This window comes from Trachurus japonicus, chromosome 24 (assembly GCF_045865225.1).
Source record: "Trachurus japonicus isolate A0001 chromosome 24, Traja_1.0".
Lineage (NCBI taxonomy): Eukaryota > Metazoa > Chordata > Actinopteri > Carangiformes > Carangidae > Trachurus > Trachurus japonicus.
The window spans coordinates 374,635-517,146 of record NC_140930.1 but is presented as its reverse complement, the minus strand read 5'-3'; the positions used below and the strand labels follow the sequence as shown (position 1 = coordinate 517,146).

General features: G+C 47.1%; 4 protein-coding genes across 4 annotated transcripts in view; 1 reads left to right on the top strand and 3 right to left on the bottom strand.

Annotated features, from left to right (window-relative positions):
• LOC146961039 (creatine kinase B-type) overlaps positions 1-13,553 on the bottom strand; it is a 16,259-nt gene extending 2,706 nt beyond the window's left edge. The window contains exons 1-6 of the mRNA XM_085770611.1: positions 13,335-13,553; positions 11,077-11,231; positions 8,136-8,268; positions 3,556-3,727; positions 2,863-2,986; positions 1,759-1,948 (exon numbers count right to left, since the gene is read on the bottom strand). Of these exons, the coding sequence (XP_085626737.1) occupies positions 1,759-1,948; positions 2,863-2,986; positions 3,556-3,727; positions 8,136-8,268; positions 11,077-11,231; positions 13,335-13,527 (967 nt within the window). The 5' untranslated portion in view covers positions 13,528-13,553. The remainder of the gene's footprint in view (positions 1-1,758; positions 1,949-2,862; positions 2,987-3,555; positions 3,728-8,135; positions 8,269-11,076; positions 11,232-13,334) is intronic.
• Positions 13,554-29,805: 16,252 nt separating this feature from the next.
• On the bottom strand, positions 29,806-40,501 carry LOC146961038 (photoreceptor outer segment membrane glycoprotein 2-like). Its single transcript, XM_085771641.1, has 3 exons — positions 39,921-40,501; positions 36,424-36,670; positions 29,806-30,057 (listed from the first exon to the last, which is right to left on the bottom strand). The coding sequence occupies exons 1-3, from the start codon at positions 40,499-40,501 to the stop codon at positions 29,806-29,808; spliced, it is 1,080 nt and encodes a 359-aa protein (XP_085627767.1).
• Positions 40,502-64,589: 24,088 nt separating this feature from the next.
• On the top strand, positions 64,590-134,522 carry cdc42bpb (CDC42 binding protein kinase beta (DMPK-like)). Its single transcript, XM_085770331.1, has 40 exons — positions 64,590-64,856; positions 71,129-71,220; positions 74,124-74,207; positions 74,716-74,811; positions 75,048-75,196; positions 80,889-80,982; positions 83,951-84,151; positions 85,919-86,167; positions 86,731-86,974; positions 90,802-90,912; positions 92,145-92,278; positions 94,320-94,562; positions 98,998-99,108; positions 100,314-100,558; positions 101,333-101,438; positions 101,811-101,935; positions 102,808-102,910; positions 103,509-103,571; positions 105,599-105,747; positions 107,029-107,126; positions 107,239-107,318; positions 109,461-109,535; positions 110,615-110,686; positions 110,981-111,086; positions 111,568-111,704; positions 116,182-116,321; positions 116,779-116,860; positions 118,006-118,222; positions 119,362-119,424; positions 120,948-121,189; positions 121,890-122,244; positions 123,846-123,943; positions 124,271-124,355; positions 125,518-125,635; positions 127,161-127,278; positions 130,182-130,421; positions 131,791-131,899; positions 131,983-132,038; positions 133,491-134,007; positions 134,141-134,522. The coding sequence occupies exons 1-39, from the start codon at positions 64,667-64,669 to the stop codon at positions 133,617-133,619; spliced, it is 5,409 nt and encodes a 1,802-aa protein (XP_085626457.1). The 5' UTR covers positions 64,590-64,666; the 3' UTR covers positions 133,620-134,007; positions 134,141-134,522.
• A 2,455-nt stretch (positions 134,523-136,977) lies between these two features.
• Positions 136,978-138,166, bottom strand: LOC146961036 (putative G protein-coupled receptor 132). The gene has a single exon (XM_085770856.1). It carries the CDS (start codon positions 138,152-138,154, stop codon positions 137,045-137,047), a length of 1,110 nt encoding a protein of 369 aa, XP_085626982.1. The 5' UTR covers positions 138,155-138,166; the 3' UTR covers positions 136,978-137,044.
• Positions 138,167-142,512: the final 4,346 nt, after the last annotated feature.

Below are 142,512 nucleotides of genomic sequence, written 5' to 3'. Positions count from 1 at the left end.
TCTTTCTATCTGTCCATCCCCCCCTCTCTGTCTTTCTCTCTTTCTTTATTTCTTTCTATCAACCCCGTTTCTTTGTCTTTCTTTCTTTTTTTCTTTCTTTCTTTCTTTCTTTCTTTCTTTCTTTCTATCTATCTATCTACCTCTATCTGTCTTTTACCCCCCCCCCTGTCTGTCTGTCTGTCTCTATCTATCTATCTATCTATCTATCTATCTATCTATCTATCTATCTATCTATCTATCTATCTATCTATCTATCTATCTATCTATCTATCTATCTATCTATCTATCTATCTATCTATCTATCTCTCTCTTCTGTGCTGTTTATTTATTAGTGTTTAATCATATTTGATCTTTACATCTGGTTGTTTTAATCTTCCGTGACATGTTATCTGTTGTCGTCCATCCTCTATCTGTCTGTCTCTCTGTCCACCTGTCTCTCTGTCCATCTGTCCATCTCTCTGTCCGTGTGTTTACCTGTCTACCTCTCTCTCTGTCTGTCTGTGCGTCTGTCTGTCTACCTGTCTGTCTCTCTGTCCACCTGTCTCTCTGTCTACCTGTCTCTCTGTCCACCTGTCTGTGTGTTTACCTGTCTACCTCTCTCTCTGTCTGTCTGTCCATCTGTCCATCTCTCTGTCTGTCTGTCTACCTGTCCGTCCACCTGTCTGTCTCTCTGTCCACCTGTCTGTCTCTCTGTCCACCTGTCTCTCTGTCCACCTGTCTCTCTGTCCACCTGTCTGTCTCTCTGTCCACCTGTCTCTCTGTCCACCTGTCTCTCTGTCCACCTGTCTCTCTGTCCACCTGTCTGTCTCTCTGTCCACCTGTCTGTGTGTTTACCTGTCTCTCTGTCCACCTGTCCGTGTGTTTACCTGTCTACCTCTCTGTCTGTCTCTCTGTCCACCTGTCCGTGTGTTTACCTGTCCACCTGTCTCTCTACCTGTCTGTCTCTCTGTCTGTGTGTCCGTCTACCTGTCTCTCTGTCCACCTGTCTCTCTGTCCAGCTGTCTGTGTGTTTACCTGTTCCTCTGTCTGTCTCTCTGTCTCTCTGTCCACCTGTCTGTGTGTTTACCTGTTCCTCTGTCTGTCTCTCTGTCTCTCTGTCCACCTGTCTGTGTGTTTACCTGTTCCTCTGTCTGTCCACCTGTCTCTCTGTCCACCTGTCTCTCTGTCCACCTGTCTGTGTGTTTACCTGTTCCTCTGTCTCTCTGTCCACCTGTCTGTCTACCTGTCTGTCTCTCTGTCTCTCTGTCTGTCTCTCTGTCCACCTGTCTACCTGTCTGTCTCTCTGTCCACCTGTCCGTGTGTTTACCTGTCCACCTGTCTCTCTACCTGTCTGTCTCTCTGTCTGTCTGTCTGTCTGTCTGTGTGTCCGTCTACCTGTCTCTCTGTCCACCTGTCTCTCTGTCCACCTGTCTGTGTGTTTACCTGTTCCTCTGTCCACCTGTCTGTCTCTCTGTCCACCTGTCTGTGTGTTTACCTGTTCCTCTGTCTACCTGTCTGTCTGTCTGTCCACCTGTCTGTGTGTTTACCTGTTCCTCTGTCTGTCTGTCTGTCTCTCTGTCCACCTGTCCGTGTGTTTACCTGTCCACCTGTCTCTCTACCTGTCTGTCTCTCTGTCTGTCTGTCTGTCTGTCTGTGTGTCCGTCTACCTGTCTCTCTGTCCACCTGTCTCTCTGTCCACCTGTTTCTCTGTCCACCTGTCTCTCTGTCCACCTGTCTCTCTGTCTGTCCATCTCTCTGTCCAGCTGTCTGTGTGTTTACCTGTTCCTCTCTTCTGCAGCCTCAGCCTCTTGAGGATTTCTCCAAACTTCTCGTGTTTGCTGACGTTGGGCAGTTTGACGTGGACGCCGGCTCTCAGCCCCGTGCCCAGGTTGGAGGGACAGGTGAGGACGTAGCCCAGGTGCTCGTTCCACATGAACTCATGACCTCGCTCCTTGAACAAGCCCTCGATCTGGGATGGAGACAGGTCAGTTAAAGGGATAGTTCACCCAAAATTCTAATTTCAATTCTCATTATCTTCTCCCCCTCACGTGGACTAAGAGCTGGGAGAAGTTTCAGAGTCCTCCGTGGCTTCTCTGAGTTACAGCGGGGCTCCGTGCAGCACTTCATGTCCATATGACGGTTGCTAATGGATACCAACTGTCTTCGTAACAAAAACACACACCAAAAAACATCCAAACACCTCCATGCTGCTCGTATGTAATGTCCCTCTTGTATTGAAGCCCTGACATGAGAAATTGTCCCAAAAAAAATTAAATAAGTCTATATTTCAAGCTTGTTTGTAGTGGAAGCTTCTCTTCCTGGTCCGTCCAAATCTTGCGAGATTTGCACGTCAATGCAAATCGCACGATTTGCGCTATTTAATTTTTTTCAGAACAATTTCTCATGTCGGGGCTTCAATACAAGACGGACATTACAGACGAGTAGAGAAAGAAGAAGACCGCACACTAGTTTTTGCTCCCGTGAGCAAACGTAACGTTTCGGGCATCTCAGCCCTTCATCAGACATGTCTGGTCTGTCTGGTCTTCTTCTTTCTCTACCTGTATCTCCTTTTGTGGACCTGCACCTAGCCTCACGTTTTTGGGATGTGCGTGTTTTTGTTCTTACTACATTACAGACGAGCAGCATGGAGGTATCTGGATGTTTTTTGGTGTGTCTTTTTGGACCAAGAAAAGTGAGCTCCGTTCTCAACCGTCATATGGACATGCAGTGCTGCACGGAGCCCCGCTGTAACTCAGAGAAGCCACGGAGGACTCTGAAACTTCTCCCAGCCCTTAGTCCACATGAGGGGGGGGAGATAATGCAGATGTGCTGCAGATGTAGATCAGATGTGGACAGGTGTGGACAGGTTTGGGTTAGGCTGACCTTGGTGAGTCCGGTGCAGAAGCGGTTGAAGACCTCCTTCATGTTGCCCCCCTTCTGCATGCTGATGACACGCAGGTGGTCCTCCTCGTTGACCCAGACCAGGAAGGTCTTGTTGTCGTTGTGCCTGCAGGAGAACAGCAGCCAGGGGTTAATCCAGATGTTTCATGTTTTCATGTTTGGTCGAGTGCTGGTGGGTCAGAGTGCGTGTGTTGCATTGACTCAGACATGGACAGAGTACTCCACCCCAGTACTTGAGTAAGAGTACGAATACTACTGGTCAAAATTTACTCCGTTACAAGTAAAAGTAGCTCAGTCCACATGTTACTCCAGTAAGAGTAAAAAAGTACTTGCTTTTAAAGGTACTTTAAGTGAAAGTCAGAGTCAGAGTAAATGTCTTATTCCTCTAATAGTTAGTAAATGAATGTAAGGAGCTTTTAACTCTTGTTAGTGAGAATGAACTCTTTGCTGCTCAGCTGCACTGATGTGCTGCTTTTAGGGGTTAGGGTTTCCTTCACAGACAAACACAGCTTGTGTCCAATAGGATTTTAGAAAAAGACCTGAAAGTAACCAGTACTTTTCAGCCTTCCTACTAATTAACTCCAGTAAAAGTACTAATATCTGTCTTGGAAATGTATTCAAGTAGAGTAATAAGTACCAAAGAAATCTAATACTCAGGTAAAGTACAAAACTGACCAGATGCCGCGGCCGTCGGGCCAGTCGCGGGCCATGCCGGACGCCAGCAGCAGCGGGGACACGGGCTTGTCGAACAGGAAGTGGTCGTCGATCAGCTGCTGCTGCTCCTCCTCCGTCATGTTCTTCAGAGCGTAGTACTTCCCCTTCAGGTCTCCGTCCAGGACGTCCAGACCTGAAGGACACAGGACACAGGTGATAATGAACTGGACTCATCAGTAACTACTTGTGTTTCCATGACAGTTTCTCATAATAAAAGTAATATTTCTAAACTTTTGGACCATGTACGAGCAGATGCTGCCAGGTGTTCAGTATGTATTAAGTGGCCAAGCGTGTGGGGGGAGATTTAAAAGCAATCGGGACAAACTTGTCAAGCGCAGCCTGTGCCGTTGCTAACACAACTACGACCTAACCACCTGCTGATCGGCGGGCGCTAACCCTGGGCGGAGGGATACATGAGTTGGTTAGGTCCAAATAAAAACTGTGTTTTTCCTGCACTTTGAAGGGCTGGAAAAAATTATATTATAGTGAACAATGGAACTGTGTATTTGTTTTCAGGTAAAACCTCTTTTAGGCCGTGAAAATAGGCCGTTTCTTTGGGTCTGTTCACAACACTGTATGTTGTAAATCTCTGGGCAGGGCTATTATGGGCTGGCGTTGCTAAGGGGAGGAGTGTAGAGAGTCTTCTACTGCAATTAAAGTACTTAGGGGCTATTTGGAGATCATACAACCACACTTTAAAAAAAATGCTACTATCCCTTTAATCTGATCTGACGTCTGTTCTCCAGACAACTGGACCTGAATGTTTCCCTCCATCATCTGGACTCAACCTTCTGGTCCGGTTGTCTCCACAGAACCGACCCGTCTCTCTGTTTTCTACTCAAACGTGTGTGTGTGTGTGTGTGTGTGTGTGTGTGTGTGTGTGTGTGTGTGTGTGTGTGTGTGTTGGGTTTTCCTAAACTGGTTAATTCAACCTCCCTCTGTGCACGTCACTGTTTAACTCAGTTTAAAGTGGTACACAGAAAAGCCAAACTGTCCTCCATAGACCAGGATATTATCTAGATATTATTATTACTGGTCCTGCTCAGGCCTGGGGAAATACTGGATGGAGGTTTGTCAAACACTTTCTCGGGTGTTAAAGGTCAAATTAGAACCAAACCCTTTGACTGCTCTGTTCAGGGTCATGGGAGGGCAGAAAAAGTAAACAACGCACTTTATCCTTTGCCTCCCTTCTGGCTCCACGAGCAACAAGGATACTCTCCCTCCCACTCATGCTCAATGGCTAGAATAAAGATATCACACTGCAAAATCTCTACATCTTTCCAAGAATATTTGTCTTATTTCTTGTCAAAATGTCTCATTTCTAGTCAAAACTAATCTCTTTCCACTTAAATTAATACTCTTCACCTAAAAATGAACTTGTCTTTAGATCATTTGTTTCATTTGTTTCATTGTTTCAAACTATTTTTTACTTGAAATAAGTATAAAAAATCTGTTTTTTGTGCTTGTAATAAGAAAAGAAAAACTTGCCCCACTATCAGATTTTTTTTTTAAGTGAAAATCTGCTTTAAAGAAGTAAAAAAGTGTCTAAAAACAAGCTGCTTTTTAATGTGATGAGTCTTATTTTAAGTGGAATGAGATTGTTTTGACTAGAAATAAGACAAATATTCTTGGTAAGAGTTTGGGTTTTTGCAGTGCATGTCCTGCCTAAAACTGGAGAAAATTCGACACTCACTTCAGCATTCAATAAGAAGTTCCAGAAGGTGTGGGGCCCCTTCCTAAAAGAATTCCTAACCCTGTAAAGGCCCGTGAGTACGGCTCAGCTATGCTGCTCACTTGTTACACATGTGACGGAGTAGATGTGTCCATATTAAATTATGGCAAAACAGTTGCAACAGCGCCACCTACTGACATAGCGGGGGGGGGGGGGGACAACACAGAGGGGAGAGGATCGTGCTATGACTCCGACTGTCCCGATCGAGACTGACTCTAACCCATGCCGATGCTGTGTTGTCTGGTATTTTTATGTCATTTTCAAGAGGGTTTTATTGAAAACTATGCCTGATGTGTGAACTGTTTCTTTACATGTTCAGTTAAATGGCTCATTCATTTACTAGCGTTGGATTTAGAGTGTCTGCCACATCTGAACTGTGTATTTACCTCATGATGAATGTTGAATGTGTTCTTCAGTTTAAAGCCATATAATGGATTATGTGGGGGTTTAATGTATGTTTTATAGACCAAAATACACTATACGATCACTGTAATATATATTTTTTTGTTTGCTAAGCTGAGCACAGAGGAGAGAGGATCGTGCTATGACTCTAACCCATGCTGATGCTGTGTTGTCTGCTGACCCTGAGTTCCTATGCGGTGGACTAACGTTTTGTCTTATTTTATTGTTTTTCTATTTTAGGGACGGGACTAATTATCCTGAATACATATATTACTATGATTGTTTTATGCATGTATATGTGTTTATGTATGTGTGCGTATGTATATGTATATGTATGTGTATGTGTATACATATGTGTGTGTGTATGTGAGTGTGTATATGTATGTATATGTATATGTATATGTACAACTTATTATTGTCATTATTATTTTGATTAACAGTATATAAATAGAGGGGGTAGGACCAGAAAAGTTTTTAACTTCTTCTTACCCCTTTTGAACATGGCAGGCAATTTTCTCTTAGAGATGATGATTGCCAATATGCACTTATCTGATTTTTTTTATTTTTGTTATTTGGTTTGTTTTTGTTTTTATTAGCCTATGACATGTTCAATAAAGAATCGAAATGAATGAAAATGTGTTGCAGGAGAATAAACCCCTTGTAATCCACCTGAGTGTCGTCTGTCCTGTATGAAGCCACGGTGGTGGTGTGGAGCTGCAGTAACAGAGAACAGTGATCTGGCAGCGACTTGGGAGGGATCATTTTCTACATTGTTCTTTTTTTCTTTTTTTTATTCTTTATGTATTTGTATACATCTCATCTGTGCATGGTGTGACTGATATGTACCCACACCCACACACATCTCATGTCTCTGTGATGGCGGTCCAGCACCACACATGTGTTGTCTTGTCTGTAACAACATCCTCTGTTGCTCACCCTGAGCTTTCTCCTGGTTTTCCCTGTTAAAAGGGTTTTCCATGGAGTTTTTCCTCAGTGGATGTGAGGGTCTAAGGACAGAGGATGTTGTTATGATGGGATGTAAAGGCCTTTGAGACAAACTGGTGGTAAAAACAGGCTATACAAATAAAATTGGGTACCACTTTACTGTAATAGGTGTTCATCAGATTGACATAACAGCTGTCATAACCATCAATGAATACTTCTGACAGCTGTGGTTAAGTGTCATTCAGTAAGTCATGTCACTTTTGATGCAAAGTTGACATTGTTTGAGATGTTTTTCTACCGACAACTTGACATCATTTTTAAAGTTTGTCCATTAGGTCTGCTATGACAGTTTAAATTGTCTTTATGTCAAGTTGTGTGTGTGAGACACCACCTATCTCCAATTTACAATGCTGCCCTTTCATCCCTTCCCAGGAGATTCAACAATCTAGCCTCAAAGAACAACCACTGTTCACAAGTGGCAAGTGGCTCCAACGACTGTCGTTATAACACAATAGGGCACTAACGAAGTCGAAACCAACTTTCCATCAAAGGCAGTCATTTAAACGACTGTCGTTGGCACTTGGAGCACAAAGGGAACCAGTGACATCATCACCCTTGTGAACGCCCACACAAGAGGTTAAATAGTGAGTCTCCACACCAGATAGTTGGACCAGTCCCAGCCTGGTCAGATGCTACATGAACTGATGAAGCCTCTTGGATGAGAGGTGAAACGTCTTCCTAGACAAATAACTAAGTCCAGTTGCTTTCGATTTAACCTCCTTTGAAATACTATGACCTGGGCAAATGAGAATATGCACCGGCTTGTCAAGTTGTCAGAACAAAAACATCTCAAACAATGTCAACTTTGCATCAAAAGTGACATAACTTACCGAATGACACTTAACCACAGCTGTCAGAAGTATTCATTGATGGTTATGACAGCTGTTATGTCAATCTGATGAATACCTATTCTAGTAAAGTGTTACCTAAAGGGCCTTGTCTTGCCTTATAATGAGAAAATGTTACTAATAAAAAGATCTTGAATTAAAACGTGTGTGTGTGTGTGTGTGTGTGTGTGTGTGTGTGTGTGTGTGTGTGTGTGTGTGTGTGTGTGTGTGTGTGTGTTCAGACAGCAGGGGGCAGCAGAGTCTCTGGTTGGCCGGTCCAGTCCGGTCCGGTCCGGTTCGGTTCAGTCTGGTCCGGTCTCATTTGCATGTGAAGGAGCTGAGCTGAGTGTGTGAGCTCGGCCTCATTAGGAGTCTCAGCAGGACGAGGCTCAGCTACAGTTACACAACCACTGCTGCTCGGCATGCTGGGAAACCTCTGAATAAAGCACTGAGAGCAACTCAAACTGTTCCTCCTCTGCCTCAGTGGCTCTGGAGACGTCCTGTCCCTGAATGCACCACAGCCGCGTGTGTGTGTCTGTGTGTGTGTCTCTCTGTGTGTGTGTGAGGTTGCGTACTCTCGAGTGAGAGGTTCTCGATGGCGCGGCGCTCCCCGCGGCTGCAGTGCGGCGGCAGACAGAAACCACGGATACTCCGTCCTGTCCGGACCCGGGAGCTCAGGACGTAGTTCGGATCCAGATCGTCTCCACCCTGCAACACACACACACACACACACACACACACACACACACATAGAGACACACACACACACACACACAGACACACACAGACACACACACACAGCAGAGGATCAGTGGGATTAGTCGTCCAGCACCACGGACAGAGACACATGTCCTGGACCGGAGACAAGCAGCTGTCAGCTGACCTGATGCTCAGCAGGTTGCCATGGCACCGCACTGTTGTCATGGTGACGGGAGGTGTTACACTTAACCCTCTAAACATAGTCTGTGTCCGAAATCACTGTGTCCCTCCTCTCTCTCTAGTGACCAGTTGTTGTAGTGGTGTCTGAATGTTTAGTGATTATTAAAGCTTCAGTAAGAGATCCGGTGGTTTTGGCTAATGCTGCGTTCCAGGCAGGCTTTTGAAATCGTAAATTACAGCTTCAAGTCACAACTTACGACTTTGTAGCGTTCCAGGCAACCCACTCGTGTTTCTCCGACCTGTTTTACCTGTGAAAGTCACTATAACGGCCACTCGTAATTTCTGACCCGTGAACTCGTACCAGATCGAACTGGTACCACTTCACAGGTCGGAAAAACACCAGTTACGCGTTTCCTTGAACGCACCATAACAGTCCTCGTCCCTACGTCACCACATTCAGGCGCATCCCTTGGCTGCACACACAGAGAGGACTGCCCCTTTATGCCGTTCTCTCTCCTCATTGGATAAAGGTTGTAGGATACAAGGAAAGTTTTCTCCTGGGCTCAGAGCAGAGCAGAGTGACTGACAGACCCGTGTTTCAGACCAAACACTCTATAGAAGTGATTGCTGTGGGAAGATACAACTATTTAAGACTTAGATTAACACACACATATCACTTACTTCTGCTGTAATGTTCACTATATAGTGACTGAATCTATCCCACAATTCACCGCCAAATGTAGTGAACATCCGATGGTCACTAACCAGAGCAAGATATCCCATCATGCATTGTGGTCACGGATCGCCGTTACCACAGCGACCCAGAGCGACCGGTGTAGCTACCAAATAAATGAAGTAGTGACCGGTGTAGCTACCAAATAAATGAAGTAGTGTAGTGACCGGTGTAGCTACCAAATAAATGAAGTAGTGACCGGTGTAGCTACCAAATAAATGAAGTAGTGACCGGTGTAGCTACCAAATAAATGAAGTAGTGACCGGTGTAGCTACCAAATAAATGAAGTAGTGACCGGTGTAGCTACCAAATAAATGAAGTAGTGACCGGTGTAGCTACCAAATAAATGAAGTAGTGACCGGTGTAGCTACCAAATAAATGAAGTAGTGACCGGTGTAGCTACCAAATAAATGCAGTAGTGACGGTGTAGCTACCAAATAAATGCAGTAGTGACCGGTGTAGCTACCAAATAAATGCAGTAGTGACCGGTGTAGCTACCAAATAAATGCAGTAGTGACCGGTGTAGCTACCAAATAAATGCAGTAGTGACCGGTGTAGCTACCAAATAAATGCAGTAGTGACCGGTGTAGCTACCGAATAAATGCAGTAGTGACCGGTGTAGCTACCAAATAAATGAAGTAGTGACCGGTGTAGCTACCAAATAAATGCAGTAGTGACCGGTGTAGCTACCAAATAAATGCAGTAGTGACCGGTGTAGCTACCGAATAAATGAAGTAGTGACCGGTGTAGCTACCAGATAAATGAAGTAGTGACCGGTGTAGCTACCAAATAAATGCAGTAGTGACCGGTGTAGCTACCAAATAAATGAAGTAGTGACCGGTGTAGCTACCAAATAAATGAAGTAGTGACCGGTGTAGCTACCAAATAAATGCAGTAGTGACCGGTGTAGCTACCAAATAAATGAAGTAGCGACCGGTGTAGCTACCAAATAAATGAAGTAGCTACCATTGTAGCTACCAAATAAATGAAGTAGTGACCGGTGTAGCTACCAAATAAATGAAGTAGTGACCGGTGTAGCTACCAAATAAATGCAGTAGTGACCGGTGTAGCTACCAAATAAATGCAGTAGTGACCGGTGTAGCTACCAAATAAATGCAGTAGCGACCGGTGTAGCTACCAAATAAATGCAGTAGCGACCGGTGTAGCTACCAAATAAATGAAGTAGCGACCGGTGTAGCTACCAAATAAATGAAGTAGCGACCGGTGTAGCTACCAAATAAATGAAGTAGTGACCGGTGTAGCTACCAAATAAATGCAGTAGTGACCGGTGTAGCTACCAAATAAATGAAGTAGTGACCGGTGTAGCTACCAAATAAATGAAGTAGTGACCGGTGTAGCTACCAAATAAATGAAGTAGTGACCGGTGTAGCTACCAAATAAATGAAGTAGTGACCGGTGTAGCTACCAAATAAATGAAGTAGTGACCGGTGTAGCTACCAAATAAATGAAGTAGTGACCGGTGTAGCTACCAAATAAATGAAGTAGTGACCGGTGTAGCTACCAGATAAATGAAGTAGTGACCGGTGTAGCTACCAAATAAACTAACTAACCCTATTACGATCGCGGTCAGAACGTTTTAATTACGTGACGTAATACGTCATTAACTGAGCGGTGGAGTCGTGTCTGAAAGTGTTTTTTCATTTGACCAGTGAGTCACTATATAGTGAGTAGGGAGGAGGGAATGAGGGAATGAGGGAGGGGTTTAGGACACAACCATAGAGTTAAAAACCCCTTAACACCATGTTTAAGATCCATTATTTATCATCTGCCATGTTATGGTAGTTAAGGTGGAAATAGTAAAGAGTTAAGGTGGAACTCCTGCAGGAAGTGTAGTTGTAGTTGCCTACAGAGTTAAGGTGGAAGTGTAGTTGTAGTTGCGTTACCTGCAGGTTGTCAGCGTTGATGTCGGTCTTGTGCTTGTCTGAGGGTTTGTATCCTCCGTGGCGGTCCTCGATCACGGGGTCCAGCAGCTCTTTGAACACCTCGTACGTCTCCTCGTCCCCGGCAACGCAGCCCACCGTCATGATGAAGGGGTGACCTGCACACACAAGATGGCACAAGATGGCCGCCGGTGACTTAGAGTCTAGATGTGTTCATGTGTAGAGGATGTGCTCCTCCAGACTGAGAGCTGAAGGTCTTTGTCTCCTTTGTCTCCGCTGCCTCTCTGGCTGAGGAGCTGATCACTGTCTCACTGCTGCTGATGGATGTTTATACTGATGAACGTCCCTATGGGACAATACAGGCCTTCTATCTATCTATCTATCTATCTATCTATCTATCTATCTATCTATCTATCTATCTATCTATCTATCTATCTATCTATCTATCTATCTATCTATCTATCTATCTCTTTCTATCTGTCCATCCCCCTCTGTCTTTCTTTATTTCTTTCTATCTTTCTTTCTTTCTTTCTACCCCATTCTTTCTTTCTCCCCCCCCCCCTCTGTCTGTCTGTCATTTATCTATCTATCTATCTATCTATCTATCTATCTATCTATCTATCTATCTATCCATCCCCCTCTCTCTGTCTTTCTTTATTTCTTTCTATCTACCCCGTTCTTTCTTTCTTTCTTTCTTTCTTTCTTTCTTTCTTTCTTTCTTTCTTTCTTTCTTTCTTTCTTTCTTTCTTTCTTTCTTTCCTTCTTTCTTTCTTTCTTTCTCCCCCCCCCTCTGTCTGTCTGCCTGTCTGTCTGTCTGTCTGTCTATCTATCAATCTATCTATTCATCTATCTCTTTCTATCTGTCCATCCCCCTCTCTCTGTCTTTCTTTTTCTCTTTCTTTCTATACCCCTATCTGTCTTTTACCTTTCTTTCTTCCCCCCTCTGTCTGTCTGTCTCTATCTATTTATCTATCTATCTATCTATCTATCTATCTATCTATCTATCTATCTATCTATCTATCTATCTATCTATCTATCTCTTCTGTGCTGTTTATTTATTAGTGTTTAATCATATTGTATCTTTACATCTGGTTGTTTTAATCTGTCGTGACATGTCATGTGTTGTCGTCCCTCGGTGGATTGTGTTTGCATGTTTTAGCCAGATAAAGCCGGTTGGACGAGAGGATCAGACAGCGAGGCAGCGGTCATCTCCGTCCTTCACTTCCTGTGGAGGAATTAACCTCATCTCATCTGATCTGATCTGATCTGAGATCCAATTACAGAGTTGATCATCAAGGAGCAGCTGCACGGCGTCAAGGTGACAAACAACACGAGGGGGGGGGGGGGCTTAGGGCCCCCGGGGCGCTGCAGGTTCACACGCCACTGCTCACTGCTCTGGTCGCTACCAGGGATTTATCAGCTGCCATGTAAGGTAGTTAAGGTGGAAATACTAACGAGTTAAGGTGGAAATACTAACGAGTTAAGGTGGAAATACTACAGAGTTAAGGTGGAACTCCTGCAGAGTTAAGGTGGAAATACTAAAGAGTTAAGGTGGAACTCCTGCAGAGTTAAGATGGAAATACTAAAGAGTTAAGGTGGAACTCCTGCAGAGTTAAGATGGAAATACTAAAGAGTTAAGGTGGAACTCCTGCAGAGTTAAGGTGGAAATACTAAAGAGTTAAGGTGGAACTCCTGCAGAGTTAAGATGGAAATACTAAAGAGTTAAGGTGGAACTCCTGCAGAGTTAAGATGGAAATACTAAAGAGTTAAGGTGGAACTCCTGCAGAGTTAAGGTGGAAATACTAAAGAGTTAAGGTGGAACTCCTGCAGAGTTAAGATGGAAATACTAAAGAGTTAAGGTGGAACTCCTGCAGAGTTAAGATGGAAATACTAAAGAGTTAAGGTGGAACTCCTGCAGAGTTAAGGTGGAAATACTAAAGAGTTAAGGTGGAACTCCTGCAGAGTTAAGGTGGAAATACTAAAGAGTTAAGGTGGAACTCCTGCAGGAAGTGTAGTTGTGGTTGTGGTACCTGCAGTGGGGGGGTCAGAGGGGGGTCTGAGGGGGGTCTAGGGCTCTGGGGCTCTGGGGGTCTAGGGGCTCTCTAGCAGTCTCTGGGGGGTCTAGCGGTCTCTGGGGGGTCTGGGGGTCTAGGGGCTCTCTAGCGGTCTCTGGGGGGTCTAGCGGTCTCTGGGGGGTCTGGGGCTCTGGGGCTCTGGGGGTCTAGGGGCTCTCTAGCAGTCTCTGGGGGGTCTGGTCTTACCTGGGTTGTCGACGCCGGTCTGGATGACGTCGTCCAGCGTGAAGCCGCTGGGCGTCTCCTTGTCCCTCAGGTTGTTGTACATGTCGGGCGTCAGCACCTTGGCCATGTGGTTGTTGTGCTGACTCAGGTCGGGGAACTCCTGCTCAGACGAGTAGTTCATCTTCAGCTTGTTGTGGGTGTTTCCAAACGGCATGGTGGCGGTGGCGAGGGCTGACCTGGGACCAGCAACACCACGGTTAATCAACTTGAATCTGAATTTATTTATTCAGGATCGCCCCTTTAAGGGGGTCCTTCCACAAAAAGACACAATGATACCACAAGCTTTAGTTAGCTTCCCCAGGAGACCAGTTCACACACCTTGTGACTATCAAGCCAACTATGATTTTTGTTGTGTGTGTGTGAATAAAGCGGGTGCATCGTGGTGCATCGTGAATGAAAAAAAAAAAAAAAAAAAAATGATACAATGTCAGGTAAAGAAATAAAATATCCACAAACGGACAGATATCAGAATAATAGTCAACCTGTGATATCTAAGTTTACAAATGGGAAAAAGAAAGAAATAAATAAAATAATAATAATAAAAACTAAGTAAATAAATAATCAGATAAGAGAATCACATGAACTGGGAACAGAGGCTCGACTGCAGCAGATTCAGGTTTTATTGAATGAATTGATTATATTATATTATATTTATTGAAGTGTCGTGCACCAGTTAAGGCTGCAGCCTATCAGGGCTTATACAAGACACATTATCATCATATTTAGACACCAAACTAAATCATCATTGAACTGACCCAGTGATGAAGTCATTAAAGTTTCACTTATTGAACCGTTTGACCTTAAAGTTTTATTATCATTATTAAACATATTATAGGCTATATGTTTTGTTGTTTTTCTTGTTGTTAGTATTTATTGCTTAGGTTTTTAGGATGAATTATTATTATTATTATTATTATTAATATTATTTTAAATGCTGCTATGGGATGTATATATCTGGGAATGCCTCAAATGGAGATGTCGTTGTATGATACCATGACAATAAAGCATCTTAATATTATGTCAGTTTGACCTTAAAGTTTTATTATCATTATATTTAAGAGATCATCTGTTCCTGCTGCAGTCGTTTTATATAACACTTGTTGTTCCCTAGGAATGAATAAAGTATTCTCTATCTATCTATCTATCGTTCTATCTATCTATCTATCTATCTATCTATCTATCTATCTATCTATCTATCTATCTATCTATCTATCTATCTATCTATCTATCTATCTGTATTTCTATCTATCTGTATTTCTATCTATCTATCTATCTATCTATCTATCTATCTATCTATCTATCTATCTATCTGTATTTCTATCTGTCTATCTATCTATCTATCATATCAGTTTGACCTTCATCCCTCAGTGTGACTGTGAACACAGGGACCAGGACCAGGTCCAGAACCAGGACCAGGTCCAGGTCCAGATGTGCTGGTATGATGCAGCAGCAGCGTGTTAACATGACACCGACGGATTAAAAATGCTGAGTCATCATCATCATCATCATCATCATCGTTCTCATCGATCATTACTCAGCAGAAATAACTCAACCAGGTCTGACTGGACCAGGACCTGGACCAGGACCAGGACCAGGACCTCAGTGCGTGTCTAAACCTCTAAACCGGGACAGGAGGTGATTATGGTCTGTCTGCGGGAGGCCGCGGCGGTGACGCAGCAGCGGGGGGGTAGGGGGGGTTAACCCTTCACAGCGCGGTCACCTTCAGCTCGCTGCAGGGTGAGTTAACTGCACTGGACCAGGACCGGGACCAGGACCAGGACCAGGACCGGGACCAGCTCGGTCTGTGCGACCTCTACGACATTGAGCGGAGGTGATGGAGGCGCAGTGACGCAGCAGTGACGCAGCGGTGACGCAGCGGTGACGCAGCAGCCGCAGCGGCTCGTGCATCCTGCAGATTAAAGACCTTCAGCGGCGGAGGAGGATTTAAGGTGGATTTAATTATTTATTTTAAGGTGGATTTATTAAAGGGCCCTTTGTTCCGACGACCTCACACACACACACACACACACACACACCGCGCAGCATCACACACACACACAGTAACACCTGCAGACAGGCCGGGCTGCAAGGTCGAGAGGGACAAAGAGACAGAGAGAGAGAGAGAGAGACAGAGAGAGATGTTCTGTCTGCAGACTCCTTCTCTCTCTCTCTCTCTCTCTCTCTCTCTCTCTCTCTCTCTCTCTCTCTCTCTCTCTCTCTCTGTCTCTCCATTCTATTTCTTATTCAATAACCTTTATTGGCAGGACTGTGATGAACAACATTGCCAAAGCGTCGGGGCAGCAGCACAAACACAACACCACCTCTCTCTCCTTCTCTCCTTCTCTCTTTGTTCTCTCCATCACTGAGCTGCATCAGCCTGAGAGAAGCTGCGGAGCGGCGGCCTCTGATTGGCTCCTACCTGTCGGCTCGGCTCGGCTCGGCTCGGCTCGGGTCCGGTCTGGTCCGGGTCTGGTCTGGTCTGTGATGTGGTCTGTGGTCTGGAGCGGGTCTGGTCTGGTCCGGTTCTGCTGCTGCTGCTGCTGCGGATTAAAGCGGCTCGCAGCCTTTTATACCCGCCCCCCGCTCCTGATTGGCTCCTATTCTCAGTCCATTCATCCCATTGGTCCAGAGGCTCTGCAGGTCACGTGACGTCTCAGTCTCTCTCTCTCTCTCTCTCTCTCTCTCTCTCTCTCTGCTGACTCTGGACCGGGACTCTGCCGCAGTGCCGCTGAGCAACCAGCTGCTCTCTGCTCATATACAGTCTGGACCAGGACCAGGACCAGGACCAGGACCAGGACCAGGACCAGGACCAGGAGAAGAACCAGAACCAGGACCAGAGCCAGAGACCTAGACCAGAACCAGAGACCTAGACCAGAACCAGAACCAGAACCAGAGCCAGAGACCTAGACCAGAACCAGGACCAGGACCAGGACACATGATCTGGAAAAGAGGTTTCAAATCTCAATGAGTTTTTACCTGGTTAAATAAAGGATATTGATCTGAATCTGGTCCAGGTCCTGGTCCTGGTCCTGGTCCTGGTCCTGGTCCTGGTCCTGGTCCTGGTCCAGTTTCAGGTCCCGGTCCCGGTCCTGGTCCCGGTCCTGGTCCTGGTCTCTAGTCCTGATCCTGGTCCTAGTCCTGGTCCTGGTCCTGGTCTTCTAACCTTCATCATAATAAACACATGAACCGTGTGGAGCAGTTAGTGGTTTCTCCTTGAACAGTGAGTTAACGTTTCTATTGATGAGGAGTCAGGACTGAGTGATGATGATGTCACTGAGTGATGATGTCACCGAGGCGGTGATGACGTCACCGAGGTGGTGGGGTTTGTGGGGTTTGTCCCTCCGTGTTGCCGTAGCAGCCGTGAAGGTCGAGCTCGCTGCGTTACGTAATCTGGCTGCTGCTGGATTAAAGCTCAGATCACTGAGGATCAGGAGGGGGGGGGGGGGGCGGGGCCTCGGCTGGCCACGCCCCCTCCTCCCGCTGTGATGTCACGTGCTGCTGGTGAAATAAAAAGGGGAGGGGGGAGGGGGAGGGGGGTATTTATTTATCAGAGTCAGCTGAACACGAAACACTGAGGGAGAGAAACGTTTCTACTGGGTTCTACTCTGTCCTGACCCCCCTACTCACTATCTAGTGACTGAATCTATCCCATAATACACCGCCACATGTAGTGAACATCCCATGGTCACTAACCGGAGCAAGATATCCCATCATGCATTGCGGTCACGGATGGCCGTTACCACAGCGACCCAGAGCGACCGGTGTAGCTACCAAATAAATGAAGTAGTGACCGGTGTAGCTACCAAATAAATGAAGTAGTGACCGGTGTAGCTACCAAATAAATGCAGTAGTGACCGGTGTAGCTACCAAATAAATGCAGTAGTGACCGGTGTAGCTACCAAATAAATGAAGTAGTGACCGGTGTAGCTACCAAATAAATGAAGTAGTGACCGGTGTAGCTACCAAATAAATGCAGTAGTGACCGGTGTAGCTACCAAATAAATGCAGTAGTGACCGGTTGTAGCTACCAAATAAATGAAGTAGTGACCGGTGTAGCTACCAAATAAATGCAGTAGTGACCGGTGTAGCTACCAAATAAATGAAGTAGTGACCGGTGTAGCTACCAAATAAATGCAGTAGTGACCGGTGTAGCTACCAAATAAATGAAGTAGTGACCGGTGTAGCTACCAAATAAATGCAGTAGTGACCGGTGTAGCTACCAAATAAATGAAGTAGTGACCGGTGTAGCTACCAAATAAATGAAGTAGTGACCGGTGTAGCTACCAAATAAATGAAGTAGTGACCGGTGTAGCTACCAAATAAATGAAGTAGTGACCGGTGTAGCTACCAAATAAATGAAGTAGTGACCGGTGTAGCTACCAAATAAATGAAGTAGTGACCGGTGTAGCTACCAAATAAATGAAGTAGTGACCGGTATAGTAAATAAATGAAGTAGTGACCGGTGTAGCTACCAAATAAATGCAGTAGTGACCGGTGTAGCTACCAAATAAATGAAGTAGTGACCGGTGTAGCTACCAAATAAATGAAGTAGTGACCGGTGTAGCTACCAAATAAATGCAGTAGTGACCGGTGTAGCTACCAAATAAATGCAGTAGTGACCGGTGTAGCTACCAAATAAATGCAGTAGTGACCGGTGTAGCTACCAAATAAATGAAGTAGTGACCGGTGTAGCTACCAAATAAATGCAGTAGTGACCGGTGTAGCTACCAAATAAATGAAGTAGTGACGGTGTAGCTACCAAATAAATGCAGTAGTGACCGGTGTAGCTACCAAATAAATGAAGTAGTGACCGGTGTAGCTACCAAATAAATGAAGTAGTGACCGGTGTAGCTACCAAATAAATGCAGTAGTGACCGGTGTAGCTACCAAATAAATGCAGTAGTGACCGGTGTAGCTACCAATAAATGAAGTAGTGACCGGTGTAGCTACCAAATAAATGCAGTAGTGACCGGTGTAGCTACCAATAAATGAAGTAGTGACCGGTGTAGCTACCAAATAAATGCAGTAGTGACCGGTGTAGCTACCAAATAAATGAAGTAGTGACCGGTGTAGCTACCAAATAAATGAAGTAGTGACCGGTGTAGCTACCAAATAAATGAAGTAGTGACCGGTGTAGCTACCAAATAAATGAAGTAGTGACCGGTGTAGCTACCAAATAAATGAAGTAGTGACCGGTGTAGCTACCAAATAAATGCAGTAGTGACCGGTGTAGCTACCAAATAAATGCAGTAGTGACCGGTGTAGCTACCAAATAAATGAAGTAGTGACCGGTGTAGCTACCAAATAAATGCAGTAGTGACCGGTGTAGCTACCAAATAAATGAAGTAGTGAAGCTACCAAATAAATGAAGTAGTGACCGGTGTAGCTACCAAATAAATGCAGTAGTGACCGGTGTAGCTACCAAATAAATGAAGTAGTGACCGGTGTAGCTACCAAATAAATGAAGTAGTGACCGGTGTAGCTACCAAATAAATGCAGTAGTGACCGGTGTAGCTACCAAATAAATGAAGTAGTGCAGCAGCCTCAATAAATGTGTCCAGGCTGTCAGAGTTGTCCGGTTGCAGCTTCCACAGACTCCCACAACAAACGTCGGAGTAAATTTCCTAACAAGCGTTATAAACTGACCACAGACTCTGGATAGCGATGCTAATTTCTGTTAGCCCGTCTATGGTGTTTTACATTAACGTTAGCATTAAGCTAGCAGACTTTATGCTTAGTTGTGAGTGGCTGTGTGTGTTTTGAACGTTGTTTCAAACTATGTGGGTTTGATTGAACATCTTTGATGCTTAAATATATATATTACCGCTTAATATATTGCTTTACTCCTCTTTAGTACATCTGTAGGTCTATGCTACACTGGCCGTTACCATGGTTGTATCCATGGTAACTACACCGGCCGTTACGATCGCGGTCAGAACGTTTTAATTACGCAACGTAATACATCATTAACTGTGCGGCGGAGTAGTGGCCGAAAGTGTTTTTTTATTTGACCAGTTGGTTTGTTGTGCAGCAGCGTCTACAGCCCCTCCCCCTCTGACAAGAAGAACAACAACAACAACAATTTTCTTTTCTTTTCTTTTTTTTATTGTGCGACACAGAAATTGCATACATACGTTCATCAGTATACTACATCCATGGAAACAGAAAGAGAGACAATAAAGCAAACAAAAAAAACACAACAGAAAACCAAAGACAGCCAGAGGCCTTTACAAGTCACTTACAGAACATTTCTCCATAATAGAGTAGCTACGTTTTGGCGGCTTTCTTACTTGTTATGTCCTTGATTGTGGCAGCGTAACAGTGCAGTTCATGTTTAAAGGTACAATGTTCGGTTTGGATTTGGCCCATTTGTTTTTGTGGATGTGAAATTTCCCCAAATTCAACATTAACTGACAGAAAAAGCAAAAGTCTTTGTCTTGGTCTTCATTCATAATAAATAAAGATGTGTTTTTCCTGGAAACTGATCATTCTTCCTGTTTTCACTTGCACAAAGTGTTGAACATCATTCCAAAAAGTTTTACTGTATCAGCACAATGATAAAATAAGTGAGAAATGGTTTCATCTTCAAGTCCACAGAAATCACACACATAGCCTACTCAATGTCTAGTTTAAATCTTTCAAGGGTTTTCTTTGCAGGGGAGATTTGATGTCAGATTTTAAAGGAGACTTCTTTCACCGTGTTCACCAACCAGCCGCTTTATTCCAGTTCATTTGACCTCTAGGCAGATTCCTTGGTTGTAAACAGCTTCTCAAAAGTCTGTTAGAGCAGGATCTTTTTGTAACGTCTAGCTACTCCGCCCACAAAAATATCACAACAGCAACAGCTGTGGTGATGTCATAGCAGTGACCTCAGAGTTACAACAGGAAGTGAAGAGTCTGTAGAGCTGCAGCGACTCAGTGGCTCCTCTTCATTTATTCATGAGGGAGGGGGGAGGGAGGGGAGGGGGGTCCCCTGGTTGCCGTGGAAACCTTGCATCTCCCTGCTGTCAGTTTTGGGTGGTTCGCTCCACGGTGACGACATCATCACCCTACTCCGGCCTGCAGCCAATCACAGCCCAGCTCAGGAGGCTGAGGGGGTCAACGGAGCGCGGCCGCTCACGTGCAGCAGCCGCAGCAGCAGCAGCAGCGAACGCCTCACGAGGACCCTGAACGCACCACAGACTCCAGATGTTGAGACCTGACAGCTGCAGCAGCGTCCAATCACATCGCTGAGAGGCTGAGCCGGCTGGGGGGGGGGGGGCGGGGCTTCTCTCTCTCTCTCTCTCTCAACCACTGTTTCATTTGACCTCATTAATGACGTGAATATTAATGAGGCGACTCTCCGTCAGCGTCTGGAGCTGAATGTTAAATAAAGTTTTGTGTGTTTGAACAAAGCCTGTTGGCGTTACCAGGCAACCAGCAGCCAGGCGCCATGACTGCTTTATTACAGTTTTTCTCAATTGCTAAAACACTAAACCCTGTTGTCTGAACCAAATTCTCAGTTGCCTGAACCCACTGACTGAATCAGTCTCTTTTGGTAAAACCATCAGCACTTTTCACCTGTTTAGACACAACTTACCAACACATTTTCATTGTGATGCACCTGTGTTGCATAATGGTGAGCACAGGTGGCAAAAGTCAAACACAAGTAAAGCACAAGTTTCACCGGTTGAACACAACAACTCAAAATTGATAACACTTGTGTCCAATGATGTGAGGGCACACATAGCCTAAGTTCAGGATGAAGTCCTGTGGCCTGACCCAGTACAGAGAAATGATGCTGTGGCTGAGTTGTGCACTTCTCATTTCTATATTTTTGTACTTTATTTTTACGTAGGCTTACTGTATACAAGTGCTAAATGCACAAGATTTCTGTTTGTCTTTGTACTGTACAAGTGCTATGTGTAAATGCACAAGATTTCTGGTTTTTGTACTTCTTTTTTTTTTTACTATGTACAAGTGCTAAATGCACAGGTTTTTCGTTTTGCAAGAGGAGAAGATGAGAGGCGACAGGGTGAAGGAAGGAAGGATGAGGGAGGGAGGGAGGGATGAACTGGGAAGAAAAAGAAGAAGGAAGGAAAAGGGGATGAAATGGATGTGGAGAGGGAAGGAGGTGAACGATAAACATTATTTCTACAGCTTCATGTGCTGAGCGTTGTGTTTTCTATTTTTCTATGTTGTGTTTAGTGACTGCTCAGTAGTGTTTTTAATTTTGATTGACTCGGGGCACGATTTGACAACATAGTTCAGTTTTGGGCACCAGATTGAACTGTTTTGAGGTGAAAGTTTGGTTTTGCAAGAAGAGTCTGAGGTTTTGTGAATGTAGCTTGAAAATTGGGGTTTGTGTTCACAGTTTAGAGAAAATGAGAGAAGCGTTCGAGAAATGTGTCTTAGCAATCGAGAAAAACTGTAATCAGGAGAAGGAAGGAAAGAAAGAGAGAGAAGGAAAGAAAGAAAGAAAGAGAGAGAGAAAGGAAGGAAGAAAGAAAGAGAGAGAGAGAGAGAGAGAGAAAGAAAGGAAGAAAAGAGAGAGAATAGAAGAAAGAAAGAGAGAAAGAAAGGAAGAAAGAGAGAGAAAGAAAGAAAGAAAGAAAGAAAGAAAGAAAGAAAGAAAGACAGAAAGAAAAAGAAGAAAAGGAAGAAAGAGAGTGAAAGAAAGGAAGAAAGGACAGAAAGAAAGAGAGAAGGAAAGGAAGAAAGAGAGTGAAAGAAGGAAAGAAAGAGAAAGAGAAAGGACAGAAAGAGAAAGGACAGAAAGAAAGAGAGAAGGAAAGGAAGAAAGAGAGTGAAAGAAAGAAAGAAAGAAAGAAAGAAAGAAAGAAAGAAAGAAAGAAAGAAAGAAAGAAGGAAAGAAAGAAAGAAAGAAAGAAAGAAAGAAAGAAAAAGAACAAAAAAGATCTATCTGACATTCCCAATCAGTTTGCCACGGCCTTCGTCTGTGGAATAGTTTGAGTTTACGTCAGAGGCTTCATACATGATGCAGGAGATAAATCTTCTTGGTCGAGGTTGAACAGGGAAGACGAGCTAGAGGTTTAGGTCTCATCTCCATGACAACAGGTTGGAGGTCATGAGGTCATCAGCCCACACACCCTTTGACCTCTGACCTCTGAGTGTGAGTGTGTGTGTGTGTGTGTGTGTGTGTGTGTGTGCTAACTGTTAACAGTTATGTAACAACTGATCCCTCACACACACACACACACACACACACACTCACTCTCTCTGTCTGCAGCTTATTAACAGTCAGTTTGGATGTGTGTGTTTCCTCAGTAAAACACTAAACCTCTTCACAGGAAGAGGAGGAGGAGGAGGAGGAGGAGGAGGAGGAGGGGGAGAGAGGAGGAAGAGGTAAAGAGGAGGAGGAGGAGAGAGGAGAGAGGAAACGAGAAAGAGGAGGAGGAGGAGGAAACAAGAAAGAGGAGGAGGAGGAGGAGAGAGAAGGAGGAGGAGGAAGAGGTAGAGGAGGTAAAGAGGAGGAAGAGGAGGAGGAGGAGGAAGAGGAGAGAGGAGAGAGGAGGAGAGAGGAGGAGGAAGAGAGAGAAGGAGGAGGTAAAGAGGAGGAGGAGGAAGAGGAGAGAGGAGGAGGAAGAGGAGGAGGAGGAGGAGAGAGGAGGAGGAGAGAGGAGGAGGAAGAGGAGGAGGAGGAGGATGAGAGAGGAGGAGGAGAGAGGAGGAGGAAGAGGAGGAGGTAAAGAGGAGGAGGAAGAGGTAAAGAGGAGGAGGAGGAAGAGGAAGGAAGAGGAGGAGGAGAAGGAGGAGGAGAAGGAGAGAGGAGGAGGAGGAAGAAGAGGAGGAGGAGGAGAAGGAGAGAGGAGGAGGTAAAGAGGAAGATTAGAGGGTAAAGAAGAGGAGGAGGTGGTAGAGAGAGGTAGAGGAGGTAAAGAGGAAGAAGAGGAGGAGGAGGAGGAGGTAAAGAGGAAGAAGAGGAGGAGGAGGAGAGGAGGGGGAAGAGGTAGAGGAGGTAAAGAGGAGGAAGAGGAGGTAAAGAGGAGGAGGAAGAGGAGGAGGTAAAGAGGAGGGGGGAGTAGATGGAGTGAGGAGGAGGAGGAGGAAGGAAAAGGAGGAGGTAAAGAGGAGGAAGAGGAAGAAGAGGAAGAGAAGGAGAGAGGAGGAGGATGAGAGAGGAGGAGGAAGAGGAGAGAGGAGGTAAAGAGGAGGAAGAGGAGGAGGAAGAGGAGGAGGTAAAGAGGAGGAGGAGGTAAAGAGGAGGAGGAAGAGGAGGTAAAGAGGAAGAGGAGGGGAGGAGGAGGTAAAGAGGAGGAGTAGATGGAGTGAGCTGGTCTTGCAGCATCGGAGGCTCTGATTGGCTGTTATGTAACAGCATGTCACAGACTCCAGGTGCATTATGGGACATTGGGAAACAATCTTGATTAATCCCCGTCACCGTGGAAACCACCAAGCTGCCACTCACTGAGATTACTGATTCAGATTAGGCCCCGCCCCCTCCCTCCAGGCTGTGATGTCACCGGCAGGGCAGACCTCTGATTGGCTGCTGGGGAAAATGTTACGTAATCCCCCGGGGGGGAGGGGAGGAGGGGCAGAACAAAAGGAAGGAAAAGGAGGAGAAGAAGGAGAAACAAGGAGGAGGAGGAGGAGGAGGAGAGGAGGGGATGACAAGGGATGAGAGGGAAGGAAGGAAGGAAAGAAGGAAAGAAAGAAAGAAGGGAAGATGAGAGTGAAGGAAGGATGAGAGTGAAGGGAGGAAGGAAAGAAGGAAGGGAAGAAGGGAGGATGAGAGTGAAGGAAGGAAGAGAGTGAAAGAAGGAAGGGAAGAAGGGAGGATGAGAGTGAAGGAAGGAAGAGGAGGAAGAGAGGAAGAGCTGTGAAGGGAGGAAGGCCCCGCCCCCTCTTCCAAGGAAGGGACGAAGGGAGGATGAGAGTGAAGGAAGGAAGAGAGTGAAAGAAGGAAGGGAAGAAGGGAGGAAGAGAGTGAAAGGAAGGAAAAGGAGGAGAGAAAGGGAAAGGGAAGGAAGGGAAGAAGGGAGGGATAGACAAGGATTGAGAGGAAGGAAGGAAGGCAGGGGGGGGGGGGAAAGAGGAGGAGGGGAAAGAGAATGGGAGGAAGGAAAGAAGGAACGGGAGGAAGGAGAAAGAAGAAGGAGGAGGAGGAGGAGGAGGGGCTGGAGGGGGATGAGAGTGAAGGAAGGAAGGAAGGAAGGAAGAGAGTGAAAGAAGGAAGGGAAGAAGGGAGGAAGAGAGTGAAGGGAGGAAGGAAAGAAGGAAGGGAAGAAGGGAGGAAGAGAGTGAAGGGAGGAAGGAAAGAAGGAAGGGAAGAAGGGAGGATGAGAGTGAAGGAAGGAAGAGAGTGAAAGAAGGAAGGGAAGAAGGGAGGAAGAGAGTGAAGGGAGGAAGGAAAGAAGGAAGGGAGGAAGGGAAGAAGGGAGGAAGAGAGTGAAGGGAGGAAGGAGACAAAGGAGTAGAGAGGGTGAGGCAGGGGGAGGGGGGAGGAGGGACAGAACAAAAGGAAGGAAAAGGGGGAGAAGAAGGAGAGGGGATGACAAAGATGAGAGGGAGGGAAGGAAGGAAGGAAGGAAGGAAGGAAAGAAAGAAAGAAAGAAAGAAGGGAAGAAGGGAAGATGAGAGTGAAGGAAGGATGAGAGTGAAGGGAGGAAGGGAAGAAGGGAGGAAGAGAGTGAAGGGAGGATGAGAGTGAAGGAAGGAAGGAAGGAAGGAAGGAAGGAAGGAAGGAAGGAAGGAAGGAAGGAAGGGAAGAAGGAGGGGAAGAAGGGAGGAAGGAAAGAAGGAAGGGAAGAAGGGACGAAGGGAGGATGAAAGTGAAGGAAGGAAGGAAGAAAGGAAGGAAGGAAGGGAAGAAAGAAGGAAGGAAGGAAGAGAGTGAAGGAAGGAAGGAAGAAAGGAAGGAAGGAAGGGAAGAAAGAAGGAAGGAAGGAAGAGAGTGAAAGAAGGAAGGGAAGAAGGGAGGATGAGAGTGAAGGGAGGAAGGAGACAAAGGAGTAGAGAGGGTGAGGGGAGGGGGAGGGGGGGTCAGTAATCTGGGGCACTGAGGCCACGTGGCCGTCACCATGGCAACCGTCTCCCTGTAAGGGGTCAGCGGGGTGGAGGCCTCTGATTGGCTGCTGAGGAAACCTCATCATCACAGTCACAGTAGTACTACAGTAGCCTACTAGTGGTATTATATTAATGTAGTAATTTAATGTAGTATGGAGTAATATAGCCTACTAATGTAGTAATATACTAATGTAGTAATATTTTCATTCCATGTGGTTTATTTCATTCATGTTTTACATTCTACAGCTGGTTGAACATGTTTACATAAAGTAGCTGCATCGTCTCTATGAATGAAAAGCAGCAGGATGAAGAAAACCTCTGTTGTTATTACATTGTCTTACTATCAACACCAGTATTATACTCTGTTTCTAAACATTAAAGATGATGAAACATAGTAGTGACATTCTAATGTAGTAATGTAATGTAGTAAGGTTTGGAACAGTCTAGTAAAAACACCTTTGAGTTGGTAACTGCACCCAGCTATGGCCCTCCCCCTTAGACCGTCTGGGCCAGGTGCTTTGTGAGGGTTAACCCTGGCAAGACTGCGAGCTATCTCCTGTTCATTTAGGATGATGGTATTCCAGACAGGGCTAGATACTTGGTCAGGGCCAGCCCCATGTGTAATTTTATCAAACCTACTAAAAAACTGATTCAATTCATTTGCAAATGAACTGTTACTGAGGGGTAAATGTTGCTTCTCGTTCGTTTGTCTCTGTCGCCCTCATGTGGACAAACAGAGACGTCACATACTGATGTTTCCAATCCAATCCAATCCAATTTATTTATAGAGCACATTTAAAAACAACCAAGTTGACCAAAGTGCTTTACACAAAAAACAGTGAACAAATCAACATTCAGTAAGAAAGCACAACAGATAAAAAAAAAAAAAAACAGCAAAAACCAATAAATAATAAGACCATAGTTGCTAAAATATTAGGATTTCAAACTGTGTTAAAAGCCAGGGAGTAGAAGTGCGTTTTAAGACGTGTTTTAAAAACAGCTAGGCTAGGGGCTTGTTTCACGTGAGGGGGGAGGGAGTTCCAAAGTTTGGGGCCAGCAACAGAAAACGCACGGTCCCCTCTGCCCCTGAGTCTGGTCTGAGGGACCGAGAGGGGACATGGGGCTTTAAAAGGTCAGTCAGATAAAAAGGGGCGAGCCCATTAAGAGCTTTAAAAACAAACATTAAAATCTTAAAATCAACTCTAAAATGAACTGGGAGCCAGTGCAGCGATGCAAGGACTGGGGTTATGTGGTCATATTACCGTGTACCAGTCAAGAGTCTGGCTGCAGCATTCTGGACCAGCTGCAGACGGGAGAGTGAGGACTGACTAACACCCAGATATAGACCATTACAATAGTCCAGTCTTGAAGTAATAAAAGCATGAACAACTTTCTCAAAGTCTAAAAACGATAAAAACGGTTTGACCTTTGAAAGCATTCTTAGTTGATAAAACCCGGCTTTTACTACAGAATACTCCTAAATACTAATGTAGTCAGGGGTCGACAATATAAATGTCCCGGTGGCCCGGACGTACTTTTCAAACCGTCAGGGCCACCACAACGCTCCAAACACTGGAAAATAATGCCTTGAAAAAAATATAACAAGTAAATAAATAAATCCAATTTCACATTAAATCCCTGTGGTTTGAAATGATTTGAAACTGTCAAATCGTCTCGGTAATTAGTGCTAAGAGATCCCGACCCGATCAACGACAGAGATACTTTCTGTTCCCTGGCACGTCAGCACCACCTGCAGCAGCTGCAGCAGCTCCACCTGCAGCAGCTGCAGCACCACCTGCAGCAGCTGCACCACCTGCACCACCTGCAGCAGCTGCACCACCTGCAGCAGCTGCAGCTCCACCTGCACCACCTGCAGCTGCAGCTCCACCTGCAGCAGCAGCACCACCTGCACCACCTGCAGCAGCAGCACCACCTGCACCACCTGCAGCTGCAGCTCCACCTGCAGCAGCAGCACCACCTGCAGCTGCAGCTCCACCTGCAGCAGCTGCACCACCTGCAGCAGCTGCAGCTCCACCTGCACCACCTGCAGCTGCAGCTCCACCTGCAGCAGCAGCACCACCTGCAGCAGCTGCAGCTCCACCTGCACCACCTGCAGCAGCAGCACCACCTGCACCACCTGCAGCTGCAGCTCCACCTGCACCACCTGCAGCTGCACCACCTGCAGCAGCAGCTGCACCTGCACCACCTGCAGCAGCAGCACCACCTGCAAACAGCTGCAGCTCCACCTGCAGCACCTGCAGCAGCTGCAGCTCCTCACTGCTGCTGATAGAAGGTCGTCACAAACAGCCATAAAAACCTTTTTCTGAACCATGAAACTTCCCTCCTCCTCTTTAGCGCGTCGGGTCGAGTCCTGTCGGGACCGACGGGCGCCAGCTGTTCGGTGTGCGCCACAGCGGTGGTGCACGTGACGTTTAGACCATAATAACAACAACAACAAAAACGTGTGTAAACGCAAAACTGAGCTGAAAATGAAACAATGAGTCAGTTTTGCACCAGTCTGTGGAAACATGAATGAATGAGAACACCAGTTCTATCACTGAACTAGGGGAGAGTGGGGTAAAGTGAGACACTTTTTACATTTGCTCCCCTCTAACCGAGATAAAATGATTTATCAGTAAAATTTACACATTTCCCATTAATTCAGAATGTTTCCTAGCAATGGAAATGATCAGAATGTATTTAGGACGAAGGACAGTGAAAATATGATTGAGTTTTTAAAAAAGTGGTCTTGTGTCTCAGTTTACCCCAGCCCAGGGGTAAACTGAGACAGACTAGAGAAATCAAGGGGGTAAACTGATCCACTTACCATAAATGTGTTCTGTTTTCTAGATATAGGGGGTGTCTCACATTACCCCACTCTCCCCTACTTGGAGGATAAAAGTAATGACTACATGACTTCATGTTTGTGTTGAGGCATATTTACCATTTTACTTCATTGTTAAACCACAGTGGAGGCTAAATACTGTACAAGTCTAATGTCAAACAGTTATTTATTTATTAAATAAAGTAGCCTGATGAATTTAGAAGCACTTTTTTTGTCCTTCTTAAACCGTGGTATCGAATTATTGTCAAGAATCGTGGAAATGTACTAGTATTGGTATCGGTAGGAGAAAGTTCCAGCCTCGATGGCGAGACGGCAGGAATCGGCTGGGATGTGTTGTTTTTCATTGATATGGGGATGGATACCTATTGTCCTGGGCCAGTGGTTAGAACGGTGGGGCCAGTGATACATTTCCCTTATTGTCTACCCCTGGTAGTAATGTAATATACTAATGTAGTACTGTAATGTAGTACTGTAGTTATGTTTATGTAGTAATATACTAATGTAGTAATGTAATATAGTAATGTAGTACTGTAGTACTGTAGTGCAGTAACTAGACTCATGTGGACAAACAGGGACGTCACATCCTGTAATTTCATTAAATCATTTCTACTCAATGATTAATACTTTTACTTTATTGATTAGTGTGGGACAGCTGTGTGTGTGTGTGTGTGTGCGTGCATGGACACATTGACACAGTCTCTTCAGAAACAGAGTTTATTCAGAGAACCCATGTGGAGCTAAGCTAGGCTAGGCTAGGCTAGGCTAAGCTAAGCTAGGCTAGGCTAGGTTAGGCTAGCACACCTCCATAGAAAACACAGCAAACACAGCAGTGAACAAAGAGCAGCAGGAAACGGATGAAGGCATTGAGTTCAACCTGAGGAGGAGGAGGAGGAGGAGGAGGAAGAGGAAGAGGAAGAAGAGGAGGAGGAGGAGGGGGAGGAAGAGGAAGAGGAAGAAGAGGAGGAGGAGGAGGGGGAGGAAGAGGAAGAGGAAGAGGAGGAAGAGGAGGAGGAGGAGGAGGAGGAGGAGGAGGAGCCAAAACACAACGAAGGTCAAAGTCAGCGGTCAGCGGTCTGCTCCGTCTGTACCGGACCGACCAGAACGACCACAGAGCAGTGCATCATGGGAATGAGCGTTGTCACTGTCAGTGCCCGATCCGTACCCGGAACACGATCCGTTCCGGACTTCTGCGCCGTTTTACGGCATTAGCTTCGAAGCTATGCTAACTGCTAGCCTAGCACTAGAGCAGCTAAAAGCCGCCGTAGCGTTGTTAAAACGTCACTTTATTCATTTTAAATGTTTTTTCATGCGAGAAAGTCACAGTTTAGAGTCCTGATCTGTGGTCAGTTTATCCAGCTGACGTCTGTTTGGAAGTTTGCTCCGAGGTTTTGGGAGAAGAGCAGAGCTAGCTGGGAGCAGCCACCGGGAGCTAACGTTAGCTCGCTGCTCGGCTCATCTCAGAGGCAGCAGCGGCCGGCTGAGGGGATCGAACCTGTGATCGACCGGTCACCAGCAGATTAATTGATGGTCTCATTGATTAGTTTGTGTAAATGAAAAGTGAAGCTTCAGGTGTGTTTCTCCTCAGGACGGACGGGGGCCGGTCGGCGGCACTTCCTGCTCGGCGGCGGCGGTCGGGACGTTGATGTTGGGGTCGTCGTCGTCGTCGCCATGGTAACACTTCCCCAGGTTCTTGATGATGTTGAAGTTGGACCGGGCCGTCTCCGCCAGGCTGTTCTCCAGGATCCAGCCGTCCGACTCCGACTCCGGGTCGCCGAGCCGCAGCACGTTCTCCATGGCGGTCTGCAGGTAGCGCACGCCGGTCAGGACCAGCAGCTGGAGGGAGGAAAACAAGAGGAGCGGTTAGATATCTGGACCCAAACACAACCTCTAAGGCAGCGGCTCTCTAGTGGTGCCTTCATGTGGGCCAGAGTGCAGAGTACTGACTCCCACTCTGGGAGTCAGAGTGTTAGTCAGGAGTTCCGTACCTCGAAGAGCCAGATGAGCAGCACGGTGAGTGCGAGTGGGAGTGGGAGTGGGAGTGGGAGTGGGAGTGGGAATGGGAGTCGGGAGTGGGAGTGGGAGTGGGAATGGGAGTCGGGAGTGGGAGTGGGAGTGGGAGTGGGAGTGGGAGTGGGAGTTGGGAGTTCCGTACCTCGAAGAGCCAGATGAGCAGCACGGTGAGTGGGAGTGGGAGTGGGAGTGGGAGTGGGAGTCGGGAGTGGGAGTGGGAGTCGGGAGTTCTGTACCTCGAACAGCCAGATGAGCAGCACGGTGAGTGGAAGTCGGAGTGGGAGTGGGAGTGGGAGTGGGAGTAGGAGTGTTAGTGGGGAGTTCCGTACCTCGAACAGCCAGATGAGCAGCACGGTGAGTGGGAGTGGGAGTGTTAGTGGGGAGTTGCGTACCTCGAACAGCCAGATGAGCAGCACGGTGAGTGGGAGTGGGAGTGGGAGTGGGGAGTGGGAGTGGGAGTGGGAGTGGGAGTGGGAGTGGGAGTGGGAGTCGGGAGTGGGAGTGGGAGTGGGAGTGGGAGTCGGGAGTTCTGTACCTCGAACAGCCAGATGAGCAGCACGGTGAGTGGAAGTCGGAGTGGGAGTGGGAGTGGGAGTGGGAGTGGGAGTGGGAGTGGGAGTGTTAGTGGGGAGTTCCGTACCTCGAACAGCCAGATGAGCAGCACGGTGAGTGGGAGTGGGAGTGGGAGTGGGAGTGTTAGTGGGGAGTTGCGTACCTCGAAGAGCCAGATGAGCAGCACGGTGAGGCGGAGTGGGAGTGGGAGTGGGAGTGGGAGTGGGAGTGGGAGAGGGAGTGGGAGTGTTAGTGGGAGTGGGGAGTTGCGTACCTCGAACAGCCAGATGAGCAGCACGGTGAGTGGGAGTGGGAGTGGGAGTGGGGAGTTGCGGACCTCGAACAGCCAGATGAGCAGCACGGTGAGTGGGAGTGGGAGTGGGAGTGGGGAGTTGCGTACCTCGAACAGCCAGATGAGCAGCACGGTGAGTGGGAGTGGGAGTGGGAGTGGGAGTGGGAGTGGGAGTGGGAGAGGGAGGGGGAGTTGCGTACCTCGAACAGCCAGATGAGCAGCACGGTGAGTGGGAGTGGGAGTGGGAGTGGGGAGTTGCGGACCTCGAACAGCCAGATGAGCAGCACGGTGAGTGGGAGTGGGAGTGGGAGTGGGAGTGGGAGTGGGAGTGGGGAGTTGCGTACCTCGAACAGCCAGATGAGCAGCACGGTGAGTGGGAGTGGGAGTGGGAGTGGGGAGTTTCGTACCTCGAACAGCCAGATGAGCAGCACGGTGAGTGGGAGTGGGAGTGGGAGTGGGAGTGGGGAGTTGCGTACCTCGAACAGCCAGATGAGCAGCACGGTGAGTGGGAGTGGGAGTGGGAGTGGGGAGTTGCGTACCTCGAACAGCCAGATGAGCAGCACGGTGAGTGGGAGTGGGAGTGGGAGTGGGAGTGTTAGTGGGGAGTTGCGTACCTCGAACAGCCAGATGAGCAGCACGGTGAGTGGGAGTGGGAGTGGGAGTGGGGAGTTGCGTACCTCGAACAGCCAGATGAGCAGCACGGTGAGTGGGAGTGGGAGTGGGGAGTTGCGTACCTCGAACAGCCAGATGAGCAGCACGGTGAGGCGGAGTGGGAGTGGGAGTGGGAGTGGGAGTGGGAGTGGGAGTGGGAATGGGAGTCGGGAGTGGGAGTGGGAGTGGGAGTCGGGAGTGGGAGTGGGAGTGGGAGTGGGGAGTTGCGTACCTCGAACAGCCAGATGAGCAGCACGGTGAGGTGGAGTGGGAGTGGGAGTGGGAGTGGGGAGTTGCGTACCTCGAACAGCCAGATGAGCAGCACGGTGAGTGCGAGTGGGAGTGGGAGTGGGAGTGGGAGTGGGAGTGGGAGTGGGAGTGGGAATGGGAGTCGGGAGTGGGAGTGGGAGTCGGGAGTGGGAGTGGGAGTGGGAGTCGGGAGTGGGAGTGGGAGTGGGAGTGGGAGTGGGAGTCGGGAGTGGGAGTCGGGAGTGGGAGTGGGAGTGGGAATGGGAGTCGGGAGTGGGAGTGGGAGTGGGAGTGGGAGTTGGGAGTTCCATACCTCGAAGAGCCAGATGAGCAGCACGGTGAGTGGGAGTGGGAGTGGGAGTGGGAGAGGGAGGGGGAGTTGCGTACCTCGAACAGCCAGATGAGCAGCACGGTGAGTGGGAGTGGGAGTGGGAGTGGGGAGTGGGAGTGGGAGTGGGAGTGGGAGTGGGAGTCGGGAGTGGGAGTGGGAGTGGGAGTGGGAGTGGGAGTCGGGAGTTCTGTACCTCGAACAGCCAGATGAGCAGCACGGTGAGTGGGAGTGGAAGTGGGAGTGGGGAGTTGCGTACCTCGAACAGCCAGATGAGCAGCACGGTGAGTGGGAGTGGGAGTGGGGAGTTGCGTACCTCGAACAGCCAGATGAGCAGCACGATGAGGCGGAGTGGGAGTGGGAGTGGGAGTGGGAGTGGGAGTGGGGAGTTGCGTACCTCGAACAGCCAGATGAGCAGCACGGTGAGGCGGAGTGGGAGTGGGAGTGGGAGTGGGAGTGGGGAGTTGCGTACCTCGAACAGCCAGATGAGCAGCACGGTGAGGCGGAGTGGGAGTGGGAGTGGGAGTGGGGAGTTGCGTACCTCGAACAGCCAGATGAGCAGCACGGTGAGTGGGAGTGGGAGTGGGAGTGGGAGTGGGGAGTTGCGGACCTCGAACAGCCAGATGAGCAGCACGGTGAGTGGGAGTGGGGAGTTGCGTACCTCGAACAGCCAGATGAGCAGCACGGTGAGTGGGAGTGGGAGTGGGAGTGGGGAGTTGCGTACCTCGAACAGCCAGATGAGCAGCACGGTGAGGCGGAGTGGGAGTGGGAGTGGGAGTGGGAGTGGGGAGTTGCGTACCTCGAACAGCCAGATGAGCAGCACGGTGAGTGGGAGTGGGAGTGGGAGTGGGGAGTTGCGTACCTCGAACAGCCAGATGAGCAGCACGGTGAGTGGGAGTGGGAGTGGGAGTGGGGAGCTGCGTACCTCAAAGAGCCAGATGAGCAGCACGGTGAGTGGGAGTGGGAGTGGGAGTGGGGAGTTGCGTACCTCGAACAGCCAGATGAGCAGCACGGTGAGTGGGAGTGGGAGTGGGAGTGGGAGTGGGGAGTTGCGTACCTCGAACAGCCAGATGAGCAGCACGGTGAGTGGGAGTGGGAGTGGGAGTGGGGAGTTGCGTACCTCGAACAGCCAGATGAGCAGCACGGTGAGGCGGAGTGGGAGTGGGAGTGGGAGTGGGAGTGGGAGTGGGAGTGGGGAGTTGCGTACCTCGAACAGCCAGATGAGCAGCACGGTGAGTGGGAGTGGGAGTGGGAGTGGGGAGTTGCGTACCTCGAACAGCCAGATGAGCAGCACGGTGAGTGGGAGTGGGAGTGGGAGTGGGGAGTTGCGTACCTCAAAGAGCCAGATGAGCAGCACGGTGAGTGGGAGTGGGAGTGGGAGTGGGAGTGGGGAGTTGCGTACCTCGAACAGCCAGATGAGCAGCACGGTGAGTGGGAGTGGGAGTGGGAGTGGGAGTTGCGTACCTCGAACAGCCAGATGAGCAGCACGGTGAGTGGGAGTGGGAGTGGGGAGTTGCGTACCTCGAACAGCCAGATGAGCAGCACGGTGAGTGGGAGTGGGAGTGGGAGTGGGGAGTTGCGTACCTCGAAGAGCCAGATGAGCAGCACGGTGAGTGGGAGTGGGAGTGGGAGTGGGGAGTTGCGTACCTCGAACAGCCAGATGAGCAGCACGGTGAGTGGGAGTGGGAGTGGGAGTGGGGAGTTGCGTACCTCGAACAGCCAGATGAGCAGCACGGTGAGTGGGAGTGGGAGTGGGAGTGGGAGTGGGAGTGGGAGTTGCGTACCTCGAACAGCCAGATGAGCAGCACGGTGAGTGGGAGTGGGAGTGGGAGTGGGAGTGGGAGTGGGAGTGGGAGTTGTGTACCTCGAACAGCCAGATGAGCAGCACGGTGAGGCGGAGTGGGAGTGGGAGTGGGAGTGGGAGTGGGAGTGGGGAGTTGCGTACCTCGAACAGCCAGATGAGCAGCACGGTGAGTGGGAGTGGGAGTGGGAGTGGGAGTGGGGAGTTGCGTACCTCGAACAGCCAGATGAGCAGCACGGTGAGTGGGAGTGGGAGTGGGAGTGGGAGTGGGGAGTTGCGTACCTCGAACAGCCAGATGAGCAGCACGGTGAGGCGGAGTGGGAGTGGGAGTGGGAGTGGGGAGTTGCGTACCTCGAACAGCCAGATGAGCAGCACGGTGAGTGGGAGTGGGAGTGGGAGTGGGGAGTTGCGTACCTCGAACAGCCAGATGAGCAGCACGGTGAGTGGGAGTGGGAGTGGGAGTGGGAGTGGGGAGTTGTGTACCTCGAACAGCCAGATGAGCAGCACGGTGAGGCGGAGTGGGAGTGGGAGTGGGAGTGGGGAGTTGCGTACCTCGAACAGCCAGATGAGCAGCACGGTGAGTGGGAGTGGGAGTGGGAGTGGGAGTGGGAGTGGGAGTTGCGTACCTCGAACAGCCAGATGAGCAGCACGGTGAGTGGGAGTGGGAGTGGGAGTGGGAGTGGGAGTGGGAGTGGGAGTGGGGAGTTGCGTACCTCGAACAGCCAGATGAGCAGCACGGTGAGTGGGAGTGGGAGTGGGAGTGGGGAGTTGCGTACCTCGAACAGCCAGATGAGCAGCACGGTGAGTGGGAGTGGGAGTGGGAGTGGGAGTGGGAGTGGGAGTGGGAGTGGGGAGTTGCGTACCTCGAACAGCCAGATGAGCAGCACGGTGAGTGGGAGTGGGAGTGGGAGTGGGAGTGGGAGTGGGAGTGGGGAGTTGCGTACCTCGAACAGCCAGATGAGCAGCACGGTGAGTGGGAGTGGGAGTGGGAGTGGGAGTGGGAGTGGGAGTGGGAGTGGGAGTTGCGTACCTCGAACAGCCAGATGAGCAGCACGGTGAGTGGGAGTGGGAGTGGGAGTGGGAGTGGGAGTGGGAGTGGGGAGTTGCGTACCTCGAACAGCCAGATGAGCAGCACGGTGAGTGGGAGTGGGAGTGGGAGTGGGAGTGGGAGTGGGGAGTTGCGTACCTCGAACAGCCAGATGAGCAGCACGGTGAGTGGGAGTGGGAGTGGGAGTGGGAGTGGGAGTGGGGAGTTGTGTACCTCGAACAGCCAGATGAGCAGCACGGTGAGGCGGAGTGGGAGTGGGAGTGGGAGTGGGGAGTTGCGTACCTCGAACAGCCAGATGAGCAGCACGGTGAGTGGGAGTGGGAGTGGGGAGTTGCGTACCTCGAACAGCCAGATGAGCAGCACGGTGAGTGGGAGTGGGAGTGGGAGTGGGAGTGGGAGTGGGGAGTTGTGTACCTCGAACAGCCAGATGAGCAGCACGGTGAGGCGGAGTGGGAGTGGGAGTGGGAGTGGGGAGTTGCGTACCTCGAACAGCCAGATGAGCAGCACGGTGAGTGGGAGTGGGAGTGGGAGTGGGAGTGGGAGTGGGAGTGGGAGTGGGGAGTTGCGTACCTCGAACAGCCAGATGAGCAGCACGGTGAGTGGGAGTGGGAGTGGGAGTGGGAGTGGGAGTGGGGAGTTGCGTACCTCGAACAGCCAGATGAGCAGCACGGTGAGTGGGAGTGGGAGTGGGAGTGGGAGTGGGAGTGGGGAGTTGTGTACCTCGAACAGCCAGATGAGCAGCACGGTGAGGCGGAGTGGGAGTGGGAGTGGGGAGTTGCGTACCTCGAACAGCCAGATGAGCAGCACGGTGAGTGGGAGTGGGAGTGGGAGTGGGGAGTTGCGTACCTCGAACAGCCAGATGAGCAGCACGGTGAGTGGGAGTGGGAGTGGGAGTGGGAGTGGGAGTGGGAGTGGGAGTGGGGAGTTGCGTACCTCGAACAGCCAGATGAGCAGCACGGTGAGTGGGAGTGGGAGTGGGAGTGGGAGTGGGAGTGGGAGTGGGAGTGGGAGTTGCGTACCTCGAACAGCCAGATGAGCAGCACGGTGAGTGGGAGTGGGAGTGGGAGTGGGAGTGGGAGTGGGAGTGGGAGTGGGAGTGGGAGTGGGGAGTTGCGTACCTCGAACAGCCAGATGAGCAGCACGGTGAGTGGGAGTGGGAGTGGGAGTGGGAGTGGGGAGTTGCGTACCTCGAACAGCCAGATGAGCAGCACGGTGAGTGGGAGTGGGAGTGGGAGTGGGAGTGGGAGTGGGAGTGGGGAGTTGCGTACCTCGAACAGCCAGATGAGCAGCACGGTGAGGCCGATGGACTGCAGGATGCCGGTGTAGTGTTCGAGCAGCGCGTGGCGGCAGCCCCGTCTCCACAGGTTGAGCTGCTGGCTCTGCTGGTCGTAGCGGAAGTGGGCGGAGCTGTTGCCGAGCCGCTGCTGGATGCACGGCCGCGGCGACAGCGTGCTGCAGCAGCTGAACGGAACGTCGTCCAGCAGGTACTTCCCCTCCACGTTGCTCCGCAGACGGCTGCAGGACGGAGCACAAGGAGCCTTTTAGTGTCCACCTACACTATCCACCACTTTATTTTCCCATGATCCATTGCGTCACACCACAACGGAAGTGGGTTTTAGTAGCATTCTAGCGAGCGGCTAACTGGTAGCGCTAGCCACCAGTTCTAGCGAGCGGCTAACTGGTAGCGTTAGCCACCGGTTCTAGCGAGCGGCTAACTGGTAGCGTTAGCGGCTAACTGGCAGCGTTAGCCACCGGTTCTAGCGAGCGGCTAACTGGTAGCGTTAGCGGCTAACTGGCAGCGTTAGCCACCGGTTCTAGCGAGCGGCTAACTGGTAGCGTTAGCGGCTAACTGGTAGCATTAGCCACCAGTGTAGGTACCAAATCTGGGGGCTCCGGGCTGCCAAAACCGTTTTGACTAAGTCTGATGTTTGTTAAGTCTATAAAACAAATTATTGAACAAACATTACTATTTCTGTGTGCACGTTTTTGTAACTAGTCATGGTTATCGTAGCCGTTAGCTTAGCTGCTGCTGACAGCTAACAGCAGCAGCTAAGCTGTTAAAACCCTCCCGTTGTGGGACACGACATGAAACTACTCCAGTTAGCTCAGTCATGTTGGAACTAGGATATCCGCTGCAGAAAATATTTTTTTCATGGGCCGTTTATTGAGTTATTGTTTATTGACACTGCTAACGGCTAACAGCTAACGGTTAGCCCAGCTAATCTAAAATGTTTGTTCAACAGTTCGTTTTATAGACTTCATAAACATCAGAGTGGTCACAACGGTGATATAGTGACGTGAAAATGTGACATGAAGCTAAAACCTCGTCTGTATTGTTCTCATTAAAATGAGGTGATGATTATAAATAAAGTCATCACGGCCGATGTCTATCAACCAGTCGATGCTATCAACAATACAGTAACGGTGGAATGGATAGGATCTCATCCCATATCCAACACTTCGCTGGTGTCACCACTCCTCCTGTCGTCCATCTGTTCCCTTCCTCCATCCTTCCTTCTTACCGTCATTTCTCTCCTCCTTCTTTCCCTTCTTCCTTCCTAGAATGAATCTGTTCCCTCCCTCCATCTTTCTTTCCTTCCTTTTTCCCTTCCTTCTTTCCACAATCCTTTTTCCCTCTCTTCCTTCCTTCCTTTTTTGACCGAAATCTGTTCGATCCATCCATCTATATTTCCTTCCTTTTCATGAAAAATCCCATTACAAATAAACGAATAAATGCAAATAAAAAAGGTGGTTAGGAACTGGTGCTACCATAGGTACTACCAATACTACTCAGACTACTACTGCTACTAGTACTTTTACTGCTGTGAGTTGGTATTTAGGTCTGGAGCTGCACATCCTGTCTCCTGGATGAGGTTTTACTGAGTCACTTGAACCTGAGTTGAACCCTGTTGTTAAACCACATTAATCCCATGACCTTTGACCCCCAGTAGCTCCCTGGCTTAGCTGCAGCGGACCGGCGGCTTCAATCTGAAAGTACGGACGTTTACATCTACCAACCAGATGTTAAAGGGATAGTTCAACATTTTATCAAATTGGCCCATTGCCATAATCCCTATAGTCATAGCAGTAGGTTCGTTACCTTTAATTGTCGGTGCAAGCTATTTTTAGAACGGCGGAGCAGAGCCGTGAGCTGCTCAGAGCTACGCTACGGAGGCTCATTATGGGATTTCTTGGTTTCCCTCATCAAACTCATCAAATACACAATCCAACAACTCCACAACGCTCTGGTGGACAAGTTGTGAGCTGCACATTCACCACGCTATGAGATAATAACACAACGTTACCAGACAGAGTTGTTGTAGAGGGAAATACAGAGACTGATGATGAAAAACTGTCCCTGAAGGCAACGTGCATCAGTGGTTTTGCATGAATTTCCCTCTATTAGCTATTACCAGCTACCAGCTATTAGACCACACCACATGTCTCTTCCAGCAGAGACCATCGTTAAACTACAGGAAGCTCATCTTCTGTCCAAGACTTGCCTGCAGTGCTGCCCCTCGCCCTTTCCCCTGCTGTTAGACCGGTCTGTCCTCTCTTCCTATGAACCAGTCTGCCATCCAGTCCTCCCATTAAGCTGGTCAGCCCCCCCCCCCCCCCCCCTCACCAGAGGCTGCCTTCATCAACTCCTGCTAACATTTCCATATTTCGCACATTCTGTGACAAACTGTAAACTGTTTTCTTGTCTGTAACAACATCTCTGTCCCGTCTGTCCGTCCTGGGTGATGATCCCTCCTCTGTTGCTCACCCTGAGCTTTCTCCTGGTTTTCCCTGTTAAAAGGGTTTTCTATGGAGTTTTTCCTCAGTCGATGTGAGGGTCTAAGGACAGAGGATGTTGTTATGATGGGATGTAAAGCCCTTTGAGACAAACTGGTGGTAAAAACGGGCTATACAAATAAAATTGCCTTGCCTTGCCTTATTGTAAGAATGCTGGGTAGCTTAATTTGGTATGTAGGACAGGCATTAATATAAGCATCATGCTTCTGCCTGTGCCTTTTCAGTCACTATTTTGTCGATAATGTTTGCTATTGTGTGATGTGACTGAATAAAGAAAAAAAGAAAAGAAAGAAAAATAAACCTAGTGGACTCCTCCAGGTCCTAAAGTAGTAGGCCTATCTACCTAACATTGCTGTGGATCTTCTGGGATTGACCAGGATCCAGCAGAACCTGGAGGACGCAGTGGATCGGTCTCGGCTCTACTTACTCCACCACGGATCCTGAGGTCCAGGTGTTCCTTCTAAATCTTTTTTTTTGTTGTTCTTTTCACTCTATTCTACTTGCTATCCAGTTCTGGATCATATGTGTTTTTATATTAGGTAGGCTATTTGGTTATTATCTGTGTACTGTAAAATGATGTTTCAGGGTTTTGTTGTTTTAAAATCCATCATTTTAATAGTTATATAAATTTATTTATTTTTTTTAATAGATACATATTCTATTCCTTCGGCACTTTTAAATCGATGCTGTTGGTGGAGTCCACACATATGAAAGGTGCAATTCAGACCCAGAGACTGTGGCAAGATGCAATATATATAGGAGAAAGTGCAATAATTATTTATTACAATAATGATTTATTACTTTGTATGAACTATGAACTTAGTCGTACTGTCTGGTTGTGTGTGTGTGTATGTGAAATGGTGTATGGTTTTAAAATCTGTTTTGTAGGATGTCCTTGATTGTCCAAGACAATTTTCCCTCCGGGGACATTAAAGTTTATTTAGATTTGATTAGATCCGTCTCTACTTACTCCACCACGGCGCTGCTGGTCATGTCGAGGTAGCGGCTGCTGACCCACTGCACCTTGAACCAGTCGCGGTAGCCGGCGTTCCCGCAGCAGTGGAACTGGATCTGCAGCAGGTCCAGAGTCCTCTTCAGGGAGCAGCGGCCCGGCGTGTCCGTGTCCTTGTAGAAGCGCATGGCGTTGCGCAGGCCCAGCAGCAGCGACTCCTCCAGCTGGCCGCGCACGCTGCAGCACAGCAGCGCCCCCAGCAGGACGCAGGAGGTGAAGCAGAAGGTGCAGACCACGTAGGGCATCAGCACCAGCTTCCAGCGCAGGAACTTGCCGCCGTCGGCGCAGTCCCGGCAGATCTTGGCGCCCAGGAAGTTGATGGCGCAGGCGGCGAGGCCGGTGGTGATGAGCGTGTGAGGCACGTAGAGGATTCCCTGCTCCGACATCACGTCCTGCCACTTCTGCAGCTCCGCCTTCAGGAAGAGGCCCAGGCCGAAGAGCAGCGCGCCCGTCGCCACGGAGACCCAGTTCAGCAGCCAGAGCAGCTCGGCCAGCTTCTCCCGCTCCGCGCGCGTGAAGGTCAGCTTCCCCACCGCCATGTGGCCGGAAGTCTGACCGCCTCTACATGGACTAAGGCTCAGAGTTCACTTCACTGAGTTAAACTTAAAGCAGAAGTCAGGTGAATGTTTGTGTTAATCTAAGTCTTAAATAGTTGTATCTTCCGACAGCAATCACTTCTATAGAGTGTTTGGTCTGAAACACGGGTCTGTCAGTCACTCTGCTCTGCTCTGAGCCCAGGAGAAAACTTTCCTTGTATCCTACAACCTTTATCCAATGAGGAGAGAGAACGGCATGCAGGGCTGTGTGTGCAGCCAAGGGATGCGTTCATAATTCAACATTTTGAACTAAGCTCACGGCTCCAAAACTCAACTAGTTCATAGTTCTTTTTTCTTTTCTTTTTTTATCAATATGTTGCTACAAGCTATTATTATCTAAATGATTGCCTCAGCCCATACTGAACCACAGACGGCTATTATTTTAGCAGTTTTAACCAGTAGTAGTTACTAGTTGCATTACTATTTTATAAAATTCTCAAATATGTGAAATGACTTGGACTTCCCTCTCTAAACCTGTTTATCTTTTACTAACCAGCTGGGTCAGTGTTCCTCCACACCACTGATCCAAACAGCTGATAGGTGTTGCCTGATTGGCTGGTTTTTCCGCTGCATATTAACGCCTGTTTACAGAGTGTTGTAGCTGGTTTTTACCCAGAAGGCTCTAGAATGAACGCGTTTACAATAACGTTCATCAAGCAGAAATACTGAACGTTCGGTTCACGTTCGCCCAAAATATGAAGGAGTTCATGAACGATGGTTGATTGAACTCGTTCCGGCTCAACACTGACCACTGGTCTGTCTGAGTGTCACGTCCGAGCGCCGGCAAACATGGTTCAACACTCCGGCGCCTGAAGAACTGATGCCGACCTGTTCTATCCCTAGTGATTATTTTTAATCATTGTGTTGTAATATATTATTGTTGTTGTTGTTGTATTTTAGGATGCCCATTGTCACCTGGCCGGGGACTACAGCAGAGTATTAGCCCTGCTGGCTAAAGCTAAAGCCCTTTTTACTGTCATTTGATGCAGTTGATTAATTGGGACTGTCCACGCACAATAAAACAATAAAGTAAAGTAAAGGTGCAGTTCTCCTTGCAGCCACCGGGGGGCGGAGCTACATGAGACTTTCTACTCTCTGTTCCTCGATGACGATGTCTGCTGCTTCAGGTCTTCATCGCTGCACGATCAGAGCTTCGTCTGCGTTGAATGAAAACCACTCAGAGACGTCCTGTCGACCCGTCGTCCTCTCAGAGGTCAGAGGTCAAAGGTCAGCAGTCAGAGGTCAGAGGAGAAAGAGAAGGATCGCTGCGGAGCGGAGCGTCATAAGGAGCTTACCGAGGGATTTCAGCCTCGGGGCCGCGGCGCTGCAGGAGGGAAGAGGAAGAAGGTCAGAGTTAAAAACACAAAACGCTTCACGAGAATCATAACAACGTCTAGACGAACCGCTTCATGACATGTTGTTACCATGGGAACAAACGACGGCTATACGGCTACGACACCGACGTGTAACGCTGTTGTTGAGTCAAACACACTCTGACCGAACCAACGACTCATCCACTCATCCACACACCGACTCCTGAAGCCGACACACACACACGTTTGTGAAGCTGCAGATGAACAACAACTACAGAGTTTTTACCTGGAGGTCGTTCCACTCGTCCGCTCCAGATTCCCATCATCGTCTCGTCCTCGGCCGCCTCGACCTGGACCTGGACCTGGACCTGGACCTGGACCTGGACCTGGACCTGGACCTGGACCTGGACCTGGACCTGGACCTGGACCGCGGTTTGAGCTGCGGAGAAGACGATATTGAGGCAGAGAAGAGCAGTTTTCAGGCGTCGGTAACTTGCTGTGCTGCTTTAATCTCCTTACAGCTGATGAGCCGGTAATGAGCTGAGGGACCGGCCAGCTGGACCAGCAGCACGACGCAGACTGAGGCTTCACATCCACGACCCCAAATGACTCTAACTAGACCACCGGACCCCCACTGGACAAAACCATGAAGCAAACTCCACAAATACACAAACATCTGTTCTGAGGCTGAAGAACTTTACTTTTTTAGTCAATGTACGTTCAAATTAGGGCCGATGGCGTGAGTTTGTGGAAATATTGTAAATAAATTTCTGGAAAAAAGTGGTAACATTTCTCCAAAAATGTTTTAAACATTTCTAGAAAAAAGTGGTAAAAATTCTCAAAAAAAAGTTTTTTCAAAGATTCTAGAAAATGTGCTAAAATGTCTAAAAAAAAAACATAATAATAATAATTTTAATAATAATAATAATTATTATTATTATTATTATTATTATAAAACAAAAGTGGTAAAACATTTCTCAAAAAAAGTTTTAAAATTCTAAAAAAAAAAGAAAAAAGAAAAAAAAGTGTTAAACTTTCAATAAAAAGTTGTGGACCCCCTTGAGCCCTCTGAATGACCCCTGGGGGTCCCTGGACCAGACTCTGAGAACCACTGGGTTGAGTCCAGACTCCATCACCTCCTCCATCACTCAGCTGACAGGAAGGAGCTCAGCTCCATCTAGTGGACAGACGCCACAACTGTCTCAACTTGGACCGACTGATGTCTCAGTTTATTGTCACATGTAATTACAAGTGATTACTGTGAAATTCTTATGAAGCTTTGGTCATTTTCATAACATAAACAAAGAGAGATACAAGAAAAATAGATGAAGAAAGAGAAGGATATTTAAAACCAAAAGGTAGTAAATTTCTTATGTGAGTTTTTACATTGGTGTTTGTATGTCTAACTGTTTGGAGTCCAAACTAATGACAATTTTCTGTCCTTGTGATAGACAATAAAGTTTTTGAATTGAATTGAATTGAATTGAATTTAAAGGTGTTCAGAAATGTCCGTTTGTCCTGTTTTTCACCTCCTTCTATGAGTTTACCTGAGTAAGGAAAACCAATTTGCTTGGTCGTTGTCAAGCGGGTGGGATATTCAATATTTGGGGCGAGACCGAGCTCTGTGTGTGTGTGTGTGTGTGTGTGTGTGTGTGTGTGTGTGTGTGTGTGTGTGTGTGTCTCAGACGTTTGATTGACAGATGATGGATCCAATATCAGTGGCTGATGAATCGTGAACAATGTGACGTATAATCCGTGCGTCTGCATTATCCAGTGTGAAGGAAAAATACCACACTTTCATCCTGGATTTACTGGAAAATAGAATTTTGTACAAAGTTTGGCCTACATCGTCTGATAGATGAGTTATTACAAAGACCCACAGTGGAATCAAATTCATTTTTCTTTTCTGTACAGCTTTAAGTTCAAATTAAATCAAATGAACTTTATTTGTCTTGGACAAGTAGCGACGTAAGAAACAACTGCCTTTTACATACAATACATACATGCATACTAGAATATACAACAGTAACAATGGCAACTACACCAAGGAAAGAGAAAGAAATAAAGTGCAGAGAGTGCAATAAATAGGTTAAAATACTGATAATACAAAGTTCAGATAAAGAAAATTAGGCCATCCACAGCCATGCCCCCCCGCCCACAGTTAAGATGACTTTACTTTATTGTCACATATAATTACAAGTAATTACAGTGAAATTCTTCTGAAACTTTGGTCATTTGCACCACAAAAATAAACAGAGATACAAGAAAAACAAATGAAGAAAGAGAAGGATACTTAGAACCAAAAGAGGTTGGTAGTACAGGAAGTGGATCAAGGACCTGAAGAGACTTGATATATTTTGTTATTTAGACTAGTTTAGTCATTTTCAGCCAATAAAAGCTCTAAATGACCATATTTTTATTTCAGTTTTGGGAGAAATGTTGTCGGTAGTTGATAGAATAATTTAATTTTACTCAAACACATAGCTATAAATAGTAAAACCAGAGAAACTGATCATTTTGGGAGTGGTCTCTTCATTTTTTCCACAGCTGTATAGATATATATCAATCAATCAATCAATCAATTTGTTTATTTCGTCAGCACACTTCATCCTAGTTCAAATAATACAATATATACTAGCCTATTTAAAATGTCTATATACGCAGGTGACAGGTGTGTGACATCATGGGGCTGTGAAGTCGGCTACCCAGGTGTAATTAGAGACATTTAAATTGGAGCAGTTATTTATATTATATATATACTTTATTAATATTAATGATGATGTAATTATTGATTTGTAAACTTCTTCTTCTTTGGTTCCAGACTTTCAGACCAACAGGCCTGAACAGGAAGTGACCCTCCACAATAAAACGATGAATAAATAAAAAGATAATTATGTCTCAAAAACAAGAAAATCATCAACAGACTTTTTTAATCTGACTAACTACGTCACTTCTATGACGTCAGACCACGGTGGGCGTCTCGCTGTCAGTCACACTATGACGTCACGTATCCGGAGCGTTTCCGGTGTGTGAGGGCGGGGCCTCGGGTGCGTCAGGTCCGCGCGGAGCCGCACGCACCCACTTCCGGTGGAGAAACGTCATCCTTCAAAATAAAAGTCAGAGAGGATTCAGAGACTTTTTCATCTGCCTAAAAATATTTTAAATATTTATTTTTATATGTTTATTTTATTAGTTTGAATCATGATGTCGACTACATGAAGTTATTATTCTTTTTTTTTTAAAGTATATTTTTGGGGCTTTTTTGCCTTTACTTGATATCAAGTTATTATTCAACAAACATAGAACGGTTAATTATACAAATCAAGTGTGTTATTGTTTGATATAAACAACATTAATCAATATTTATTTTTCAATATCTTTTCATTGAGTATTGATCATTTATTCATAGTTAATAATTCTAGTCTGAGTATGAATGTGTGTGTCACAGTAGAAACTCCCAGACTATCAGATCAGGACCATAACTTTAATTTTACTTTATTTCATCGATCAGCCTGTGGATTGGTTATCATCAGCTGATCAATGGTCTGAGTTATAGATGTCCACATGTCCACATCGTGTCTCCTCATACTAAGAATAAAGATACTTAATTGACTGTGATATTTAAAATAAAAACCAAATCGATGACTTTAAACAGCTGCTGATTGACATCAAACTGGGACAAACTTCTTTTAGGGGCTGTTGTCTCAGTATAAGTGTGAAAACTAAATATTTAACTTAGAAAACTGAAGCAATCACAAATAAATGGCTCAACATCCCATCTGTTGACGAAGGTACGATATCATTTATAATGTCATCTATTTGTGATGGAAAGAGTCACTGTTTCAATGGAAGACAGATTTCTTCTCTTGTTTAACTTTCTTTTCTTTATATATGTAGATACTTGTTCCCTTGTTGTCACAGAAAACTCCTCATGTTCACGTTAGTTTATAAAATGCTTTGTAAAAGGAAAAGAAATTAATACAACTAATAAACAGCTGCTGGTTGTTGTTATATCTTTATTTCGGACAAGACACAACACAACACAACAACACAACACAACAAGTCATAACACAACACAACACAACACACCACAGACAATAAAAGAGAATAGAGCTAAAACATAGATAGAGATTTACATCACCGATATCAAATATAGAAATTACTATAAAGTTAAATAATTATTCTTAATACATCATTATACACAACCTGTAGTTTTTCTTTCTTGCTTTCTTGTAGTTGACCCACAGAGGTGTATAGTGGTGTGTATAGAGGTGTATAGAGGTGTATAGAGGTGTATAGAGGTGTATAGAGGTGTATAGAGGTGTATAGAGGTGTATAGAGGTGTATAGCGGTGTATAGAGGTGTATAGAGGTGTATAGCGGTGTATAGAGGTGTATAGCGGTGTATAGAGGTGTATAGAGGTGTATAGAGGTGTATAGAGGTGTATAGCGGTGTATAGAGGTGTATAGAGGTGTATAGCGGTGTATAGCGGTGTATAGAGGTGTATAGAGGTGTATAGCGGTGTATAGAGGTGTATAGAGGTGTATAGCGGTGTATAGCGGTGTATAGCGGTGTATAGAGGTGTATAGAGGTGTATAGCGGTGTATAGAGGTGTATAGAGGTGTATAGAGGTGTATAGCGGTGTATAGAGGTGTATAGAGGTGTATAGAGGTGTATAGAGGTGTATAGAGGTGTATAGAGGTGTATAGCGGTGTATAGAGGTGTATAGAGGTGTATAGAGGTGTATAGAGGTGTAGGTGTATAGAGGTGTATAGAGGTGTATAGAGGTGTATAGAGGTGTATAGCGGTGTATAGCGGTGTATAGCGGTGTATAGAGGTGTATAGAGGTGTATAGAGGTGTATAGAGGTGTATAGCGGTGTATAGAGGTGTATAGAGGTGTATAGAGGTGTATAGAGGTGTATAGAGGTGTAGGTGTATAGAGGTGTATAGAGGTGTATAGAGGTGTATAGCGGTGTATAGCGGTGTATAGCGGTGTATAGAGGTGTATAGAGGTGTATAGAGGTGTATAGAGGTGTATAGAGGTGTATAGAGGTGTAGGTGTATAGAGGTGTATAGAGGTGTATAGAGGTGTATAGCGGTGTATAGCGGTGTATAGCGGTGTATAGAGGTGTATAGAGGTGTATAGAGGTGTATAGCGGTGTATAGAGGTGTATAGAGGTGTATAGCGGTGTATAGCGGTGTATAGAGGTGTATAGCGGTGTATAGAGGTGTATAGAGGTGTATAGAGGTGTATAGAGGTGTATAGAGGTGTATAGCGGTGTATAGCGGTGTATAGAGGTGTATAGCGGTGTATAGAGGTGTATAGAGGTGTATAGAGGTGTATAGAGGTGTATAGAGGTGTATAGAGGTGTATAGCGGTGTATAGAGGTGTATAGAGGTGTATAGAGGTGTATAGAGGTGTATAGAGGTGTATAGAGGTGTATAGAGGTGTATAGAGGTGTATAGCGGTGTATAGCGGTGTATAGAGGTGTATAGAGGTGTATAGAGGTGTATAGAGGTGTATAGAGGTGTATAGAGGTGTATAGAGGTGTATAGCGGTGTATAGCGGTGTATAGAGGTGTATAGAGGTGTATAGCGGTGTATAGCGGTGTATAGAGGTATAACAACCGACCAACTATACATTATCCCGCTTAGAACACGGCCTACAACTAAATCATTCAATAATGTAACACAAAATAATGATAAAAAGAGATTTTATTCATGTAAAATTAGACCGTTGCTCAGGACGCCGCTCTGACCAGCGCAGCACAGAAAAGAGAAAGTATGCAGGATATTTACTTTATGTTTCATTTTTACCGTCATTAAACAGCTTGGGACTAATAGTGATGTTGATAAACGACTTGTAACCTGTTACAGGGAGAGTGGAGGCTCCTAAGTTATTTCCACATCGTGGCTGAAAAGTAAACTTGCATCAGAACTTCTGACCGTGTCACAGCTCCTCTCCTCTCTGTAGCCCCGCGACACAAACGCACCCCATAATCTCTTGTTTATGACAGATGGACTACACACAATACATCGTAACGTGTATGGTAATCCATCGATCTACTGATTGATTATCAAAGGCTTCAAATGCACGAACGGGAGGAGGCTCAGCAAAACAGCGGCCGTGACTGGACATGCAGAGTCGGCCGTTGCTATGGAGTCCCTAGCAACGGTCCGCTCAGCGGTGGTCTATCGAGAAATAAACACCGCAGAATATTGGTGATTGACCAATCAGAATCGAGTATTCAAGAGAGCCGTGTTCTAAAGGTGTATAGAGGTGTATAGAGGTGTATAGAGGTGTATAGAGGTGTATAGCGGTGTATAACGGTGTATAACGGTGTATAGCGGTGTATAGAGGTGTATAGAGGTGTATAGAGGTGTATAGCGGTGTATAGAGGTGTATAGAGGTGTATAGCGGTGTATAGAGGTGTATAGAGGTGTATAGAGGTGTATAGCGGTGTATAGAGGTGTATAGAGGTGTATAGAGGTGTATAGAGGTGTATAGGGGTGTATAGAGGTGTATAGAGGTGTATAGAGGTGTATAGAGGTGTATAGCGGTGTATAGAGGTGTATAGAGGTGTATAGCGGTGTATAACGGTGTATAGCGGTGTATAGAGGTGTATAGAGGTGTATAGCGGTGTATAGAGGTGTATAGAGGTGTATAGAGGTGTATAGAGGTGTATAGAGGTGTATAGCGGTGTATAGAGGTGTATAGAGGTGTATAGAGGTGTATAGCGGTGTATAGAGGTGTATAGGGGTGTATAGGGGTGTATAGGGGTGTATACAGGTGTATAGAGGTGTATAGCGGTGTATAGAGGTGTATAGAGGTGTATAGAGGTGTATAGAGGTGTATAGCGGTGTATAGAGGTGTATAGCGGTGTATAGCGGTGTATAGAGGTGTATAGAGGTGTATAGCGGTGTATAGAGGTGTATAGAGGTGTATAGAGGTGTATAGCGGTGTATAGAGGTGTATAGAGGTGTATAGCGGTGTATAGAGGTGTATAGAGGTGTATAGAGGTGTATAGAGGTGTATAGCGGTGTATAGAGGTGTATAGAGGTGTATAGCGGTGTATAGAGGTGTATAGAGGTGTATAGAGGTGTATAGAGGTGTATAGCGGTGTATAGAGGTGTATAGAGGTGTATAGCGGTGTATAGAGGTGTATAGCGGTGTATAGAGGTGTATAGAGGTGTATAGCGGTGTATAGAGGTGTAGGTGTATAGAGGTGTATAGAGGTGTATAGCGGTGTATAGAGGTGTATAGAGGTGTATAGAGGTGTATAGAGGTGTATAGCGGTGTATAGAGGTGTATAGAGGTGTATAGCGGTGTATAGAGGTGTATAGCGGTGTATAGAGGTGTATAGAGGTGTATAGAGGTGTATAGCGGTGTAGGTGTATAGCGGTGTATAGAGGTGTATAGAGGTGTATAGAGGTGTAGGTGTATAGAGGTGTATAGAGGTGTATAGAGGTGTATAGCGGTGTATAGCGGTGTATAGCGGTGTATAGAGGTGTATAGAGGTGTATAGAGGTGTATAGAGGTGTATAGCGGTGTATAGAGGTGTATAGAGGTGTATAGAGGTGTATAGAGGTGTATAGCGGTGTATAGAGGTGTATAGAGGTGTATAGAGGTGTATAGAGGTGTATAGAGGTGTATAGCGGTGTATAGAGGTGTATAGAGGTGTATAGAGGTGTATAGAGGTGTATAGAGGTGTATAGCGGTGTATAACGGTGTATAGCGGTGTATAGAGGTGTATAGAGGTGTATAGCGGTGTATAGCGGTGTATAGAGGTGTATAGAGGTGTATAGCGGTGTATAGAGGTGTATAGAGGTGTATAGAGGTGTATAGAGGTGTATAGAGGTGTATAGCGGTGTATAGAGGTGTATAGCGGTGTATAGAGGTGTATAGAGGTGTATAGAGGTGTATAGATGTGTATAGAGGTGTATAGCGGTGTATAGAGGTGTATAGAGGTGTATAGAGGTGTATAGAGGTGTATAGCGGTGTATAGAGGTGTATAGAGGTGTATAGAGGTGTATAGCGGTGTATAGAGGTGTATAGAGGTGTATAGAGGTGTATAGCGGTGTATAGAGGTGTATAGAGGTGTATAGAGGTGTATAGCGGTGTAGGTGTATAGCGGTGTATAGAGGTGTATAGAGGTGTATAGCGGTGTATAGAGGTGTATAGAGGTGTATAGAGGTGTATAGAGGTGTATAGCGGTGTATAGCGGTGTATAGAGGTGTATAGAGGTGTATAGAGGTGTATAGCGGTGTAGGTGTATAGCGGTGTATAGAGGTGTATAGAGGTGTATAGCGGTGTATAGAGGTGTATAGAGGTGTATAGAGGTGTATAGAGGTGTATAGCGGTGTATAGCGGTGTATAGAGGTGTATAGAGGTGTATAGAGGTGTATAGAGGTGTATAGAGGTGTCTAGAGGTGTATAGAGGTGTATAGAGGTGTATAGAGGTGTATAGAGGTGTATAGGGGTGTATAGAGGTGTATAGAGGTGTATAGAGGTGTATAGCGGTGTATAGAGGTGTATAGAGGTGTATAGAGGTGTATAGAGGTGTATAGCGGTGTATAGAGGTGTATAGAGGTGTATAGCGGTGTATAGAGGTGTATAGAGGTGTATAGAGGTGTATAGAGGTGTATAGAGGTGTATAGCGGTGTATAGAGGTGTAGGTGTATAGAGGTGTATAGAGGTGTATAGCGGTGTATAGAGGTGTATAGAGGTGTATAGCGGTGTATAGAGGTGTATAGAGGTGTATAGAGGTGTATAGAGGTGTATAGCGGTGTATAGAGGTGTATAGAGGTGTATAGAGGTGTATAGCGGTGTATAGAGGTGTATAGAGGTGTATAGAGGTGTATAGCGGTGTATAGAGGTGTATAGAGGTGTATAGAGGTGTATAGCGGTGTAGGTGTATAGCGGTGTATAGAGGTGTATAGAGGTGTATAGCGGTGTATAGAGGTGTATAGAGGTGTATAGAGGTGTATAGAGGTGTATAGCGGTGTATAGCGGTGTATAGAGGTGTATAGAGGTGTATAGAGGTGTATAGAGGTGTATAGCAAAGAGAAAGTATGCAGGATATTTACTTTATGTTTCATTTTTACCGTCATTAAACAGCTTGGGACTAATAGTGATGTTGATAAACGACTTGTAACCTGTTACAGGGAGAGTGGAGGCTCCTAAGTTATTTCCACATCGTGGCTGAAAAGTAAACTTGCATCAGAACTTCTGACCGTGTCACAGCTCCTCTCCTCTCTGTAGCCCCGCGACACAAACGCACCCCATAATCTCTTGTTTATGACAGATGGACTACACACAATACATCGTAACGTGTATGGTAATCCATCGATCTACTGATTGATTATCAAAGGCTTCAAATGCACGAACGGGAGGAGGCTCAGCAAAACAGCGGCCGTGACTGGACATGCAGAGTCGGCCGTTGCTATGGAGTCCCTAGCAACGGTCCGCTCAGCGGTGGTCTATCGAGAAATAAACACTGCAGAATATTGGTGATTGACCAATCAGAATCGAGTATTCAAGAGAGCCGTGTTCTAAAGGTGTATAGAGGTGTATAGAGGTGTATAGAGGTGTATAGAGGTGTATAGAGGTGTATAGCGGTGTATAACGGTGTATAGCGGTGTATAGAGGTGTATAGAGGTGTATAGAGGTGTATAGCGGTGTATAGAGGTGTATAGAGGTGTATAGCGGTGTATAGAGGTGTATAGAGGTGTATAGAGGTGTATAGAGGTGTATAGAGGTGTATAGAGGTGTATAGCGGTGTATAGAGGTGTATAGAGGTGTATAGCGGTGTATAGAGGTGTATAGAGGTGTATAGAGGTGTATAGAGGTGTATAGCGGTGTATAACGGTGTATAGCGGTGTATAGAGGTGTATAGAGGTGTATAGAGGTGTATAGAGGTGTATAGAGGTGTATAGCGGTGTATAGAGGTGTATAGAGGTGTATAGAGGTGTATAGAGGTGTATAGCGGTGTATAGCGGTGTATAGAGGTGTATAGAGGTGTATAGAGGTGTATAGAGGTGTCTAGAGGTGTATAGAGGTGTATAGAGGTGTATAGAGGTGTATAGAGGTGTATAGGGGTGTATAGAGGTGTATAGAGGTGTATAGAGGTGTATAGCGGTGTATAGAGGTGTATAGAGGTGTATAGAGGTGTATAGAGGTGTATAGAGGTGTATAGCGGTGTATAGAGGTGTATAGAGGTGTATAGCGGTGTATAGAGGTGTATAGAGGTGTATAGAGGTGTATAGAGGTGTATAGAGGTGTATAGCGGTGTATAGAGGTGTAGGTGTATAGAGGTGTATAGAGGTGTATAGCGGTGTATAGAGGTGTATAGAGGTGTATAGCGGTGTATAGAGGTGTATAGAGGTGTATAGAGGTGTATAGAGGTGTATAGCGGTGTATAGAGGTGTATAGAGGTGTATAGCGGTGTATAGAGGTGTATAGAGGTGTATAGAGGTGTATAGAGGTGTATAGCGGTGTATAGAGGTGTATAGAGGTGTATAGAGGTGTATAGCGGTGTATAGAGGTGTATAGAGGTGTATAGAGGTGTATAGCGGTGTATAGAGGTGTATAGAGGTGTATAGCGGTGTATAGAGGTGTATAGAGGTGTATAGAGGTGTATAGCGGTGTATAGAGGTGTATAGAGGTGTATAGCGGTGTAGGTGTATAGCGGTGTATAGAGGTGTATAGAGGTGTATAGAGGTGTATAGAGGTGTATAGCGGTGTATAGAGGTGTATAGAGGTGTATAGAGGTGTATAGCGGTGTATAGAGGTGTATAGAGGTGTATAGAGGTGTATAGCGGTGTAGGTGTATAGCGGTGTATAGAGGTGTATAGAGGTGTATAGCGGTGTATAGAGGTGTATAGAGGTGTATAGAGGTGTATAGAGGTGTATAGCGGTGTATAGCGGTGTATAGAGGTGTATAGAGGTGTATAGAGGTGTATAGAGGTGTATAGAGGTGTATAGAGGTGTATAGCGGTGTAGGTGTATAGCGGTGTATAGAGGTGTATAGAGGTGTATAGAGGTGTATAGCGGTGTATAGAGGTGTATAGAGGTGTATAGAGGTGTATAGCGGTGTAGGTGTATAGCGGTGTATAGAGGTGTATAGAGGTGTATAGAGGTGTATAGCGGTGTATAGAGGTGTATAGCGGTGTATAGAGGTGTATAGAGGTGTATAGAGGTGTATAGAGGTGTATAGCGGTGTATAGCGGTGTATAGAGGTGTATAGAGGTGTATAGAGGTGTATAGAGGTGTATAGAGGTGTATAGAGGTGTATAGCGGTGTAGGTGTATAGCGGTGTATAGAGGTGTATAGAGGTGTATAGAGGTGTATAGCGGTGTATAGAGGTGTATAGAGGTGTATAGAGGTGTATAGAGGTGTATAGCGGTGTAGGTGTATAGCGGTGTATAGAGGTGTATAGAGGTGTATAGAGGTGTATAGCGGTGTATAGAGGTGTATAGCGGTGTATAGAGGTGTATAGAGGTGTATAGAGGTGTATAGCGGTGTATAGAGGTGTATAGCGTTGTATAGAGGTGTATAGAGGTGTATAGAGGTGTATAGAGGTGTATAGAGGTGTATAGCGGTGTATAGAGGTGTATAGAGGTGTATAGAGGTGTATAGAGGTGTATAGCGGTGTATAGCGGTGTATAGAGGTGTATAGAGGTGTATAGAGGTGTATAGAGGTGTATAGAGGTGTATAGAGGTGTATAGCGGTGTAGGTGTATAGCGGTGTATAGAGGTGTATAGAGGTGTATAGAGGTGTATAGCGGTGTATAGAGGTGTATAGAGGTGTATAGAGGTGTATAGAGGTGTATAGCGGTGTAGGTGTATAGCGGTGTATAGAGGTGTATAGAGGTGTATAGAGGTGTATAGCGGTGTATAGAGGTGTATAGCGGTGTATAGAGGTGTATAGAGGTGTATAGAGGTGTATAGAGGTGTATAGCGGTGTATAGCGGTGTATAGAGGTGTATAGAGGTGTATAGAGGTGTATAGAGGTGTATAGAGGTGTATAGCGGTGTAGGTGTATAGCGGTGTATAGAGGTGTATAGAGGTGTATAGAGGTGTATAGCGGTGTATAGAGGTGTATAGAGGTGTATAGAGGTGTATAGAGGTGTATAGCGGTGTAGGTGTATAGCGGTGTATAGAGGTGTATAGAGGTGTATAGAGGTGTATAGCGGTGTATAGAGGTGTATAGCGGTGTATAGAGGTGTATAGCGGTGTATAGAGGTGTATAGAGGTGTATAGAGGTGTATAGAGGTGTATAGAGGTGTATAGCGGTGTATAGAGGTGTATAGAGGTGTATAGAGGTGTATAGAGGTGTATAGCGGTGTATAGCGGTGTATAGAGGTGTATAGAGGTGTATAGAGGTGTATAGAGGTGTATAGAGGTGTATAGAGGTGTATAGCGGTGTAGGTGTATAGCGGTGTATAGAGGTGTATAGAGGTGTATAGAGGTGTATAGCGGTGTATAGAGGTGTATAGAGGTGTATAGAGGTGTATAGAGGTGTATAGCGGTGTAGGTGTATAGCGGTGTATAGAGGTGTATAGAGGTGTATAGAGGTGTATAGCGGTGTATAGAGGTGTATAGCGGTGTATAGAGGTGTATAGAGGTGTATAGAGGTGTATAGCGGTGTATAGCGGTGTATAGAGGTGTATAGAGGTGTATAGAGGTGTATAGCGGTGTAGGTGTATAGCGGTGTATAGAGGTGTATAGAGGTGTATAGAGGTGTATAGCGGTGTATAGAGGTGTATAGAGGTGTATAGAGGTGTATAGCGGTGTAGGTGTATAGCGGTGTATAGAGGTGTATAGAGGTGTATAGAGGTGTATAGCGGTGTAGGTGTATAGCGGTGTATAGAGGTGTATAGAGGTGTATAGAGGTGTATAGAGGTGTATAGCGGTGTAGGTGTATAGCGGTGTATAGAGGTGTATAGAGGTGTATAGAGGTGTATAGAGGTGTATAGCGGTGTATAGAGGTGTATAGCGGTGTATAGAGGTGTATAGAGGTGTATAGAGGTGTATAGAGGTGTATAGAGGTGTATAGCGGTGTATAGAGGTGTATAGAGGTGTATAGAGGTGTATAGAGGTGTATAGCGGTGTATAGAGGTGTATAGCGGTGTATAGAGGTGTATAGAGGTGTATAGCGGTGTATAGCGGTGTATAGAGGTGTATAGCGGTGTATAGAGGTGTATAGAGGTGTATAGAGGTGTATAGAGGTGTATAGAGGTGTATAGCGGTGTATAGCGGTGTATAGAGGTGTATAGCGGTGTATAGAGGTGTATAGAGGTGTATAGAGGTGTATAGAGGTGTATAGCGGTGTATAGAGGTGTATAGCGGTGTATAGAGGTGTATAGAGGTGTATAGAGGTGTATAGCGGTGTATAGAGGTGTATAGCGGTGTCTAGAGGTGTATAGAGGTGTATAGAGGTGTATAGAGGTGTATAGAGGTGTATAGAGGTGTATAGAGGTGTATAGCGGTGTATAGAGGTGTATAGAGGTGTATAGAGGTGTATAGCGGTGTATAGAGGTGTATAGAGGTGTATAGAGGTGTATAGAGGTGTATAGCGGTGTATAGAGGTGTATAGAGGTGTATAGAGGTGTATAGCGGTGTATAGAGGTGTATAGAGGTGTATAGAGGTGTATAGAGGTGTATAGCGGTGTATAGAGGTGTATAGAGGTGTATAGAGGTGTATAGAGGTGTATAGAGGTGTATAGCGGTGTATAGAGGTGTATAGAGGTGTATAGAGGTGTATAGAGGTGTATAGCGGTGTATAGCGGTGTATAGAGGTGTATAGAGGTGTATAGAGGTGTATAGAGGTGTATAGAGGTGTATAGCGGTGTATAGAGGTATAACAACCGACCAACTATACATTATCCCGCTTAGAACACGGCCTACAACTAAATCATTCAATAATGTAACACAAAATAATGATAAAAAGAGATTTTATTCATGTAAAATTAGACCGTTGCTCAGGACGCCGCTCTGACCAGCGCAGCACAGAAAAGAGAAAGTATGCAGGATATTTACTTTATGTTTCATTTTTACCGTCATTAAACAGCTTGGGACTAATAGTGATGTTGATAAACGACTTGTAACCTGTTACAGGGAGAGTGGAGGCTCCTAAGTTATTTCCACATCGTGGCTGAAAAGTAAACTTGCATCAGAACTTCTGACCGTGTCACAGCTCCTCTCCTCTCTGTAGCCCCGCGACACAAACGCACCCCATAATCTCTTGTTTATGACAGATGGACTACACACAATACATCGTAACGTGTATGGTAATCCATCGATCTACTGATTGATTATCAAAGGCTTCAAATGCACGAACGGGAGGAGGCTCAGCAAAACAGCGGCCGTGACTGGACATGCAGAGTCGGCCGTTGCTATGGAGTCCCTAGCAACGGTCCGCTCAGCGGTGGTCTATCGAGAAATAAACACCGCAGAATATTGGTGATTGACCAATCAGAATCGAGTATTCAAGAGAGCCGTGTTCTAAAGGTGTATAGAGGTGTATAGAGGTGTATAGAGGTGTATAGAGGTGTATAGAGGTGTATAGCGGTGTATAGCGGTGTATAACGGTGTATAGCGGTGTATAGAGGTGTATAGAGGTGTATAGAGGTGTATAGCGGTGTATAGAGGTGTATAGAGGTGTATAGCGGTGTATAGAGGTGTATAGAGGTGTATAGAGGTGTATAGAGGTGTATAGAGGTGTATAGAGGTGTATAGCGGTGTATAGAGGTGTATAGAGGTGTATAGCGGTGTATAGAGGTGTATAGAGGTGTATAGAGGTGTATAGAGGTGTATAGCGGTGTATAACGGTGTATAGCGGTGTATAGAGGTGTATAGAGGTGTATAGAGGTGTATAGAGGTGTATAGAGGTGTATAGAGGTGTATAGAGGTGTATAGCGGTGTATAGAGGTGTATAGAGGTGTATAGCGGTGTATAGAGGTGTATAGAGGTGTATAGAGGTGTATAGGGGTGTATAGAGGTGTATAGAGGTGTATAGAGGTGTATAGCGGTGTATAGAGGTGTATAGAGGTGTATAGAGGTGTATAGAGGTGTATAGCGGTGTATAGAGGTGTATAGCGGTGTATAGAGGTGTATAGAGGTGTATAGAGGTGTATAGAGGTGTATAGAGGTGTATAGCGGTGTATAACGGTGTATAGCGGTGTATAGAGGTGTATAGCGGTGTATAGAGGTGTATAGAGGTGTATAGAGGTGTATAGAGGTGTATAGCGGTGTATAGAGGTGTATAGAGGTGTATAGAGGTGTATAGAGGTGTATAGAGGTGTATAGAGGTGTATAGAGGTGTATAGAGGTGTATAGCGGTGTATAGAGGTGTATAGAGGTGTATAGCGGTGTATAACGGTGTATAGCGGTGTATAGAGGTGTATAGCGGTGTATAGAGGTGTATAGAGGTGTATAGAGGTGTATAGAGGTGTATAGCGGTGTATAGAGGTGTATAGAGGTGTATAGAGGTGTATAGAGGTGTATAGAGGTGTATAGAGGTGTATAGCGGTGTATAACGGTGTATAGCGGTGTATAGAGGTGTATAGCGGTGTATAGAGGTGTATAGCGGTGTATAGAGGTGTATAGAGGTGTATAGAGGTGTATAGCGGTGTATAGAGGTGTATAGCGGTGTATAGAGGTGTATAGAGGTGTATAGCGGTGTATAGAGGTGTATAGAGGTGTATAGAGGTGTATAGAGGTGTATAGAGGTGTAGGTGTATAGAGGTGTATAGAGGTGTATAGAGGTGTATAGAGGTGTATAGCGGTGTATAGAGGTGTATAGCGGTGTATAGAGGTGTATAGAGGTGTATAGAGGTGTATAGCGGTGTATAGAAGTGTATAGAGATGTATAGAGGTGTATAGAGGTGTATAGAGGTGTATAGAGGTGTATAGAGGTGTATAGCGGTGTATAGAGGTGTAGGTGTATAGAGGTGTATAGAGGTGTATAGAGGTGTATAGCGGTGTATAGAGGTGTATAGCGGTGTATAGAGGTGTATAGAGGTGTATAGAGGTGTATAGAGGTGTATAGAGGTGTAGGTGTATAGCGGTGTATAGAGGTGTATAGCGGTGTATAGCGGTGTATAGAGGTGTATAGCGGTGTATAGAGGTGTATAGAGGTGTATAGAGGTGTATAGAGGTGTATAGAGGTGTAGGTGTATAGCGGTGTATAGAGGTGTATAGCGGTGTATAGAGGTGTAGGTGTATAGAGGTGTATAGAGGTGTATAGTGGTGTATAGCGGTGTATAGAGGTGTATAGAGGTGTATAGCGGTGTGTATAGAGGTGTATAGAGGTGTAGGTGTATAGCGGTGTATAGAGGTGTATAGAGGTGTATAGAGGTGTATAGAGGTGTATAGTGGTGTATAGAGGTGTATAGAGGTGTATAGAGGTGTATAGCGGTGTGTATAGAGGTGTATAGAGGTGTATAGAGGTGTATAGAGGTGTATAGAGGTGTATAGAGGTGTAGGTGTATAGAGGTGTATAGAGGTGTATAGAGGTGTATAGAGGTGTATAGGGGTGTATAGAGGTGTATAGAGGTGTATAGAGGTGTATAGAGGTGTATAGTGGTGTATAGCGGTGTATAGAGGTGTATAGAGGTGTATAGAGGTGTATAGCGGTGTAGGTGTATAGCGGTGTATAGAGGTGTATAGAGGTGTATAGAGGTGTATAGAGGTGTATAGCGGTGTATAGAGGTGTATAGAGGTGTATAGCGGTGTAGGTGTATAGCGGTGTATAGAGGTGTATAGAGGTGTATAGAGGTGTATAGAGGTGTATAGCGGTGTAAAGAGGTGTATAGAGGTGTATAGGGGTGTATAGAGGTGTATAGTGGTGTATAGCGGTGTATAGAGGTGTATAGAGGTGTATAGAGGTGTATAGAGGTGTATAGAGGTGTATAGCGGTGTAGGTGTATAGAGGTGTATAGAGGTGTATAGCGGTGTAGGTGTATAGCGGTGTATAGAGGTGTATAGAGGTGTATAGAGGTGTATAGAGGTGTATAGAGGTGTATAGAGGTGTATAGCGGTGTATAGAGGTGTATAGAGGTGTATAGAGGTGTATAGCGGTGTATAGAGGTGTAGTGTATAGAGGTGTATAGAGGTGTATAGAGGTGTATAGCGGTGTATAGAGGTGTATAGAGGTGTATAGGGGTGTATAGAGGTGTATAGTGGTGTATAGAGGTGTATAGTGGTGTATAGAGGTGTATAGCGGTGTATAGAGGTGTATAGAGGTGTATAGAGGTGTATAGTGGTGTATAGAGGTGTATAGAGGTGTATAGAGGTGTATAGAGGTGTATAGCGGTGTAGGTGTATAGCGGTGTATAGAGGTGTATAGAGGTGTATAGAGGTGTATAGCGGTGTATAGAGGTGTATAGAGGTGTATAGAGGTGTATAGAGGTGTATAGCGGTGTATAGAGGTGTATAGCGGTGTATAGAGGTGTATAGCGGTGTATAGAGGTGTATAGAGGTGTATAGAGGTGTATAGAGGTGTATAGAGGTGTATAGAGGTGTATAGAGGTGTATAGCGGTGTATAGAGGTGTATAGCGGTGTATAGAGGTGTATAGCGGTGTATAGAGGTGTATAGCGGTGTATAGAGGTGTATAGCGGTGTAGGTGTATAGCGGTGTATAGAGGTGTATAGAGGTGTATAGAGGTGTATAGCGGTGTATAGAGGTGTATAGAGGTGTATAGAGGTGTATAGAGGTGTATAGCGGTGTATAGAGGTGTATAGCGGTGTATAGAGGTGTATAGCGGTGTATAGAGGTGTATAGAGGTGTATAGAGGTGTATAGAGGTGTATAGAGGTGTATAGAGGTGTATAGAGGTGTATAGCGGTGTATAGAGGTGTATAGCGGTGTATAGAGGTGTATAGCGGTGTATAGAGGTGTATAGCGGTGTATAGAGGTGTATAGCGGTGTATAGAGGTGTATAGCGGTGTATAGAGGTGTATAGAGGTGTATAGCGGTGTATAGAGGTGTAGGTGTATAGAGGTGTATAGAGGTGTATAGAGGTGTATAGAGGTGTATAGCGGTGTATAGCGGTGTATAGAGGTGTATAGAGGTGTATAGCGGTGTATAGAGGTGTATAGCGGTGTATAGAGGTGTATAGCGGTGTATAGAGGTGTATAGCGGTGTATAGAGGTGTATAGAGGTGTATAGCGGTGTATAGAGGTGTAGGTGTATAGAGGTGTATAGAGGTGTATAGAGGTGTATAGAGGTGTATAGCGGTGTATAGCGGTGTATAGAGGTGTATAGAGGTGTATAGAGGTGTATAGAGGTGTATAGCGGTGTATAGAGGTGTATAGCGGTGTATAGAGGTGTAGGTGTATAGAGGTGTATAGAGGTGTATAGAGGTGTATAGAGGTGTATAGAGGTGTATAGCGGTGTATAGAGGTGTATAGCGGTGTATAGAGGTGTAGTGTATAGAGGTGTATAGAGGTGTATAGAGGTGTATAGCGGTGTATAGAGGTGTATAGAGGTGTATAGCGGTGTATAGAGGTGTATAGAGGTGTATAGAGGTGTAGGTGTATAGAGGTGTATAGAGGTGTATAGCGGTGTATAGAGGTGTAGGTGTATAGAGGTGTATAGAGGTGTATAGCGGTGTATAGAGGTGTATAGAGGTGTATAGCGGTGTATAGAGGTGTAGGTGTATAGAGGTGTATAGAGGTGTATAGCGGTGTATAGAGGTGTATAGAGGTGTATAGCGGTGTATAGAGGTGTATAGAGGTGTATAGAGGTGTATAGAGGTGTATAGAGGTGTATAGCGGTGTATAGAGGTGTATAGAGGTGTATAGCGGTGTATAGAGGTGTATAGAGGTGTAGGTGTATAGAGGTGTATAGAGGTGTATAGAGGTGTATAGCGGTGTATAGAGGTGTATAGAGGTGTATAGAGGTGTATAGCGGTGTATAGAGGTGTATAGAGGTGTAGGTGTATAGAGGTGTATAGAGGTGTATAGAGGTGTAGGTGTATAGAGGTGTATAGCGGTGTATAGAGGTGTATAGAGGTGTATAGAGGTGTATAGAGGTGTATAGAGGTGTATAGAGGTGTATAGAGGTGTAGGTGTATAGAGGTGTATAGCGGTGTATAGAGGTGTATAGAGGTGTATAGAGGTGTATAGCGGTGTATAGAGGTGTATAGAGGTGTATAGCGGTGTATAGAGGTGTGTATAGAGGTGTATAGCGGTGTATAGAGGTGTATAGAGGTGTATAGCGGTGTATAGAGGTGTATAGAGGTGTAGGTGTATAGAGGTGTATAGAGGTGTATAGAGGTGTATAGAGGTGTATAGAGGTGTATAGAGGTGTATAGCGGTGTATAGAGGTGTATAGAGGTGTATAGCGGTGTATAGAGGTGTATAGAGGTGTAGGTGTATAGAGGTGTATAGAGGTGTATAGAGGTGTATAGCGGTGTATAGAGGTGTATAGAGGTGTATAGAGGTGTATAGCGGTGTATAGAGGTGTAGGTGTATAGAGGTGTATAGAGGTGTATAGAGGTGTAGGTGTATAGAGGTGTATAGCGGTGTATAGAGGTGTATAGAGGTGTATAGAGGTGTATAGAGGTGTATAGAGGTGTATAGAGGTGTATAGAGGTGTAGGTGTATAGAGGTGTATAGCGGTGTATAGAGGTGTATAGAGGTGTAGGTGTATAGAGGTGTATAGAGGTGTATAGAGGTGTATAGAGGTGTAGGTGTATAGAGGTGTATAGCGGTGTATAGAGGTGTATAGAGGTGTATAGAGGTGTATAGAGGTGTATAGAGGTGTAGGTGTATAGAGGTGTATAGAGGTGTATAGAGGTGTATAGAGGTGTATAGAGGTGTATAGAGGTGTATAGAGGTGTATAGAGGTGTATAGCGGTGTATAGAGGTGTATAGAGGTGTATAGAGGTGTATAGAGGTGTATAGAGGTGTATAGAGGTGTATAGAGGTGTAGGTGTATAGAGGTGTATAGAGGTGTATAGAGGTGTATAGAGGTGTATAGAGGTGTAGGTGTATAGAGGTGTATAGAGGTGTATAGAGGTGTATAGAGGTGTATAGCGGTGTATAGAGGTGTATAGCGGTGTATAGAGGTGTATAGAGGTGTATAGAGGTGTATAGCGGTGTATAGAGGTGTATAGAGGTGTATAGAGGTGTATAGAGGTGTATAGTGGTGTATAGCGGTGTATAGAGGTGTATAGAGGTGTATAGAGGTGTATAGTGGTGTATAGAGGTGTATAGAGGTGTATAGAGGTGTATAGAGGTGTATAGAGGTGTATAGCGGTGTATAGAGGTGTAGGTGTATAGTGGTGTATAGCGGTGTATAGAGGTGTATAGCGGTGTATAGAGGTGTATAGAGGTGTATAGAGGTGTATAGTGGTGTATAGCGGTGTATAGAGGTGTATAGAGGTGTATAGTGGTGTATAGCGGTGTATAGAGGTGTATAGAGGTGTATAGAGGTGTATAGTGGTGTATAGCGGTGTATAGAGGTGTATAGAGGTGTATAGAGGTGTATAGAGGTGTATAGAGGTGTATAGAGGTGTAGTGTATAGAGGTGTATAGAGGTGTATAGAGGTGTATAGCGGTGTATAGAGGTGTAGGTGTATAGAGGTGTATAGCGGTGTATAGAGGTGTAGGTGTATAGTGGTGTATAGCGGTGTATAGAGGTGTATAGCGGTGTATAGAGGTGTATAGAGGTGTATAGAGGTGTATAGTGGTGTATAGCGGTGTATAGAGGTGTATAGAGGTGTATAGTGGTGTATAGCGGTGTATAGAGGTGTATAGAGGTGTATAGAGGTGTATAGTGGTGTATAGCGGTGTATAGAGGTGTATAGAGGTGTATAGAGGTGTATAGAGGTGTATAGAGGTGTATAGAGGTGTATAGTGGTGTATAGAGGTGTATAGAGGTGTATAGAGGTGTATAGAGGTGTATAGAGGTGTATAGAGGTGTATAGCGGTGTATAGAGGTGTAGGTGTATAGTGGTGTATAGCGGTGTATAGAGGTGTATAGCGGTGTATAGCGGTGTATAGAGGTGTATAGTGGTGTATAGAGGTGTATAGAGGTGTATAGAGGTGTATAGAGGTGTATAGAGGTGTATAGAGGTGTATAGCGGTGTATAGAGGTGTAGGTGTATAGCGGTGTATAGAGGTGTATAGAGGTGTATAGAGGTGTATAGAGGTGTATAGAGGTGTATAGTGGTGTATAGCGGTGTATAGAGGTGTATAGAGGTGTATAGTGGTGTATAGCGGTGTATAGAGGTGTATAGAGGTGTATAGAGGTGTATAGTGGTGTATAGCGGTGTATAGAGGTGTATAGAGGTGTATAGAGGTGTATAGCGGTGTATAGAGGTGTATAGAGGTGTATAGAGGTGTATAGAGGTGTATAGAGGTGTATAGAGGTGTAGTGTATAGAGGTGTATAGAGGTGTATAGAGGTGTATAGCGGTGTATAGAGGTGTAGGTGTATAGAGGTGTATAGCGGTGTATAGAGGTGTATAGAGGTGTAGGTGTATAGAGGTGTATAGAGGTGTATAGAGGTGTATAGCGGTGTATAGAGGTGTATAGAGGTGTATAGAGGTGTATAGCGGTGTATAGAGGTGTATAGCCGTGTACAGCGGTTGTACACCGCTATATATAATATAGCGCTTTTATGTTTTATGTATGTGTACTGTCTGTAGTTTCAGTAAAAAAAATTAAAAAATAAAGAAGCCTAAGTCATTATGATGAATGGAGTAGAAGTGTTTTCCATTCATCCTAGTGTTTTACACTGAGGACATGGTTCTTATAAATGTCTAGTTATATGATGGTTTGTGTGTGTCATTTGAGACTAAAATAGCGTTTTGAGAATAGATAGATAGATAATTTATTAGTACAGACTCTGGGTCCAGAATAAATAACATTGTTTTGAATGTAAAGTTTCATTTTGCAGGAGAAGTTATAGGGGTTTTGCCCATTGTGTGTGTGTGTGTGTTTTTGGATTTGTGTGTAGAGTTCTGAGAGTATGAGGCATGCTTTCAGAAAATGTGTGTAAACAATCTCGAACAGGCAGCAGCAGCGGCGGCGGCAGCAGCAGCAGCAGCAGCAGCAGCAGCAGCAGCAGCAGCAGCGGGGTCTGGTCTGGTCTGGTCTAGTGTTGTGTTTTATTGTGACAGTCTCCCGGACCGGAAGTGTCCCTGTGCGTGCAGCTTTCCTCGGGATGATCCTGATCTGGATTCAGCCATATTCCCACCGAGCAGCCACACCGGCAGAGTCCGCCTCAACCTCCACAAAACACAAACACCTCGGTAAAGTAAAGTAGTCCCGCACCCCGCAGCGGAGCCGCGGAGCAGCGGAGCCTCAGAGCCGCAGCACCGACACCGAGCGGCACCGACACCGACACCGACCGGACATGGAGCAGCGACCGACGGTCTGAGCCTCCGGATCCCAGCGGAAGGTCCAGATCGACCGGGATCAGACCGGGATTAGAGCCGCGGAGGAGCATCCGGACTGGGCCTGGGCCTGCACCGGACCGGGTTCGAGTCCGGGTCTGGACCGGGTCTGGACCGGAGGACACTCCCCGAACCACCGACACCGACTCACCGACACTAGCGGCTCAAAATGTCGGTGCTGCTGCTCCGGAGCTAACGGAGCTAACGGGGCTAACGGGGCTAGCGGCTAACCATAGATATACTGTATATACTGACGGCTAACGGCTAGCGGAGCTAGCGGAGCTAGCGGCTAGCGGCTAGCGGCGGCTAACGGACAGGAAGCGGCTTAACGCAGCGGAGCTTCGGTCGCAGCGCAGCGGGGATCGGAGCGCTGCCGCCGGCCAGGATGTCGGCCCAGGCCCGGCTGCAGCGGCTGGAGGAGCTGCTGCTGGACTCTGGTTCTGGTTCTGGTTCTGGGTCCGGGTCCAGATGCCTGAGCGTGGAGACTCTGCTGGACCTGCTGCTCTGCCTCTACTCAGAATGCTCCCACTGCCCCCTGAAGAGGGAGAAGCACGTCACGGACTTCCTGGAGTGGGGTAAGAGTCCTGGTCCTGATGGTCCTGGTCCTGATGGTCCTGATGGTCCTGATGGTCCTGGTTCTGGTTCTGTTCAGGGTCCTGGTCCTGGTCCTGTGAGGTTCAGGTCCACCAGAGGAGGTCTAGAGAGCCCAGACCACCACTAACGTAGTAGGTTCTGTTGATGGCAGGGGAGTTACAGGGTCCTGGTCCTGGTCCTGGTCCTGGTCCTCAGGGGGTTTGGACCTGACCGGGTCTCAGATGAACTCTGAGGGTCTCTAGTCTAGTCCAGGATCCTGGTTTAATGGTGTTGGACCAGGTCTGGACTGTGATCAGGTCTGATCCGGATCAATAGATGGATCAGACCAGACTGGGCTCCGTCTCAGTGGACCGGCTGCTCCTGCAGGACTCTCTGGCCCAGTTAGGCCCAGTCTGGCTCGGTTTGGCCTGGTTTGTCCCAGAGCAGCGTGTTCTGGTCTGGCCTAGTTCGGCCCGGTTTGGCCTGGTTCTGGTCTGTCCTGGTTCTGGTTTGTCCTGGTTCTGGTCTGGCCTGGTTCTAGTCTGGCCTGGTTCTGGTCTGTCCTGGTTCTGGTCTGTCCTGGTTCTGGTCTGGCCTGGTTTCAGTCTGTGACGTGGACCCGATCGATCGCTGATACCTGATCAGCAGCCGATCATTGATCCACCTGACCTGGATCACTGATCAATAACCTGTCAGCCCAGAGACCAGGACCAGGACCAGAACCAGGACCAGAACCAGAACCAGGACCAGAACCAGAACCAGAACCAGAACCAGAACCAGGACCAGACCTGGGTCCGAGCCTCAGATCACATCATGTGTTCACCTGCTCTCAGACCTGGTTGTTGTTGAGGTCACCTGGTTCTGGTCCAGACCTGATCCTGGACCTGTCACCCAGATGTTACTGTGTGTGTGTGTGTGTGTGTGTGTGTGTGTGTGTGTGTGTGTGTGTGTGTGTGTGTGTGTGTGAGTGTGTGTGTGAGAGAGTGTGTGTGACCCAGATAGAAGGACCAGATCAGATGAATAAGAGATGAAGACTCAGTCAGTCTGCAGGGTCCTAGAGCCGCTGGTCCTGATGGAGCCTCCATAGTGTTTCTACTGACGTTGGGACGTCACCATTAGACATTGTCTTGGTACGATTATTGTCAGAGAAATGATCACGGTGCTACGATTATCACGATTATTCTGCATTAATTAATTTCACAACACTATGAATGTGTAAAATCAAATATAGTCAAAATATAACTACATTACTCATTGTTCACACAAAATATTTCAAGTATCTATTAATATATGACCAGTTATTAACCCCTCAGGGGAAGTGTTTGAAATATTCAGGTCATAAATTGTCATCAATACCAAATTTACGTTTATTTTAATCATTTTTTGTTTAATTTTGTTGTTTTTTTTAAATACAAACGACACGCTAACATTTAAATTCCTATCAATTCAATGCTACGTTAGATAAATGGACCAGTATCTGTGCATTTACCTTTATTTTGGCGCACATCTGCCGATATGGTTCTGACATGGGAAGTGACGGTATTTAGGAATCTTTACGATTAATTAATTGTGGCGTTTAATACCACGATTAATTGTGAAAACAAGTAATCGTGACATCCCTAACTGACAGTCTATGGTTGTGTCCTAAACCCCTCCCTCATTCCCTCATTCCCTCCTCCCTACTCACTATATAGTGAATTCAATATAGTGACTCACTGGTCATATATATTTAAGCATCAAAGATGTTCAATCAAACCCACATAGTTTGAAACAACGTTCAAAACACACACAGCCAGTGTCACAACTAAGCATAAAGTCTGCTAGCTTAATGCTAACGTATAATGTAAAACACCATAGACGGGCTAACAGAAATTAGCCTCGCTATCCAGAGTCTGTGGTCAGTTTATAACGCTTGTTAGGAAATTTGCTCCGACGTTTGTTGTGGGAGTCTGTGGAAGCTGCAACCGGACAACTCTGGCAGCTGGACACATTTACTGAGGCTGCTGCACTACTGCATTTATTTGGTAGCTACACCGGTCACTACTTCATTTATTTGGTAGCTACACCGGTCACTACTGCATTTATTTGGTAGCTACACCGGTCACTACTTCATTTATTTGGTAGCTACACCGGTCACTACTTCATTTATTTGGTAGCTACACCGGTCACTACTTCATTTATTTGGTAGCTACACCGGTCACTACTTCATTTATTTGGTAGCTACACCGGTCACTACTTCATTTATTTGGTAGCTACACCGGTCACTACTGCATTTATTTGGTAGCTACACCGGTCACTACTGCATTTATTTGGTAGCTACACCGGTCACTACTTCATTTATTTGGTAGCTACACCGGTCACTACTGCATTTATTTGGTAGCTACACCGGTCACTACTTCATTTATCTGGTAGCTACACCGGTCACTACTTCATTTATTTGGTAGCTACACCGGTCACTACTTCATTTATCTGGTAGCTACACCGGTCACTACTGCATTTATTTGGTAGCTACACCGGTCACTACTGCATTTATTTGGTAGCTACACCGGTCACTACTTCATTTATCTGGTAGCTACACCGGTCACTACTTCATTTATTTGGTAGCTACACCGGTCACTACTGCATTTATTTGGTAGCTACACCGGTCACTACTGCATTTATTTGGTAGCTACACCGGTCACTACTTCATTTATCTGGTAGCTACACCGGTCACTACTTCATTTATTTGGTAGCTACACCGGTCACTACTTCATTTATTTGGTAGCTACACCGGTCACTACTTCATTTATCTGGTAGCTACACCGGTCACTACTGCATTTATTTGGTAGCTACACCGGTCACTACTGCATTTATTTGGTAGCTACACCGGTCACTACTGCATTTATTTGGTAGCTACACCGGTCACTACTTCATTTATTTGGTAGCTACACCGGTCACTACTTCATTTATTTGGTAGCTACACCGGTCACTACTGCATTTATTTGGTAGCCACACCGGTCACTACTTCATTTATTTGGTAGCTACACCGGTCACTACTTCATTTATTTGGTAGCTACACCGGTCACTACTTCATTTATCTGGTAGCTACACCGGTCACTACTGCATTTATTTGGTAGCTACACCGGTCACTACTGCATTTATTTGGTAGCTACACCGGTCACTACTGCATTTATTTGGTAGCTACACCGGTCACTACTTCATTTATTTGGTAGCTACACCGGTCACTACTGCATTTATTTGGTAGCTACACCGGTCACTACTTCATTTATTTGGTAGCTACACCGGTCACTACTGCATTTATTTGGTAGCTACACCGGTCACTACTGCATTTATTTGGTAGCTACACCGGTCACTACTGCATTTATTTGGTAGCTACACCGGTCACTACTTCATTTATCTGGTAGCTACACCGGTCACTACTGCATTTATTTGGTAGCTACACCGGTCACTACTGCATTTATTTGGTAGCTACACCGGTCACTACTTCATTTATCTGGTAGCTACACCGGTCACTACTTCATTTATTTGGTAGCTACACCGGTCACTACTGCATTTATTTGGTAGCTACACCGGTCACTACTGCATTTATTTGGTAGCTACACCGGTCACTACTTCATTTATCTGGTAGCTACACCGGTCACTACTTCATTTATTTGGTAGCTACACCGGTCACTACTTCATTTATTTGGTAGCTACACCGGTCACTACTTCATTTATTTGGTAGCTACACCGGTCACTACTTCATTTATTTGGTAGCTACACCGGTCACTACTTCATTTATTTGGTAGCTACACCGGTCACTACTGCATTTATTTGGTAGCTACACCGGTCACTACTGCATTTATTTGGTAGCTACACCGGTCACTACTGCATTTATTTGGTAGCTACACCGGTCACTACTTCATTTATTTGGTAGCTACACCGGTCACTACTTCATTTATTTGGTAGCTACACCGGTCACTACTGCATTTATTTGGTAGCCACACCGGTCACTACTTCATTTATTTGGTAGCTACACCGGTCACTACTTCATTTATTTGGTAGCTACACCGGTCACTACTTCATTTATCTGGTAGCTACACCGGTCACTACTGCATTTATTTGGTAGCTACACCGGTCACTACTGCATTTATTTGGTAGCTACACCGGTCACTACTGCATTTATTTGGTAGCTACACCGGTCACTACTTCATTTATTTGGTAGCTACACCGGTCACTACTGCATTTATTTGGTAGCTACACCGGTCACTACTGCATTTATTTGGTAGCTACACCGGTCACTACTGCATTTATTTACTACACCGGTCACTACTGCATTTATTTGGTAGCTACACCGGTCACTACTGCATTTATTTGGTAGCTACACCGGTCACTACTGCATTTATTTGGTAGCTACACCGGTCACTACTTCATTTATCTGGTAGCTACACCGGTCACTACTTCATTTATTTGGTAGCTACACCGGTCACTACTTCATTTATTTGGTAGCTACACCGGTCACTACTTCATTTATTTGGTAGCTACACCGGTCACTACTTCATTTATTTGGTAGCTACACCGGTCACTACTTCATTTATTTGGTAGCTACACCGGTCACTACTGCATTTATTTGGTAGCTACACCGGTCACTACTGCATTTATTTGGTAGCTACACCGGTCACTACTGCATTTATTTGGTAGCTACACCGGTCACTACTTCATTTATTTGGTAGCTACACCGGTCACTACTTCATTTATTTGGTAGCTACACCGGTCACTACTGCATTTATTTGGTAGCCACACCGGTCACTACTTCATTTATTTGGTAGCTACACCGGTCACTACTTCATTTATTTGGTAGCTACACCGGTCACTACTTCATTTATCTGGTAGCTACACCGGTCACTACTGCATTTATTTGGTAGCTACACCGGTCACTACTGCATTTATTTGGTAGCTACACCGGTCACTACTGCATTTATTTGGTAGCTACACCGGTCACTACTTCATTTATTTGGTAGCTACACCGGTCACTACTGCATTTATTTGGTAGCTACACCGGTCACTACTGCATTTATTTGGTAGCTACACCGGTCACTACTGCATTTATTTACTACACCGGTCACTACTTCATTTATTTGGTAGCTACACCGGTCACTACTTCATTTATCTGGTAGCTACACCGGTCACTACTTCATTTATTTGGTAGCTACACCGGTCACTACTTCATTTATTTGGTAGCTACACCGGTCACTACTGCATTTATTTACTACACCGGTCACTACTTCATTTATTTGGTAGCTACACCGGTCACTACTTCATTTATTTGGTAGCTACACCGGTCACTACTTCATTTATTTGGTAGCTACACCGGTCACTACTGCATTTATTTGGTAGCTACACCGGTCACTACTGCATTTATTTGGTAGCTACACCGGTCACTACTTCATTTATTTGGTAGCTACACCGGTCACTACTTCATTTATTTGGTAGCTACACCGGTCACTACTTCATTTATTTGGTAGCTACACCGGTCACTACTTCATTTATTTGGTAGCTACACCGGTCACTACTTCATTTATTTGGTAGCTACACCGGTCACTACTGCATTTATTTGGTAGCTACACCGGTCACTACTGCATTTATTTGGTAGCTACACCGGTCACTACTTCATTTATTTGGTAGCTACACCGGTCACTACTGCATTTATTTGGTAGCTACACCGGTCACTACTTCATTTATTTGGTAGCTACACCGGTCGCTCTGGGTCGCTGTGGTAACGGCCATCCGTGACCACAATGCATGATGGGATATCTTGCTCCGGTTAGTGACCATGGGATGTTCACTACATTTAGCTGTGAATTATGGGATAGATTCAGTCACTAGATAGTGAACATCAATAATCACTAAACACACTGCCTTCATCAACTCCTGCTAACATTTCCATATTTCGCACATTCTGTGACAAACTGTAAACTGTTTTCTTGTCTGTAACAACATCTCTGTCCTGGGTGATGATCCCTCCTCTGTTGCTCACCCTGAGCTTTCTCCTGGTTTTCCCTGTTAAAAGGGTTTTCCATGGAGTTTTTCCTCAGTGGATGTGAGGGTCTAAGGACAGAGGATGTTGTTATGATGGGATGTAAAGCCCTTTGAGACAAACTGGTGGTAAAAACGGGCTATACAGATAAAATTGCCTTGTCTTGCCCATGTCTGTTGTGTCTCTAACGTGTCTTTATCGTGTCTTTATCGTGTCTCTATCGTGTCTCTAACGTGTCCCTGTGTGTCCTCCCCTCAGTCAAACCCTTCACCACCACCGTGAAGGACATGCGGCTGCACAGGGACGACTTCGAGATGCTGAAGGTGATTGGACGAGGAGCGTTCGGAGAGGTAAGACTTCCTGTTGTCCCCTAGAGGACACGAGACCAGTAGGACATTAGACCAGGAGGACATTAGACCAGGAGGACATTAGACTAGGTTTCTGAAGCTGATGGCGGCGCAGCGACTCGTTCTTCACACAGAGAACCAGATGAGTCACAGGAAGTGACGTGACAGGAAGTGACGTGGAGACGTCCTGACAGGAAGTGGAGCAGAGAACAGGAAGTGCCGATGAACAGACTCTTCCTCCGGACAAGAGGACCGGAGACGTTTAGACCTGTTGCCACGGCGACTGCTGGGCGGCCATCTTGGAACAGGGTATCACGCCTGTAGAGGAACGATGCGTCTGTACGAGAGAGAGAGAGAGAGAGAGAGAGCAACTGTGGAGGGAGGAGCCGGCTGGGCGGCCATCTTGGTGCAGCAGCAGCTCATGGAGCTGGAGTAAACACTGCCTTGTCCTGTCAATAAAGTTATTTAAATTGAAGAAGAGAGTGGGATGAGATCCTCCCCTGATCTGCTGCTCGTCTGTTGTAAACAGATGCACATGGAGGAGAGGAGGGAACCACAACAGACTGGCACAGTTCTCTACTGTCTGTCTGTTACAACATGGAAACCTGACACTAGAGAGAATGTGAAGCTGACGTCACGCCGCTTTGGGGTTGTGAGACGTCGGCGCCATCTTTGGAGGAACGCAAACGTAAACAGAGTGGGGAAAACGGAGGAAAACGAGCAAGAAGTAAAAGAGAAAGAAAAAGAGATGAGGAAGACGGACTTTGGGGAACTTTTTTTAAGGGGACTAGCAAGTGTTTACATCCGCGATCCTCCAAAGATGGCGCCCAACGTCCCACGGCGTGACGTAACTTCACATTCTCTATATCCAAGTGCAGACTATATATGTGTTTTCTATTAACGTGTATCTGGTGCAGCTGATGCTCTGAGCTCTATGGTCTGTAAACTACGGTAGTTTCCTTTCCTCCTACAAACAGCTGCTCAGAGCCAGTGGATGGTCACAGCCAGATGTTTTACTCTCCTGGGCCAGATGTGGACCTGACTAGTGAAGAGATTAACGTGTGATAATATTCTTATCGCACAGTAAGAGTCTCTGGTTAACGTGGTTAATGGCCCAGCACCGTAACCAGGCCGTTGCCAGGGACAACGCTGGTTGTAGTTTTTTTTTCTGAGGTAGTTTATCAATGAATAACGTCACATTTTAACCAGAGTTTTCACAGCAGCGAGCAGCGGTGAGACAGGTGAACCAGACTGGACTGACGGCTTCTGTCCTCTCAGTTTATCATCCTGTTCACATCTGACCTGAGGGAACTGGTTCCTCTCTTCCCTCATCAACACGAGTCCACGTGGACCACAGGAGTCCACGTGGACCACACGAGTCCACGTGGACCACACGAGTCCACGTGGACCACACGAGTCCACGTGGACCACAAGAGTCCACGTGGACCACAAGAGTCCACGTGGACTCGTGTGGTCCACGTGGACCACACGAGTCCACGTGGACCACACGAGTCCACGTGGACCACACGAGTCCACGTGGACCACAGGAGTCCACGTGGACCACAAGAGTCCAGCATCTCCTCCCTTCGTCTGGTCTGAACCTCGTCTGATGGAAACATTCAGTAGGATTTAAAAACATCCACCTGCACCAAGATGGCCGCTGCACAGCTGGATATACTGTATGTCTACGAAGAGGACCACACTGGTCTCTGCTGGTCTCTGCTGGTCCCACTGAGACCTTCAGAGACCTTTAGAGACCTTGAGGACTGTTGTAGACCAGGTGGACCGATGTGGACTGATGTGGACCAGGACCAGGTCTCTCCTGTCAGTCATTAACAGTCTGATAGCGGCTGTAGTTAAAGTCCACATGTGGGACCAGTCAGATCCTCATCCGTTGTCATGGCAGCAGCATCGGCTCGTGTGTGTGTGTGTGTGTATACGTCCATATAAGGGCAGAGAGAGTTTCCTAATGAGGTCACAGTGTTCAACTCTTCACTGTTATCTTAGCTTAGCTTAGCTTAGCTTAGCCTGTCCTCAACTGACTGTTAGCACTCACTGTGTGTGTGTGTGTGTGACTGCAGACAGGTGTGGCTCAGACACACCTTTCCTCTGGTATGTGGACAATGCACACACACACACACACACACACACACACACACACACACACACACACACACAGACACACACACACACACAGACACACACACACACACAGACACACACACACACACACACACACTCAGTGGGGTCTGTGTTACTGTGCTTGTGAGGACAGTTTTCAGTGTGAGACTCAGTCTGGTCCTGGTTCTGGTCCTGGTTCTGGTTCTGGTCCTGGTCCTGGTGGTTTCTGTCGGCCAATCAGATCGCTGGAAGCTCACACACCTGTTGGACTGGAGACATGAACAAACATGTCAACGACCACAAAACAAACACACACACACCGAGCCTCAACTTCCTGCCAGGACTTTCACAATAAGAGCAGAGACCAGAATCTCTCTCTCTCCCTCAGCCTCAACTTCCTGTCAGGACTTTCACAATAAGAGCAGAGACCAGAATCTCTGTCTCTCTCAGCCTCAACTTCCTGTCAGGACTTTCACAATAAGAGCAGAGACCAGAGTCTCTGTCTCTCTCAGCCTCAACTTCCTGTCAGGACTTTCACAATAAGAGCAGAGACCAGAATCTCTGTCTCTCTCAGCCTCAACTTCCTGTCAGGACTTTCACAATAAGAGCAGAGACCAGAGTCTCTCTCTCTCTCTCAGCCTCAACTTCCTGTCAGGACTTTCACAATAAGAGCAGAGACCAGAGTCTCTCTGTCTCTCTCAGCCTCAACTTCCTGTCAGGACTTTCACAATAAGAGCAGAGACCAGAGTCTCTCTCTCAGGGTTAATGTCTGTCTCTGTCTGCAGGTTGCCGTGGTGAAGATGAAACACACGGAGAGAGTTTACGCCATGAAGATCCTCAACAAGTGGGAGATGTTGAAGAGAGCCGAGGTAACAGGCATGTAGCGTGTAGCATGTAGCTTGTAGCATGTAGCGTGTAACATGTAGTGTGTAACATGTAACATGTAGCGTTTAGCATGTAACATGTAGCATGTAGCGTTTAGCATGTAGCGTGTTGCGTGTAAGGGTTAGCCTTCACGCTCTGACGTCATGGAGCTCCAGATGCAGCAGCCGCTACAGAGCGTCAGGTGTTAGCGTGTTGTTGCTAACGTGTTGTTGCTAACATGTTGCCAGGTGTTAGCGTGTTGTTGCTAACATGTTGCCAGGTGTTAGCGTGTTGTTGCTAACGTGTTGCCAGGTGTTAGCGTGTTGTTGCTAACGTGTTGTTGCTAACGTGTCCCTACAGACGGCGTGTTAGCGTGTTGTTGCTAACGTGTTGTTGCTAACGTGTCCCTACAGACGGCCTGTTAGCGTGTTGTTGCTAACGTGTTGCTAACGTGTCCCTACAGACGGTGTGTTAGCGTGTTGTTGCTAACGTGTTGCTAACGTGTCCCTACAGACGGCCTGTTTCCGCGAGGAGCGCGACGTCCTGGTGAAAGGAGACAGTCAGTGGATCACAACTCTGCACTACGCGTTCCAGGACGACAACTACCTGGTTAGTACTGCAAGTACTCTTAGTACTAGTACTGTTGGTGCCATTGGTACTATCGGTACTGTTAGTACTGTTGGTACTATCGGTATTGCCGGTACCTTTGGTACCGCTGGTACCGTTTGTACTGTTGGTGCCATTGGTACCGTTAGTACTATCGGTACTGTTGGTACTGCTGGTACTGCTGACAGCTGTGTGTACTTGTACTGCAGTACTGACAGCTGTGTGTACTTGTACTGCAGTACCTGGTGATGGACTACTACGTGGGTGGAGACCTGCTGACTCTGCTCAGTAAGTTCGAGGACCGTCTTCCAGAGGACATGTCCAAGTTCTACGTGGCCGAGATGGTTCTGGCGATCCACTCCATCCACCAGCAGCACTACATCCACAGGTACTGGTTCTGTTGGGTCTACTGGTCCTACTGGTCCTACTGGGTCTACTGGGTCTACTGGGTCTACTGGGTCTACTGGGTCTACTGGGTCTACTGGGTCTACTGGTCCTACTGGGTCTACTGGGTCTACTGGTCCTACTGGGTCTACTGGGTCTACTGGGTCTACTGGGTCTACTGGTCCTACTGGGTCTACTGGGTCTACTGGGTCTGTTGGGTCTACTGGTCCTACTGGGTCTGTTGGGTCTACTGGTCCTACTGGGTCTGTTGGGTCTACTGGGTCTACTGGGTCTACTGGGTCTACTGGTCCTACTGGGTCTACTGGGTCTACTGGGTCTACTGGTTCTACTGGGTCTACTGGTCCTACTGGTCCTACTGGGTCTACTGGTCCTACTGGGTCTACTGGTTCTACTGGTTCTACTGGGTCTACTGGGTCTACTGGGTCTACTGGTTCTGTTGGGTCTACTGGTCCTACTGGTCCTACTGGGTCTACTGGGTCTACTGGGTCTATTGGGTCTACTGGGTCTATTGGGTCTACTGGGTCTATTGGGTCTACTGGGTCTATTGGTCCTACTGGGTCTACTGGGTCTACTGGTCCTACTGGGTCTACTGGGTCTACTGGGTCTATTGGGTCTACTGGGTCTACTGGGTCTACTGGGTCTACTGGGTCTGTTGGGTCTACTGGGTCTACTGGTCCTACTGGGTCTACTGGTCCTACTGGGTCTACTGGGTCTACTGGGTCTACTGGGTCTACTGGGTCTACTGGTCCTACTGGTCCTACTGGGTCTACTGGTCCTACTGGGTCTACTGGTTCTACTGGTTCTACTGGGTCTACTGGGTCTACTGGGTCTACTGGGTCTACTGGTCCTACTGGGTCTACTGGGTCTACTGGGTCTACTGGTCCTACTGGTCCTACTGGGTCTACTGGTCCTACTGGTCCTACTGGGTCTACTGGGTCTACTGGGTCTACTGGTCCTACTGGGTCTACTGGTCCTACTGGGTCTACTGGGTCTACTGGTTCTACTGGTTCTACTGGGTCTACTGGTCCTACTGGGTCTACTGGTCCTACTGGGTCTACTGGTCCTACTGGGTCTACTGGGTCTACTGGGTCTACTGGTCCTACTGGGTCTACTGGGTCTACTGGTTCTACTGGGTCTACTGGGTCTACTGGGTCTACTGGTCCTACTGGGTCTACTGGGTCTACTGGGTCTACTGGTCCTACTGGGTCTACTGGTCCTACTGGGTCTACTGGGTCTACTGGTTCTACTGGTTCTACTGGGTCTACTGGTCCTACTGGGTCTACTGGGTCTACTGGTCCTACTGGGTCTACTGGTCCTACTGGGTCTACTGGGTCTACTGGTTCTACTGGTTCTACTGGGTCTACTGGTCCTACTGGGTCTACTGGGTCTACTGGTTCTACTGGGTCTACTGGTCCTACTGGGTCTACTGGTCCTACTGGGTCTACTGGGTCTACTGGTTCTACTGGGTCTACAGGTCCTACTGGGTCTACTGGGTCTACTGATTCTGTTGGGTCTACTGGGTCTACTGGGTCTACTGGGTCTACTGGGTCTACTGGTCCTACTGGGTCTACTGGTCCTACTGGGTCTGTTGGGTCTACTGGTTCTGTTGGGTCTACTGATTCTGTTGGGTCTACTGGGTCTGTTGTGTCTACTGGGTCTGTTGGGTCTACTGGGTCTGTTGGGTCTACTGGGTCTGTTGTGTCTACTGGGTCTGTTGGGTCTACTGGGTCTACTGGGTCTACTGGGTCTACTGGTCCTACTGGGTCTACTGGGTCTACTGGTCCTACTGGTCCTACTGGTCCTACTGGGTCTACTGGTCCTACTGGTCCTACTGGTCCTACTGGGTCTACAGGTCCTACTGGGTCTACTGGGTCTACTGGGTCTACTGGGTCTACTGGTCCTACTGGTCCTACTGGTCCTACTGGGTCTACTGGTCCTACTGGTCCTACTGGTCCTACTGGGTCTACTGGTCCTACTGGTCCTACTGGTCCTACTGGGTCTGTTGTGGTGCTTTTCCACTGGCACGGCATGGTCCAGCACGGCCCGATTTTGTTGCTTTTCCACTAGCCCTAGTACCTGGTACCAGGAACTATTTTAGTTCTTCCTCGGCCCTGGTTCCTAGCAGCCGAAGCGACACTATAACGTGACGTCAGCCGACTGCCTTCCCCTGATTGGACAGAGCGTTGTGACGTCAGCCGACTGCCTTCCCCTGATTGGACAGAGCGTTGTGACATCAGCCGACTGCCGTCCACTAGTTGCGTTTCCATCAGCTGTTTAGATCATCTAGATCAGGGGTCTCAGACTCAAATGAGCTGGGGGCCACTGCTGGCACTGTCATCTCAGTGGGGGGCCACTTCAGTGTTCGAGACAAGTATAAAAATCACAAATATTTCTGAAGACGGGGTTTATTTTCAAATATTGTATGATAATTAGGGCTGTCAAACGATTCAAATTTTTAATCGCTATTAATCTCAAAATTTCCTGATTGCATCTTTTTTGTTTTTGCTTGAAATACTGAAATACCAGCAAGAGGAATGGAAAACATAAGAAACATCCAGATCTGGACGTTTAAAAATCATCTGTCAGAGAGAGAGAGAGCAGCCTCGTTTGGTGACAAGAACAAGTTCTCTAGTGTAGGACATGAGAAGAAAAAACATGCAGGCCCCCCCCCCCACAGTAACCGTAGTAACTCACACACACTCAGACACAGACACGTACACCGACCTGGAGAGACAGCCCCTGCTGCCGACCTGTGTGGCCACGTCTGGAGAGAAGCAGCTTCTCTGTTTCCCCAAACTACGGAGCGGCCCGAGGTTAGCGCATTAATCGCGCGTAAAAAAAAAAAAAAAGTGCCATTAAAAGCATTTTGCATTAACACGCTAACTTTGACAGCCTTATTTTTTACGTCAAGACGCGGGCCGGATGTGGCCCCTGGGCCGGGAGTTTGAGACCCCTGATCTAGATGTATCTGCATCAGAAAATGATGATGGAAACGCCGTGATTCGAATTAAAATCCCTTGATTCGCACAAACTGAAATACGCTGCTATGGCCGGGTTTTGGCAGAGATGGGGACTCGAGTCACTGTGACTTGGACTCGAGTCGACTCAAGTCGCTATTTTGATGCGACTTGACAAAAAATAAAAGACTTGCGACTTGACTCGGACTTGAAGGTTAAAGACTCGGGACTTGACTTGACTTGAGACACGATGACTTGAATGACTTGAATGACCAGCCGCCACCGCTGAATTTTTCACCGGCACGGCACCAGCTCAGTCGGTGTTTTTTTTTTCTTCCCCGGACTTTTTATGCACTTATTTTGAAAGGACCGCTGGAGAGAGAGAGGGAGGGGGAGAGAGTGAGAGGGGGTTTGGTACGGAGGGGCCTCCAGGGTCAGCGGGCGTGCTACATGGATCTGTTAGACTATAATATAATACATCCATGGCGTGCTATCACGCTCGCAGCTCAGTGTTTTTAATCAGAGATTTCATCTGGAGTTTCAGTGACGGTGAGCGGCCTGACGCTGCTTCATTAACGCCGCGTCGCCGCCGCTGTTCAGAGTCGGGGCAGACGCACAGTAACCAATAGACATATGGTAACAGTCACCTGTTACCAGCGTTACCATAGCGAGGAGCTAACGTGTCCTTTTTAAAAATAAAAAAATCTCCTCTGCTTCAGCCTCACGTTCTCACTGCTGCAGAATCTGCAGTGACTACACAGCTGTTTGCCTGTCAGTTAGCATCCAGGAATGTTTCAATGTTACACATTCTTTGACTTTTGAATATAAAATATCAAATTAATATCTAACTACTTGAGTGCAGGCTGAGAGTGGTGTTGTCATGATAGAATATAGCTAATAGATTTTATATTCTATTCTATTGATGTAGTAGGAGTTAACCTTTTGTGATCAGATCAGGTATGAAGAGGCTCATTAATGCATTACAAGACGTGATAAGACATAAGACATAATAGATGTTCTATTCTATTCTATTCTAATATATTGTCTTCACTTTATTTAGATCAGATTCTGCGGGTGAAATTGCAATACTAAGGTGGCTTGACTTGGACTTGACTTGACCTATGCAGGACTTGACTTGGACTTGACTTGACATAACCTGTGACTTGACTTGACTTGACTTGCCCAAAGAAAAATGACTTGAGACTTACTTGAGACTTGCACATGTGTGACTTGGTCCCATCTCTGGGTTTTGGTTGGTGATTCGAATTAAGTGGTGACGTAGCGTACTTTCACCCCGTCTGCTCCCGTAGATGGAAACAGACACGATTCAAATTTCTTTTAACGCGCATTTCCCAGTAATTCGAATCACTTTGGATGGAAACATGGCCACTGATTGGACAGAGCGTCCTCGCTGGAAGAGAGCAGCGCTACGTCCCACATGACGAATCAAACCCAGAAATGTCAAAACCAGAGCAGCACCAGCAGCTGATCTGTATATCAGACTGTTGTTGTTGCTTCACCTGAGTTAAATGTTGCTGTGTGTAAAACCACTGTGGTCTGTTAACGAGCTGCAGACCAGTCAGTTTGGAGCTGACGAGACCAGAGAAACAAGACACACGGACAATGCGACCCCGCCCCCGCTGAGGAGGAACTAGAGAACTCAGCTGTAGTGGAAAAGCACCTTTACTGAGCCGAGCCGAGCCGAGCCGAGCTGTGAAAGTGTAGTGGGAAAGCACCTTTACTGAGCCGAGCCGAGCCGAGCCGAGCTGTGAAAGTGTAGTGGGAAAGCACCTTTACTGAGCCGAGCCGAGCCGAGCTGTGAAAGTGTAGTGGGAAAGCACCTTTACCAAGCCGAGCCGAGCCGTGCTGTGAAAGTGTAGTGGGAAAGCACCTTTACCAAGCCGAGCCGAGCCGTGCTGTGAAAGTGTAGTGGGAAAGCACCTTTACCAAGCCGAGCCGAGCCGAGCTGTGAAAGTGTAGTGGGAAAGCACCTTTACCAAGCCGAGCCGAGCTGTGCTGTGAAAGTGTAGTGGGAAAGCACCTTTACTGAGCCGAGCCGAGCCGAGCTGTGAAAGTGTAGTGGGAAAGCACCTTTACTGAGCCGAGCCGAGCCGAGCCGAGCTGTGAAAGTGTAGTGGGAAAGCACCTTTACTGAGCCGAGCCGAGCCGAGCCGAGCTGTGAAAGTGTAGTGGGAAAGCACCTTTACTGAGCCGAGCCGAGCCGAGCCGAGCTGTGAAAGTGTAGTGGGAAAGCACCTTTACTGAGCCGAGCCGAGCCGAGCCGTGCTGTGAAAGTGTAGTGGGAAAGCACCTTTACTGAGCCGAGCCGAGCCGAGCTGTGAAAGTGTAGTGGGAAAGCACCTTTACTGAGCCGAGCTGAGCCGAGCCGAGCTGTGAAAGTGTAGTGGGAAAGCGGCATTAGTGTCCAGCCTCCTCCTGACTGTGTGTGACTGTGTGTGACTGTGTGAGAGACAGGAAGTGTGTCTTCCTGGCAGCAGTGTCCTCTGGGAGATGTAGTTCCTTCCTGTGCAGAGCCTCAGACTTGGCTGTGCTCCTGCCCCCCCCCCCAGCTGTCTCCATGGAGACAAACATTTCTTGATTGATGACTCGTCCAACCAGAGCAGCATGTCAGAGCTCAGCATGATGGGAAATGAGGGGTTTGTTTCTACACACTGTTCCAGTTTGAGACCTGACCCAGACTCTTTGTGTGTTTTTCAGGGACATCAAACCAGACAACGTCCTGCTGGACGTCAACGGACACATCCGCCTCGCCGACTTCGGGTCCTGTCTCCGCATGATGGAGGACGGCACGGTAAAGTATTCTCTACTCTACCCTTCTAATGGACTCAGGTCTCAGGTCTGGGACTCAGGTCGTATTCATCAGTCTTCTTAAATTCCTCCTGACAACACCAAGAGTCGACGTATGAGTAAAAAGATTCTTGTCTGAAAGCTGCAGTTAGAAGTTATCAAGCGTCTGACTGGTAGTGAAGTGTAGGACTGAGTTACTACAGGACTGTGAGCCGTAAACTCAGTTTTAGATGACGTCACTTCCACGTCCATAGGAATGACCAATCACTTGAAGGGAATCCTTATCTAAGAATATAGAAATACCTTAGACATATCTCAGTGAATAGAGTAAACCCTGAACTTCCTGTTCCCTGGTCTAAAAGTCTTTCTGGTGAAACCCCTCATACCAGGTCTGTGGTGAACTATCCCTTTAACAGAAGCTTCAGAGAGTTCCAGGTTTAGTTGTAGGACATAAACCAGGTCAGTAAATACCCTACCGGTGAATGTTGAACTGTCCCTTTAAATACCCTACTGGTGAATGTTGAAGCTTTACACTGCAAAAACTCAATCTTGCCAAGAATATTTGTCTTATTTCTAGTCAAAAATGTAAATTCTAGTCAAAACAAATCTCATTCTACTTAAAATAAGACTCATCACACAGGCCAGAGTGTCTTATGGAGGTTATCTGATGTTATTTATGGCTCTTTAACAAGTAGAAACAGTCCCATTTCCCCATTAGACCATGTTTTAACATGAAGCAGCTGAAACCAGTGGAAAGCTTAATGGTTGTGAGGTGTAGTAGTCCGTTAAATGTGGTGGCCCTGAAGTGCAAAACACAACGGCAAAAGAGAAAACACAACACAAACAGAGAAAACACAACACAAAAAGAGAAAACACTACACAAAAAGAGAAAACACAACACAAAAAGAGAAAACACAACACAAACAGAGAAAACACAACACAAAAAGAGAAAACACAACACAAACAGAGAAAACACAACACAAAAAGAGAAAACACAACACAAACAGAGAAAACACAACACAAACAGAGAAAACACTACACAAAAAGAGAAAACACAACGGCAAACAGAGAAAACACAACACAAAAAGAGAAAACACAACGCAAAAAGAGAAAACACAACACAAAAAGAGAAAACACTACACAAAAAGAGAAAACACAACGGCAAAAGAGAAAACACAACACAAAAAGAGAAAACACAACACAAAAAGAGAAAACACAACACAAAAAGAGAAAACACAACACAAAAAGAGAAAACACAACGGCAAATCAGAAAACACAACGACAAATTACTAAACAACGGCAAATCAGTAAACACAAAAGCAAAAGAGAAAACACAACACAGAAAGAGAAAACACAACGACATTAACCAAACCGGAAAAGGTAGGTACCCTCGGGCTGGTTTAGGCGTGTGAAGGGAGTGGTTAAGGTTAGGGTAAGATGCAGGGATAGGCTTAGCCTTGCAGAGGCAGCCAATCAGAGGCAGAGTAAGGCGGGTCTTGGCGTGGCCATAGTAGGAAAAAAAGTATCGCAAGCGGGACTAGCACAGAGGCCGCTATGTGTTGCCCAAAATGTTTGGCTTTTGTGTTTTCTGATTTGCCGTTGTGTTTTCTGTTTTGCCGTTGTGTTTTCTCTTTTTGTGTTGTGTTTTCTCTTTTGCCGTTGTGTTTTCTCTTTTTGTGTTGTGTTTTCTCTTTTGCCGTTGTTGTCTGATTTGCCGTTGTGTTTTGCACTTCAGGGCCACCGTAGTTAAAGCCTAACGTTAGCTTTTTACTTCTGGACGTCACACTGGACAACACACTGCTGTGTTGATTCAGTAGAGTTGGTAAGACTGCTGTATGTAGAATATGCAGGGGTTTTTCTTTTTCTTTTTGTTGTTGCTCTGTAAAAATTGTTTTAAATTGAGTGAACGGAAAATGTTAATTTAAGAAGGGTAGGCAAAATAAGCTGATGCTTCAGCCTCTTACACCTTTTCGGTCAAAGTAAATTGATTTGCTTGTTGTGTTTTTGTTCTGATTTGTTTTGTTTTGTATTTATACCTTTTATATTTGTCTATTGTATTTGTTTTTATGAGACCGAAATAAACATAAACATAAACATAAACATAAGACGAACCACCGACACAAAGAGAAACTTTGGTTTATAATTGTTGCATCTGTTGCGTTTGGCGTTGCCGCCGGTGTGTTAATGGTTTCAACAGTTTTGTGTCTTTGAGTCGTCACGTCCCCGGTGTAAAAAGGCTGATTCTGTAAGGGATAATGCCCGACGAGGTGTCCATTATCAGAAATAAATGGACGACACGGAGGCGTTCGCGTCGGACGGTTGCTTCTGCGAAGTCCATTAATCTCTGATAATCAGACACCTGGAAGGGCATTATCCCGCTGTTACCATGGTCACTTACCAGATAAATACAGATTAAATCAATCACTTATAATTTAATGTTGTTTTTACCCTTAAAATCATACGTTTAACAATAAGCGGCTGAGCTGAGCGGACTATTTAATAACTCTCATCGGCGATAAAAGAAAAAAAAAGAGGGACCCGCTGTGACGGCAGCGTGTTGCCATGGTGACTGGTAGTTGATCAGTGAAGGGAGGTGAGGTGACGGCTTCTTACCGCTGGTGTGTTTACAGACTCCAGTGCAGTGATGCGCTGAAAAAAAGTTGTTATAGTCCGAGTGTCCGTTGCCGTGGTTACCAACAAGCGTTTGAGCCAGCGCAGTAATATTTAGAACGTAATCAGGCTATTGAACCGGAACATCTTTATGGGTGTCCATTATCACTTTTTAATGGACACCCAGCAGCCAATCAGAATCGAGGATTCACCCAGACCATGGTATAATAGATCTTATTCTTTAGATTGACAGTCGGACTAGAGTCAACAAACTCTCACTAAAAAGACACTTTAAGACGCTCGGTGAACGGGTCTCAGGTCCCTAACCCTCCTCCTGTGGTTCTGGTTGTGGTCCGGTGCAGGTCCAGTCCTCGGTGGCGGTGGGAACGCCGGACTACATCTCCCCAGAGATCCTGCAGGCCATGGAGGACGGGATGGGACGCTACGGACCGGAGTGTGACTGGTGGTCTCTGGGGGTCTGCATGTACGAGATGCTGTACGGAGAGACGCCCTTCTACGCCGAGTCTCTGGTCGAGACCTACGGCAAGATCATGAACCACGAGGTGAGACGCTTCCTGTCCCGTAGAGACATTTCCTGTCCTATAGAGACACTTCCTGTCCTATAGAGACACTTCCTGTCCTGTAGAAACACTTCCTGTCCCGTAGAAACATTTCCTGTCCCGTAGAGACACTTCCTGTCCTATAGAGACACTTCCTGTCCTGTAGGTGAGACGCTTCGGCTGTATTCGAAACCGCATACTAGGCAGTATATGGTAGTATGCCTAGTATTCCTACCTCTGTTCACTCCTCCGTCGAACAGAAAATCGATATGCCTTAAGGTCCAGTGATATTTATTGAGTGCGGACTGAATTAGGGAAAAAAGCCTTTAGTTAAGCCGCTCCATTAACATGGAACAACCTCCAGGCTGAACTGAAATTGTCTGAACTCGTATCTTTTAATGTATTTCGTCACTTCTTAAAGGACAATTCCAGTCGAATTCAACTCAGGGGTGTATTTTCATATCATTTTAGGTCTAAAAGAATGAATCTGAAGATTTTCAGTTTAATCGCTCCTGTTTTGCAGTAGTTGCGTCTGTCCCTGCGTCGCCACGGCAGCAATGAATGGGAGTGGATGTAAGTTCTGCTGTTTAGGCTGTTTCCAGCCCTCAAAGCCGCATTTTTTTTCCACAGACAGCGTCAGATGGAGACTCAAACATGCAGCCAGAAGTTTATTTACTTCAACAAGCCGACATGTTTGTAAAACTAGATCTAATTCAAAGTCTGGCGGAGTCTCGCGCGAGACCCAGTTGCAGTGCGCGGTGTGTTCAGGTGCAGTAGGAGCTACCGCTTGTGTCATAAACACAGGAATATCAACTCTTTACTTGCTTCAAGTCTACATTTTTTTCCACAGACAGCGTCAGGTGGCTACTCAAAGATGCGCCGAGAAGTTTTTTTTACTTGAAGCAAGTAAAGAGTTGATATTCCTGTGTTTATGACACAAACGGTAGCTTTTCCCACTGCACCTGAACACACCGCGCACGGCAACTGGGTCTCGCGCGAGACTCCGGGAGACTTTGAATTAGATCTAGTTTTACAAACATGTCGGCTTGTTGAAGTAAATAAACTTCTGGCTGCATGTTTGAGTCTCCATCTGACGCTGTCTGTGGCTTTGAGGGATGGAAACAGCCTAAACAGCAGAACTTACATCCAGGGACAGACGCAACTACCGCAAAACAGGAGACATTAAACTGAAAATCTTCAGATTCATTCTTTTAGGCCTAAAATTACCCCAGAGTTGAATTCGCCTGGAATTGTCCTTTAAAGGTCCGACAACAAAAATCAATTGAGCGGTGCCTTTGCTGACCAACATTGTCACCATGACAACCTTGCTCCTTGCACTTTGTTTTAACCTCTACTGTATTATGGCCCTATTTATTATAATGTAATATTGTAATGTATTTTGTACTTTATAATGTTGAGGACGTGTGCTGCTGCCCTCTTGGCCAGGAGGTCGCCCTGGAAAATGAGATCTCCATCTCAGCGGGTCTTTTACCTGGTTAAATAAAGGCTAAATAAAAATAAATAATGTGGTTTAGAAAACAGCCTTCCTGTCCCGTAGCGAGACGCTTCCTGCCGTGGACTCAGCTTCCTCTGCCGATGTTTCCAGGTTACCGTGTGTCTCCAGACTCTCGTCCTACTTCCTCCTCCGTTCTAAATCGGAGCGTTTCCCCCGGTGGACGGAGCGCCGGCGTCCTGCTCCCATTACATCCGTCCTCTCCTCTCCTCTGTCCTCTCCTCACTCCACTTTCCCTCTCGCTCTCGTTTCTCCAGGAGCGTTTCCAGTTCCCGTCCCACGTGTCGGACGTCTCGGAGGACGCCAAGGACCTGATCCAGCGCCTGCTCTGCTCCCGGGAACGCCGCCTGGGGCTGAACGGCATCTCGGACTTCAAGAACCACCCGTTCTTCAGCGGCATCGACTGGGACAACATCCGGTCTGCCGAGGCGCCGTACATCCCCGACGTGTCCTCGCCCACCGACACGTCCAACTTCGACGTGGACGATGACGTCCTCAAGAACCCGGTGAGGAAACACAAACACACATCACACCAGTCTGTCCCTGTGATTCCCAGTTTGTCCCAGTGATTCCCAGTGTTCCCAATCTGTCCTGGTGTTCCCAATGTGTCCCAATGTGTCCTACTGTGTCCCAGTGTTCCCAGTCTGTCCCAGTGTTCCCAGTGTCTCTCAGTCTGTCCCAATGTTTCCCAGTGTTCCCAATGTTCCCAGTGTGTCCAAGTTTGTCCCAATGTTCCCAATGTGTCCCAGTAATTCCCAATGTTCCCAATGTGTCCCAATGTTCCCAGTGTGTCCCAGTGTGTTCCCAGTGTTCCCAGTATTCCCAGCGTGTTCCCAGTGTTCCCAGTATTCCCAGTCTGTCCCAGTCTGTCTCAGTCTGTCCCAGTGTTGCCAGTGTTCCCAGTCTGTCCCAGTATTCCCAGTATTCCCAGTGTGTCCCAGTCTATCCCAGTATTCCCAGTGTGTCCCAGTCTATCCCAGTATTCCCAGTCTGTCCCAGTCTCTCCCAGTATTCCCAGTCTGTCCCAGTCTGGACCTCCCTGACCGGTCCGGTCCGTGTCTTCCTGCAGGACCCCGGTCCTCCAGTGTCTCATACCGGTTTCACCGGGCAGCACCTTCCCTTCGTCGGCTTCACCTTCACCACCGACAGCTGCTTCTCCGACCGCAGCTCCGGCTGCGGCCGCCGAGGAGGAGGAGGAGGAGGAGGAGGAGGAGGAGGAGGAGGAGGAGGAGGAGGGCAGGAAGTGGAGGCCTTCGAGAGGAGGATCCGCCGGCTGGAGCAGGAGAAGCAGGAGCTGAACCGGAGACTCCAGGGTGAGACCGACGCTCCGACCGCAAAACAGGAGCAATTCAACTGGAAATCTTCACATTCCTTCTTTTAGACCTAAAATGTTAGGAACATACAGCCCCAGTTGAATTTACCCGGAATTGTCCTTTAAGTTAAATGTCCCCTGTTGTCCGGACTATAAGTCTGGTTTTTCCGTAGTCTGGCCATGCGACCTATATTTAAAAGCCACTTCTATACCAAACATATCGGCTCTGTCATCTATGAAGCCGTACCGTGGCGACTTTCCAACCCCTCTAAGCGACTTTTTTTGTCAAAAGCGACTAGCGACAAATCTAGCAGCTTTTCCCGGTGTTGTTACAAACGTTCCTGGTTTGGAGACTCCGATGCCGTGAGCTCCGTCCCCGTTCCAAAGCACAGAGACCGATGACACTTATATATGTTGTTTTCCTCTTCATGACGTATTTTTTGACAGATGCGACTAAAACTCCGGTGCGAAATATAGTCTGGAAAATTCGGTAGTGTAGTGAAGACGACGTGTTCACTGTAAAACATTAGTTCATGATGTGAATGTGGTGGTTTGGTTCCTGGTTCACCTGACGCTTCACAGTCAGACTCACGTGGCTGATACAGGTGTTTATAGAACCATATCAAATCTATTTTATTTTTTCCCAAATTCCGTTTTTTCCATTTTAATCTTTGGAAATTCAGTTTTTTTTCTTTTCCTCTTATTTTACCAGCAGAAAGACTGTTTTTAAAGGGACATTGTGTAGGAATTCCTCCATCTAGCGTTGTATATCTTAAGCAACTCAGTCGTATTTTTCATGCTGCATTCACCTGAAATTGGGCAGACGGCAGATGGACAACGGCATAAACAAGCCTCTATGTAAACAATACACGTGACAATATGTTGTCATGGTGATGTGGTATTGTTTACCTGACCAGCTAGCGCCTGTTAAAACTGTCACCACTGGTGTTGCATTCAGGTGCAGTCAGGCAGACGGCCGTCGGCAAACCAACCGGATGTCATTTTACTCCACCAGAGAAAGACGGTAAAACAATACCACATCACCATGACAACATGTTGTCAGACCACTTGTTTATCCTGTTACATGCAGCGTCTGTCGTCTGTCTGACGTCTGCCCCATTTCACCTGAATGCAACATCAAGAATACGTTCAGATATGCAACCGCACCGCTAGATGGGGGGAATTCCTACGCATTATACCTTTAAAGCTGGCCTGTGGAGTTTATACATATAAAACAATGTCCGTTACATTGCAGCCACTGCCTCACGACTTATTAGGATGATCATTGAACGCATCTCCACCACACAACAGTCCCTGGTTTACCCAGGAGCGCAACTGCCTCTGAGGAGCGACTTTCCCGCGCTGTCGCACAGGGAATTACGCATGCAACGCAACACGTTCGGATTTGACGTAGGGTTTAGAGCGCTGGTAAACAGAAGAGAAGAAGGACATGTTATCTTATTGTTGTCTAGTCTGATATGCAGCCGGTGGAAGCACTGACACTGCAGCCACCGGAGCGGAGGAGACCCCACGGCGGATTCGTCCCGCCCCCCTCCCCCCCCCCGACACGCACCGCACCGTAACTGGAGAGATCCGCCCGGTGAGCGTTCAGAGTCGACCACCGTATCCCCCCCCCCCCCCCCCTCTCGCTGACCTCCGCGGTCCTGGACCGCACAGGTACCAGGAGACCCAGACCCCCTGTCATGTCGGTCCTCCTCCCTCTCTGATCCGCCGCAAGTTGCCAGAGCCCCGCGGAGCCGAGTCTCTCCCTCCTCTCCCACACTTCAGCACCTGTCCTGGGCTACAGCTTGGCTCGCTCCACCGTCCTTTACTTTTGAAGTAGCTATAACTAATAATAATGCAACGTATAGCCTAACTATACACGCGTATGAGTGATCAGAACAGTAAATTGTTTACACTACTTTTAAAAGGAGTAAAGTCATTTAAAACGAGGAGCGAGCCGAGCCGAGCCGACACTGTGCAGCCCAGGACAGGTGCTGAAGTGCGGATGAGAGGAGGACAGACCGGGCAGGAGCAACCAGCCCAGAGGCGTCTCGTCGGTCCTCGGCCGTCTTTAATGTCCCGAGACACCCCTTTCAATCCGTTTAAAGGGATAGTTCAACATTTTGGCAAATTGGCCCATTGCCATAATCGCTATAGTCATAGCAGTAGGTTCGTTACCTTTATTTGTCGGTGTAAGCTATTTTTAGAACGGAGGAGCGGAGCGTCAGGCTGCTCAGAGCTACGCTATGGAGGCTAATGGAATTTCTTGGTTTCCCTCATCAAACTCATCAAATACAAAATCCCAAAACTCCAAAACGCTTTCGTGGACAAGTTGTGACCTGCACAACCACCACGCTATGAGATAATAACAGAACGTTACGAAACGGAGCCGTTTTCAAGGTAAATACAAGGTAAATACAGAGACTGCTTGCTGAAAAACTGTCCCTGAACGCAACACGCATCAGCGGTTTTGCATGAATTTACCTCGAAAACGGCTCCGTTTCGTAACGTTCCATTATTATCTCATAGCGTGGTAATTGTGCAGCTCACAACTTGTCCACGACAGCCTTTTGGAGTTGTTCGGTTGTGTATTTGATGAGTTTGATGAGGAAAACCAAGAAATTCCATTAGCCTCCGTAGCGTAGCCCTGAGCAGCCTGCCGCTCCACTCCTCCGTTCTAAAAATAGCTTACACCGACAATTGAAGGTAACGAACCTACTGCTATGACTATAGCGATTATGGCAATGGGCCAATTTGCCAAAATGTTGAACTATCCCTTTAAGGTTATTTGTTTGTGTTTAGGGAGGCTATATTTGCTTAGAATATTTTTTGGCAACCAGAAAAGCAATGTTTGACCCGGCGTGGCGGCGCCATCACACTCGCTCGCAAAAAAAAAAAAAAGACAAGAAAAAAGGAAAGAAAAAACGCACTTACACACATTTTGGAGGAGGGAAGCGCGTCACAGCATCATTTTTATTAAATCATGGTTTTCTCTAAATTAAGACAGTGTGCGGGACTATTTTTCACCCAGCCCCCCCAAAATGTAGGCCTATGTATAAAAATATGAAAATAAATTGCGTGTAGGCCTAGATATCGTTTAGGGATTTTTTTTTTTTTTTTACTAAACGTTTACAGTTTCATTCCGTGTAAACGTTTACACATGTATAAGGTCACACCCCTAAATAAATGCCAAAGCTGAATGAACACAACTTTTTTTTCTCTTCCTACTTCGCCAGTCACCTGGTTGCCTGGTTACCTGCACTTACCGTTCGGGGAGGGAGGGAGGGAGGGGGGGGTTAACGTCATCGAACGGCGCAGGCTGACTGTTGCAGTAGCCTACTCGAAAAAAAACACGGCTGATGGCTCGTAATGAGCAAAACTCCACAGGGCAGCTTTAAACTTCAAGTCTGAGTTGTTTAAATGACAGAAATCTGTTTTGATGAATGTAAATAAGCCTTAACTTTGGATTGACCTAATCCATTATAATTAAACAAGATTTTATAGCCGATACATTAAAAAAAGAAGAAAAAAAACAGGTTTGTTTTCACTTTAAAATTGTATACAAAACAAATGAGACAGATAAAGCTGCAAAACTATAAAATAATCACTGCATTCAAAACAAAAACCTATAGACGCTTGTTTATCCTGTTACATGCAGCGTCTGTTGTCTGTCTGACGTCTGCCCCATTTCACCTGAATGCAACATCAAGAATACGTTCAGATATGCAACCGCACCGCTAGATGGGGGGGATTCCTACGTACTATACCTTTAACCCTCTGACCTCTGACCTTTAACCCTCTGACCTCTGACCTCTGACCCCGTAGAGTCGACCCAGGCGCTCCAGGCTCCGTCCGGAGGAGGAGGAACTCTGTCCCGGGACAAAGAGATCAAGAAGCTGAACGAGGAGATCGAACGTCTGAAGAAGAAGCTGGCAGGTCAGTCGGGACAGAGGCCGTGGTCGTCATGGTAACCAGTGGTAACACACACACACAGAGGCCGGTGTCGGTACCAGATGACTGGTGATGACGTGGCACATGGTGATTGGTTGTGGTGGTGTAATGCGTTAGCTACTTGGATGCTACGGCGGATGTTAGCTACGTTAGTCTCTTCACTCCGTAGTAAATATGGACTCATCTGTCACAGACACGTCTCTTCTCTACAACTTTCAGACGGACACATCAGGAGGAAATGAACTTAGTTCCAGACCTGTCTCTGTCTCTGTCTCTACGACAACACACTCTGGCCAGATTTGGCTCAGATCTCCATGGCAACGCTAAACAAACGTTGGTGAACGCCCGTCTGCGCTAATTACAGTGTTTTAATCATTTTGGTCACTGTTAGTTGTGTAAATGTTTAATGTTATCATCAGAAAATATAAATAGTTGGGGCGTCGCGTGGCGTAGTGGTTAGAGCGGGCGCCCCATGTATAGAGGCACAGTCCTCGCTGCGGTCGGCCCCGGTTCGAGTCCCGCGTCGGGCGCCATTTGCTGCATGTCATCCCCCCTCTCTCTGCCTCCCCATTTCCTGTCTGTCTCAACTGTGCTATCTATAAAGGCATAAAAGCCCAAAAAATATACTTAAAAAAAAAAAAAGAAAATATAAATAGCTCACTTCACTGTCGTCTACCTACAACTTTTATAAATCCATCCATCCATCCATTTTCTATACCACTTATCCTGCACTAGGGTCACGGGTGAGCTGGAGCCTATCTCAGCTGACTTTGGGCGAGAGGCGGGGTAGCTACACCCTGGACAGGTCGCCAGTCTATCGCAGGGCTGACACATATAGACAGACAGCCATTCACACTCCCATTCACACCTATGGACAATTTAGAGTCGCCAATGAACCTAACCTGCATGTCTTTGGTCTGTGGGAGGAAGCCGGAGTACCCGGAGAGAACCCACGCATGCAAACTCCACACAGAAGGGCCCCGGCCGGCCGGCGGGTTCGAACCCAGAACCCTCTTGCTGTGAGGCGACAGCGCTAACCACTGCACCACCGATTTATAAATCCTCACGACCAATCACCATGCGCCACGTCATCGCCAGTCACGGCGGCGATGACGTGACTGGAGCACCAGCTGGAGGAGGCGAGGCGGTGTCGTCATGGTAACCAGTAGTTGAGGTTGTTGAGGTTGTTAAGCCCCGCCCCCTCTCCTCTCTGCTAGACTCTGATAGGCTGGAGCACCAGCTGGAGGAGGCGGTGTCGCTGCGTCAGGACTACGAGAGCTCCGCCTCCAAACTGAGGAGTCTGGAGAAGCAGGTGAAGACGCTGAGGCAGGAGAAGGAGGAGGTGCACAAGGTGAGTGGGGGGGGGGGGGAGGGGGGGGGGGGCACAAGGTATAACACGTTACATATGCAATCACATAATTCATAATTCAGAATAAGATAAAGTCTGTACATTAATACGGGCGCATTTTCGTTGCAAAAAAGCCACAAATCTCTTTACAGGAAGTTTAAAACTGTTGCGTTAACTTGACACGAGAGCAGCCATTTTCCTCCTGTTGCCTTGGCAACGTTGTGAAGTGACGTCATCAGGAAGTCATTCAGGAGTCGGTTGGAAGATGCAGGTGTCTGTTGTTCCCAGCTGGTTGAATCCCACTAGTTTCATAATAGTCTGTGTCAGTAATACAACAGACTGGAAGCAGAAACACACATTTAACTTTATTGTTTAAAATCCTTCATCTCTACAGAAGTTGTAGCGTTGTCTTGTTGTGACGCTACACAGCTGGTTTGACTCATCGTTGTGTGAGTGTAGTTTAGTTTAGTTTGCTGGAGGAGCCCTCTGGTGGTCAGAGATGACATAGTGTCCCTTCTAAATAAAGGTCACAATACATTCATTCCCATACACACGAAGCCTATGTTCATATACATACATACAGAAAGGTCCCAGTCATTTCCTGCTGTGGAGAAGCTTGGTTGATACAGACACAGAGGGATGTTTGTATGGAGATGCAGAAGATGAAGATGAGCTACTGAATGAGGAAGGATTTAGAAATAAAAGCCGTTCGCCCTCTTGTGGCCATAGATGACACAGCATGTATTATTGATATTTAAGTGGCTTCTAAACAAAGGTCACATGACCAAGCTACTAAACTAAAGCCACTTATCCACAAGTTTCCCAACGTCATCTCTGGTCAAACCCGGAAGCCGGTTTTGCCGGTTTGGTGGAATTGTATGTTACGTTTCCATGGTTTCCAGTCGTTGTCATAGTTACGGTAAACGCATGGATCTATTAACGCTGGCTGTTAACACGGATGATGTCAGTCTGTGTGATATCCACTGTTAGAAGCTGCTGTGATGATCCATGTGTTTTACAGATTTACATTGAAAAAAAAAAATAAATCCATGCATTTACCACGACTACCGAAACCATGGAAACGTAAACATAAAATTCCACCGGAAGAACAAAACCGGTAAAACAGGCTACGTTGTTGACGTTCAGAAGAAGGTGGATAGTCCAGAAAATACTGAGGTCCATCACAGAGTTTAGTCTCATTACAGCTGATTCATGTGATCCAGGGTGAGACTGACTCCTCCTCCTCCTCCCCTCCTCCTCCTCCTCCTCTCCTCTCCTCTCCTCCTCCTCTCTCTCCTCTCCTCCTCCTCCTCCTCTCCTCCTCCTCCTCTCCTCTCCTCCTCTCCTCTCCTCTCCTCTCCTCTCCTCTCCTCCTCCTCCTCTCCTCCTCCTCTCCTCTCCTCCTCCTCCTCTCTCTCCTCTCCTCCTCCTCTCCTCCTCCTCCTCTCTCTCCTCTCCTCCTCCTCTCTCTCCTCTCCTCCTCCTCTCCTCCTCCTCTCCTCTCCTCCTCCTCCTCTCTCTCCTCTCCTCCTCCTCTCCTCCTCCTCCTCTCTCTCCTCTCCTCCTCCTCTCCTCCTCCTCTCCTCTCCTCCTCCTCCTCTCTCTCCTCTCCTCCTCCTCTCCTCCTCCTCCTCTCCTCTCCTCTCCTCCTCCTCCTCTCTCTCCTCTCCTCCTCCTCTCTCTCCTCTCCTCCTCCTCTCCTCCTCCTCTCCTCTCCTCCTCCTCTCCTCTCTCTCCTCTCCTCCTCCTCTCCTCTCCTCCTCTCCTCCTCTCCTCTCTCCTCCTCCTCCTCCTCTCCTCTCCACCTCCTCCTCCTCTCTCCTCTCCTCCTCCTCTCTCTCCTCTCCTCCTCCTCTCCTCCTCCTCTCCTCTCCTCCCCCTCTCCTCCTCCTCTCCTCTCCTCTCTCTCCTCTCCTCTCCTCCTGCTCCTCCTCCTCCTCTCCTCTCTCTCCTCCTCCTCTGCTCCTCTCCTCCTCTCCTCTCCTCTCCTCTCCTCTCTCCTCTCCTCCTCTCTCTCCTCCTCCTCCTCCTCTCCTCTGAGCAGCAGCTGTCTGACTCCCTGGAGCGCCTGAGGAGCCAGACCAAGGAGCTGAAGGAGGCGCACTCCCAGAGGAGGCTGGCGCTGCAGGAGTTCTCTGAGGCGTCGGAGCGCGTGGCCGAGCTGCGCTCCTCCAAGCAGCGCCTCTCCCGCCAGCTCAGGGACAAGGAGGAGGAGGGGGAGGCGCTGCTCCTCAAGATGGAGGCCATGAGGCAGGAGATACGCAAGACCGAGAAGAACCGCAAGGAGGTGAGGAGGAGCTGGGGGGGAGGAGGGAGGGGGAGAGGAGGAGGAGGAGAGGAGAGGAGAGGAGAGGAGAGAAGGAGAGGAGGAGGAGGAGGAAGAGAGGAGAGGAGGAGGAGAGGAGGAGAGAGGAGGCAGGAGATACGCAAGACCGAGAAGAACCGCAAGGAGGTGAGGAGGAGAGGAGAGGAGGAGGAGAGGAGAGGAGGAGGAGAGGAGAGGAGAGGAGAGAAGGAGAGGAGGAGGAGGAGGAAGAGAGGAGAGGAGGAGGAGAGGAGGAGAGAGGAGGCAGGAGATACGCAAGACCGAGAAGAACCGCAAGGAGGTGAGGAGGAGGGGGAGGTGGGGGGGGGGGGGGGGAAGAGAGGTGAGGAGAGGAGAGGAGGAGCAGGGGGAGGAGAGGAGGAGGAGAGAAGAGGGAGAGGAGGGGAGAGGAAGAGGAGAAGAGAGGAGAGGAGAGGAGGTGAGGGGAGGAGAGGAGGAGAGAGAGAGGAGGAGGAGGAGGAGGAAGAGGAGGTGGGAGGAGGAGGGGGAGGAGAGGAAAAGAGAGAGGAGGAGGAGGAAGAGAGAGGAGAGGAAGGAGGAGGAGAGGAGAGAGGAGGAGGAGAGAGTGGGGGAGAGGAGAAGGAAAGGAGGAATAGAGGAGGAAGAGGAGAAGAGAGGAGAGGAGGAGAAGAGGAGGAGGTGAGAGGAAGAAGAGGAGGAGAGGGAGGAATAGAGGAGGATGAGAGGAAGAGGAGAAGAGAGGAGAGGAAGAGGAGGAGGAGAGGAGGAGGAGGAGGAGAGAAGAGGAGGAGGAGAGGAGGAGGAGGAAGAGGAGAGGAGAGGAGGAGGAGGAGGAGGAGGAGGAGAGGAGGAGGAGGAGGAGGAGGAGAGGAGAGAAGAGGAGGAGGAGGTGCAACAGCAGGAGAGAACAGTATAAACTGGTCTGACTCTGAGCTGCAGGTCTCTGTCTCCACCACAGGGGGGCGACAGATACATATAATATAATATATAACCCTATCCACCTTATTCCTGGGGTCGTTACTGTAGAAACGGTTATGGGTGGAACTTCCGGTCAGCACCGGAAGTAGCAGTGAGCCATTGGCTAACAGCAGTGGTTGCTAGCGGTCTTCATTACTGTTAGCGGGTTATTTGAAAGTTTTCACATTGTTTTCTGTTTTCTTAGTTAATTCGGTAGATGAGGTAATTCATGTGGTGATAATAGATCGGTTATTGATCCATGGTGGTGAGCCTCGTAATTAAAAAATCAGCTGGAGTGAAGAGAGGGAGTAGCGCTGTTGACCCGTCTGCAGCTTCTGGGGGCTGCGGGTGGAGGACTGGACTGTGTTGGACGAGTCAGACCAACAGGTCCGCTTGGACCGTGGCCACTCGGACCAACAGGTCCGCTTGGACCGCGGCCACTCGGACCAACAGGTCCGCTTGGACCGCGGCCACTCGGACCAACAGGTCCGCTTGGACCGGGGCCACTCGGACCAACAGGTCCGCTCGGACCGTGGCCACTCGGACCAACAGGTCCGCTCGGACCGGGGCCACTCGGACCAACAGGTCCGCTCGGACCGGGGCCACTCGGACCAACAGGTCCGCTCGGACCGCGGCCACTCGGACCAACAGGTCCGCTTGGACCGGGGCCACTCGGACCAACAGGTCCGCTTGGACCGGGGCCACTCGGACCAACAGGTCCGCTCGGACCGCGGCCACTCGGACCAACAGGTCCGCTCGGACCGGGGCCACTCGGACCAACAGGTCCGCTCGGACCGTGGCCACTCGGACCAACAGGTCCGCTTGGACCGCGGCCACTCGGACCAACAGGTCCGCTTGGACCGTGGCCACTCGGACCAACAGGTCCGCTCGGACCGTGGCCACTCGGACCAACAGGTCCGCTTGGACCGTGGCCACTCGGACCAACAGGTCCGCTCGGACCGGGGCCACTCGGACCAACAGGTCCGCTTGGACCGCGGCCACTCGGACCAACAGGTCCGCTCGGACCGGGGCCACTCGGACCAACAGGTCCGCTTGGACCGGGGCCACTCGGACCAACAGGTCCGCTTGGACCGCGGCCACTCGGACCAACAGGTCCGCTTGGACCGCGGCCACTCGGACCAACAGGTCCGCTTGGACCGCGGCCACTCGGACCAACAGGTCCGCTTGGACCGCGGCCACTCGGACCAACAGGTCCGCTTGGACCGGGGCCACTCGGACCAACAGGTCCGCTTGGACCGCGGCCACTCGGACCAACAGGTCCGCTACAACGTAATCTGGGCAGGAGACCGAGAAGTGGACGGGGCTGAACCAGGAGAGAGGCAGCCACTGGGCGTGTGTGTGTGTTGTGACGGGAGTGAGGGGGCGCGCCGCCCGTCACAGAGGAGAAATGCATTGTAATGAATGTAACAGCCCCCCCCTCGAGATTATTGTTATTCTGACACATGAGTTAAATAACAGCTGTGTTTGAAACCACGCTGCGGTTCGTAATCGCGGTGCAGAAGAGTGAGTTTGGAGCTGACGAAAGGAGAGAAAAAAGAGAGTCGGTGGGAAATGCTCATTGATTATCAGACAGCGATCAGCTCCGCGGTGCTGACGAACCCGCTTCAATATGACAAACTATGACTGTGATTAAAAGAACCTAAACAAGTGGAGTAGAGCTGAGCTGTAACTGTGTAGTGGAGAAGGGGCAACACACGCTATGCGCACACACGCACACACACAGAACGTCCCCTCAGATGCGGCTGCATCTCTCCAGGACACTGGTGTGTGTGAGTGTGAGAGAAATAAAAGCTGAAGTTGCTTGGGCAGACGTTGTTTGGTGTCACCCGCTGATTTGCATAGGTACATAAATATCTAGACCCCGAATCTATAAGACTATATGTATAAAATATGTATAAAAAAATTGCGTGTATCATTTAGGGGTTTTTATATCCCTAAATGATACACGCAATTTTATGTTTACTGTTTCATTCCATGTAAACGTTGTGTACACTGACACACCCCTCTGTATCAAAAGTATAGGTCTTTATGATTAAAATAAACTACATGGATTTTTTTTACTACAACTTTGTTGGTTGGACACTCGGATGTGTCTGTGTGGTCTTATAATAGATCCATGGTGAGAACCTACAGTAAAATACTCCGCCCCCACCACCACCACACACACACAATCCCTGAGAGCAGACAGTAAAGAGGTGAGTGAGAGAGAGACCCCCCCCCACACACACACACACATGCATTTCTTTATAAAAGAGGAATGTGTTTTAAAATAAAATTATTCCAACTTATATGAGGCAACTTTCCAGAGCTAGCAGATAGCTCGTTGCCTCAACAACTGAAGCAACCAAGTTAACAAGTAGCTAAATATGCTACTGTACGTTATCTTTTTATCTTTGGACACTTTTTTAAGTCGTTCTCACACCTCACAATATTAGTAGGCAGCGGTATTATGATATTGTCTCATTTGAGTTGTAAAAGGTGGTGTTTTATGTCTCTAACGCTCGCAGAAAGTGGATTAGCGCGTACTGTTAGCATGTAAACAAACGCTACTTCCGGTTCGCACTGGAAGCTGCGCCCATAATTCCCGCAAAGCATCATGGGGGCTAGGAATAAGGTGGATAGTAAATATACTGGACTGTAGCTGAGCTGCTCATTTGCATTTGTAGTCCCTAATACATAAATAAATACATACATAAATAATTAATTCACCAGGAATAAAAACAAGACAATAGATAAAATACAACTGGAGATAAACTACAGAGAAGACAAGACAAGACAGTAAATACATGTAGAGGACAGAGTCCTCACACGGGACAAGACCCAGGTCCACTGAGTGGTTACACTCTGTTTCAGGTAGAGAACTACTACTACTACTACATCCCACTGACAGCAACACTAACAGGTAGAAGCCTCCTCTGACGCTGCTGTCCATTAGAACGATGCGTCAACGCGGCGGCCATCTTGGTGAGGGGGAAGCCGTGTCTACTTCCTGCATCAGAGGTCTATCAACCATTAACATCACCACAACTCACTGGATATTCAACCCATTCTCAAGCCGTTTGGTTTATTATAAATATCAGACAGATGTTTATGAATCAACAACAAAAAACTTGTTTTTATTTTTTATATTAAACATACACTTCCATACTCACACACACACCCACATGCATAAATACAGTGAAACATGTTCTACAGGGTCTGACTGGTCTGACTGCTGGTCAGATGTTTATATGTCTATGGTCAGAAACCCCTGACCAAGATGGCCGCCGTGTTGACGTACATCTACATGTATAGTATATCTATGGTAGAAACGAGCAGGTTCACTGTCACGCCGCTCTGCTGTCTAACCTGCCTGTTAGAGGAGCCCTTCAGAATAAAAGCCCCGTGCTGCTGGCCTTCAGAATAAAAGCCCTGTGTGTGTGTGTGTGTGTGTGTGTGTGTGTGTGTGTGTGTGTAGCTGGAGGCCCAGCTGGACGATGCGAAGGCCGAGGCGTCGAAGGAGAGGAAGCTGAGGGAACACAGCGAGGGATACTCCAAACAGCTGGAGGCCGAGCTGGAGAGCCTGAAGGTCAGAGGTCACACACTCACACACACACACACACACACACACACACACACACACACACACACACACATACACACACACACACACACACACACATACACACACACACACACACTCACACACACACACACACAGCTTGTTGAACCATTGTAGCATTGCTTCAGCTATGTTAGTGCTGGTTCATCAGTTGTCCTTCCTGTCAGGTTAGCTGCAGATTTCAACTATTTAACCATTACATTTAAACATGCAGAATTTCAATGTTTTCTTCTCCCTTTAGCATTTCTACGGCTTTTTACCTTTAAAAAGGCATTCATCTCACACTACAAGTTATATGTTTCAGCTTTAGCATTAGTCTTTTCAACATTGCTTTAGCAGTTTCGTCAACTCATTTAGCATTGATTCAACAATTTCTTCAGCTCATTCAGCATTGCTTCAGCAACAGCGTTCAGCTGCTTTCAGCATTCACACGCATTTTCTGCAGGAAATGCTTCTTTTTCTAGTTAGTGTGAATGTCGGCCATTTTGTTTCTTTAAACTTATTATTATTATTCTGAGTCTTCCGCTCTTTTTTTTCACAAATGGTCATTGATGATAAATAAAAAGAACAGGGTATCTGCAGAGTCTTGAAAAGTATTAAAAGGTGATAAATCAATTTTGGGAAAATTAAGATCCTTAAAAAGTATTAAAAAGTCTTTTCACGACTTTATAAAGTCTTAAATTTTTAAGGTATTCTTTCTGAATTAGCTGTCGAAGAGTTTGAGATCTAAAAAACATTGTGAAAGTGTTTGAATTTATTTATTTTATTAAAAAACAAAGATGAACCGGTACACAAAAAAGAAAAGAAGATTGTTGTTTTGGTTTTTTGAGAGCGGAGCAATGTTTTTTTGTTTTTTTTTTTATTATAAACTTTGCCTTTTATTTATTATCCCAGCCTATTTTGAATTCTGTTGTATCATAGTGGTCTACGTAGTCTTTATCACAAACTAAAACTGTTACGTTAAAAGTGTCACTGGTGTAAATGGTTACAGCTTGAAGTGAGGTGAGGTGTTGAAAAATATTGAAAAAGTCTTAAAAAGGTTTTAGAATTAACTTCAAGATTCCTGCATATACCCTGAAGAAACTAACGAGCTGCTCCCTCTGCTCCCTCTGGTCTCTGGTCTCTGGTCTCTGGTCTCTGGTCTCTGCTCTCTGCTCCTGCTCCCTCTACAGTCCCAGCCGGGCGGCGGGCCGGCCTCGGGGGGGGCAGAGTCCCAGCAGGAGCTGCTGCGGCTGAAGGCCGAGCTGGATAAGAAGGTTCTGTTCTACGAGGAGGAGCTGCTGAGCAGAGACTCCACCCACTGCAACGACATCAAGAAGCTACGCAAGGACCTGCACGAGTCTGAGGGGGGCACGCTGGCCGCCAACAAGGAGCTGCTGCTGCTGAGGGACAAGCTGGACAAGGCCCGGAGAGACCGGTGAGGAGGACCACTGCTGCTAAAGGGACAGTACAACCTGTTGGCAGACTAAGCCCTATAGTCAGAGCAGTAGGTTAGCTATTTTCCCTCATCAAACTCATCAAATACACAATCCAACAACTCCACAACGCTCTGGTGGACAAGTTGTGAGCTGCACATTCACCACGCTATGAGATAATAACACAACGTTACCACACAGAGTTGTTGTAGAGGGAAATTCATGTAAAACCACTGATGCACGTTGCCTTCAGGGACAGTTTGTCATCAACAGTCTCTGTATTTCCCTCTAAAACAACTCTGTGTGGTAACGTTGTGTTATTATCTCATAGCGTGGTGAATGTGCAGCTCACAACTTGTCCACCAGAGCGTTGTGGAGTTGTTGGATTGTGTATTTGATGAGTTTGATGAGGGAAACCAAGAAATCCCATAATGAGCCTCCGTAGCGTAGCTCTGAGCAGCTCACGGCTCTGCTCCGCCGTTCTAAAAACAGCTTGCACCGACAATTAAAGGTAACGAACCTACTGCTATGACTATAGGGATTATGGTGATGGGGGAATTTGACTAAATGTTGAACTGTCCCTTTAAGGTTAAAGAGGAGTTCCACCTGTTAATGATAAATACATCGTTTTGTCTTTACAGTTACTGTGTTATTATTTAGTGGTCGACTCGCCCAGCGTTTCCTAGTTTAGGCCCCGCCCCCTCTGCAGTGAGCCAATGGGAGTGCTGACCTGTGTGTGTGTGTGTGTGTGTGTGTGTGTGTGTGTGTGTGTGCAGCCAGGTGGAGGTGGACGAGGCCGTCTCGGTCCTGAAGGAGAAGTACGAGCGAGAGAAAAACCTGCTGACGGAGGAGAACCGCAAACTGACGGCCGAGACCGACAAGGTGTGTTTCTATAGCAACAACGCCACTGTTACCGCTGCTGCTGCTGCTGCTGCTGCCATGGTTACAGCAGGTTAACGGTTGTGTGTCTCTGTGTGTGTGTGTGTGTGTGTCTCTGTGTGTCTCTGTGTGTGTGTGTGTGTGTGTGTCTCTGTGTGTGTGTGTGTGTGTGTGTGTGTGTGTGTCTCTGTGTGTGTGTGTGTGTGTGTGTGTGTGTGTCTCTGTGTGTGTGTGTGTGTGTGTGTGTGTGTGTGTGTGTCTCTGTGTGTGTGTGTGTGTGTGTGTGTGTGTGTGTGTGTGTCTCTGTGTGTGTGTGTGTGTGTGTGTGTGTGTGTGTGTGTGTGTGTGTGTGTGTGTGTCTCTGTGTGTGTGTAGCTGTGCTCCTTCGTGGACAGGCTGACGGCTCAGAACCGGCAGCTGGAGGACGATCTGACCGACCTGGCGTCTAAGAAGGAGAGCGTGGCGCACTGGGAGGCTCAGATCGCTGAGATCATCCAGTGGTGAGAGGGGGCGGGGCCTAATGGCTACAGAGAGGCGGGGCCTAATGTAGCAGTGGGTGGGGCCTAATCAGGGTGATAAATCAATTTTGGGAAAATTCAGCCCCTTAAAAAGTATTAAAAAGTCTTTTCACGACTTTATAAAGTCTTACATTTTGAAGGTGTTTTATCTGAATTAGCTGTCCAAGAGTTTGAGTCCTAAAAACATTGTAAATTATTATTTGTTTTATTAACAAACAAAGATGAACCGGTACATAAAGAACTAGGCTATTGGGGGTGCGTTGGTAAACTGTCTCACTCGGACGGAGATTCAGAGACACAAAGTTCAACGCTCTGCCGCTCCCAGTGTTATTATCAGAGTAGTGTAATGGTACTCGGATGCTGCCCAAGCCGAGCGAGTACTCGAGTACTCGGATATTGGCTACAGCCCAATACTACTGGAAACTAGATCCAACGAGCTGACACATGTCATGACTGTCGTGATTGTTGTTTTTGTTTTTTGAGTGGAGCAATGTTTTTTTGTTTTGTTTTTTGTTAAACTTTGCCTTTGATTTATTATCGCAGCCTATTTTGAATTCTGTTGTATCATAGTGGTCTAGAGTCTTTATCACAAACTAAAACTGTTCAGTTAAAAGTGTCACTGATGTAAATGTTACAGCTTGAAGTGGTGGTGAGGTGGTGAAAAATATTGAGAAGGTCTTGAAAAAGTCTTAAGAAGGTTTTAGAATTAACTTCAAGATTCCTGTATAAACCCTCCTAATGCAGTAGGGGGCGGGGCTTAATGGCCACAGAGGGGCGGGGCTTGAAGTAATGGGGGAGGGGCCTAAAGCTTCATGGGGCGGGGCTTGGGTACTGACCGTGTGTGTGTGCTTCAGGGTGAGCGATGAGAAGGACGCCAGAGGATACCTCCAGGCCCTGGCCACCAAGATGACAGAGGAGCTGGAGACGCTGCGCTGCTCCAACCTGACCAGACCTCTGGTAACACACACACACACACACACACACACACACACCTAGACACACACACACACCTGGACACACACCTAGACACACACCTAAACACACACCTAAACACACACCTGGACACACACCTGGTTACGCTCCTCTCCTCCTCACTGTAAAAACTCTACATCTATCCAAGAATATTTGTCTCATTTCTAGTCAAAACTAATCTCTTTCCACTTAAAATAAGACTCATCACCTAAAAATCAACTTGTTTTTAGATCATTTTCACTTGTTTCAAACTAATTTTCACTTGAAATAAGTAGAAAAATCTGCCAGTGAAAGTAAGTTTTTTGTGTTTGTAATAAGAAAGAAAAACTTGCTCCACTATCAGATTTTTCTACTTATTTCAAGTGAAAATCTGCTTGAAAGAAGTAAAAAGTGTCTAAAAACAAGCTGCTTTTTAAATGTGATGAGTCTTATTTTAAGTAGAATGAGATTTGTTTTGACTAGAAATAAGACAAATATTCTTGGTAAGATGTAGAGCAACGACTCACTAACACCTACACCCTACTGGTTCCCTGTTACCATGGTAACTGACCCTAACCCTTGACCCTCTGACCCGTGACCTCAGCCTGAGTCCGACGTGGCCACGCCCCCCAGGAAGCCGTGGCCTCCTATTGGTGGAGAGAGGAGGGTGAGTGGCCAATCAGGATTCAGCTTGCATGGCTACTGGCTACCGGCTCGCATGGCTGTCGACCAATCACACGCCTCCGTGACCGAGACACAGACACACTGTCAACGATCCATCCTGTACTCAGTAGAAGTAATAGAGTACAGGCTCTGGAGTACTTTAACAGTAGAAGTAATAGAGTACAGGCTCTGGAGTACTTTAACAGTAGAAGTAATAGAGTACAGAGTCTGGAATGTACTTTAACAGTGAAGTAGAAGTGAGTATTTTCCACCAGTGCTACAGCGTGGAACGAGTTCAACTCCTTTAAAGTTGATCTGGTATTTCACTCAGCTCAGCTCCACCTCCCTCACAAGCCCCGCCCACCTCTCCCTCCCCGCTGCATGCGTTGGCATGGCAACGCTAAACAGAACAGGAACGCAAGTGAAATGGGAACAACACAGTCAAACACAACACCGGAGTTTCAAAGCATATAAACTAGGGCTGACCCGATTATCATATTTTGATAATCGAAGCTTCGCGGACATAAAATCGATTTTAATCGAAGCTTCGACGGCCGGTGGGGGGCGCGATCGTAGCGGAAATAATGAAAGTAACGGCAAACAAACACTGCATATCTCCAAAATCAGGCAGGTTTCCAGGATGCCAAGTCGCCTATTCATTGTAATGTAACAAGTGCCGATGAGAACCGGTGTCAAAAAGGAAAAAAGGAAGAAAAAAAAAACAATCGATCACGGACTTCATGATCGATTACCATGGCAACGAACGAAGCTTCGAAGCTTCGATTTTTTTGGGTCAGCCCTAATATAAATATAAACGGACTCAGTGATGATGACTGATGAGTTTTCTAATAAACTGTTGTTAGCCTACTGCTACTGGAGACGCAGGGGAAGTGATTGTTACAGATACAGTTCTCAACCAGCCGGGCTCCACCTGATGCGCTGGTTCAGGGCCAAAATAAATCCAGACCGAGCCGAGTCGAGCCGGTCCGGAGTTCCACCGGGTCCGGACCGCTGAGAACTCCCAGAGCTAACAGTAGCCTAGCCGTTAGCACAGAGCTAACAGTAGCCTAGCCCCCTAGCCGTTAGCACAGAGCTAACAGTAGCCTAGCCGTTAGCACAGAGCTAACAGTAGCCTAGCCCCCTAGCCGTTAGCACAGAGCTAACAGTAGCCTAGCCGTTAGCACAGAGCTAACAGTAGCCTAGCCGTTAGCACTGGATGAACTCCCAGAGCTAACAGTAGCCTAGCCGTTAGCACAGAGCTAACAGTAGCCTAGCCGTTAGCACTGGATGAACTCCCAGAGCTAACAGTAGCCTAGCCGTTAGCACAGAGCTAACAGTAGCCTAGCCCCCTAGCCGTTAGCACAGAGCTAACAGTAGCCTAGCCGTTAGCACAGAGCTAACAGTAGCCTAGCCCCCTAGCCGTTAGCACAGAGCTAACAGTAGCCTAGCCCCCTAGCCGTTAGCACAGAGCTAACAGTAGCCTAGCCGTTAGCACTGGATGAACTCACAGAGCTAACAGTAGCCTAGCCGTTAGCACCGGATGAACTCACGGAGCTAACAGTAGCCTAGCCGTTAGCACAGAGCTAACAGTAGCCTAGCCGTTAGCACTGGATGCTTTATAGACACATGTGACTTCCTGTGTTTACGCATCGAATGCACTGCTACGGCAGTGTGTTGGGTTGCTACGGCGCCGTGTTGGGTTGCTACGGCACCGTGTGGGTTGCTACGGCAGTGTGTTGGGTTGCTACGGCGCCGTGTTGGGTTGCTACGGCAGTGTGTTGGGTTGCTACGGCGCCGTGTCTGGTTGCTACAGCACCGTGTCTGGTTGCTACAGCACCGTGTTGGGTTGCTATGGCACCGTGTTGGGTTGTGAAGGTGTATAAACGTTGCTGTGTCGGGTCGAGGCAGGTGCTGGTCACATGACTGTCTGAGCTGCTCTGATTGGCTGCTGCTCCATCTGCTGCTCCATAGCCAGGTAGTAGTTGTTGCCATGGCAGCAGCCGTGTCTCACCTGTCCCCCCCCCCCCTCAGGACCCCCTGTGGAAGGTGCGGCGCAGCCAGAAGCTGGACATGTCGGCGCGGCTGGAGCTGCAGTCGGCTCTGGACGCTGAGATCAGAGCCAAGACGCTGGTGCAGGAGGAGCTGAGGAGGGTCAAAGGTCACAACCTGCAGCTGGAGAGGTACAACTACACCTGTATACACCTGTATACACCTGTCTATAGCTATACATACCTGTACCTCTCTACCTGGAGGGTCAAAGGTCACAACCTGCAGCTGGAGAGGTACAACTACACCTGTCTATACCTGTATACACCTGTCTGTCTATACCTGTACCTCTCTACCTGGAGGGTCAAAGGTCACAACTTGCAGCTGGAGAGGTACAACTACACCTGTATACACCTGTATACACCTGTCTATACCTGTATACACCTGTATACACCTGTCTATACCTGTCTATACCTGTACCTCTCTACCTGGAGGGTCAAAGGTCACAACCTGCAGCTGGAGAGGTCAGAGGTCACCCTCTATACACCTGTCTATACCTGTACTTCCTGGTAGAAAACCAGCATGAGAACAATAGTGACGGACGAGAGTTTCACTATATTTATCTAATTTTTCATGTCACTATATCACCGTTTAGACTAATCTGATGTTTGTAAAGTTTATAAAACCAATGATTGGACAAACATTACTATTTCTGTGTGCACATTTTTGTAATTAGTCATGGTTATCATAGATTAGCCGGGCTAACGGTTAGCTACCTGTTTAACTTTAATAACTCAGTGACTCAATAAACGCTCCATGAACAAATATTTTCTCCAGCGGATATCTGAGTTCCAACATGACTGAGCTAACTGGAGTAGTTTCATGTGGTGTCCCACAACGGGAGGGTTTTAACAGCTGACGTCCTGCTGTTAGCTTAGCTACCGTTAGCTTAGCTACCGCCGTTAGCTTAGCTACCGCCGTTAGCTTAGCTACAGCTGTTAGCTTAGCTGCCGTTAGCTTAGCTACTGCTGTTAGCTTAGCTACCGTTAGCTGTCCCTGTCAGCTGAGCCACTGATGCTTTCTAGACACTGTGATTCCCCCAAACTGAATAAATACAACACATAGCAACACAAAACACACACACAGAAATAGTAATGTTTCTTCAATCATTTCAGATTTGTCTAAACGGTGATAGGGCCTGAAAAATATGATATATAGCTAAACTCTGGTTCGTTACTATTGATCTCATTCACATTACAGCTGGTTTTCTACCAGGAAGTAGAATGTAAACAACAAGGAGATTCGGTCTATACCTGTACCTCTCTACCTGGAGGGTCAAAGGTCACAACCTGCAGCTGGAGAGGTCAGAGCTCACCTGTCTACCTGTCTGTTTACCTGTCTTACCTGTCTCTGTGTCACCTGTCTACCTGTCCTCTACCTGTCTCACCTGTCCTCTCTGTCCTGTGTGTCCCCAGTAAGCTGAAGGAGTCAGAGGAGCGCAGCAGGGAGATGGGGGAGCAGGTGGACAGCCTGAAGAAGGAGGTGGAGGAGAGTCGCTCTCGCTCTGACAAAGGTGAGCTCACACACACTCACACTCACACACACACACACACACACACACACACACACACACACACACACACACACACTCTGACCTCTGACCTCTGACCTGTGTCTCTCCTCAGGCCTGAAGCTTCCAGACTTCCAGGACTCCATCTTTGAATACTTCAACACGTCTCCACTGGCTCCAGACCTCACCTTCAGGGTGAGTCAGCTGGGGGGGGGGGGGGGGGGGTTAGAGCAGGCTTAGGCTTAGAGGGGGGGAGGGGCTTAGAGGACAGGTAGGAGGGGAAGGGGCTTAGGGTCACATGACCAGGTAGAGAGGGGGAGGGGCTTAGGGTCACATGACCAGGTAGAGAGGGGGAGGGGCTTAGGGTCACATGACCAGGTAGAGAGGGGGAGGGGCTTAGAGGACAGGTAGAGGGGGGGAGGGGCTTAGAGGACAGGTAGAGGGGGGGAGGGGCTAATGGTGCGTTCAGGCTTTTGAACCCGTAAGTCACGACTTCAAGTCACCAGTTACGAGTTAGAACTGGGAGTTCATGGATCTAGTACGAGTTTGACTGTACGTTCTAACTGGTAACCATAGGAACAGGTCTGAAAAACACGAGTTACCTAGATTACCTGGAACGCACCATTAATGTCACATGACCAGGTAGAGACGGGTAGTGATGATGTCACTGATGATGTCACTGAGTGTGTGTTTGTCTCCGTGGCGTCGAGGCTTCTCTTGACTCCGCCTCCTCGCTGCCGGCTCTGATGGAGGAAGTAGTAAGTTCACCTGGTCGCCGTGGTTACCTACAACCCTCAGCAGCTAGTTCACCTGGTCTCCGTGGTTACCTGACTAGTTAGCTGGTAGCATGTTGCTAATAGTGGTAGCTAGACGTCCTGCTGTTTGATCAGTGTTTATTAGGGGTGTGACGAGATGCCACGAGATCTCGCGAGATTAAACTCGACGATATTTCTCGTCACGTTAAAAATGTGTCTTGGGAGATTTTTTTTTTTAAAAGTTAAAACAATGTAAAACAGTGTTTCCACTACACAGTAGAGGTCTTCACGGGTCCAATCTGACGGACCCGAACCCAAATGGACCCGAGAAAATTGGACCCGGAGCCGACTGGCCCCGAGCTGTTATTGTAAATATGAGTTCTGAACCCGAACCGAACCCTTAAAAACCTGTGGACCCGAAATGCCCGAGTTGCTTTATGATTTAATACAAGTTGTCTAGCGTTAAATAAGACTTGTTTTTACTTTCTGTTTCTTACCTAAACGTAGTCTTCTTCCGCTGCCAGCCCCCCTGGCCATAACGTGATGTAAACAGAAATAAATCCACGTCGTCATTTTCTTGTTTAGATGGTCATGTACTGTAATCCTTCTTCTTAGCCGTTGCTAACGCCCACCGGTCATTTCCTCTTGTTTAATTAACGTTATCATTTTGGAGTTTCCATTGTGCTTCTACGGCAACTCGATTGTTTAACTATTTTGAACCATTAACCAGAACGTTACGTTAATAAACACACGTTTTAACTGCCCCGAGTCCTGACCTCGGCTCTAACTTCTGCTTCAACTGTCACCTTTGACGTCATCATCAGAGTCGTGTAGTTGTTTTGATCACGTGACAGAAATCACACAGGCAGCTCGGCCTCTCATTGGACGGACGGGGGAGGGAGGGGGTGATTGACAGCTGTGACAGCCAATCTCCGGGTCCTCTCGGGTACTGTAGGACCCGGCCTTTCACAATAAGAGCCCCGAGACCCGAGGCAAACTCCACCGGTTCCGACCCGGCCCCCGGCGTCACTTCTTGTGAGTGGACCCAAGACCCGAGCCGGGTCGGGTCGGAACCTCGGGTTTTCGGGTTGTTGGTTTTTTCCGAAGACCTCCACGACACAGTTGTAACTGTACTGGACTGGGTTTAGCTGCTTTTCAGTCACAGCTGAGTTCTTCATAGTTCCTCCTCAGTGAAAACTAAACTTATCAACCGAGTATCTGAGCGGGGTCGCTGCCACTACTTTAAAAAATCCTAGAGGAAACACTGCACATAATGTTGTTTGCACTTGAAAAAAAGAAATAAATATTTAATTTTCTTTATTTTCTTTTAACTTTTATAAATGTTAGTTTTAGTTTAATTTTGTGGAAGAAGAAGTTTATTAAAAGCTCGTGCTGACATCCTGCATGGACAGAGACATTTCAAAATACATGAGCAGCTCATTTGTCATTGTAGTTTTCTTCAAATCTCGTCTCGTCTCGTTCTCGTGAGATGAGTGTATCGTCACACCGCTAGTGTTTATTGATCAGTGTTTATTGAACTGGATTGTTGTTGTTTCCTCACATGTTGTTGTTTGTCCCACAGACCACGGACATAGACTCCGCCCCCCTGAAGTCTGAGGCCACCTCCCCCTCCCCCTCTGCTGCCTCCGAACCTGAGGTCAGTCTGTCTACCTGTGTGTGTGTGTGTGTGTGTGTGCGTGTGTGTGTGTGTGTGTGTGTGACAAAAAGAGAAAAGAGGAGACCTCAGCTCCCTTCGTGCAGATTTATTAGCACATCAAAATTAAAAAGACAGTAACGTTTCGAGCGCACTGCTCTTCTTCAGACTAACTCATATGTATAAGACGCTCCATCTTTAACCCCTCCCCTGAGGGTCACATGATGAGTCACATGATGAGTCACATGATGAGTCACATGATGAGTCACATGATGAGTCACATGATGAGCTAGCCTCGTAAACCAGCCTCTCGCGGAAATGCATTTCATCTCATTTCATTTCATCTCATTTCATCTCATTTCATTTCATCTCATTTCATCTCATTTCATTTCATCTCATTTCATCTCATTTCATTTCATCTCATTTCATCTCATTTCATCTCATCTCATTTCATCTCATTTCATTTCATCTCATTTCATCTCATTTCATCTCATCTCATTTCATCTCATCTCATTTCATCTCATTTCATCTCATCTCATTTCATCTCATCTCATTTCATCTCATCTCATTTCATTTCATCTCATTTCTCAGAGAGTCTGGCCTCATCCCCCCTGTCAGCGTTTGGGGGGGGCGGGAGCTGGGTGGGAGTAGTAGCGTTGACAGACAACCCCATTCAGCCAATCAGCAAGTTGGTGTAGTGACGGGGCTTTGCACCAGTCGGTCCCTGATTGGCCAACGTGCTGATTGGCTCTAAGGCCTTCTGAGGGTTTCAGGCCAAACGCTCACAACGGGGATGAGGCCAGACTCTCCCTCAGAAATGAAATGAAATGCATTTCCGCGAGAGGCTGGTTTACGAGGCTACATTTCACATACTCACACACACAACCAACAGAGATCACTTACATATGAGGCTATGATGAGTCACATGGTTAAAGGGAAATACATACTGTAAATCCGAACACACCTTGTGTTGAAGTAGAAAAGAGTTTGAGGTCAGCACCTTTTTAAACTGGATGTGCGCGACCTTATTGACTCTGTGTGTGTGAAACATGGTCCAGCTGAGTCTCTGTCCTTGTCCACAGGAAGTCAAAGCAGCTCTGGTCCCAGCCAGCCCCTCCCCCACCTCCAGGAGCTCCACGCTCATCACACCAAAGGTAGAGGACACGTCTTTACCTGTCTCTACCTGTCTCACCTGTCTCACCTGTCTCTACCTGTCTCACCTGTCTCTGTCTCTACCTGTCTCTGTCTCTCCTGTTTCTGTCTCACCTGTTTCTGTCTCACCTGTCTCTACCTGTCTCTGTCTCTCCTGTTTCTGTCTCACCTGTTTCTGTCTCACCTGTCTCTACCTGTCTCTGTCTCTCCTGTTTCTGTCTCACCTGTTTATGTCTCACCTGTCTCACCTGTCTCTACCTGTCTCTACCTGTCTCACCTGTCTCTGTGTCTCTCAGCCTAAAGCTCACCAGCTGAGCATCAAGACGTTCTCCAGTCCGACCCAGTGCACCCACTGCAGCTCTCTGATGGTCGGCCTCATCCGCCAGGGATACGCCTGCGAAGGTAACGTAGCCTTCTGATTGGCCCACACACCGTCCTGCCTTCTGATTGGCCCACACACCGTCCTGCCTTCTGATTGGCCCACACACCGTCCTGCCTTCTGATTGGCCCACACACACCGTCCTGCCCTCTGATTGGCCCACACACCGTCCTGCCCTCTGATTGGCCCACACACCGTCCTGCCCTCTGATTGGCCCACACACCGTCCTGCTTTCTGATTGGCCCACACACCGTCCTGCCTTCTGATTGGCCCACACACCGTCCTGCCCTCTGATTGGCCCACACACCGTCCTGCCTTCTGATTGGCCCACACACCGTCCTGCCTTCTGATTGGCTGCTGCCCTGTGGGAGGAGCCAGTTCTAACAGTTCAATTCAATAAACTTTAATTGTCCCTGTAGGGAAATTCGTCGTGGACTTCACTGGTGGTCTGCAGTTTAAAAATAAAACTAAATAAAAATCAAAGTGTTGTCCTTGTGTCCACAGTGTGTTCCTTCATCTGCCACGTGTCGTGTAAAGACTTCGCCCCGCTGGTCTGTCCCATCCCGGCGGAGCAGGCCAAGAGGCCGCAGGGCGTCGACGTGCAGCGAGGCATCGGCACGGCCTACAAGGGCTACGTCAGGGTAAGGTCTACTGGTTCTACTGGTTTATACTGGTTCTACTGGTTCTACTGGTTTATACTGGTTCTACTGGTTCTACTGGTTCTACTGGCTTCTACTGGTTCTACTGGTTCTACTGGTTCTACTGGTTTATACTGGTTCTACTGGTTCTACTGGTTCTACTGGTTTATACTGGTTCTACTGGTTCTACTGGTTTATACTGGTTCTACTGGTTCTACTGGCTTCTACTGGTTCTACTGGTTTATACTGGTTCTACTGGTTCTACTGGTTTATACTGGCTTCTACTGGTTTATACTGGTTCTACTGGTTCTACTGGTTTCTACTGGTTCTACTGGTTTATACTGGTTCTACTGGTTCTACTGGTTTCTACTGGTTCTACTGGTTTATACTGGTTCTACTGGTTCTACTGGTTTATACTGGCTTCTACTGGTTTATACTGGTTCTACTGGTTTATACTGGTTCTACTGGTTCTACTGGTTTATACTGGTTCTACTGGTTTATACTGGTTCTACTGGTTCTACTGGTTTATACTGGCTTCTACTGGTTTATACTGGTTCTACTGGTTCTACTGGTTTATACTGGTTCTACTGGTTTATACTGGTTCTACTGGTTCTACTGGTTTATACTGGCTTCTACTGGTTTATACTGGTTCTACTGGTTCTACTGGTTTCTACTGGTTCTACTGGTTTATACTGGTTCTACTGGTTCTACTGGTTTATACTGGCTTCTACTGGTTTATACTGGTTCTACTGGTTTATACTGGTTCTACTGGTTCTACTGGTTTATACTGGTTCTACTGGTTTATACTGGTTCTACTGGTTCTACTGGTTTATACTGGCTTCTACTGGTTTATACTGGTTCTACTGGTTCTACTGGTTTCTACTGGTTCTACTGGTTTATACTGGTTCTACTGGTTCTACTGGTTTATACTGGCTTCTACTGGTTTATACTGGTTCTACTGGTTCTACTGGTTCTACTGGTTCTACTGGTTTATACTGGCTTCTACTGTCTCTAATACTACTCCAGAGTAGTATTGTAGAGGCAGGGAGGACAGACCAGCTTAAAGGGATAGTAGCATTTTTTTAAAGTGGGGTTGTATGATCTTCAAATAGCCCCTAAGTACTTTAATTGCAGTAGAAGACTCTCTGCACTCCTCCCGTTAGCAACGCCAGCCCATAATAGCCCTGCCCAGAGATTTACAACATACAGTGTTGTGAACAGACCCAAAGAAACGGCCTATTTTCACGGCCTAAAAGAGGTTTTACCTGAAAACAAATACACAGTTCCATTGTTCACTATAATATAATTTTTTCCAGCCCTTCAAAGTTCAGGAAAAACACAGTTTTTATTTGGACCTAACCACCTCACGTATCCCTCCGCCCAGGGTTAGCGCCGCCGATCAGCAGTTGGTTAGGTCCAAATAAAAACTGTGTTTTTCCTGAAAAAAATTATATTATAGTGAACAATGGAACTGTGTATATTTTTCAGGTAAAACCTCTTTTAGGCCGTGAAAATAGGCCGTTTCTTTGGGTCTGTTCACAACACTGTATGTTGTAAATCTCTAGGCAGGGCTATTATGGGCTGGCGTTGCTAACGGGAGGAGTGCAGAGAGTCTTCTACTGCAATTAAAGTACTTAGGGGCTATTTGAAGATCATACAACCCCACTTTTAAAAAAATGATACTATCCCTTTAATGGGAGGACTGGATGGCAGACTGGTCCATACTGAGGTTCCTCAGTAGTTCTCCAGTAGTTCTCCAGTAGTTCTCCAGTAGTTCTCCAGTAGTTCCTCAGTAGTTCTCCAGTGGTTCTCCAGTGGTTCTCCAGTAGTTCTCCAGTAGTTCTCTGGTGGTTCTCCAGTAGTTCCTCAGTAGTTCTCCAGTGGTTCTCCAGTGGTTCTCCAGTAGTTCTCCAGTAGTTCTCTGGTGGTTCTCCAGTAGTTCCTCAGTAGTTCTCCAGTGGTTCTCCAGTGGTTCTCCAGTAGTTCCTCAGTAGTTCTCCAGTAGTTCTCCAGTAGTTCCTCAGTAGTTCTCCAGTAGTTCTCCAGTAGTTCTCCAGTGGTTCTCCAGTAGTTCTCCAGTAGTTCTCCAGTAGTTCTCCAGTAGTTCTCCAGTAGTTCTCCTGTAGTTCTCCAGTAGTTCCTCAGTAGTTCTCCAGTAGTTCTCCAGTAGTTCTCCAGTAGTTCTCCGGTAGTTCTCCAGTAGTTCTCCAGTAGTTCTCCGGTGGTTCTCCAGTAGTTCTCCAGTAGTTCTCCAGTAGTTCTCTGGTGGTTCTCCAGTAGTTCTCCAGTAGTTCTCCAGTAGTTCCTCAGTAGTTCTCCAGTAGTTCTCCAGTAGTTCTCCAGTAGTTCTCCAGTAGTTCTCCAGTAGTTCCTCAGTAGTTCTCCAGTAGTTCTCCAGTAGTTCTCCGGTGGTTCTCCAGTAGTTCTCCAGTAGTTCTCCAGTAGTTCTCCAGTAGTTCCTCAGTAGTTCTCCAGTAGTTCTCCAGTGGTTCTCCAGTAGTTCTCCAGTAGTTCTCCAGTAGTTCTCCAGTAGTTCTCCAGTAGTTCTCCAGTAGTTCTCCAGTGGTTCTCCAGTAGTTCTCCAGTGGTTCTCCAGTAGTTCTCCAGTGGTTCTCCAGTAGTTCTCCAGTAGTTCTCTAGTAGTTCTCCAGTAGTTCTCCAGTAGTTCCTCAGTAGTTCTCCAGTAGTTCTCCAGTAGTTCTCCAGTAGTTCTCCAGTAGTTCTCCAGTAGTTCTCCAGTAGTTCCTCAGTAGTTCTCCAGTAGTTCCTCAGTAGTTCTCCAGTAGTTCTCCAGTAGTTCTCCAGTAGTTCTCCAGTAGTTCTCCAGTAGTTCCTCAGTAGTTCTCCAGTAGTTCTCCAGTAGTTCTCCAGTAGTTCTCCAGTAGTTCTCCAGTGGTTCTCCAGTAGTTCTCCAGTGGTTCTCCAGTAGTTCTCCAGTGGTTCTCCAGTAGTTCTCCAGTAGTTCTCTAGTAGTTCTCCAGTAGTTCTCCAGTAGTTCTCCAGTAGTTCCTCAGTAGTTCTCCAGTAGTTCTCCAGTAGTTCTCCAGTAGTTCCTCAGTAGTTCTCCAGTAGTTCTCCAGTAGTTCTCCAGTAGTTCTCCAGTAGTTCCTCAGTAGTTCTCCAGTAGTTCTCCAGTAGTTCTCCAGTAGTTCTCCAGTAGTTCTCCAGTAGTTCCTCAGTAGTTCTCCAGTAGTTCTCCAGTAGTTCTCCAGTAGTTCCTCAGTAGTTCTCCAGTAGTTCTCCAGTAGTTCTCCAGTAGTTCCTCAGTAGTTCTCCAGTAGTTCTCCAGTAGTTCTCCAGTAGTTCTCCAGTAGTTCTCCAGTAGTTCCTCAGTAGTTCTCCAGTAGTTCTCCAGTAGTTCTCCAGTAGTTCTCCAGTAGTTCTCCAGTGGTTCTCCAGTAGTTCTCCAGTAGTTCTCCAGTAGTTCCTCAGTAGTTCTCCAGTAGTTCTCCAGTAGTTCTCCAGTGGTTCTCCAGTAGTTCTCCAGTAGTTCTCCAGTAGTTCTCCAGTAGTTCTCCAGTAGTTCCTCAGTAGTTCTCCAGTAGTTCTCCAGTAGTTCTCCAGTAGTTCTCCAGTAGTTCTCCAGTAGTTCTCCAGTAGTTCCTCAGTAGTTCTCCAGTAGTTCTCCAGTAGTTCTCCAGTAGTTCTCCAGTGGTTCTCCAGTAGTTCTCCAGTAGTTCTCCAGTAGTTCTCCAGTAGTTCCTCAGTAGTTCTCCAGTAGTTCTCCAGTAGTTCTCCAGTAGTTCTCCAGTAGTTCTCCAGTGGTTCTCCAGTGGTTCTCCAGTAGTTCTCCAGTAGTTCTCCAGTGGTTCTCCAGTAGTTCTCCAGTAGTTCTCCAGTAGTTCTCCAGTAGTTCCTCAGTAGTTCTCCAGTAGTTCTCCAGTAGTTCTCCAGTAGTTCTCCAGTAGTTCTCCAGTGGTTCTCCAGTGGTTCTCCAGTAGTTCCTCAGTAGTTCTCCAGTAGTTCTCCAGTAGTTCTCCAGTAGTTCTCCAGTAGTTCTCCAGTAGTTCTCCAGTAGTTCTCTAGTAGTTCTCCAGTAGTTCTCTAGTAGTTCTCCAGTAGTTCTCCAGTAGTTCTCCAGTAGTTCTCCAGTGGTTCTCCAGTGGTTCTCCAGTAGTTCTCCAGTAGTTCTCCAGTAGTTCTCCAGTGGTTCTCCAGTAGTTCTCCAGTAGTTCTCCAGTAGTTCTCTAGTAGTTCTCCAGTAGTTCTCCAGTGGTTCTCCAGTAGTTCTCCAGTAGTTCTCCAGTAGTTCTCCAGTAGTTCTCCAGTGGTTCTCCAGTAGTTCTCCAGTAGTTCTCCAGTAGTTCTCCAGTGGTTCTCCAGTAGTTCTCCAGTAGTTCTCCAGTAGTTCTCCAGTAGTTCTCCAGTGGTTCTCCAGTAGTTCTCCAGTAGTTCTCCAGTAGTTCTCCAGTAGTTCTCCAGTAGTTCTCCAGTAGTTCTCCAGTAGTTCCTCAGCAGACTGACTGTTCTGTCCCTCCAGATCCCGAAGCCGAGCGGTGTGAAGAAGGGCTGGCAGCGAGCCTTCGCCGTGGTGTCGGACTGTAAACTGTTCCTGTACGACGTTCCAGAGGGGAAGTCCACGCAGCCGGGCGTGGTGGCCGGTCTGGTTCTGGACCTCAGGTGAGACGGGTCCAGGTCTTAGTTTATTTATTTATTTATTCGCACCAATACAGAATAACAAGAACAGGACACATTAAGATACATTGACAAGAAAATAAAAGGGCCTATACGAGGCCTCAGCTCAGGAAAAACAAAACAACAATTACCAAAACAAACAAACAACATGTATGTGTATACCCATGTATACACACACACAGACACACACATGCATACACACTAGACAGTGAGAGTAGAAACACTACTCATCTTAAAAATAATATAATAAAAAATCACAATGCTAACACTAATATTAATTAACGAGACAACTCAAATCACTCCAGTATATATGTACAGTATATATAACACACAGTCACTTTGTAGAACGTTCTAGTCTACATAAGTCAAATGTTGGCGCTCTGGTTCCTGGTAAAACCTCATGTTAACTAATGATGAACTGATGTTGTTGTGTTCTCCGTAGGGACGAGGAGTTCTCCGTCAGCTCCGTGTTGGCGTCAGACGTGATCCACGCCACCAGGAAGGACGTTCCCTGCATCTTCAGGGTACGACTCCTCTGGGTTGTGACTGTTAGGGGGGGGGGGGAGGAAAAATCCATTCACATAAATATCCTGATATCTTTTTTTTTTTATTGTGCAATGTGCATTAGTTAACCTTTTTTACATACAGAGAGTCCAGGTTTTAAAGGGTTTAAGTTCACTTTATAATGGAGTATGTTAAAGCAGAAGTAAGTGGTCCGGTGGTTTTGGCTAATGCTGCGTTCCAGGCAGGCTTTTGAAACCGTAAGTTACAGCTTCAAGTCACGACTTACGACTTTGTAGCGTTCCAGGCAACCCACTCGTGTTTCTCCGACCTGTTTTACCTGTGAAAGTCACTATAACGGCCACTCGTAACTTCTGACCCGTGAACTCGTACCAGATCGAACTGGTACCACTTCACAGGTCGGAAAAATACGAGTTTCCTTGAACGCACCATAACAGTCCTCGTCCCTACGTCGCCACATTCAGGCGCATCCCTTGGCTGCACACACAGAGAGGACTGCCCCTTTATGCCGTTCTCTCTCCTCATTGGATAAAGGTTGTAGGATACAAGGAAAGTTTTCTCCTGGGCTCAGAGCAGAGCAGAGTGACTGACAGACCCGTGTTTCAGACCAAACACTCTATAGAAGTGATTGCTGTCGGAAGATACAACTATTTAAGACTTAGATTAACACAAACATTCACCTGACTTCTGCTTTAATATTTTTATTAGGAGGTAAGGCACATTTAGAACAGAAACCAATGTTGTAATTACATTGAGTATCGCAACACATCTGCATCACAATTGAATACAATAGAATACAATAGAAATACTGTGCATCATGATAAATGAAGAGCAAGACATACAATCTACCTCCTAGGATGCAATGTGCATTAGTTAAACCCTTTTCAAAACCTGGACTCTCTGGATGTAAAAAAGGTTAAGTTCACTTTATAATGGAGTATGTTAATTTCTAGGCTCCTACAGTATCTGTGTGCAGATAAATGTTAAAAATGCTAAAGACTAAAAATCATAGAGAGAATCGGCAATATCGTAGAATCACAATTTAAATCGACTCGCCATCCAAAAGAATGGTAGAAGAATGGAATTGGGAGAAAAGCGTATGGTCCCAGCCCTAGTAACCGTGTGTTGTTGTTGTTGTGGTAACCAGGTGACGTCGTCCCAGCTGGTGGCTCAGCTGTCGGCGGCGTCGCTGCTGGTGCTGGCGGAGAGCGAGGTGGAGAAGAGGAAGTGGGTCAGGATCCTGGAGAGTCTGCAGAGCATCCTGAACAAGAACCTGCTGAGGAGCCGGCCGGTGCACGCCCTGCACGAGGCCTACGACGCCTCGCTGCCCGTCATCAAGACCACGCTGTCCGCCGCCGTGCTCGGTAGGGATGTGCACGGGTACCCGAGTACCCGGGTAACCGAGTACCTGGGTACCTGGGTACCCGAGTACCCGAGTAGGCAATCTGCTACTTGGTTATGTATTTATTATCCGGTTAACCTAGGATTCAAGAAACGTCACGTTAGAGCAACAGTCTAGTGGATCAAACTACATCATCAGGCCGTGGTTCAGCTTTTTGTTGTGTTAAACAGTTTCAGATCAAGCAGCAACGTGATTTCCTGCTGTGTAAAAGCGTTTTTGGATCGAGCCTCGGACTTTCAAACCTTTTACAATAATCTGTGGTGGTTCCCTCGGCGACGACAGGTGTCATCAAGTCTGTTAGAAAATCTGCTGCTTTCAGTTTACAAACACTCTGAAACCTTCCCAGTTATTTCCTGAGACGATGCGAGGCAGAGAGGACCGAAGGCACCAACATGTAGTGTGGACTAATAAATAAGCACCGCTGATGATTTAAAAAAAAAAAAACAGGGTTCTTACTGATCCTTAAAAAGTTTTAAAAGGCATTGAATTCATTAATCTAAAAACAAGGCCTTAATTGGCATTAAAATGTCTTAAATACATTTTTCAAAGGTCTTAAAAATGTTAACACTTGGTGAGTGGTATTTTATGATTGTAATTAGTCTCAAATCTCAAAATAATTGGTAACATTCTGACATAGAGAAGTTAGTACCGCCACCAGCTCCCAAATCTGTTTCCCCCCCCCCCCCCCAATCATTCATGTAGCCGTCACTTTACCTTGGACCACATAGGAAAGTGGGTAAAATTGTCCCTAACCCTATTATGTAATAGATGTGATGACGTTTTTTTTTTTTGTTTTTTTTTTTTGCATTTGTGTTTATTGTGAAGTCAGTCTTAAATTTCATTTCAAGTGGCTTTAAAAACATCTTAAAAAGTCTTAAATTTAAGTTGGCTTAAGCTGTAGGAACCCTGGAAAAGAAAGTTTTCTCCCCCGAGGCAGCCGCGGCATAAAGATGCACATCTGCCCCGTATGTGCATCTATTACAGTATTCGGTTACCTGGTTACGACAAGGTTAGGATACTCGGTTAGAAAATTATTCGAAATGTCTGTTTGTCTGTGTGTGTGTGTGTCCAGTAATAGAATCTGACCTTCTTTCTCTGTAGATCGGGAGAGGATCGCCCTGGGAACGGAGGACGGACTGTTTGTGGTGGAGGTCACTAGAGACGGTGAGACAGACACACAGCAGCTGCTCCAGAACCTGGTCCTGAACCTGGTCCTGAACCTGGTCCTGAACCTGGGGCCGGATTCACCAATATGTTCTTAAGAAATGTCTTACGAAGAAAATTAAGAAGTTTATAAGAAACTTCTTCAACTGCAATTCCTCAATATTTTCTTAAGAACAGTCTTTTCTTACAAACTTCTTATTTTTCCTACATAAGAACTTCTTAAAATACGTCACTGCACCAACAAACAGCGTCTATATATATACATATAGTTCAGTCAGTCACTGACCATGTAGAAGGACAAACAGATGCAGAAAATTCTCAAGGCAGCAGCTGGAGGTCATGGTGATGACATTAATGTACGAAAAAAAATGACTACTGGAGAAAATGAATACCGTATTTTCCACACTATAAGGCGCACCGGATTATAAAACGCACCTTCAATGAATGGCCTATTTTAGAACTGTTTTCATATATAGGGCGCACCGGATTATAAGGCGCATACCGTAGATGACCATTTAGTAGCCCGGGCGTTTATAAGAACCAGGCGCGTATTTGCAACAGGCTACAATTTATTTTTGCAATGAGCAGCACCAGACCATCATGCAAAGAACAAGGTGGTCACCATAGGAACAAAACTACTCCCGACATCGTTATTGACATCAGACAATAAATACAAAGACTGTGTAACCGCGACACAGGGAGCTGATCAGATCAGTGTTATGAACGATAGCGGGAGGGGGGGTCGATCGCGGTAATTTCAACACTGTACATTAGCGCATTTATCTATTTGTCTTTGTCTATTAGTAGTGCAGCGCGACCTATCCCGCTGGCGCACCTGTGTTTGTGTGTCTGTGTGTGTGTGTGTGTGCGCCTGCATGCGAGAGAGAGAGCGAGAGGAGGGGCTGACTGACAGAGGTAGGAGTCGCTGGTGAAAAAAACTTTTGTTTTCTGTGCAAGACTATGGTAAACACTTAATTGCCCGGGCGTTTAATTGAACCGGCGTTTATTTTGCCAAATGAGCTCGGACCCCGGCGGCTGTTAGAGCACAGGCGCGTATTTGCACGCGGGCGACTATTTGGTCATCTACGGTAGAATAGAAGATACTGCAGTCAAACTGGGGTTACGTTATGCATCCCCTAGATGGAGCTGAGTATGAATCAACCAATTAACCAATTGATCCATATATAAGGCGCTCCGTATTATAAGGCGCACTGTCGTTTTTTGAGAAAATTAAAGGCTTTTAAGTGCGCCTTATAGTGCGGAAAATACGGTAATATGGGAATAACAGCAGAAAATAAGACAAGAGGGTGGGCTAAAGTGGCTGAAGCTCTTTGTGTAATTAATTAAATAATATATTTACTTAAACTATGACCTACTAGTCTAAACTTGTCTGAAATGTGTTAAAAAGGTGATATTAGAGGTTTATACCTATTCAACGTAGGAGTTTAAGACAGGTCAAGGTTATCTTAAAGTTAAGAAAAAGAAAGAAAGGTCCAGACTGACCCATCTCCGTGTCTCTCCAGTGATCGTGCGGGCCGTGGACAGTAAGAAGGTCTGTCAGATCGACCTGATGCCTAAAGACAAGATGGTGGCTCTGCTGTGCGGCCGTAACCGGCAGGTCCACCTCCATCCCTGGGGGGTTCTGGAGGGAGCTGAACCGGCCTTCGACATCAAGCTGACTGAGACTAAAGGCTGTCAGGCCCTGACCACGGGGGTGCTGAGGCCTGGGGGGCCCGGATGTCTGCTGGCTGCTGTTAAACGACAGGTAACCTCCACCTTTAGTTTAGTTTAGTTTAGTTTAGTTTAGTTTAGTTTAGTTTAGTTTAGTTTAGTTTAGTTTAGTTGAGGCCCCGGCTGCCTGCTGGCTGCTGTGAAGAGACAGGTAGCTGCTGCTTCTGTCTTTATGGTCTGGTTAGTGTTAGGTTAGTTTAGTTTAGTTTAGTTTAGTTTAGTTTAGTTTAGTTTAGTTTAGTTTAGTTTAGTTTAGTTGAGGCCCCGGCTGCCTGCTGGCTGCTGTGAAGAGACAGGTAACCTCCACCTTTAGTCTAGTTTAGTTTAGTTTAGTTTAGTTTAGTTTAGTTGAGTTTAGTTTAGTTGAGGCCCCGGCTGCCTGCTGGCTGCTGTGAAGAGACAGGTAGCTGCTGCTTCTGTCTTTACCGTCTGGTTAAAGGTAACAAACCTACTGCTGTGACTATAGGGATTATGGCAATGGGGGAATTTGACTAAATGCTGAACTATCCCTTTAAGGTTAAAGAGGAGTTTGGTTCTAGAAGAGTCTGAATCTACATTTCCACCTGTTAATGATAAATATATCGTTTTGTCGTTATAGTTATTTTGTTATTATTAGAAAGAAGAAAAGAAACAAAGATTTTCAATGGTGAAGGAGCAACATTGTCTTGTCTTGCTGTGGTTCTGGTTGTGTTGTGGTTGTGACTCTGTGATTCTGCCCCCCCCTCCCCCCCCAGGTGCAGTGCTATGAGATCACAGCAGCGAAGCCGCACCATAAGAAGCTGTGGGAGGTGCAGGCCCCTGGGACGGTGCAGTGGTTGGGGATGGTGCAGCAGCGTCTGTGTGTGGGTTACCCATCAGGCTTCGCTCTGCTGGCGCTGCAGGGGGAGTCGTCCCCCGTCAGCCTGGTGAGCCCGGCCGACGCCTCGCTGGCCTTCCTGGCCACGCAGCCGCTGGACGCGCTCCACGCCCTGGAGGTGGGGGGGGGCGAGCTGCTGCTCTGCTTCAGCCAGCTGGCCGTCTACGTGGACGGACAGGGACGACGCTCCAGGACCCAGGAGCTGATGTGGCCCGCCACGCCGCTGGCCTGCAGTACGTTGCTATAGTTACCAGGACTAAGACTTAAAGCAGATATCAGTGGAATGTTTTTGTTAATATAAGTCCTAAATAGTCCTATTTTCCGTCAGCAATCACTTACATGAAGTATTTCAGCCTAAACACGAGTCTCTCCGTCACTCTGCTCTGCTGTAACCCGAGGAGAAAATTTTCCTTGTGGGATACAAGTGTTATCCAATGAGGGGAGAGAACGGCATGAAGGGCTGTGTGTGCAGCCAAGGGATGCGCGTGAATGTGGTGACGTAGCACGAGGACCAATTGATGCCTGACAAGGGCGGGGGCTGCTAACTCATGGTGCGTTCAAGGAAACTCGTACTTTGTGTTTTTCCTTCCTGTGAAGTCATACCAGTTCGATCTGGTACGAGTTCACGGGTCGGAAGTTACGAGTGGCCGTTATAGGGAACTTTCACAGACAACAGGACGGTAAAAACACGAGCTACGGGTTACCTGGAACGCTACCAAGTCGTAGTTGTGACTTGAAGCTGTAACTTACGGTTTCAAAAGCCTGCCTTGAACACAGCATTAGCCGAAACGGCCGTGCCGATGATATCTGCTTTAATAAAGACTAGTCAGTTCTAAAAACGGATTCATCACTTGTTGAACTAAAACTAAACTGGAATTTAGGCCTATAGTCCACACGAACACGGGTATTTTTGAAACCGAACTTTTATGCACCCCAGTTAAAAAAAAATCACGTCCACACCAGACCGCAAATCTGTCTCAATCAATGTCATGCACATTCCAAAGCAGCAGGTGGCGATAGAACTCCTCACAGGAAATAAAAAGCAGCTGTAACTTGTAGCTACAGAGAGAGTGGAGGCTCAAACAGCTCAAACTGACCGGCAACGAGAGTCCGTGCTACTAACACACCTCGCCTGTAATCTGTGGTTTATGACAGATACAAAAATACACAAATACACACATGGTAACGATAATCCATCGATCCACTGATTGGTTCTGAAAGGCTTCATTGAAAACAAATGTACAGGACGAGAGGAAGCAAAGCAGTGGGGAAGTGACCGCAATTTACTATTTGATAAAAGCTGATTTACTCCATATCAACATGATGTTTACATATGGTGACCATTAGTGTCGCATGTTTAGTGATTATTGATATTCACAGTAGCCATAATAGTCCACTCAGCGCATGGTGATCCCTGGGTCAGCGTCCAGAAGCTTGACGTGCTCTAGCAACAGTAACTAAGGGGGCGGGGCTTTGTTTTCCTGTCCACACATGAAGCTGAAACCAGAGTTTTCTAAAACGTGGAGTTCACCCTGGACTCTGGTTACATAAAACTCTGGTTTCAGGAGCCGACGACTGTGGTCACGTGTGGACGAAAGAACAAACCGTGAAGAGAAACACACGGTTTCTAAAACACACGGGTTGGTGTGGACGGGGCCTAAAAAGAAAACTGAACGACTAAATAAAAACTAATGAACATTTTAAAACAGTTCTAAACTCGGACTACTGTAGTGATGTCACCGTGTAGTGATGTCACCGTGTAGTGATGTCACCGTGTAGTGATGTCATCGTGTAGTGATGTCACCGTGTAGTGATGTCATCCTCTTGTCTCCAGGCTCCAACTCGTCCCACCTGACCGTCTACAGCGAGTACGGCGTCGACGTCTTCGACATCCACACCGCCGAGTGGGTCCAGACCATCTCCCTCCGCAAGGTAACCAATCACAGCACAGCTCAGCCCCGAGCGGCCAATCACAGCACAGCTCAGCCCCGAACGGCCAATCACAGCACAGCTCAGCCTGAACGGCCAATCACAGCACAGCTCAGCCTGAACGGCCAATCACAGCACAGCTCAGCCCTGAACAGCCAATCACAGCTGTTTAGAGTTTAGAGTTTAGAGTTTATTTATTCAGCACACAAATTTCAATGGCTAACAAATAAACATAGGAAAAAAAAGAGATAAAGTGCAAAGTGATTGGGTAGGGTTAGGTACCCCAGGTAACCCAGGTAATGAAACTGTCTGTCCTGTCTCTGTCCTCAGATCAGACCTCTGAACCTGGAGGGGACGTTGAACCTGCTGAGCTCTGAACCTCCTCGACTCATCTACTTCAGCAACACCTGCTCAGGTAACACACACACACACATTACACACTATACACATTACACTACACACTATACACACACACACACTACACACTATACACACACACTACACACTATACACACACACACACACACACACATTACACTACACACACACACACACAGGAGAACGACGCTGGGTGTCGCCATGACACTCCATTCATTACATTTTAGATTAACCGTTAGCTGTTAGCCGTTAGCTGTTAGCCGTTAAATAACTCGATAAACGGCCCATGAAAACGATATTTTCTCCAGTGGATATCCTAGTTCCAACATGACTGAGCTAACTGGAGTAGTTTCATGTCGTGTCCGACAACGGGAGGGTTTTAACAGCTGACGTCCTGCTGTTAGCTTAGCTACTGTTAGCTGTCAGCAGCAGCTAAGCTAACAACTACGATAACCATGACTAGTTGCAGAGGCGTGCACACAGACGTGGTGGTGTTTGTTCAATAATTCGTTTTCTAGACTTAACAAACATCAGATTTAGTCAAAACGGTTTTGGCAGCACGGAGCCCCCACGTTTGGTACACCGGTGGCTAACGCTACCAGTTAGCCGCTAACGCTACCAGTTAGCTGCTCGCTAGAACTGGTGGCTAACGCTACCAGTTAGCCGCTAACGCTACCAGTTAGCTGCTCGCTAGAACTGGTGGCTAACGCTACCAGTTAGCCGCTCGCTAGAACTGGTGGCTAACGCTACCAGTTAGCCGCTCGCTAGAACCGGTGGCTAACGCTACCAGTTAGCCGCTCGCTAGAACCGGTGGCTAACGCTACCAGTTAGCCGCTCGCTAGAACCGGTGGCTAACGCTACCAGTTAGCCGCTCGCTAGAACTGGTGGCTAACGCTACCAGTTAGCCGCTCGCTAGAACAGGTGGCTAACGCTACCAGTTAGCCGCTCGCTAGAACCGCTGGCTAACGCTACCAGTTAGCCGCTCGCTAGAACCGCTGGCTAACGCTACCAGTTAGCCGCTCGCTAGAACCGCTGGCTAACGCTACCAGTTAGCCGCTCGCTACAATGCTACTACGGGGTTGAAAACCGACTTCCGTTGTGGTGTGACGCAATGGATTATGGGACAATAAAGTGATGGATACACTACACACACAGAGTGCTGCTTTGACCTTTAGTTGACCTTTAACCCCCCCCCACAGAGGGCGACCTCACCATCCCAGACACCTCGGACCACAGCAGGAAGTTGATGGTTCGAACTCGCAGCAAGAGGAAGTTCCTGTTCAAGGTTCCTGAGGAGGAGCGGCTGCAGCAGAGGAGGTGTGTGTGTGTGTGTGTCTGTGTGTGTGTGTGTCTGTGTGTGTGTGTGTGTCTGTGTGTGTGTCTGTGTGTCTGTGTGTGTGTGTGTCTGTGTGTGTGTGTGTGTGTGTGTCTGTGTGTGTGTCTGTGTGTGTGTATGTGTGTCTGTGTGTCTGTGTGTGTGTGTTTGAATAAAAACATAATAACCGTTGTGATCGTTAGTCCTGGTGAGTGAACAACGACAGTATTCGATTTGAGACACTAACCGTCGAAGTTGCTCACTACAGAAGTAATGTAAGTATAAGTAAGGCAAGGCAGTTTTATCTGTATAGCCCGGTTTTACCAGCAGTTTGTCTCAAAGGGCTTTACATCCCATCATAACAACATCCTCTGTCCTTAGACCCTCACATCCACTGAGGAAAAACTCCATGGAAAACCCTTTTAACAGGGAAAACCAGGAGAAAGCTCAGGGTGAGCAACAGAAGAGGGATCATCACCCAGGACAGAGATGTTGTTACAGACAAGAAAACAGTTTATAACAGAGAATGTGAGAAACATGGAAATGTTAACAACAGCTGAAGGAGGAAGATTCTGGTAGGCAAGAGAGGCAGGGAGAACAGAGCAGAGGATGTTGTTATGATGGGATGTAAAGCCCTTTGAGACAAACTGTTTGTAAAAACGGGCTATACTAATAAAATTGCCTTGCCTTGGCCTCCCCGAACTTTTCCCAGACCCGAGTTTTTGCCCGAGCTGCCGTCCGCTTGGCCTGCCGGTAGTCGGCTGCCTCAGTCCCCCGAGCAGCCAGGCTCGGTAGGACTCCTTCTTCAGCCTGACAGCATCCCTTACTTCCCCTGTCCACCACCGGGTTCAGGGATTACCGCCGCGACAGGCACCGGAGACTCACCACCAGGTGGTGATCAGTTGACAGCTCAGCCCCTCTCTTCACCCGAGTGTCCAAGACATACGGCCGGAGATCAGATGACACGACTACAAAGTCGATCATTGACCTCCGGCCTAGGGTGTCCTGGTGCCACGTGCACTGATGGACCCTGATGCCTGAACATGGTGTTTGTTATGGACAGACTGTGGCTAGCACAGAAGTCCAATAACAAAACACCACTGGGGTTCAGATCGGGGAGGCCGTTCCTCCCAGTCACACCTCTCCAGGTAACTGGAGGTGTGGAGAGGTAACTCCACTGTCGCTGCCTAGTCAGCGGTGAAGTCACCAGCAGAACCATGGAGTCCTGGTTGGAGCAGCTTCTAGTTCCTCCCAGAGCCTCCAGGAAGACCGGTGCTCTGCAAATGTCCTGAGGACGGCGCCGCTTTGACAAGACAAAGTCGCCCAGAGCGATTATTCTAAGTCTGAGTACCTACTGTAACCCTTCTTCTTGTGTGTGTGTATAATGTGTCTGTGTGTGTGTGTGTGTGTGTGTGTGTGTGTGTGTGTGTGTATAATGTCTCTGTGTGTATAATGTGTGTGTGTGTGTATAATGTGTATAATGTGTGTGTGTGTCTCTGTGTGTATAATGCGTGTGTCTGTTGCCAGGGAGATGCTGAGGGACCCGGAGCTGCGGTCCAGGATGATCTCCAACCCGACCAACTTCAACCACGTGGCCCACATGGGTCCAGGAGACGGGATGCAGGTCCTGATGGACCTCCCTCTGGTAACTCCGCCTCCTCTCTCTGGCCCCGCCCACTTCTCACAGTGGCCCCGCCCACTTATCCCTCTCTGGCCACGCCCACTTTTCTCTCTGGCCCCGCCCAGCGGTGTAGTGTAATGTGTTGTAGTGGGTAAACTGCTGTTACCTAGCAACCAGTGGTGTAGTCTAGTGTGTTGTAGTGGGTAAACTGCTGTTACCTAGCAACCAGTGGTGTGGTCTAATGTGTTGTAGTGGGTAAACTGGTTTCTAGGTGGTAAACTGTTCATACTTGTATCACATAGACGCTGCTTCTCTAACTGTTTTATATCAAGGACCTAGACCACGGACCCATTGGACAACACACCAGAAATACACAAACTATCAATGTACGTTTATATTAGGCACCGTACATTTTTGTACTGGATGGCAGACTGGTTCATAGGAAGAGAGGACAGACCAGCTTAATGGGAGGACTGGATGGCAGACTGGTTCATAGAGGACAGACCAGCTTAATGGAGGACTGGATGGCAGACTGGTTCATAGGAAGAGAGGACAGACCAGCTTAATGGAGGACTGGATGGCAGACTGGTTCATAGAGGACAGACCAGCTTAATGGAGGACTGGATGGCAGACTGGTTCATAGAGGACAGACCAGCTTAATGGAGGACTGGATGGCAGACTGGTTCATAGAGGACAGACCAGCTTAATGGAGGACTGGATGGCAGACTGGTTCATAGGAAGAGAGGACAGACCAGCTTAATGGAGGACTGGATGGCAGACTGGTTCATAGGAAGAGAGGACAGACCAGCTTAATGGAGGACTGGATGGCAGACTGGTTCATAGAGGACAGACCAGCTTAATGGAGGACTGGATGGCAGACTGGTTCATAGAGGACAGACCAGCTTAATGGAGGACTGGATGGCAGACTGGTTCATAGAGGACAGACCAGCTTAATGGAGGACTGGATGGCAGACTGGTTCATAGAGGACAGACCAGCTTAATGGAGGACTGGATGGCAGACTGGTTCATAGGAAGAGAGGACAGACCAGCTTAATGGAGGACTGGATGGCAGACTGGTTCATAGAGGACAGACCAGCTTAATGGGAGGACTGGATGGCAGACTGGTTCATAGGAAGAGAGGACAGACCAGCTTAATGGAGGACTGGATGGCAGACTGGTTCATAGAGGACAGACCAGCTTAATGGAGGACTGGATGGCAGACTGGTTCATAGAGGACAGACCAGCTTAATGGAGGACTGGATGGCAGACTGGTTCATAGGAAGAGAGGACAGACCAGCTTAATGGAGGACTGGATGGCAGACTGGTTCATAGAGGACAGACCAGCTTAATGGAGGACTGGATGGCAGACTGGTTCATAGAGGACAGACCAGCTTAATGGAGGACTGGATGGCAGACTGGTTCATAGGAAGAGAGGACAGACCAGCTTAATGGGAGGACTGGATGGCAGACTGGTTCATAGAGGACAGACCAGCTTAATGGGAGGACTGGATGGCAGACTGGTTCATAGAGGACAGACCAGCTTAATGGAGGACTGGATGGCAGACTGGTTCATAGAGGACAGACCAGCTTAATGGAGGACTGGATGGCAGACTGGTTCATAGGAAGAGAGGACAGACCAGCTTAATGGAGGACTGGATGGCAGACTGGTTCATAGAGGACAGACCAGCTTAATGGAGGACTGGATGGCAGACTGGTTCATAGAGGACAGACCAGCTTAATGGGAGGACTGGATGGCAGACTGGTTCAGACTGGTTCAGACTGGTTCAGACTGGTTCATGGGAAGGGAGGACAGACCCTCTTGAACCCTGTCAACCCCCCCACTTTGAGAACCATTGACATTTACCAGTGTTTCCCCCAGAAAATTTGTTAGTTAAGGTGGTGTCTGAACTGTGGGGGGGTGGCGCGGATCTGTTGACGGGGGGGGGGGGGGGGGGGGGGGGGGGGGGCGGATCGATCGTCGGGGGGGGACGCGCCGTGCTGTGCCGTATTAAGTTTCGCTTTCACCACGCGCTGCTGTTATGCATGCGCGCTTCTCTGTGGTGTGTATGTGTGTGGGAGGATGCGGCCATCGTCCGACGGGGGGGGGGGGCGGCGGCAAATATCGCTACTTTTTTTCTTTGCGGGAAACCCTGCTTACTTTAGTTAGGCCCCATTCACATGGAGCGCCTGAAAACGCGTGCAAAACGCCAGCTGGAGCGTTGTGCACGCGTTTTTCAAAGCGCTTCTGAGCTCGCGTCTATGGTCGCGTCTGCCGTTAGCAGCAAGCACTGAGAGTCGGCTGCTTGTTGCTGCTGGTGAAGCAGGTCCGTGCAGCTGATTCTGATCACATGACACGCGGTGCGCGTGCGGCATTCGAAAAAGTTGAGATATTTTCATCTCGGTGCGCCTCGGACGCGCACGGAAAAAAGGCGCGTCGCACCGCGTGCGGCGCGTCGGTGTCGCTTCAGATTTTGCGCGCACAAGGCGCGCGGTTACATTGAAAACAATGGAAACGCTCGCGCAAAAGACGCTCCATGTGAATGGGCTCTTAGATAGTTTTATTGTACTGGGTACACTGAAGTATCTATACTGAGTAAACCTGAGTATCACATAGACTACACCACTGGCCCCGCCCCCTTCTCCTCTCTGGCCCCGCCCCCTTCTCTCTCTGGCCCCGCCCCTTCTCTATCTGGCCCCGCCCACTTCTCCCTCTGGCCCCGCCCCCTTCTCTCTCTGGCCCCGCCCACTTCTCCCTCTGGCCCCGCCCCTTCTCTCTCTGGCCCCGCCCACTTCTCCCTCTGGCCCCGCCCCCTGCCCTGCATGCCCCTCCCCCTCCTCCTCCTCTACGACGGCTCTGTTCATCACACTGACTCCTCTCTTCTCTCCTCCTTCCTCCCCCCTCCCCCCTCCTCCTCCTGCTTGTTCAGGTTGGTGATGTCACCTCCCTCTCCTCCCCCTCCCCCTCCCCCTCCTCCTCCTGCTCCTCCCGCCACACCCTCATCTCCCCCCCCTCCAACTTTGAACACGTCTATCACATGACGTCGGCGTCGGCCGGTGTCTTCCTCCAGAAAGACGCCTCCTCTTCCTCCTCTTCCTCCTCCTCCTCCTCCTCCCAGCAGAGCCTCCTGCAGCCTTCATCCTCCTCCTCCTCCTCCTCTCTGGGAAGGGTAGGCCAGCTTCTCTCTCTCTCCTCCTCTCCTCCTCTCCTCCTCCTCCTCCTCCTCCTCCTCCTCCTCCTCTCCTCCTCCTCCTCCTCCTCCTCCTCTCTGGGAAGGGTAGGCCAGCTTCTCTCTCTCTCCTCCTCTCCTCCTCTTCTTCCTTCATCCTCCTTTACCATAGATAGATATACTGACTAGATGCTGCAGCTCTATTGAGTGGAATACGTCAGCGTGGCGGCCATCTTGGTCAGGGGGAAGCCGTGTCTACTTCCTGCATCAGAGGTCTATCAACCATTAACATCACCACAACTCACTGGATATTCAACCCATTTTCAAGCTGTTTGGTTTATTATAAATGTCAGACATATAGCCTATTTATGATACAACAAAAACAACAAAAAAATTTATAATTTTATAATTTTTTTTATTTTTATATTAAACATCCACTTCCATACTCAGACACACACCCACATGCATAAACACAGTGAAACATGTTCTACAGGGTCTGACTGGTCTGACTGCTGGTCAGACGTTTATATGTCTATGGTCAGAAACCCCTGACCAAGATGGCCGCCGTGTTGACGTACGCTGAGAAGCAGAAGGCGTCTAGTCAGTTTATCTATCTATGCTCCTTTACCACCTCCTCCTCCTCCTCTTTTTCCTCCTCCTCTTCCTCCTCTTTTTCCTCCTCCTCTTCCTCCTCTTTTTCCTCCTCCCTCTTCCTCCTCTTTTTCCTCCTCCTCTTCCTCCTCTTTTTCCTTCTCCTTCTATCTCCTCCTTTACCACCTCCTCCTCCCTCCTCTTCTTCCTCTTCCTCCTCTTCTCCCTCTTTTTCCTTCTCCTTCTTCCTCCTCCTTTACCACCTCCTCCTCCCTCCTCTTCTTCCTCTTCCTCCTCTTCTCCCTCTTTTTCCTTCTCCTTCTTCCTCCTCCTTTACCACCTCCTCCTCCCTCCTCTTCTTCCTCTTCCTCCTCTTCCTCCTCTTTTTCCTTCTACTTCTATCTCCTCCTTTACCACCTCCTCCTCCCTCCTCCTCTTCCCCTTCCTCCTCTCCTTCCTCTTCCTCTTCCTCCTCCTTCTCCTCCTCCTCCTCTTCCTCCGACCGCCCCCCCCCCTCCCCACCCCCCCTCCCTCCCCCCCGTTCAGGTGTCCCTCTCTCCTATTGTCCTCTTAGAGTAATGACATAATGTGACAGACAGGTGGTTGTCAGGGTAACGGGTCCTTCTGAGCAGGGGGGGGGGGGGCACAGTCCTGTGGGTGTGTGTTCACTGTGTGTGTGTGTGTGTGTGTGTGTGTGTGTGTGTGTGTGTGTGTGTGTGTGTGTGTGTGTGTGTGTGTGTGTGTGTGTGTGTGTGTGTGTGTGTGTGTGTGTGTGCAGAGTGTGTTGCATTCCTCTCAGGACGAGGCCGTCAGGGATAAGCCCCGCCCCCTGTCCAGCATCTCCCGCCACCAGAGGAGCAAGACGCAGATCACACGCACAGCTTCAGGTACACACACACACACACACACACACACACACACCGTCATCATGATGTGATGTCATCTCTAACCTGTGTTTCTATTGGTTCAGATTTTGGAGGAGGAGCGTCGTCTCGCTCTGAACCGGACCAGGACCTGGACCGAGAGGTAACACACACACACACACACAAACACACACACACACACACACACACAAACACACACACTAACACACATTAACACACACTCATTAAAGGGACATTGTGTAACTTCTCCTGTTATCGATTCACGAAAATCGATTATTTTGTTCAAAAGTCTGTTTTTCATTAAAGCCCCAGTCTGTAACTTATTTGGCTTTTTATTATCGTTACAAACACATAAGTGGGCGACGCACCGAACTGAGGCGGCCATGTTGCATTGTGACCGTAGGTAACCACGGAAACTCAGCGGAGCTTGTCGGCTCGGGGAGAAAGTTTTCCAGCCAGCGCCTGTTAATGGAGCGTTACACTGATGCTGCATTCACCTGCAGTCGGGCAGACGGCCGTCGCTAACAAACCAGACGTCATTTTAGTCACAGAAGTCCAGAGAAAGACGGTAAAACAATACCACATCGCCATGACAACATGTTGTCACGTGTATTGTTTTGCCTCGTGCTGACGGACCACTTGTTTACATAGAGGCTTGTTTATGCCGTTACTCTGCCGTCTGCCCAATTTCACCTGAATGCAGCATGAAAAATACGACTGAGTTGCTTGAGAAATTGACCGAATCTCCTTGTTGTTTACATTCTACTTCCTGGTAGAAAACCAGCTGTAATGTGAATGAGATCAATAGTAACAAACGAGAGTTTAGCTATATATCATATTTTTCAGGCCCTATCACCGTTTAGACAAATCTGAAATGATTGAAGAAACATTACTATTTCTGTGTGTGTGTTTTGTGTTGCTATGTGTTGTATTTATTCAGTTTGGGGGAATCACAGTGTCTAGAAAGCATCAGTGGCTCAGCTGACAGGGACAGCTAACGCTAGCTAAGCTAACGGTAGCTAAGCTAACGGCGGTAGCTAAGCTAACATCAGGACGTCAGCTGTTAAAACCCTCCCGTTGTGGGACACGACATGAAACTACTCCAGTTAGCTCAGTCATGTTGGAACTCAGATATCCGCTGGAGAAAATATTTTTTCATGGAGCGTTTATTGAGTCACTGAGTTATTAAAGTTAAACAGGTAGCTAACCGTTAGCCCAGCTAATCTATGATAACCATGACTAATTACAAAAATGTGCACACAGAAATAGTAATGTTTGTCCAATCATTGGTTTTATAAACTTAACAAACATCAGATTAGTCTAAACGGTGATATAGTGACATGAAAAAGTAGATAAATATAGTGAAACTCTCGTCCGTCACTATTGTTCTCATGCTGGTTTTCTACCAGGAAGTAGTTGTAAACAACAAGGAGATTCGTCCTATACAACCACAACGCTAGATGGAGGAATTCCTACACAATGTTCCTTTAACACACACACGTGTCAGGTCTGAATGAACTACTGCTAACCCTCTCCCCCCTCTCCCCCCTCCCCCTCTCCCCCTCTCCCCCTCTCCCCCTCCCCCTCTCTCCAGCCGGACTCGGACTCGACCAAACACTCGACCCCCTCCAACAGCTCCAACCCCAGCAGCCCCCCCAGCCCCAACTCCCCCCACCGCAGCCAGCTCACCCTGGACGGCCTGGGCCTGGACACTGAGCCCTGAGGCCCCGCCCCCTGTGGCCCCGCCCCCCCTCCGAGGCCCCGCCCCCAACCAGCCAATCAGGCTGCAGACTGAGAGCTTAGATTTTACTTTGATGATTTTATTGTGGCGGGATGAGTCTGAGCTTCCTGCTGCTTTTATGATGTTGGATTTTACTGCTCAGAGGCCCCGCCCCCTGGTATTAACCCCGCCCCCCAGGTATTGGCCCCTCCCCCTGGTATTAGCCCCGCCCCCTGGTATTAGCCCCACCCCCCTGGTATAAGCCCCGCCCCCTGGTATAAGCCCCGCCCCTGCTGATGGCTGCTGTGTGCTTGACCTTTACTCTGATTGGCTGTGTGGGACGCCACCTGCTCTTCTTCTTCTTCTTCTTCTTCTTCTCTAAGGACTTCCTGTTGAGCTTTAGCGGTTAGCCGCAGAGATAGCGGTTAGCCGCAGAGATAGCGGTTAGCCGCAGCTTTAGCGGTTAGCCGCAGAGATAGCGGTTAGCCGCAGAGATAGCGGTTAGCCGCAGAGATAGCGGTTAGCCGCAGCTTTAGCGGTTAGCCGCAGAGATAGCGGGCTGACTTCCTGTCGGGGGGGGAGGTCTCACTCTGATGGAAAAACACTGTATGAATTATTAATTTTAAAAGTTTTGTTAAAGTTGCACATTCATCTTCATCGTTGTCGTCGTAGAGAAAAATAATCTTTGATTTTGTGTCAGTGATGATCTTTCCTGTTGCTCCCCGGCCCCGCCCCCCCTCTGGCCCCGCCCCCTCTGACCTCAGAGCTCAGGTGGAGGCAGGTGGGGGGGGGGGTGGGGGGGCGTCTGAACACTACTGCTCTGTTTCCTCCAGAATCACCAGTTAAAGAATCTTTGTAACTAAACGTGTTAGCAGCCAAACAAACACAATAAACGACCTGAAAACACCCGAGTCTGAGTCTCAACTGCTGCAGTGAAAAGGTTTTCTAGTGGATGTGAGGGTCTAAGGACAGAGGATGTTGTTATTATGGGATGTAAAGCCCTTTGGGACAAACTGGTGGTAAAATATACAGATAAAACTGCCTTGCCTTGCCTCTGGCCCCGCCCACCACCGGGTGTCTCTAACAGCAGCTTCACCGAGGCCACGCCCACTTCAATAACACAGAAGACCAATGGTTGCGTTCTGTTCATCTGTTGCTAGGTTACATGTTCTGTCTGAACTACAGTGTGGTCACTCATTGGTCCTCCAGTGCTGTCAATTCAGTTTCACGATGCACCCACGATGCACCCGCTTTATTCACACACACAACAAAAATCATAGTTGGCTTGATAGTCACAAGGTGTGTGAACTGGTCTCCTGAGGAAGCTAACTAAAGCTTGTGGTAGGAGCCATTTACATACATTAGACATACATCATACGTCAATCATAGTCTCTCTCTCTGTTTTTTGTCATGAACGTTACTAGAACTACTGTATGTTGCCAAAGCTTCAAGACTCAATGAAACAAAACAAATACAACTCACAGAATCAAATATATACAAATAAAATAAAGATAAAAATAACTAGAAAATTTGGGAAATGTTGACAGGACCACGGGCGGGGCTACTGCAGGTTTTACCATCTCTGTCAACATGGGAATCAAACCCACGATCTTCAGGTCAAGACAGAGCTGATCAGACAGACACTGATATGGAGGAGCTGTAACCACATTAGGTTACCTGTGTCTGTGTTTATAAACATGTTAACGAGCTCCAAGTGGATTGTTTATGAAGTTAACGAGCTCTGGCCTGAGAATCAGACGTTACCACGGCAACTTGAGGTGGTTACCACGGCGATAGGGCCCCCCAGGCTGAGACAGACAGAAACGTGGAGAAAAAGAGCGATTTTCTGCCTCTGCACCGGTCTCACATTTAGGCTTACTGTGACAAAACGGTAACTCCTATCTGAAAAAAACACAGACCGTCATCGCTGTAAGGACTTCCTGAACGATTTGGTGTGATTTTGGTGTTTCTACAGTAAATATTTTGCAGAAACGTGCGATTTTAAAACACGGGTCCGTTCTGCTTCTCTCAGAAAATCTTTGTATTGGAGTCAATGAGGAGCAGAGACAGACGTGGCCGCACTCAGAGGCTGATTCTGTAAATTCTGTAAGTCTCTCTGATATTTTGAGCACATGATGAGAAACAGAACAAGTTTGTCTACAATGTTCTGAAAAAATTATGTGTGTAGAGTGTAAATTGTGGCCGTTTGGAGTTTGGAAAGAGAAAAAATCTGGAGTTTTTCTGGCATCTCTCCCACTGTCCCTGTCACGCACTCTGACACGAACATTCCGTCCAATACACACCCATTATAATCTCATAATTTCTCCAAAAATGATCATGGTCATTGAACAGGGATTGATCAAAAACTATATGACCTATCAAAACGTGGAGTAATACGCCAATACACAAGACTTGTGTCTACTGTTTAAAGTTTAAATGGAGTCTCTAGGTGAAAGTATGCCTGAGCAGTAGACAGCAGTTCGTCTCTCTGTCTAGAATGAAAAGTTCAAATGAAACTCACTCATCAAAATAATTTCTTTAAAGACTCGACGTTTGTTTCTTTGATAGTTAATAAAATGGGGAGAGAAAGAATATTTTTTCAATCAATCAGTTGGAATAAAAAACTTTATTCGTTAAAAACAGGAGTAAAAAAGAACAACACTGAACAACAATGAGTTAAAAACATGGAGAGTCCTTTAAGTTTGTTTCATGTTGAAATGAAGGATTGTCCGTGTTTTGGTTTAATGCAATTAACTTCAAATGGACCAATCAACCAATCAATCAATCAGTCAGTCAGTTAATCTTTACTTTGCCCCAACAAGTCATTTCTCCACAGCGACGGCTCCAGAACCAGAACCAGGCGACCATGAAACTTTCTTCTTCTCAGTTGATAGTGAATCAATAATTGATTAATCAATTGTTACTTTTCCTGATGATCAATAAGTCGATAAGATTGAAATCTGTTGTGACCTCACGGCGACATCACCAGCCCTCATGTTGTTTTTCTCATATTTGATTCGCTGCTCGTTAATTATTCATCTGCTGCTGACAGAGAGCCGTGAATATTTAATGAGGGGGCGTGGCGGCCCAGGGCCAATCAGAGCGCAGGGCGACGGCAGAGCCAATGGGAGCGCAGCAGGAATCAGGTCAGGGCCTGTTGTTGTCCCGGTCCGGGAGGAAGTCTGACTCTGTTGTCATGGTGACCGTCGTCAGGATGTGGCAAACAGGAAGCGACAGATTCACACCTTCATCGACAGGACGTCCTGACCACAAGAGCTCCGTCTCCATGACGACGCTTCTACTCAACATCTACTACAGTTCTACTCTACTGTGATCTGATTGGCTGCTGCTGCTGCGTCCGTTGCCATGGCTACGGTGACGGAGTGAACGGTGAAAACACGACGAGCGTCTCTGTGACCCGTGAACACTCATGTGTTTACGGTCGTCACGGTGACCGGAGCGCCGGTCGTCGTCGTGGCGACGGTGGCCGGCTCTCCTCCTCCCGGCGTCTCGGAGGAGTTCCTGGCCGGTTGGATGCGGTTCTGGCTGCCGTCGGAGCGCGGCCGCAGCGAGCGGTGCAGCGCCGCAGCCACGCCGCGCCGCAGCTCCTTACGGATGTTGTCGCTGGACAGGACGTAGAGGACGGGGTTCACGGCGCTGTTGACGGTGGAGAGGCCCAGCGACACGGCGTACGGCGCGTACAGGAACTGCTCGAACACGCAGCCGCCGCCGCCGCCGCCGTCCGGCCGGAAGTGGGACCTGACGGCGCGGAGCAGCAGGATGAGGTGGTACGGGGCGAAGCAGACCAGGAACAGAACCACCACCGCCACCGCCAGCCGCCGCACGCGCCGCTTCTGCTCCCGCCGCAGCCCGGTGCTGCGCTGCACGCCGCGCATCACGCCGCGGTTGGTGGCCACCAGCAGCAGCAGCGGCAGCAGGAAGCCCACGGCAACGCGCCCGTAGTTGAAGCCCGTTACCATGGCGCTCTGACTGGGCTCGAAGCAGCGCCGCTCGCCCCGCGCCGCGTCGCCCTCCCGCATGGTGAAGACGGGCACGTGGCCCACGGCGACCACCAGCACGACGGCGAGCACGGCGAGCGCGGCGGTGCGCTGGCGCCGCAGGCCGCGCGCCTCCAGGCTGTAGACGACGGCCACGTAGCGGTCGCAGGACACGCAGCACAGCAGGAAGATGCTGATGTACATGTTGTTGAAGAACACGTAGCCCGTCAGCTTGCACAGCGCCGAGCTCCAGCGCCACACGTGGCCGCCGCCCACGTACAGCGTCCACAGCGGCAGCGTGCACAGGTAGGTGAGGTCGCACAGCGAGAGGCTCCACAGGTACACGCCCAGCACGTTCTTCCTGCGCAGCTGCAGCCAGGTGAGGAAGAGCGTCAGCAGGTTGGCGGGAACGCCCACCGCCAGCACGGCGCCGTACAGCAGCACCAGCGCCCGCCGCCCGCCGTCATACTGCGGCTCGCACAGCGCCGCGCTCTCATTGGCCAGCGCACGAAGCTCCTCGGTCACCAGCTGCTCCTGCATCACGTCGACCAATCGGGTTGGAGGGGGCGTGTCTGCACGGAAACAACAGCAGATTAACAAACATGAGCCGAGTCACTTCCTGTAGGGGCCGAGAAAATAAAAGCGTGGGAGTCGAACTTCCTGTGTGACAGGTGTAATGGTACATTTGAATCTTCCTTTGTTTTAATCACTTGAGACGCCCCCCCCCCCCCCACCCACCCACCCTGCTTTCACCCCCGAGGTATCACAACTCCTTTTGTTTACTACCCATTTGTGTATTTTAATGTCTAGACCTCTTAACTCTTATTGCACTGCAAAAACTCAACATCTTTCCAAGAATGTTTGTCTCATTTCTTGTCAAAATGTCTAATTTCTAGTCAAAACTAATCTCTTTCCACTTAAAATAAGACTCGTCACCTAAAAATGAACTTGTTTTTAGATCATTTTCATTTGTTTCAAACTAATTTTCACTTGAAATAAGTAGAAAAATCTGCCAGTGAAAGTAAGTTTTTTTGTGTTTGTAATAAGAAAGAAAAACTTGCTCCACTATCAGATTTTTCTACTTATTTCAAGTGAAAATCTGCTTGAAAGAAGTAAAAAGTGTCTAAAAACAAGCTGCTTTTTATGTGATGAGTCTGATTTTAAGTAGAATGAGATTTGTTTTGACTAGAAATAAGAGAAATATTCTTGGTAAGAGTTTAGACAAACACACCTGAGGCGACGTTCCTCAGGTATAAAGGTTCAGTTTCCACATTGTCTTGGTCTTTTCTTTACCGTCACCACTCGGGGATGAACTGATCTTTCCTTGCGAGGAAATAAAATCATGTGGGCCGACAGAAATCTCTATTTCATTATTCACCGACAGCAAACAGCTCAAAGTTTCCACAGGAAAAACCCGCCACAATAAGATTGACAGACTGAGTCAACGTGACCGGAGGCTCTTATTGTGGCGGGGTTTTCCTGTCACCTGTCAGTCTGAAACCACGTACGTGCAGCTTCAGTCGACTGTGGTTTCTGTTGATCCTGGAGATACGAGGTGTCGGTCTGGGACAGGAAGTGTTTTAACATCTGTCAGCATCTGTTCACACGGTTTCTCTTCTCATCAATAATTTAATAATAGTATTATTAATATTAATATCATTAATAATATTAATATTAACCTTATTAATGACCTGTTTCTGATGGGGGGGGGGGGGGCAGAGGATTCTTCTCTTCTCATCAATAATGTAATAATAGTATTATTAATATTAATATCATTAATAATATTAATATTAACCTTATTAATGACCTGTTTCTGATGGGGGGCAGAGGATTCTTCTATTCTCATCAATAATGTAATAATAGTATTATTAATATTAATATCATTCATAAGGTTAATTAATAACCTGTTTGTGATGGGGGGGCAGAGGATTAATTATTGATTATTGACCTCATTAGCTGAAACATTGATCAGTTGACTGATCAGTTTGACACACACACACACAGAAACACACACACAGACACACACACACAGACACACACACACACACAGACACACACACACACAAGGTTATAATTTTTCATTTCAGTGCAGTATTCTTCCTCCATCTGTAGTTCTAGTTTTTGTATTGTATCACTCCTATATTTTATACCTCTGTGCAGTAATCTCCGCCCTGCTGCTGCTGCCATGTTCTTAATTATTTATTATTATTATGGTATGTTATTATTATTATTCAGCTCTTTTTTACAGGCACCAATTATAAAGATCATATTTATATTTATATGTTTGTATTGTTGTTTAGTCTGTTTCCTCCCAGAAGTCAAAAATCACTGTTGTTGTGGCGGTGTGTGGCGCAGTGGTTAAGGCGGCCGCCCCATGTAGAGGCTACAGTCCTCAACGCAGGCGTCCCCGGTTTGAATCCCGTGTCGGGCGGACCTTTCCTGCATGTCATCCCCCCTCTCTCTGCCCCCCCCCCCCTCCTGTCTATCTCACTGTGCTGTCAGATAAAGGAGAAAATATAGGCTACTTAAAAAAATAAAATAAAAAATTCACTGTTGTGTTTCTTGTTCAATGACAATAAAGAAAGTTTAACAAACAACAACAACCTGTCACTGAGCTGCTGTACTACAGTACTCTGATAACACAGTAATACTCTAGTACAGTGGTTCCCAAACGGTGTGCCGCGGCACACTGGTGTGCCGTGAGGCAAGTCCAGGTGTGCCTTGGGATTTTGTGACAACCATACATTATTATTGCAATATATCTACACAAAAAATAATTATTTTTAATTTACTATCAGTACTTTGTATGCACTCATTTCATAATACAGAGGCAAACTCTATACCTAAAAACAATTCTTTAAAAAAAATCCTCAAAGAGAACCCCATATTTCGCACAATATGTTTCAATGCTGATCAATTTGTAGGACCATGGACGGTGCTGCTTTCTTGCATTGACAGTTCTCTGTGATGAATTTTCCTTTGCCTTATTGTGACCTCTCTGGTTTAAATGGTTGTATTGCTGCTTTGATGAAGCCTAATTTGATAAAGTTTCAAATTCATTTTTGAAATATTTCGTTAATAAATATGATTTCGTGAGTAATGTAGCCTAGTTGTCTTTGTCACATTTTATTTGGCATTAGTAAATAATTATGCACATTTACAGATATTTTACATGATATAAGTGATAACAATAGGTGTGCCTTGAGATTTTTACTTGTCCTTTGGTGTGCCTTGGCCACAAAAGGTTTGGGAACCACTGCTCTAGTACTCTATTATATATAATAATACTTCAGTACTTTCCCTAGTAGGGTGAATTTGCCTAATGTGGGACATTTTTTGAAATTTTGACTTCTGGTCTATTGCGATATGAAGCAAACACTTTCAATCTACAATCACAATAATGTGCTATGCTTTGATTACTTCTAAACTCAAACAATTATCAAAAAAGACAAGATTTAGAAACAAGAAATAAAAAAAATTCAGAGCCATTTACCCCTTTAACAGTATTATGACCACTTCCAGTTAATAAACATAATTTTCTTTTGTTGTAAAATATTCAAAACAATGCATTATAACAATAAAACCATGTAAACAACCATTGTTATTGTTCAACCTATTCAACTACACAGTTTTACCTGGAAAAGCACCTGTCCCACATTAGGAAAAACCACCTGTCCCGCTTTAGGAAAAACCACCTGTCCCGCTTTAGGAAAAACCACCTGTCCCGCTTTAGGAAAGCATGTTTCCTAAAGTGGGACAGTAGAAATGTTGATCAAAATCCTAAATATTGAGAATGGTTACACCATATTGAAATATATTTCAATGCATCAACATATTATAAACACATTTTGACAAAAAAATTGCAATAATATTGTTTTTTTTAAATAAATGATGACCTTATTAACATTATTTTTGTCCAAACCTAAGTAGCATTTTGGTCTTCACACAGGGTGACTCCCTCCTCAACCTCTCATTTGAGATGTCATGTGTTTTTTTTCTAATATCACAGCTTGTGTGATCATTTACAAACATGTACAAACATTTACATTCACTTTATTTTGCTAAAGGAACTAAAACCTGAACCCAATTAAGCTTAAAGTGTCTCACATGAGGCGAATTCTACTCCCTAGTACTCAGCAGTACTCTCTAGTACTCCGTAGTAGTGAATCTCGCTGTTCACAGTTAAAGGTAAATCTCACCTCTGTCTCGCGCCTCCTCTCCCTCTGTCCTCGTGCCGCGGTCTGACTGACATCCTGCTGAGCGCGAGGAGCAGAGACGGCGGCAGGTCACGTGACTGACGGAGCTTCATCTTCATCATTTATTCATCAGAGTCGCTGAGGAAGTCAACAACCACCAGACAACCAGACAACCAGACAACCACAGCCCCTCCCTCCCAGATCAGACCCCCAGACCCCCAGACCAGCCCCTCCCTCTCTTTGTTTTCATCTTTGATTTTTGTTTTTTTCAGGATTTTAGTTTCAACAACAAACTGTAAGGACAGAATGACGTCACTACCACAGGTAAAGGTGAAGTCCACAGATCATATGAAACTAATAAAACAAAATAAAAACAGAACATATACATTATAATAAAGTTTATTCTGCATCCATGATGGTTGTGTGTGTGTGTGTGTGTGTGTGTGTGTGTGTGTGTGTGTGTGTGTGTGTGTGTGATGAGCAGCTGCAGGTTCATTGTATTGTAATGCAGTAACAATATCATCTCATCTTCTCACTGGATTGTGTTCATTCAGATGTAACAGAAGAAATAAAATAAAAAATGACAAAAAAAACAAGTTTTTGTTTCCTTTTTTCCTGCAACACGTTCCTGTGTATTAGTGTATCTCTCTGTGGTAACAAACAGCTGATAGAAGCTGAACCGTGTGGAGGTTTCTGCTCCTC

Excerpts from the sequence above, each read along its gene's own strand:
- LOC146961038 (XM_085771641.1), bottom strand. The coding sequence starts at position 40,501 with ATGGCGGTGGGGAAGCTGACCTTCACGCGCGCGGAGCGGGAGAAGCTG. Across the intron at positions 36,671-39,920 it reads ACCAGCAGCGCCGTGGTGGA|CCGTCTGCGGAGCAACGTGG; the intron begins GTAAGTAGAGAC and ends TCCGTCCTGCAG. Across the intron at positions 30,058-36,423 it reads TGCTCATCTGGCTGTTCGAG|CTGCTGGTCCTGACCGGCGT; the intron begins GTACGCAACTCC and ends TCCTCCCTCCAG.
- cdc42bpb (XM_085770331.1), top strand. The coding sequence starts at position 64,667 with ATGTCGGCCCAGGCCCGGCTGCAGCGGCTGGAGGAGCTGCTGCTGGAC. Across the intron at positions 107,319-109,460 it reads CTCCAGACCTCACCTTCAGG|ACCACGGACATAGACTCCGC; the intron begins GTGAGTCAGCTG and ends TTTGTCCCACAG. Across the intron at positions 131,900-131,982 it reads GATCACACGCACAGCTTCAG|ATTTTGGAGGAGGAGCGTCG; the intron begins GTACACACACAC and ends CTATTGGTTCAG.
- LOC146961036 (XM_085770856.1), bottom strand. The coding sequence starts at position 138,154 with ATGCAGGAGCAGCTGGTGACCGAGGAGCTTCGTGCGCTGGCCAATGAG.